This window comes from Musca autumnalis, unplaced genomic scaffold (assembly GCF_047663935.1).
Source record: "Musca autumnalis isolate F117 unplaced genomic scaffold, ASM4766393v1 scaffold_2, whole genome shotgun sequence".
NCBI classification, from domain to species: domain Eukaryota; kingdom Metazoa; phylum Arthropoda; class Insecta; order Diptera; family Muscidae; genus Musca; species Musca autumnalis.
In genome coordinates this window covers 127605107-127723972 of record NW_027411755.1, presented here as the reverse complement: position 1 = coordinate 127723972, position 118866 = coordinate 127605107, and the positions used below count along the sequence as shown (strand labels likewise).

At 38.3% G+C, this 118866-nt stretch overlaps 2 protein-coding genes across 10 annotated transcripts in view; one reads left to right on the top strand and one right to left on the bottom strand.

Moving 5' to 3' along the window:
* The window catches only part of mon2 (Mon2 homolog, regulator of endosome-to-Golgi trafficking), a 45680-nt gene extending 42867 nt beyond the window's left edge, over positions 1-2813 (bottom strand). For both annotated transcript variants that reach the window (XR_012410453.1, XM_073969218.1), the window contains exon 1: positions 2302-2813. Coding sequence is in view for 1 of the 2 variants with exons in the window: in XM_073969218.1 (XP_073825319.1) it covers positions 2302-2442 (141 nt within the window). In the remaining variant the exon portion in view is untranslated. The remainder of the gene's footprint in view (positions 1-2301) is intronic.
* A 23501-nt stretch (positions 2814-26314) lies between these two features.
* Positions 26315-113881, top strand: LOC141394579 (uncharacterized). Of its 8 annotated transcripts, XM_073969204.1 has the most exons (6): positions 26315-26801; positions 30788-31033; positions 57419-57464; positions 99087-100833; positions 109474-109734; positions 111972-113881. In XM_073969204.1, exons 4-6 carry the CDS (start codon positions 100245-100247, stop codon positions 113129-113131), a joined length of 2010 nt encoding a protein of 669 aa, XP_073825305.1. In that variant the 5' UTR covers positions 26315-26801; positions 30788-31033; positions 57419-57464; positions 99087-100244; the 3' UTR covers positions 113132-113881. The 8 variants fall into 8 exon arrangements, with proteins under 8 accessions (XP_073825305.1, XP_073825303.1, XP_073825301.1 ...); XM_073969202.1 differs by lacking the exon at positions 57419-57464 and having other exon boundaries at positions 26315-26342; XM_073969200.1 differs by lacking the exon at positions 57419-57464.
* The last annotated feature ends 4985 nt before the right edge of the window (positions 113882-118866 follow it).

Genomic DNA, 118866 nt, shown 5'->3' with positions numbered 1-118866 from the left:
TTGATTTTTATTTATATAGATTGAGTCAACATAATCCCAGCTTTGCATTATAACACAGTAGAAAACTAATGAAATGAAATATGAAAACACAAATTTAAATTTCATGAGATTGGACATATAAGACAAGCTTCCTCTTATAAGTTTTCGAGGAAAAGTTAAACTGAAAAAGCAAAGAAAAAGCAAACTGGTAAAAATTCAAGACAAGTTCCAACGAGTACAACTTTCTCAATGCAAAGTTGACCTTGGACGAAAAAGAACTTACGTGCTATGCTAATTTATTGTCCTACATTACAACATTTAATAGCATCCGGATGCAGTTCAAACGGAGTCGTGGAAAAGGCACTCCGTTCGTCATATTTTACTAGCAGTTGTTAGAGGTCCCTACAAGTAGGTAAGTCAGTTTGTACATCCCTACAAGCGCACCGGCATCAATTTTTCCAAAAACAGAAAAGCGTGTTAACATATCCGAAAATTTTTTATGAATAAAATAATTTTCGAACATTTTGCGGTAATTTATGAAAAGAAAATTTTTTAATGAGTGCTGTTGAAGAGCATGTCGAAACCATACAGCTTGGATTGAATGGAGAGCGGAGGAAACAAACACAGTTGCGATATGTACATATGTACACTTTCGAATACCGCCCTGAGAACAGCAACAGGGTGCCTCCTCACGACTCCAGTGGGCCATTTACATGAGGAAGCAAATATTCTTCCAGTACAGCGACACAATAACATGCTTTCGTTGCAATAGCTGCTCGGGTGTTACCATGAGAGCCATCCCAATCACCATCTGGTAGATAGGCCCTGCCCATTCAGGCAGATCAAGGAGAATCTTCATGATCTAGAAGAATACGTCCAGCGTTACAAGAGAGAACCTCTAGATCAACAAGCATATCAAGTGCGTTTCAATAGCATTCATACGGCCGCAGTTGCAGATGTCATAATCAGCTACCGTTTGATGCGGTCCTCGGAGCACATCCCCCATCATTCGCAACACACGGCACCTTTTCAACGGCCCTGCCAAACATACTCAACTTACTCTAGTGGATCTGTGGTTACGTCACGTTCCTGGAACTGGAGATTGACCCAGAGCTAGATTAAGCAGAAGAAAGAATATACAAACATATACACGAACACAAACACATAATCGAAGTAGGAACAAGGACCTCATGTCGCTAGTCGGCAGCACTTGGGGTGCTTACAAAAAAACTTATTGAACACTTATAACGCAATAGGCCGGTCTGTGGTAAGCTTTGCGGCGCCAGCGTGGTTTCTAAATGTTAGCGCTACGCAGTGGAAGAATATTCAAACCTGCCAGAATGCCACCCTGAGAACTGCAACCCTTCAAATTGTCCAGTTGTCCTTTGCTATTACAGTAGGCAATATAAGTGCCTACATAGGTACATGTAGGTATCCTATTATAAAATTAACGAAAAGGGCTTAAGTCTCGTTTAGGGGGCTTCTATCAGATCGGGCTGAAATTTTTACCGTAGGCAGTCCTTGGGACCCTAATCACAACGCTATATAACTTTCCTATATTTGAGATATTGCATAAAAAAATGTTAACGACCGATATGTTTTGGATTTTCCTGTGTTTAGCGTTACCACAATAAAAATTGGAAACAAATTGAATACTCTACCACCTGACGGAAAAAATTTGAAATTTTTTTTAAAATTGTAAGTTTTTTCTAAGTAGCCGGCCTTCAGCCGGGGATTTAAGACTTTCTCCTATGGACAGGAGCCAATTTAGGGCACGAAAACAACATTTTTTTTAATTTAAAATTTTTTCAAGGGAATTTTCGGAACTTAAGAGGCCCATATCTCGGGAAGTATGGACTTCCCCCAGAAAAGTTTATATATTTGTGATCAGGACAACAAGATCTACCTGTGGTAATTTTTCCAGATTTTTCCGCCAGGTGGGAGAGTATTCTATTTATGCCAAATATTGAAAAGATTTCGTCATTTATTAAATGCCACATATGTCATTTTACCTGCTTTTTGTTGTTGACTAGCATTCACCCACCCACTTCAGATCGCTGAATCAAAAAAAACAAGACATTAACAACCCTAATTGATTACTACCCCCACCCGAAACGACCGACCGACATGACTTCAAAGAGGGGAAAAATAACAAATAGCCACGTTATAAAAACCACACAGGGGCGAGTGGAAAACATGTTAAGACACAAGGATTTCTTGATATCCCTAAACGAGCCCACACAATTCCCACCCTTCTTTGTTTTTAAAATTTGAACATAGAACACTCACACACTTTGCTGCACCTTGCTTTACTAGTATTACCTCTTTGATTTGGGGATACTTCTTCTTGGTTTCTAATGAAAGTGTTTTGAAATCAGCCCGTAAGGCTTCAACGAATTTCTGCACCGATTCGGCATTTCCTCCAGTTGCCGGACACGATCCTGTCGTACGTACAAAAGACATACTTGTTTATTTTTTCCACTTTACTCGAATGGAGCCGTTCGACGCCGCCAATGTTCTCGTTATTTTTTTCTTTTTGACAATTTTCTTTTTCTATTCTTCTTCACTTGATCACTGCAATACTTTTTTTGTTCTATTCCTTTACTTTTTGCCAAAGCAATTTTCGCGTTTAAATCACTTTATATCGACCGCATTACACATTAATTGTATTCACGTACGTGTGTTTTCCATTTATTTATTGCTGTAATGCTGGAAAAATTAGTTTTCCATCCAACAAATTCGATTCACTTTTATTTACGTATGATGAAAAATAATTTTTCGTTTCTTCTTTTTCTTTCTTATTGGGGTTTATTCTCCCAATTGACAGTTGACGTGACGTCTATGGGGTTCATTTTGGTTGGTTCATTCAATTGGGGCAGGTGTTAAATCAGAATGAAAGCGTACAACGCAAGAACCTTCAACGTAAATAATAGTTGTGTCTTTTTACTTTTTCAGTAATAATTATTCAGTTAAAGCGCAACCACATGAAAAATGTGTAAGTGATGCCAAGTTTTCTGAAAAACAACAACATGGCTGACGCATTAAAGTTAAACATAAGCTTCGTTCCCGTACTTTTTAATGGTAAAACTCGTAAAAGAGAGAACTGCAAAAAATTTGTTGTCACACACAAGTTTTTTGAAATAGTTCGGGAACGGAAAAATGCATGGTACAAGAAGAAAGGTAGTTTCATGCTAACAGCTGTTTAAAATTTTTTTTTCAAATTTTGAATTTGAAGTACATTCATTGCCAAACTGAATTTGACACTGAATGAAGGTATACATACATATGTCATTTTCATTTGAATTTACAAAAAAATACTGAAACCAAAAATGTTTTGTTTAAAATTTCCTTTTTTTTGATGGACAAACAGGGAAGAAAAACAGATATACTCTCCCATATCGCTGTTGGTAGTGCTATGAACCTTAAGCAAGTTCCGTGAGTTGGTATAAAAGCTCAAAGATCAATTGATTAAATTGTCCGAAGGGCCTCGTCAAATAATTAACTGAAATAAAAACAAATGTATGCTGTGGAATTACGCAAATTGAATTGTCTGAAGCCTTTATGCCCCCGTCTTGATGTTTCGCCTGGCCTTCCAATGTGACATTATAGTTAGACAAACACGACAACGTGTCCCTGATAATATTACTTAGAAGTCCATAACCAAGATCATGGTGTCCAACAATTTTGAACTGTTGCAATCAAATCAACACCAGTGGACTATCATCGTGAGGAGCCGATGATTTTACCGGTACTGCATCGACAACATCTTGTTGGCTTGAGTGTTACCGCCGTGAGCATTCCTGACACGATCTACTGAACAGGCTTCCCCACTCAGGCACGTCGGAAGAGATCTTCATGATCTGAAGAGAGGCAGGTCATAAGATATAAGCGAGATCAACGAGCCTATTAAGTGAGGCTTAAATAGCATTCATAATGATGCAGTTACGCAGGCATTAAAAAGATAACACACTTGGAGACAACCCTCATCCATCGCAGCAGAAGAACCCCTACGAAGCAGCCGCCTCAATTCATATTGGGCCCGAATTGATGCCATGATACCCAACACATTCCCTGATTGTGGTTTGGGACCGTATGAAACGATGCATTTCTTTAGCTGCCCACTAACTCACTCACCTGTCTCATGATTCTGATTTGATGCTCTTGATTGAAAATCGAACTAGACTCAAATGATCTGCTATTGTGTGGTTGCTCTACAATCGGCATGGGAACCGATTCAGAATGGATAAAGTAAAAAATTGAGAATAATTGTTGTATGTCCAATTTGTTACATATACTTATACGTTTTATTAATAAAAAACAATAAAAATAAGATATTTTCAACAGATGCATTATGATGGAAACAGTCTCTTTTGTCAAAACGCCTCATATCCTCCAGATATAAAGCTTTGGTTAGGACTAGGAATGGTGGAGATGAGTTTGTAGTTCTTGAAATAGGACACCCACGGACAATGTTGTGTTGTGTGGATGTTGTGGATGCAACTGCTGTTGTTAATCTTGGGGTAAACTTTACTAAATTTGTTGTATCAGCAGTGGATTATGTGGGGCCCAAACTATTGAAGTGATCGTTTTGGATTATGCCAACTCCTTTCGCGGAATCAAAAGACATACCAAAACATACAAATGTCTTCCTATACACAATTCAAAGCTTGCTGTTGCGGGTACGGATATTGTGGCATCTTTTGGCATAAGTTGAATATACGGACTGGATTCGGATCGATGATAAAAAAATTTCGGTTTGAAGGAAAATTTTGTTCGCGTTAGCCGAGATTTGTTCCTGTCCATAGGAGAAAGTCTTAAATCCCCGGCCGAAGGCCGGCTATATATGAAAAAATTTCGATTTAAACTAAACATATCGTCAGAACCAAGGGATTTTTTGAAGTTTCGGAGCCTATATCTCGGGAAGTATGGACTTCCTGCCCATGATATATATATATTGGCGTGATCAGCACTGCAAGCCCTATCTATGGTCAAAATATCAGGTCGATCCGAATCCAGTCCAAACATTCATCCTGCTCCCATCTTTTTTGTTCCGAATCAAATGATAATTTCATCTGTGTGCCTTGCAAATTCCGGTTCATGCAGTAAAAATGAGTTCCCAATACAAAGACTTAAACAAGGGAGCATTTGTTGTAATGTCATGGTAATATGGTCAATACCTGCTCCACAGCATGCATTGGTGTTGATAGTGGCAAAAGTAGTTGCTTTAGATCGCCATAGCAGCCGGAAAATTTGTTGGGATATTTGATTCGTATATAATTGATTACAAACACAAATTTAAAACAAACAATATTTTGTTTTTGTTATTGACTGTCATTCGTATTGTTGTTGTTTTGTATTTGACACGCTCCCGTACAGACATACAGGGTTGCATTTACCTAAATTTGACAGATGAGACTACCTTTTATTATTCTACCATGGGAAAAATGGAAAATACTTCAAAAAAACTGGGACAAATGTCAAAGTCGGCGTATCAGCCAATCAGACGCCGGCAACCATGTTACTATTTTTTACTCGCCCAAATTTGTCGTGTTAAAAGTTTTTAAAGAGAGCGTCATTCAGCGCCATTTTTGTTTAAAGAGAAGTGAACATTTTACAACTTTTTTGTGTACGGGAACGCTTTTTCGAGTAAAATGTGTGAACACAGCTATAATTTAACTGTTTTGGGACAACGCGTGTCCCAACGTGTCACTAAACGTGACCTAAACCGAGCGCTTAAAGCCCTCGGCACATACGGCGCGTTGAGCGTCGAGCTACAACAACCACATGAAAAAATGTAAGTTATGCCAAGTTTTTTGAAAAACAACAATATGGTTGACACATTAAACATAATTTAACATTTTTGGGACAACGCGTGTCCAACGTGTCACTAAACGGACCGTATGTGCCGAGGGCTTAACTTCTTTTCAGAGCCGAGCGCTTACTAGGCGTTTACACCAGACAGTTTGTCTTCAAATACAACTCTGATTTACTAACACATGGCCTGTTCCCGTACTTTATAAAGTGGTAAAAGTCGTAAAACTTGTAAAAGTCGTAAACGATTTTCATATAAATTTTGTGTACGGGAACGCAAAATGTGTAAAAGTGGTAAAAATTGTAAAAACTTTTTAGTTCTGGAACAGAGCTACATACATACATTTGTCGGTTGTCTTCCAGCTGTCCATCATATTTTCACAGACAGTCGGGTTAACAAATTTTTGACATTTTTGTGAAAAAGAAGTGATACGATAATTCAGATGCGTTGAAAACAAAAGAACATGAACAAAAACAAAATATGTGAACGGAACACAAAAAGAAATCGACGATTTTTATTCATAATTTTACAACTGTTTTTGCAGTTGTCTGGACGCCTACGTCACACAGGCAAGTTTTGGGTTTTTTGACAATCAATACATGAACTGAACTGTCCTGTCATATGTAAACGCAGGGTAAAGAGAGATTTTACTCTTTGATACGAAAATAGAGAAAAAAGTTAAAAGACACCATTTATGGTCTGTTCCTTTACTTTTGAAAGTGGTAAAACCGCCAAAGTTGCAACCTGCTTCCGTATGAATTGTATGGTGTCTGAAGTAAAGGAACGATTTTCGAGTAAAAAGTTGTAAAACTTGAAGATTCTTGCGCGTAAAGGAACAGAGCTTTAGTAAACTTTAGCAAGATAACAGTTGATAATCAAAACAAAAACATTAACGCCAGTCATGGTAGAACAAATACAAGGTAAAGTTAAGGGCTGTTTACACCATCTATCAATGTCATATGAGCTGTCATTTCTTTCACCCATTCGACATTCTCTATGTTTGTCAAAATTGACGTCATCCATATAACTTTCAATTTGTGCGTTCATACCTACAAGTGTTATTTTCGTATGACATAACCTATAAATATAAAAACACCTTTTTTTGTCATTGTTTACATTTATTGTTGAGTTGCAAATTTGCGCAAATTTTAATTTTGGTTAAAGGAAAATGAATATCTAGCATGTTTGTTGTGGTAGAATAGGTTTTTGGGGTTATAGAGGCATTTATGTTTTTTCCACAAAGCAATCATTTCCAAGACTGCTTCTTTCGACCAATCGATCTGAAAATTACATTATAAACACTCTTTCTTTACTTTTCTAAATATTTAAATATACATAACTTTCCATTTTCTTTTTTAAAAGATTTTGTTCTTCTTCTTCTCTCACTTCGCTCTCTTTTACTGAACTTTTGTGTAAAAAGGCAGCATTTAGTAACATTTCGTAATAATTATTACAAATTATCACGTAAAAAGACACAGCTAATGTTGAGTACACACCGTCGTTTTTTTATACATTTTAATGCTTACATTTGGCATCATGGTTTAATAAGAAAGGTTAGCCAAAGCTTTATGTCAATTTAAATTTTTTCATTCGAGTATGCCTAAAACTTCAAAACAATATAGACAAACTGTGTGTGGTGTTTGAAAAATATGCCAAACAATTTTAAAAACAATCGAATTCAATGATTTTTAAAATTGTTTTTAGGCCATTTGTATGGAAGAAATTGGTGAAATTTATATTGAAACAATCAGTTTATCATATTCACAACTCGATTATGTGGAGAAAACTTAACTCTTCATTCATTTTTCGCGTTTTTTATAAAATGTTCAAAAAATGCATTGTAAACAAACCCACTTGTTGCTTTTATTTTGAAGTTTTAGGAATTCAAGAAAAACAAGGGTTCTATAGATTTTTTCATTTAAATCTACCTCTTTACTTATACCATGTTTGGCATCGTTTCGTGATTTCATATGCATTTCGTGATTTCGCGCGAAATCAAGCAAAATGCCAAAATAACTTTTTGGTACGTCCCGCTCCACACTAGCGTGAATTTCATTAAAATGTTCATGAAATTATGCGTCTCTAGATCGACTTCCATAGTAGAGTAAAATTATAAAATGCAATGAGCAATTCGATTTATTCGATAATTTCTTGAAATTTTATAATGAAATTCACGCTAGTGTGGACCGGGACTAAACAGACTTTCAGGCAGGTATTTGGTTTCAGTTTCCAGATTTGTACGCGAAATATAACTGCAATGAAAGAGAATACTGCATTTAAGGCTAGAACAGAATCAATCGTCGCTTGCTTTGCTTGCTTCCCAAGTGTCAAATTATAAAGGAATGCCAAAGCCTCCTAAAGGATAACGCAGGCGGATTTGCAAAGAGGCTCTGGCATTCCTTTATAATTTGACATTTGGGGAAGCAAGCGACAATTGATTCTGTTCTGGGGCTGGATTCTTGTTCTATGAAAATTTGAAATGAAAAATATTTCCTTCATTATTTTTTCATTTGAGTTTTTTCCTTTATACAAGTTTTCATTTCACATTTTTATAGAAACAGAATTGAGCCCCTGGCCTTTACTATGCTGTGAATGTATACTAATCGTTGAACCGTTTATAGCTCATTTAGACTAGCCATAAATGCTCGACTGGATTTAATAAATCCAGTACAAATCTCATTGCATTTAGATATACATTTTGGAGGATTTAAATGGCAGTCAGCTGATTTTTGTTCATAGCACAATTACCAAGGTAGATGCATCAGCCCATCTGAACGAATTTGAAACGTTAAAAGAATTTTTTGTAAATTGAATTCGTCTCAAAAAACACACGTCAAATTACAAATTTATTATTTAATACTGAAAATGTTAGCACATTATGCTACTAATCCTAACTAAAGAGCAAATAAAGAATTATTTTATCGCAGTTTGTCCATCTAAAATAAATAAACGAATTATTTTATCGTTTACACATCATAAATATTATTCTTGGTTGATTAATATCAACTTTGTACATCAAAACAAATTTAATTTTTCCGCCTTGTTTACAGATTTTTACATTTTTAATTATTTTTAGTGTAGCAATTCACCGATGCATCTACCTTGTTTCTTGTGCCAGCTTGCAACTTTTCGCATTTTCTAGCAACATGTTGCAAAAAACAGAGTTGTATACGATGATTTTTGCCAGATTTAAAACAAATCCACTCAATAGGAGGATTTATTTTTGTATGGGAAATCTGGTAGATTTTGGCTGGATTTAGCAAATAAAACCTGATAATGGGCTAAATCCGGATAATGGTGCCATATCTAAATGGCATATAACTTAATTTCGATAATTTCTCTCACTTTTTAGAGATGGGACATAATTTATCGTCGTTTTGAGAGTAATTTAAAATGAACAATTGAAAATTAATTAATTTATTCGTAATTTGGGTTCGAACATTTACATTAGCACAAAAAACAGGTTTTAGCGTTGTTCCGTCATCTATTTGCTAAAACAGGCAAAATATTTTGACATTTACAGTCTCTGACTGACTGTTCTCTAATTCGGTTGTGTGTAATGGATCCTCCTGCCAACTCTCTGTGCGCGAAATGTTTTAATGCGCTACGGTCGAAGTTTATTGCCTGCCATTTATGCAGAGCTAGATACCATCTAATTTGTGCTAAAATTGAAGATAAATTCGGTGAACTGTTTATGCAAAATCCTAACATTGTTTATAACTGCAATGATTGCCTAAAGGTTACGTCAAACTTAATTTCTCATGTCTCTTCATTGTCTAGTGAAGTGAGAGAATTACGTGAGCTAATAAAAAACTCAGTCTCTGCTCAATTATTAGAGCTAAAAGAAAAAGTAATAGACAACTGTAAGGAAGAGAGGCAAACAAAACATCAAAAAAGTGATTTACAACAAAATAACCATCCATCTGTTGTTGTATCCCGTGCAACTTCTAAAGCACAACAAAATCCTAATAATAAAAACAAGAAAATTATATTCCCCGCTTTATCTTGTTCTTCGCTATCGTCACAACACACTGATGCTAATACTGGAAGTCATGCTAATGAAGATATCTGCGATACCGAAAATGCTAGCAACGACATGTTTGATGCAACTGTCCAACCTGCACCTAATACCCATAATTGGGTTGATGTTCAGAGGCGTAGGCGTAGAAGGCGTAATATTGTTTTTGGTTCCAATGAAGAGCCTAATGATTTAGATGTTATTAGATCAAAAAAATGGATACATTTGGCATCATTTAAACCGAATGTTTCAACTGATCAAGTTGTTGATTATGTGGCAAAGAAATCTGGTATTGCCAAGGAACATATGCAATGTTTCAAATTGATAAAAAAAGATGCTGATACTGCAAATTTAAAAAAGGTCAACTTTAAATTTGGCATTTCTTCGTGTTTTTATAACAATATTCAGGATCCTAAGATTTGGCCTATGGATATTAAGGTTCGCCCCTTTATAAATTTTCGGACGAACCAAACCCAACATCATCAAAACTAGTTAACGTCAGTCATGGAATAAAAATTTATTACCAGAATGTTTCTGGCATGCGTACAAAATCAAAGCAAATTTTTGAATTTTCGTCTCAATGTGATTTTGATGTGGTCGCTCTTGTTGAAACTTGGCTAAACGAGGATTTTTTTAATTCTGAATTCTTTGATCCAAACTTGTTTGATGTCTATAGAAAAGACCGTAATGTCGGTACTACTGGTTGTTCGAGAGGTGGTGGAGTGCTTATAGCCGTAAAGAAGAAGTTTAAATCATCGCTGTATCATGTAGATAATGATAATGGCTTACTGGATCAACTAATCACATGTATTTTTGGTGACAATATCAAATTATATTTATGTATTTCATATATACCTCCTGGCAGTCCTGGCAATTTATATGATAAACACATTTCCAATATATTAACCCTTGATGAGGTTGCCCATAACAATTCGTTTAAATGTGTATTGGGTGATTTTAATCTGCCAAACATCTCATGGACACGTCATGATTGTAGTGAGTTTTTGGATCCTATAAATGTTATCAAAGATTTTGAAATTTCTTTTACTGATACTCTTCTTGCCATGGGTTTAGTTCAAATTAATCATATATCTAATAAACTTCAACGATTTCTTGATCTTGTATTTGTATCCGATGAATGTAAATTTAACCTATATGAGCCTTTATCATTTTTATCCCCTTCGAATATACATCACAACCCGTTGGCAATTGAAATTGATTCATTTGTATATATTCCAAGTTCTTTAAATACTGATACTGCAAATTTTAATTTTAATTTATGTAATTTTGATACGCTGAATTCTATATTGGTTTCTGTTAATTGGATGGCATTGTTTGCAGAACGTTCTACACAGCAATGCTACGCCTTATTTATTGAAGAGATATCAAATATTTTAAATGAGCAAGTTCCTCGTATGAAAACCAAATCTTATAAACGGCCTTGGTACAATAAAAATTTGAAGAAAATTAAAAATCTTCGTAATAAATTTCAAAGAAGATTCGTAAAATCAAAATCCCCTTACGATAGGGAAAAATTTATTCACTACCAACGTGAGTTTAACTTTCTGAACAAATATTTATATAAACAGTATTTGTATAATAAGGAATCTGAAATAAAATCCAACCCCAAATCGTTTTGGTCATTTGTAAATTCTAAAAAGAAACATTCTAATATTCCTACCACAGTTTCTCTTAATAGTAGGACATCTAATTCGGGTAATGAAACTGTTGAGTTTTTTGCAGAATATTTCAAATCTAATTTTGAATCTCCCATATCTTTTAATGACGATTTTCGATTATCTCAAACCAGTTTAAATATTGGATCTATGTTTATTTCGAAAGATGAGGTTTATGAAGCAATAAATGAATCAAAGAATGACACTAAAATTGACTCCGATGGTCTTTGTTATTTCATCCTTAAGAAATGCAACAATAGTTTTTGTATTGCTATTGCACATATTTTCAATTTATCCCTCAAAGAAGGCGTTTTTCTAAACCGCTGGAAATCAGCATCAATTACTCCTATTTTTAAATGCGGGAATAAGTATGATGTTTCTTGTTACCGGCCTATATCTAAATTGTCCTGCGTTTCAAAGTTATTTGAACGTATTGTATACAAAAGACTATTTTTCCTAACGAAATCTGTTATTTCTCCCCAACAGCACGGATTTTTTACTGGCAGGTCCACTGTTACAAATCTTGCAACATTTAGTGAATGCTGCATTTCAGCTTTGGAACAAGGAAGCCAAGTGGAAGCAATATATACGGACTTCTCCAAAGCTTTTGATAAAGTTTCCCATTCAATATTAATTTATAAATTACAATGTTTAGGGTTTCACTCATCGTTTTTACAGTGGATTGATTCCTACTTATCAAACAGAATTTGTAGAGTTATAATTGGCGATTTTATTTCTTCTCCATATGTTCAAACATCTGGTGTTCCACAGGGGAGTGTATTAGGTCCCTTGCTCTTTAATTTTTTCATTAATGATATTTCTTCTTGTTTCGTAAGATCTCAATTCCTGCTGTATGCGGACGATCTGAAGATTTTTTCTAAAGTAGATTCATTATTAGATGCAGTTTATCTGCAGGCTGATCTTGAAAACCTACATAACTGGTGTCTTTTAAATAGAATACCTTTAAATATTTCTAAATGTTTCCATATGTCGTATCATAAATCGCGTCATCCTATTTCATGTTATTTTAAACTTGGTGGCAATAAATTGACAACAGTTGCAACCATCCGTGATCTTGGGGTTGTCTTTGATTCAGCGTTGTCATTTTTGCCTCATATTGATTATATGCTTCCAAAAGCATATAAAATGTTAGCTTATATTAAGAGAAATTGTGAAGACTTCTCAGATCCTTATACGCTTAAAGTCATTTACTCAGCTTTTGTGAGATCTAGAGTTGAATATGCTTCAATCATTTGGGATCCACGTGGTATAAGCTATACTTCTCGCATAGAAAGAATTCAACGAATTTTTGTCAAATATGCGTTAAAGCCGTTTCCCTCTATTTGTACTCCCACATACATTTCTAAGTGTTTGTTATTGGGATTGCAAACTCTTGAGCTTCGAAGAAAAACTCATGCTGCTCTTTTTGTCTTCGATTTGATTAATAATTCAATCGATTCATCAGATTTACTATCGCGTATACCGCTTTATGTACCACCTAGGCAAATGAGATTCACCGAGGTGTTCAACGTTTGTCTACACCGCGTTAATTACGCTAATCACAGTCCATTAACACGGGCTTTTTGTTTTATTAATTCTGTAAACTTAAATTATCAAAAGAAATTTAGTAAGAATATAGAATTCAGCATTTCAAAAGAAAATTTTAAATTATATTTTATAACTAGATTTGATTAAACAACACATACTTTTTCCTATTTCTACATAGTTTTAAATCATAGTCTGTAAGGAAATTATGTTCCATAGACCAAAATAAATAAATAAATAAATAAATAAAAAAATAAATGACAATAGCTTCGTCAATTATTCTAAACAACGCACGAAAACACCATACTATTATAAGCAACCCTGTCGTGTAAAGTACCCATTAGTTGGTAAATATTTGTGTTGTGAAATTCTCTTTTTTTTAAATAAAACTATTGTGTATGTGGGTTTGGGTGCGTGCGTATATGTAAACAAATGACGCGTAAATAAACTTCATTTATTTCTAGGATTTCGTAAAACGAAATCATATAAGGTTAAACGTCAAATGAAATGAGATTTCATTTGACGTTTGAGCTATGGAATTTACAGTTGAAATCGAGTGGATTTCGTAAATGTAAACTTAGCATTAGGCGGATAAAGCCAGTGGGTTTGGGCTTCAAATTTCAATTCCATAGCGCAAACGTCAAATAAATCCTCATGAAGTGGGTTAAGGCCATGTTTAAATTATAGCTTTTTGCAGGGTTAACCTTCTTAGTGAGGATTTACTTGACGTTTACGTAAAGGAATTGACATTTGAAACCCAGTGGGTTTGTTAAATCCGGTTATATATAAACGTACTATAACCCGACAAAAAAACTCTAATGTAACCGAACAATAAAAAAGGCTTCAATTTGGAGAGCGAATCACCGTTATGCTTGGTTTATATTTGGCATCATTTCGTGGACGTTTCGTGATTTCGCACAAAATCAAGCAAAATTTTCCATGATTTCGCATACAAATATGAAATCATCTCATTTTGTGATTTCAGCAAAATCAACATCGAAATCACAGTACTTATGATATACAACCCTGTTTTTGGTTAAAAAGGTACCAAAAGTTGCATCACTTTTCACATAGCACTATAAAAAACGTAGATGGTGAAGAAAGAAATTTTAATAGCAAAATTTGTAAACAAATTGGAAAAAAATTAAATTTTATAAAGCTAGGGAAAGGTTCTGGAACACAATTTTTGTAATCAAATTTCTAGTTACGACATCTCAACGATAAAAATATTTTTTTTATTTTAGATTTTTAATTAATTTAATTAATCGGGCTACATGACCTAAGGAGATTACATTGAAAAATTGATATCTAGCGAAGTCCTACACACATCAACCGCTATGCGACGATCGTTTCGTTAACTGGTTTGGTTAATGCTTAGTTTACATTCGGCGTCGTTTCGTGATTTCGCGCTGAATCAAGCAAATTTTATCATGATTTGGCATACAAAAATGAAATCATCTCATTTCGTGGTTTCAGCGAAATCAACATCGAAATCACAGTACACATAGTATACAACCCTGTTTTTGACTAAAAAAGTACCAAAAGTAGCAACACTTTTCACGTATCACAATAAAAAAGGAAGATGGTCAATTGCTGCAACAAAAAATTTTAGTATCAAAATTTGTAAGCAATGTAAAAAAAAAAATATTAAATTACTTTGTTAAAATGATATTTTTCATTGTGTTCCCGTACATTTTTAAGGGTAATGTTAGAAAAAAGAGCAAACTGTCAAAAATTGCTTCCCCATACACATTTCTTAAAAAATACGGGAACGGAAAAATGACGGAAATTGCAAAAACTCCAGCATAAATGTCAAAATCAACGTATCAGCTATCATATTAGATGCCAATGAACATGCTTGCTGCTAGTTTCTACTAGGCCAAAATTGTGTGGCAGAAAACAGGAGAAGAGGGTAGAAGGGGGTGTTATTCGGCGCTATGTTTGTTTAAAGAGAAGTGCAAGTCTTGCTAGATTTCGGAGTACGGGAACGCATTTTTAGCACTAAACGGGAAAACTACCGCAAGTTCAATATTGTGCAGGTTCTGAGCATAACTTTTATCAAAATGGGAGCGTAATGCCAAGTTTACACTTGCGCTCCAAAATCCACTGAAATACACCCCGGTGTTTACACTTATTTTTTGTTGATTTCAAACATATCACAATGATCAAGGTAGATGCATATGCGCAGCTGATCGAACATTAATTTTCAAAACAAGTTATTGTAAATTGTATTAGTCATCAAAAATATACGACAATATATAACTTTACAACTTTATTTCGAAAATTATCGTAAAATTATCTATGTATCGTATTAATTGTGTATGGTTCCAACAAATGGAAAAAAAAATGATTTTATCGTTGAAGCATCATAATAAATTTTGATCGATAACAGTTGTGTTCTTCTCCTGATTTCTGCCATACAATTTTGGCCTAGTAGAAACTAGCAGCAAGCATGATCATGGTATGATTGCTGATACGTTGATTTTGACATTTATGCTGGAGTTTTTGCAATTTCCGTCATTTTTCCGTTCCCGGAATTTTTAATAAATTTTTGACAATTCGCTTTTTTCTAACATTACCATTAAAAAAGTACGGGAACACAATGAAAAATAGCATTTAAGAAAAGTAATTTAATATTTTATTCACATTGTTTACAAATTTTGATACTAAAATTTTTTGTTGCAGCAATTGACCATCTACCTTGTTTATTGTGATACGTGAAAAGTGTTGCAACTTTACGTACTTTTTTAGGCAAACACAGGGTTGTATATCATGTGTACTGTGATTTCGATGTTGATTTCGCTGAAATCACGATATGAGATGATTTCATTTTTGTATGGGAAATCATGACAAATTTTGCATGATTCCGCGCGAAATCACGAAACGCCTTCGAAATCACGAAACGATGCCGAATGTAAACCAGACATAAGTGTATACTTGGCATAACATCCTCAGGCATATTGGATGTTGTTGTTGCTAGACAATTTTCGACATTTGGAGCCCCTATTTATACATCCAAGATTGCAAATTTGAAGCTTTCTATTTCCATGGTACAATAACGAAGGTAGAACAGGTTCGAAAAAACAATAGAAATTCAACCCTACACATATGACCGCTTCCTGTCAGAATTGTTATACTGGCATATGCAACAGGTGTATTTCAGGATTTCGTGAAATCCAGTGGATTTTAGAGCTTAATATGCTTTTTAGATATGGCCTAATCCGGCGATAATCTTTTTTTTTTTTTTTTTTTTTATTTTTTTTTTTAAGTCTATAGATTACAAAATCCTTACAGACTAAATTAAATACTACATACATATATACATTTCAATGACTACGATGATGAATTTAAGAATAGAATTAATTTTCTTTTTATCGAGTCACGATTTTCAGACAATTCTATTAGATGGTAAAATTTATTAAATTCGACAAAAAGACGCCGTAAAGGGTCGTTATTAGCGTAATTAGATGTGTAGTAATTCACCTGAAAAAAATTATATTGACGAGATGGTCGAAAAGGTACATTTAAAGATATTCGATCTAAAATAAACTCTGACATTATTTTGCCTTGTATAACATTTAATAAGAATGTGACATTTAACATCGAACGTCTGCTTTTTAAAGTAGGTAGTTTCAACAAATTTAAACGATATTCGTAAGATGGTAAGGTTTGTGCATTCCAACCACGATTTTTAAGGCAGAACAACAAAAATTGTTTTTGTACGGATTCAATTGCATTGCAATGGATGGTATACGCGGGATCCCATATTATCGATCCATATTCCAATGTGCTGCGTACAAGGGAAATGTATAATTGCTTAGTAACAGATGGGTCTGAAAACTCTTTACTCCATCGTTTGATAAAGCCCAGACTTTTATATGCTTTATTTATGACTAACGAAATGTGATTTCTAAAGTCCAATCTATGGTCCAAAAGGATACCCAGATTCCCATACAAAAATAATAGCTCATTTAGACTAGCCATAAATTCTCAACTGGATTTAATAAATCCAGTACAAATATCTTTGCATTTAGATATACCTTTGGAGGATTTAAATGACAGTCAGCTGATTTTTGTTTACAGCACAATTACCAAGGTAGATGCTTCAGCCCATCTGATCGAATTTGAAACGCCAAAAACAGTTTTTGTAAATTGAATTCGTCTCCAAAAACATAAGGCAAATTACAAATTTATCGTTTAATATTGAAAATAATAGCACATTATGCTACTAATGCTAACTAATGAGCAGAAAATGAATTATTTAATCGTTTAGAGGTCGTAAATATTAGTCTTGGTTGATTAAAATCAACTTTGTATATAAAAGCAAATTTAATCGCCTTGTTCACAAATGTTGACATTTTAAATTATTTTTGTTGTAGCAATTCACCGATGCATATACTCATGATACAGTTACTTAGGTAGATGCCTCAGCTCAGCTGACCGAATCTAAAACGACAAAAAAAGGAATTCGCCATGAAAAATCAAAACAAAAACCATATGATTCGGTAAGTAAAGGCCTGCGTACATAAGCTGCCTTGCCTGCTTACCTTGCTTACTTCTGATAAAAGAATAAAAAGGAAAAGGACAACCCAGTTCGAAATTTCCTCGGCCTTCTTTATTCTTTTATTTTTATTATGTCAAAAATGAAGCAGGAAAGCAAGGCAATCAAGGCCTGCGTACATAAGCTGCTTTGCCTGATTGCCTTGCTTTGCTGCTTCAATAAAAAAATAAAAGAACAAAGAAGGCCGACCCAATTTCCAACTGATGGCAACCCAGTTCGAAATTTTGTCTTTATTCTATTATTTTTATTACGTCAGAAATGAAGCAGGTAAGCAAGGCAATCAGGCAAAGCAGCTTATGTACGCAGGCCTTTAGGCAGAGCAGCTTATGTACGCAGGCCTTAAAGCCCTCGGCACATACGGTCCGTTTAGTGACACGTTGGGACACGCGTTGTCCCAAAACAGTTAAATTATGTTTTACTTTAATGCGTCAGCCATATTGTTGTTTTTCAAAAAACTTGGCATCACTTACACTTTTTTCGTGTGGTTGTTGTACCGCGACGCACAACGCACCGTATGTGCCGAGCGCTTTATGAAAATGCACTGCGCTCGATACATTTTGGAAGCACTCGCTTAAAGATCCCTAGCCAAGCAAGCCAATTTTTTGATCCCTACAGTCGCAGTCTTTTTTCTGAACACAAGAAAGAGTGTTAAAATTCTAAGAATTTGTTTTATAAAAAATAAAGAAATACAAACTAAAGTTATGAACATAGCTGTAATTCAGGAGACACAAATTATTTTTGAAGTGGAATTGGAGTTTTTTGGAAATCTGGACTGAAGTAGGACGAAAAATGAAAAACCATTTGGATGATGAAGCAATATCAATTTCGATGTCATAAAAAGCAGAGTAGAGGAAGCAAACTTAGTTACGATCAAATTTAATGGAGAGTTTTTATACCCTCAGCCTTTAGGCTAAGGAGGGTATATACACTTTGATACGATGAAAATGTGCCTCATCGAAATAATGGTTTTAGACCCCAATTATGTTTGGACGAAATGTGTTTCAGACAATTTGGAGTCGATCTAGCCATGTCCGTCCGTCTGTCTGTCTGTCCTGCTGGCTGGAGCGCACGATAACTCTCGAACGGATGAACCGATTCGGTTCAAATTTTGGCTTTCGTAATATTTTGCCCAAACTTAGTTTAAGTTCGAAGATGAGCTACATCGGTCCACTCCTTCCGGTACGTCCCCCACAAAAGTTCGAAAATGTTCGGAAAGTTTGTGCGCACGATAACTCTTGAAGGGAGTGACCGATTTGGTCCATGCTTTCTGTAGCGTAAACTTTCTACCAGAGTAATATGAGGTTCCAATATGGTCACAATAGGTCCACTCCTTCGGGTACCTCCCACACAAAATTTCGGAAAAGTTCAGTTTAGGGCCATCTCTCGAATCGCTTTGATTTTTGTTTTAGCAACTTGTATTCACTGCCTCCATACGACGGTACAAGTTTCATTAGGGGCAAGTCCATACTTCCTGAGAAAATAGCATGAAAGTTGCAAAAAACCCCTATGACATCGTGTGAGGTGGTTGGAGTGCAAAATAACTCTCGAACGGATCTGCCTATTCGGTCCAAAATATGGCCTTAGTAATATTTTGTCCAAACATAGTTTAAGTTTGAAGATATGCCATATCGGTCCACTCCTTCAGGTACCTCCCCCACAAAAGTTCAAAAATTTTCGGAAAAATTTTTCGTACGTTAACTCTTGAAGGGAGTGGCCGAATTGATCTATCTTTACACATCCTAATATATCTACCAGATATAGATCAGGTTCAAATATACACTATATTTGTCCACTACATCCGGTACCTCCCACACAAAATTTCGGATAAGTTCACTTTAAGAGCTAATGTCGAATCACTTTGATTTTTGTTGAAGCAACTTGCATTCGCTGCATCAATTACTATGGTAAAAGTTTTTTTAGGGGCAAGTCCATACTTCTTGAGCAAACAGCCCGAAGAGCGTAAAAACCCCCTATGGCATGGTCAATGTCGATCCATTCCTTTTAGTATCTCCTCCGCAAAACTTTTGATCTTTAATCCTAATGAACGCCCAAAATTTTTAAAACCCCCTAAATACATACGTATTTTGGAAAAAAAATGTTTCAATATACACAGGCTGAGGGTATATCTCTGTCGGCAAAGCCGACTGATACTTTTTTACTTGTTATAATTTGTGTTAATGTAATAAAAGCTCTGTTTCAGAACTAAAAAGTTTTTACAATTTTTACTACTTTTACACATTTTGCGTTCCCGTGCACCAAATTTTGTATGAAAATCGTTTACGACTATTACAACATTTACGACTTTTTCCACTTTATAAAGTACGGGAACAGGCCAAAAGTTAATATTCTTGTTTTACACGAATAATCAATGTATTTTATTTATTTTGGGATATTTGCAATGACTTGCATTTTATAGCATCTTTAGACTGCATTTAAATTAAATCTAAAACAGTACATCAAAGGCTGTGATTTGGATCGAAAATGGAGCGCATCCTAGCTGTGTGCCGTGGAAGCAAAATGGAGTGTATCCTAGCTGCGCTCTTGTAAAATTCATAGGTGAATTCATAGGAAAAGATGTACTCCAGCGGCAATTGTTCTAGTGATTTAACTGCATCCGCGGATGCAAACTTTTTGCTGGGATATTACATTAGGCATTCTTCCTTGCGGCAATTGTCATTTTGTCGATGAGAGAGGGTGATGAGAGGCCCATTATGGGCCAAAAACATACGGTCCGTTGTGTGACGCGTTGCGCGTTAAAACTACAACCATATGAAAAATGTGTAAGTGCTGCCAAGTTTGTTCTTGAAGTTTTCATGTGGTTGTTGTAACGTGCCGCTGCCTTTAAGTCCCGGTTCACACTAGCGTGAATTTCATTAAAAAGTTTAATGAAATTAGGCGTTCTTAAATCGAATTCCCCACTACAGCAATTTTATGATTTTACTCTACTATGGAAGTCGATCTAGAGACGCATAATTTCATTCAATTTTTTCAATGAAATCACTCTAGTGTGGACCGGGACTAAGGGCCAAATATATACGGTCCGTTGTGCGACGCGTTGAAAACAACAACCACATGAAAAAAGGGTAAGTGATGCCAAGTTTGTTCTTGAATTTTTCAGGTGGTTGTTGTTACGCGACGCTCAACGAGCCTTATGTGCCGCGGCCTATAACGGATCGTATGTGCCGAGTCCTTTAAGGGCCAAATACATACGGTCCGTTGTGTGACGCGTTGCGCGTTCAAAAGAACAACCACAGGAAAAATCTGTTAGTGATGTCAAGTTTGTTCCTGAAGTTTTCATGTGGTTGTTGTAACGCGACGCTTAACGTACCGTATGTGCCACGGCCTATACTAGGCATTTACACCGAGCAATTTGTCTTCAAATACAATCCTGTTTTACTAAAACATGCATACATTGGTCGGCTGTCTTTCAGCTGTCCATAATTTTTTCACAGACAGTCGGGTTAACATTTTTGTAAAAATTAGTGAGATAATAAATGAAATGTAGAAAACAAAAGACTATGAACAAAAACAAAATATGTGAACGGAAAACCAAAAGAAATCGACGATTTTCGACGACAATCCCACGGCAGCGGGTTCTTACGTACCGGATTGACCCGAAACCAAAAGTGTTTCGGCCAGCGGCTGCCAACCCAGCATTATATGCTGCTACAACAACAACAACAACGATTTTCATTCATAATTTCACAACTGTTTTTGCAGTCACACAGGCAAGTTTAGAATTTTTGACAATCAATACATAAACTCAACTGTCTTGTCATGTGTAAACGCAAGGATAGTCTATGATATCATAACAACCATGCCCAATTACATTACATTAGGTCTGTACGATAACTTCGTAAGTGAAAAGTACTTGCAAGTACTCAGCAAGTTCTCAGTAACGTCTCTCCACCAATTTTACTCTCTCGAAGCTAAAAATTTGCAGATTGTTATCGAACAGCAATTTGCAAAAACTTGCTAGAAGAAGAAGAATTTGGCGGAAAAGATTCAATAAATAAATTAAAAAGTAGTCACCACAAATTACAAAATAAGATATTTTATTTACATTATCGTTTTCCATAATTTATTTAATAATTTTTCCCTTTTTTATTTCTATTTATTTTAATAACGAAACGTTTGTTTATGTTTTTGCCAAGATGTCCGCCACAAAACATTCGAATTTAAATCAGCTGATCAAAGTTGCAAGTTCTTACAAGAAAAATTTTCCTTGCTAAAACTTGAAAACAAAACTCTCCAAAGCTCTCCAAAATTCTCTCACTATTGTCTCCAAATTCGCTCTCTTCTACTTTACAAGTTTGTTATCGAACAGTACGGGAACGCATTTCGGGGAAAAATGTTCAAAATGTGTTAAATGTGTAAAAACTTTTTAGTTCTGGAACAAAGCTATTATAATTGGGCTATGGTTTCAGCATGGTACAATAATACATGTAGCATTATCACGCCAGCTGATGGTAACATAATGTGTCAATTGCATTGAATTGATGTCAAATTTTGACATCTTATGTTACCAACAATTGCCGATGCGGCTACCTGTGTATTTGTACCATGGGCTTCAGCACGTATTCAGCCGCGTACATTTTGACAAATAGTATGATGATCAGCTGTTTTTTGCGTTACACCTTTTTATTCCACCATGGTATCAACCATGGTGGAATAAGAAGGTGTTACATCAAATCATACCAAACCAGAGTTCGAAAATAAACAGTACACTAACATAGTGTACCGCTCCGAGTACAGTATCACTAAAATATTTTTAGCGTTAGTGCTCCGGAACACAAACACTAAAAAATATTTTAGTGATACTTTTCCGGAGCACAACGATAAACGTAGTGTACCACATTTTGGTACACTAAAAACGTTGGGTACCGCAGTCGGAACACTAAAAATCGTAGTGCTCCGCAGTCGGAACACTAAAAATCGTAGTGCTCCGCAGTCGGAGCACTAAAAATCGTAGTGCTCCGCAGTCGGAACACTAAAAATCGTAGTGCTCCGCAATCGGAGCACTAAAAAATCGTTGTGTACCACATGTCGGAACACTAAAAAATAACGTAATGATAATGTACCACACACGAGTTGAGTATGATTTGCGAGGAAAATTAAATATTTATAATTTTTAAGATAAGTACAAATTAAGACATAAAAACTCAGATACACCTCTTAAATCCATGTATGTATACATATTAATTAATAACGTTGGGAACTTATAGGTCATTTAGATATGGCATCATTAGCCGGATTTAGCCCATTATCAGGTTTTATTTGCTAAATCCAGCTAAAATCTACCAGATTTCCCATACAAAAATAAATCCTCCTATTGAGTGGATTTGTTTTAAATCTGGCATAAATCCTCGTATACAACTCTGTTTTTTGCAACATGTTGCTGGAAAATACAAAAAGTTGCAAGCTGGCACAAGAAACAAGGTAGATGCATCGGTGAATTGCTACACTAAAAATAATTTAAAATTTAAAAATTTGTAAACAAGGCGAAAAAAATAAATTTGTTTTGATGTACAAAGTTGATTTTAATCAACCAAGACTAATATTTACGATGTCTATACGATAAAATAATTCGTTTATTTATTTTATATGGGCAAACTGCTATAAAATAATTCTTTATTTGCTCTTTAGTTAGCATTAGTAGACGAATTCAATTTACAAAAAATTCTTTTGACGTTTCAAATTCGATCAGATGGGCTGATGCATCTACCTTGGTAATTGTGCTATGAACGAACATCAGCTGACTGCCATTTAAATCCTCCAAAATGTATATCTAAATGCAAAGAGATTTGCACTGGATTTATTAAATCCAGTCGAGGATTTATGGCTAGTCTAAATGAACTATTATACCCCGGTTACACTATTAAAGGTTAACCCACTGGGTTTAATAGATCCAGTGGGTTAATCTTTGCTGGTTACACTTAGCTTTTCGAGGATATAAACTGTCAGCTGATGTTTGTTTACGTATACATACAAAATAACTAATAAAGTCGTGTTTTACACTTTTACAATTTCTCGTATGAGATATCGTCCCCTCTTTGCTCATATTGGTATATTTTACACACAGGGATACATTTTTGTATCAAGGTATCAAGCGTACTTTTTGTTAAAAAAGTGTCTAATGTAAAAAAATAAATAATTTTATGATTTTCAAATAACTTTAGATTTATTAACTCCATAAAATCTCATGCGACCAATCGTAAACGTGTAAAACACGACTAACTCTGTTGCAAGAACAGTTGCAACTTTTGGTACTTTTTGAGTAGAGTTGGTTTTTTTTTTTGCACAAATACCGAATATAACACAGTATTTTTGGTGGATTTGTGCCGGATTTAAAATAAACCCAGTCATGAGAGGATTTAATTTTTGTATGGCAAATCTGGTCAGAGTTGACCAGATTAAGCAATAAATCCTCATGAAGTGGGTTAACCCGGCAAAAAGCTGTAGTGTAACCGTGCTATTAAGTAGAAAATATGAAAAACATTGATTCGGTTGTTGTACAATGGCGCACTACAAATTGCACTGTCCTGACTGTGGATACATGAGTTTATTATGATTTGTAATGAAAATTAAATATTTTTTATTTTTTTTTTTAATAAATACAAATTAAGAAATAAAATTTAATAGAACACGTGAAAACGCCTGATTTGATTTTTGGACAATGGATCAATAAAAATCGTAGTGTTCGGCTGCGGAGCACTAAAAATCGTAGTGTTCCGACTGCCGGAGCACTAAAAATCGTAGTGTTCCGACTGCCGGATAACTAAAAATCGTAGTGTTCCGACTGCCGGATCTCTAAAAATCGAAACAATGTGCTCACATAATAAACAGACGATTATCTTAACATTATTTTTAGCGTTTCGGCTCGTGGTACGCTACGATTTTTAGTGTTCCGACAGTCGGAACACTACGATTTTTAGTGCTCCGACAGTCGGAACACTACGATTTTTAGTGTTCCGCAGACGAACACTACGATTTTTAGTGCTCCATTGTCCACGAACCAAATCAGATGTTTTTCACATTTTCTTTTAATTTTTATTTATTAAAAAATATATATAAATATTTAATTTCCTCAGAAATCATAATAAATTCATATATGGTTCATTACCTTATAGTTTCAAAACGTGGTAAAAAAACGATTTTTAGTGCTCCGACACGACGATCTTTGTGCTTCATTCCACAAATAACTAAATATAGTTTTTTCATAATTTTGACCAAATTTCGCAATGTGTTTAAAATATTTAAACATACATGGATGTAACAGTTTATCTTAATTTTTATTTGATCAAATTTAACCAAATATTTAATTTTCCTAAGAAAACATAATACCTTTATTATTTTTTAGTGTTCCAACACTATGATTTTTGGTGATCCGGCAGTCGGAACACTAAAATTTTTAGTGCTCCGCAGTCGGAACACTACGATTTTTAGTCCTCCGCAGTCGGAGCACTACGATTTTTAGTGCTCCGGCATGCGGTACACTACGATTATCGTTGTATTCCGGTACAGTATCACTAAAATATTTTTTAGTGTTTGTGTTCCGGAGCGGTACACTATCGTAGTGTACCTATCCACCTTGGTACGGTACAGAACGGTACGGTACGATACCATAGTGTTTATTTTCGAACACTGTACCAAACGTCAAATTTGATCACAATATGCAGTGCTGTGAACTGCTTGTTTACATTTTGTATGAGATTTTAGCTTCGTTCCCGTACTTTTTAATGGTAAAACTCGTAAAAGAGAGAACTGCAAAAAATTTGTTCTGACACACAAGTTTTTTGAAACAGTTCGGGAACGGAAAAATGGAAAATACGTAAAAAAAAAAAAACTGAAACAAATGTCAAAGTCGGCGTATCAGCCAATCAGACGCCGGCAACCATGTTACTATTTTTTTACTCGCCCAAATTTGTCGTGTAAAAAGTTTTTAAAGAGAGCGTCATTCAGCGCCATTTTTGATTAAAGAGAAGTGAACATTTTACAATTTTTTTGTGTACGGTAACGCTTTTTCGAGTAAAATGTGTAAAAGTCGTAAAAATTGTAAAAACTTTTTAGTTCTGGAATACAGCTTTTATTCAAAATAATGCATTTTGACAACTAGTCTGAAAATCAGCTATTTTTGGCGCTGTACCTTCTTATTGTGCCATGGTATGGAATTGACAGTTGAAATCGAGTGGATTTCGTAAATGTAAACCAAGCATAAGAAGATACAGCTGATTTTCAGACTAGTTGTCAAAATGCAGTATTGTGAATAAAATCTCATACAAAATGTAAACAAGTAATTCACAGCACTGCATTATTGTGATCAAATTTGACGTTTGGTTTGATGTAAAGGGGAGTACACACTATCAGTCAAAACTGACAGTCAACTTACTTTAAGGACAAATTTCTGGCAAATAAACACTTTTGTTTAGCTAAAAACTGTTGAAATGCAATATTTAAAGTATTATTTAGAGATCTGGAAAGTAATTATTCAGCTAGACTTTGATTTAAACGAAATAGACCCCGATGACTATCAGTTTTGTTGGTCAGTGTGTACTATGCTTAACACCTTCTTATTTCACCATGGTATCAACATACAAAAGCAAGCATGTTGATAGCACTATTTATCTCGCGCGCTCCCCTCACAACACAAACAAACATATTGACAACACTGTTATTGCTCCCCAAAACATAAGGCAAATATTACAACCAAGATACCCCAAACATAACAAGTAAAACAACTCAGTAACTCAGGTCGGTTTGCAACACAAACGTTTTTTGCTGGTTCGCGTATTTGTTCAGTTTTTGTTTGTTTATAAATTATGGGAACATAAAAAAACTACAATTTGACCAATGAGCGAAAAATAAAAAGAAATTGCAAAAAATTACAAATAAAACAAAATATTATTATAGTGATGATAGTGTTTATTACATCTATCTTCGTACGGTGTTGATTGGTGTATATCTCAAACAAACGAAGGAACGAAGGAGTTGGAAGAAATGTCATTGTTTTTTTCTTGTATCGACTCATTGCATTTTGCTTTTGAAATATCGCCTTAATTGAAGAAATGTATTTGAATAAATAAAAAAGAAGCAAAAAATCCATTCAATAAAAACATGCCACACTTTACTAGTGGCTAAAATATATTTTTCAAGTGTTTGCTTTCGACGTTATCAGGGCCAGCCTCCTCTAACTCCTCTAATTGTGTGAAGGTACCTATTGTCCATTTAGCTGTATGTTAATTAAATGATAATAACATTTGCCAGAAAAAAAGTGAAATAAAAACTATTGTAAATCTTGTTCGCAATCTCCCCTCATCCATTCCATCGATGTGGTGTTTATTAGTTCATATTCGTCATCCTCCTTCATTTTGAAGTGTAATGTGTTAATGAGAAAAAGACGAAGAAGAAACGATATCTTATGCGGGGATAAAGTATTTGTGCATTTGTTGCTGTACATAATCTATTGAAATTAAATCAATTCTCTTTCAATAGCAGTCAGCCAGTCCTGAGCGTGTGTTATTTTCTGTTTTGTGATATGAACAAAAAATAATTTCACCCAAAAATTATTAAATACAATTCATTGCAAGAACAACCACAACATCGTCATTTATTTAAAAAAAAACAAGAACAACAACAACAATAACCTGTGTAAGAAATCAAGTGATTTTTTTGTTGATTGCCCGCCCGCCTTCCCATCCAGTTTTAATGTCCGCACAATAGAACAAGACCATAGTTCTCCGAAATCTTGTTGTGGTACCAAATGAACAACAACGACAACGACAACAACAACATTAAAAACATAAAGCAACATTAGAACAATATCCATATTGAGACAATTTATTCATGTAACCCAGCAAAACCTTTGAAATCAGATGTTGAAGCAATTCAAATTTATGGGAACAAGTGTCGTTTAGGGGCACCTCTCGGATTGGATTGAAATTTGTGCCATAGGCAGTCCTTGGTATTCTGATCACAACGACGTATTAATTTCCCGGGTAAGTCCATACTTCCCGAGCTATTGATCTTGCAGCAATGCAAATATGTCTATATTCAAATATTTTGCAACTTAGACCTGACAAGTGCAGAACGTCAACTCAGATGCAGTTCATGGACAGGGTATCGTGTCATCAATTCGGGATCTGAATTGGACTAAAACCACTCGTGTTTGCTTCGGCAGCATTCGTTCTTCTGCTGCGATAGATAGGAGGTGTTCTTCGACTACGGCATTCATACTGTACCTTTGTACTGCCTGCGCCCAATAGTATCAGTGTGAATGCTGTCCAAGCCTCCGTGATAGACTCGTTAATTTAGAGGATCTCGTCACCCATAGATCTCTCCTGGCGCGCATAGGTGAGATAAGTCTGACCACTAGCCTGTGACAGGGGTGCTCACTGCGATAACACCCAAAGCTGGGATGTTGGGATAGGAACAAGGTCCTCAAACCCCTAGCCAGCAGCATTTGAGGTGCAGATAAAGAAGCCTTGTTGACCACATATAACGCGATAGTACGGTATGTGGTAAGCTATGCGGCCCAGTTTGGTCTAGAAAGAAAGGTCCAGCGTTACACGAGGGAACTTCTAAATCAACAAGCCGGTTTGAACAGCATTCATACATATGCAGTCGCAGATGCCATAAGCAACTATAGTATGAATGCGGTCCTCCTCCTCATCTATCGTAGCTGAGGGGCGTTAGCTGCCACAACAAACCAGAGTAGTTTTGGCTAAACTACGCTCGGGATGGGGCATTCGTCTAAATAGCTATAGGGCAAGAATCGATGACAGCGCCCAAAACATCTGCTCAGCATGCGGCACAGGCCCGCACGATTCACTTCACCTTTTCAACTGGCCTGCCAAACCTACTCAACTAACTTCAGTAGATTTATGGTTATAGATTCCTAGAACTGGAGACAGACCCAGAGCCAGTAGATTTATGGTTACACATTCCTAGAATTTGAGACAGACCCAGAGCCAAATTAAGCAGAAGAATGAAGGATAATAAAACACTGTTACAACAACAACGCTCCAAGACAGAGTCAAACATAAATAGTTACCTCCCCTCCCTTAAAGACTTCTTCGAAGAACGAAATCTGCAGCTATCCGACCCTAAGTCCTCAGCTCAACGCCCAGTTAAACATACATATCCGCGGACAAGGTAATCCCGACGACCAAGAAACCCAAAATACTGGGCGTAACAATCGACAATCTCTTCCACTTTTGTGAACAGGCTGAGGAGATAGTGACTGGGAACGTGGGGCAAAAGGAACAAAATACTCAAAGTGCTTCCTGGTAGTACCTGGGAAAGACAAGGAGACCATCCTGACCTCCTACAAAGCCACAGGCCGTCCCCACATGGACTACAAAGTCCCGATATGGGCACCAGGACTAAGCGATACACGATGTGGAAATCTTCAAAGGGTCCAAAATACTGCACTGTGCATCGCTAACGGGTGCCACTCCAAGGCCCACGAAGCCAAGCTTCTCCCGGCGCAACCCCATTGCACTCTAGTAACAAGACAACACGCACAAGACACGCACCAACCAAGACCACCCAAACAACAAAAATTATACCAGACCTCCCTCTGAAAGAGATTTGCCGATCAGACACGTCTTCCATAAGGAGCTCCAAACATTCTCCAAATCCCTCAAAACTCATCGAATGATGACATCAAAATTGCCCTGAGGCAGGTTCATACGAGGGAGGCAGAGGACCATATCTCATCTTCACAAGCAGTGTTGTGCTCGGCGGGAGACCCCCACCCATAACTGAGGATGAGAGGACACTACCTAGGGGACCAGTAGTGCGATTCTAACTCATTTTTTGAGTTAACGACAAATGTCGGTAAAATTAAAATGCTTATAATTTCGGTAATTAACGATATTATTCGGTAAGCTAGCGAACAAAAGAATGTAGTCGTAAAGTTCTACCGATAGCAAGAGTGTTGTCAACTTTTATTTACACTTTTAATTCATAATTTTGCTTTTTAATTTTATCGATTTTTGTCGGTAACTCAAAAAATGTGTTAGGGAATCGCACTACAGAACGATACTATCCCAACTTCGGTCTGGTATCTCTAAGTACCTCTATAGTTATCTCTCCCTGATGAATCCTGACATAACAGACACATGCCCAAAATGTGGTCAATCACCGCATATCACACGACACTTCACTACTGCAAATTCAACGGACCTGACACCTACCAGCTCTCCAGGACATGTCATTTATCAGACCGGGTGCCACAATAGTGATGCCTGGCGAGCTGTGGCAATCTCCTCTTATCTTCGTAGTAGCATCTTCGATAACTATTCAAAATTTAGAGCCATCAATTTGCTCGGCCAGCACTGCACCTCTCTGGTCATTGCCTAGGACGCAGTGGCAGAGCTCATGATGAGCATTGAAGTTCTCAAGCACCAGGCAGTTATTGCCCTCGAACCAATATTAGGCATATAACGCAGGACATAACTATTCATCGGCGGTAGGTACACATTAGTCATCTCTACCTAGGCAGTCCACACTTTAATGCTACCCCCGTACATTTCATGTATGGATCAAGCGAGGTAGTTCTATACTGAAAAGACTAGTGTATAAGCAAGCAAGTCCTCCTCCTCCACTTCTTGTACGATCCCTTCGCAAAATCTCTTAACCATAGCACGTTGCAAGATACAGGTGATGGTGAGCTTTGTTTCCTTGATAGCAGCGACTCATAAAGTCTACAATTTCGCTAACATTTTCGTTCCAAGAACTAAAAACACAAACATGTAAATATGTTTGCTGGGCAGAGGATATGTTAACCCACAACACCATGTTTGGGACACAAAATTTCTGTGTAGTTTTTTTTGCTCTTTGATAATCAAATCTGGTAAATTGTACAGAACAGAAGACGGTGGCGGCAAGTATATTTCTTAAATAGATTTGAATCGTTTCTTTTTTCTTCAATTCTGTTGCTCTCCATTACATCTTTCGTTTTTCTTTCGCTCTCTATCTACATGTTCTTAAGATGCTTTGAGTTGATTCTAGTTTTGTTTTTCCATTTCATGGGGTCCCCTTGTGTTGTTGTCGTTCAATTATTTAATTTTTTTTATTTGTGTATTTTTATTTATAAGATGCGATGTTGTTTCTGTTGTTTTTGCAAAAAAAAAAAAAAACGCAAACCATAAATTAAAAAAATAAACAAAATTTCTTTTTCACATGTGGTGTAGAAAAATGGAAAAGAATACAAGATTCCAAGCTATACACTTTGACGAACAAAGCTAAACAAACATTCACAGCATGTTATTGCGGGGTCCAGCAGCAGCAGATACTACGACGTCACTTGCTCCACGTCGAAAACACTTCAACTATAAAGATTAATTTATAATTGTAAAAGTGCTGACAATTTAGTTTGCCATTTTTATAACAGACAATTATCGCACTGTCTGTCCAGCTCCAGCAGGGTATAACAACAGGTGAGTTGGTTTTTTTTTTCAATACATATATACATATTTAAGCAAACAATTGAGTCACTCTCATCCTTTACGCTGCTTTAAGTACGGCGGTGATGACAAAGCGATAATTACCAAATCAGTATCATTTCCCGTAATCAAGAACCCCAAAGTATTCACTTCAAAGCAATGGACTCATAATATTGTAATAGGTGCTTTATAATGGTGAATTCCGCTGATCCGCTGCTTTTACCTGAGAATTTCTATTGCAGGTATTTTTATATGCAGAAAATACTTCAAGATTGAAAGATAACTTAATCACTTGTGTATGTTTAGGTCAGGTTCCTATCCACTATATGGTGATTATAACACCCGAGCAAGAATCTTTGTCTCCTCATGTAGATGGCCCACTGAAGACATGATGAGGTACCCTGTCGCAGTTCTCAGGGCGGTAGGTTTGAATATATTCAACTTATATTCGTGGATCATACTGGCACCCTATAGCTTACCACAGATCGACCTATCGCGTTATATGTGGGCAACAAAGTGTCTTTATCTGCACCCCAAGTGCTGCCGACTAGGGCCTTGAGGAACTTGTTCCTTCATCTAAGCGCGGCCGACATTAACATGCTATCGAATGCGACCCCTAGAATCTTGGAGTAGAATTCTGCTGCCATCGACAATGACATACTACAAGTCAGTTCTCACCTCTGCCGCCCATGTGGTGAACAGAGTGGTCGTAGATTTAGTGATGAATATCGGTATATTATTCGCGTGGAAAAGTGGTAAGATCAGTCAAGTAGGAGTTCGGGCTTTCACAAATGACATAAGGGAAGGTACCTTATGCCAAGATAGTACAATCATTTGCATGCGTTACGATCTCAATGCCGTCTGGAGGGAGTGGAATACATGAGAGGTATAAGTTAAACAGTTCCGGAGATATCACTCCACCTTGGGGAAGTCCCGGTTTCACTCGGAGCGCCTTGTACTTCTTGTTCCTGAATTCCACGTACAACGGGCGTCCACATATATAATTGATTAACCGGCTTTTCAAATGTGCCCGAAAGGTTGTCTGCTTGGTGTCCTCAAACAGCGTGGAGTGCTTGACAGTATCAAAGACTTTCGATAAGTCGAGTGCCACCAACACTGTCCCAGCGCATAGCTTGATCTGGTTGAGTCCTCGACTAAAATGTGTGGAAATGATGTGCAATGCTGTGCTGCTCACAGAACCTATGCTGATGATCGGCAACTGTATAGATATAACTAACGCTGGGGAGAACTAAAGTCTCACAGGTCTTTGCTACGGGCGACAAAAGCGAAATCGGTCTGTACGATTCACCTTTACTGGCATCCTTGCCTGACTTCAGTAGCGGGACCACCCGACTTCGGAAACAATGTGGGTGGATAGCGACAGGTTGATAATTGTTTCAGCATTACCAGGGAGATTCCATCAGGGTCCAACGCTTTGCATGATTTAGCGTTCTTGGTGATGGTGGTTCATTCTCGGCAAGAAGAGATTTAATGCGACGTTGTACTCTTCTTTTTGCCATGTCACTCCCGGAGTATTCGACATACTGTCGATTGCGTACCTTGTCGGATCAGTCAACGCAATGTCGTCAAACTTGTCCGAGTTCCTATATTCCGTTTTTCCAGGTTCGAGAGTGACTTAACCTTTGCGCACAATTCATTTATTCCTGCTCCAATGTTCCAATCTGATGAAATCAGGCGGTCTGCTGATGGAGACAAATAGGAGGAGATGGTCTGATCCAAGAAAAACGACTAGTTGCCAGGTTATGTCATTTGTCAGAGCAAGTGACACGATGGTTTTCTGGTGAAATCTGACACTCTCCGCTAATTCTGGTGGGGACGTCCTAATTGACCGTGCAAAACGTAAAGCTATCAATCTGCTCAGCCAGCACTGTACCCCTCTGGTCGCTTCCAAGGACCAAATGCTTCATCTCACGATGTGCATTAAGGTCCACCAAGATCAGGCGTTTATGACCTTCAAAAAGCGGGCTTATGTTGGGTCTTTAACCTAGATTACAGCTATTTATCGGCGGGATGTATACGTTCAGCAACTCTACCTCGGCAGTACCACAACTGACTACTGCCACCATACATTTCATGTACGAGATAGGTCTGTATTGAACAGACTGATGCAATAGGAAAGCTTCAGGGTTCAAAAAGCAACGGATGGTGTTAAGTGTTGTGTGTGCGGCTGCTGTTGGAGGAATGCGGGGAGTGTATTCTGATGACGACGACTCACTCACCTCCCGTTGAAGAGGGTTTTGAGGTAGCCAACGTCACGCCAAGGTAATTCTGTTGACTTTAAAAACTGCCTCCACTTGAATGCACCACAATTTGGAATTTTGTTTCCAAAAGGGTGGAATTTTTATGGCAGTTATTGCTGAAATTTGTTGAGCCAAATTTGAGCTGATTGAAGATTTTGTTCGTTGTTGTTGACACCATCACCAACGCGTGTATTTACGCTTGCCGAATTTTCCTCGCGAGACATGGTAATTAATATACGAGGTCAACAATGTGGAAAGCACTAATATTTATAAAAGCATTGGTTTAATAAAAACTTTTAACAAAAGAATATTTATTTAAATGAATATTGTAAAAACAAATTGAATGGATGAATGTTCTGAGGAGAATGAAAAAAACTCAAAAACTAAAAACGGAAAACCAAAAATTCAATGGTTGCTTTGCCACATGGCTTTTAGGGTCTATCTTGGTTGATGTTTAACTTAATTTGCCCTCTGTTGATTTCTCTTAGGTGATGAGTTTAACAAAGATGAAACACTGATGGGAGGTGGATCCAAATCAAATATAGTCTGTGAGGGTATCTCCTTTCGTATTTGCTCATCACCTTGAGATTAATATTTATCAACCGTGATGGAAGTGGATTCCCTGCCGATGAACTTCCTGAGATAGTAGATCGACCTATAACAAGCCCCCGCTTCTTTAGCCATCCAATATACGACACAAGGTCGTGGTTCCTCCTTAACAACAAGTCTATTTTTATTGGTTTCGGTCCTGTCTTCATTAGGTAAGTGTTTTCTACTGAAACCGAGGTCAGTTTATCGACGACTGCAGTCCCTGGGACAAATTCAAGATAAACTGTCTTCGGACTCAGCATAACCAATACTCTGACTCAGACTCATGTTCCCCCCAATATCTTTAACAAAATCAAGGTGGGTACAACATGCCCATCTTCTCCCTAAACTACTGTTCCGTAGACTGGATCTCTCCGATCCTGGTCATATCGTTATCCGTGGAGGTTGTTGTCATCAGTGGGATAGTTGGGAGTTGTTTTTTATTAATTTTTCAAAATGACATTATTCGTCCACCCACCATGGCATAGCCCTGCTTTACCATGGCAAGGACTTGACAACTATGAGGTTGAGGTGCCTAGTTGTCAACGAGGTTCCGTTCTAATACATTCGGTACTCTAACTGCAAACCTAGGAATACCGATGGGCACGCGTTCGCCTTACATCCCGACATTAAAAGATTTTCTACGTAGTAAATCAATACTTGGATAATCTTTGGCCGATCACAATTTATACTGCTAAACAATTTCTGGATATTGAAGGAAATTGTGCCCATCGCGTAAAGACTGTTATCTCGGACGAGGATCACACCATCAGGATAGAATTAAACAAGTGCCGCTTCCCAAGTAGTCCATTATTGCATCCTGGGCAAATGTCCTGCATGGTGTCATGGAATCTGTCCCAAAAGGAATTGAAGTGGCTGTACCAACCAGATCTTCGTAGCGGCAAAACGGCACTCGTTTCTTGAGGCAACTGTTGTTCTTCTGTCGCCACGTGTTGTGGATGATCTGGGAGGACGGTATTCATACTTTATGTGTGTTCCCGTACTTTTTCAATGGTAAAAGTAGTAAAATAGTGAACTGTGAAAAATGAGATACACATACAACTTTATTCAAAAAGTACGGGAACGGAAAATGAAAAAAAACGTCAAAAAACTGGAACAAATGTCAAAGCCGGCCTACAAACCAATCAGAAGGCCCAAATTTGTCGTGTAAAAAGTTTTTAAAGAGAGCCTCATTCAGTTCTTGAACAAAGCTTTTATTCTCTCACTTCATCTGCAATTTCATCACGACAACATTCTGCTAGGAAGGGCATCCATTTCGATTGTTCGGTCCATTGTACCATTCCAGTTTCTCCATACTTGACATGACTAGAATGAACAATGATAACATGATGATTCACATTTTCTAGCTTCAGTAACACCATCTAATCTATCGCCTTAGCAATACTAAAATTTCCATAGCCAGTCATGATTTCGATATTGACTACTATGACGTCTAATTAAAATGTTTTTTGCCCGATAACGGTACTTGTTCTCAGCTGTTATTAATGAGTTTCTAACTGTAGAGATTACAGGGACCATTATAAGATTAAACGGCTATGATACAAAATTCATGCGAAAAATGATAGTAAAACAATATATTTTTAATTAATTTTCAACATTTATAGCGCCATTGGTAGTAGGACTTGGATGACTTTACCGTTGGTGCGTGCATATACAAATGAATCTTATCAAGTTTCTAGTTCTATAATGAATTAGAGCGAATGGGAACGAGATAAACCATGAGGTAAAACTTGAATATTGTGCTGAAATATTAACGTCTCAAAGATAAGTTTTTTGTAATACAATAAAGTTGTGTTATGTGGAACTTGTCCCACACTGTCTTTTGAATAGGCTGCTAACATCAGTTATGTTTCTGGGATTATATCAAAGTCGTATATCACAAGATAACACTTTTGCTGGATTGCCAAATACCTCAAGGTACCTGACAGTCATCTCATCAGAATACCACAAGTAAGCCTGCTCAAGAGACAGACACGTGTCTTTAGGTATGAGGCGCATAACTCGTATATTAAAACAAACCCTCAATATTTAATAACGTTTACACGACCTTTCCGAATTTCGATAATGGTTAGTCAATCAACAATCTCGCTGGCTCTGATTGCAACATTGATTCTTTTTTGATCGATTTTAATTGACCTCAATCATGTCACAACAAGTATGTCAAAAGTGTGTGTGTGCCTCCGAGTGTAATTTTGCTGTATTCTTTTCATAATCGTTTTATTTTGTAGTTTGTTTTTTTTTTTTCTCTGTTTGTAGACTTTTCACTTTCAGCGAGCGTGTGACATTCATTGATTTATTCCATCATTCATTCAATTCATTTTTTTCGTTCATTCGTTCGTACCTCTACCTCTATTGATTTTTGTTTAGGTCGGTCGTTGGGTCGTTAGTGGTGGTTAAACTTAGTGTTGCTATACATTTATCAGCTAATGATGTTGTTGTTACGTTTATAGTGTTTTTGTTTTTTTTTGTCTTTTTTTATGAACTTATGTTTCCCAAGCAACTTGTATTTATTATGAACTGTAAAGACAAACGACGTAAAACAACAGCAACAACCCCCCCTCCCAAAACCAACATGTATTGCACAAATTCGGTTAAATACTTTAAGCTGTCGCTTTTGGTGTTGTTTTTGTTGTTTCTTTTCTAAATAAGCGACTAAACTAAAATATGTGTGGAGGTCAGAGGAAATATAAACGAATTACATATATGATTACATACGTACATATGTGTGGAGATCGTATTTAGTTTGACATGTTTTTGTTGTCATTTGTTACATTTTTAAGGGTTAATATTTGCAGTTTTTAGTTGGTACAAATTCAACTGGCTAGAGTTCCAACTTTGGCTAGGGTTCTAACGCTGGCTTAAGTTCCAACTCTGACTAGAGTTCTAACTCCGGCTATTGTTCCAACTCTGGCTAGAGTTCCAACTATGGCTGGAGTTCCACCTCTGGTTAGAGTTCCAACTCTGGCAAGAGTTCCAACTCTGGCAAGAGTTCCAACTCTGCTCAGAATTCCAACTTAGGCTAGAGTTCCAACTCTGATTAGAGTTCCAACTCCAACTCTGGTTAGAGTTCCAACTCTGGTCAGAGTTCCAACTCTGGTTAGAGTTCCATCTCTGGCTAGTGTTTCAACTCTGGCTAGAGTTCCAACTATGGCTGGAGTTCCACCTCTGGCTCGAGTTTTAACTCTGCTCAGAATTCCAACTTAGGCTAGAGTTCCAACTCTGGCTAGATTTCCAACTCTGGCTAGAGTTTCAACTCTGGCTAGAGTTCCAACTCTGGCAAGACTTCCAACTCTGGCAAGAGTTTCAACTCTGGCAAGAGTTCCAACTCTGGCAAGAGTTCCAACTCTGGCAAGAGTTCCAACTCTGGCAAGAGTTCCAACTCGGGCTAGAGTTCCAACACTGCCTAGAGTTCCAACTCTGGCTAGAGTTCCAACTCTGGCTAGAGTTCCAACTCTGGCTAGAATTTCAACTCTGGCTAGAGTTCCAACTCTGGCGAGAGTTCCAACTCTGGCGAGAGTTCCAACTCTGGCTAGAGTTCTATCTCTGGCTAGAGTTTCAACTCTGGCAAGAGTTCCAACTCTGGCTAGAGTTCCAACTCTGGCTAGAGTTCCAACTCTGGCTAGAGTTCCAACTCTGGTTAGAGTTCCATCTCTGGCTAGTGTTTCAACTCTGACAAGAGTTCCAACTTTGGCTATAGTTTCAACTCTGGCAAGAGTTCCAACTCTTGCTGGAGTTCCAACTCTGGCTGGAGTTCCAACTCTGAGTAGAGTTTCATCTCTGGCTAGAGTTCCAACTCTGGCTAGAGTTCCAATTCCGGCTAGAGTTCCAACTTTGGCAAGAGTTCCAACTCTGGCAAGAGTTCCAACTCTGGTTAGAGTTCCAACTCTGGCTAGAGTTTCAACTCTGACAAGAGTTCCAACACTGGCTAGAGTTCCAACTCTGGCTAGAGTTCCAACTCTGGCTAGAGTTCCAACTCTGGCAAGAGTTCCAACTCTGGCAAGAGTTCCAACTCGGGCTAGAGTTCCAACTCTGGCTAGTGTTCCTACACTGGCTAGAGTTCCAACTCTGGCTAGAGTTCCAACTCTGGCTAGAGTTCCAACTCTGGCTAAAGTTCCAACTCTGGCTAGAGTTCCAACTCTGGCTAGAGTTCCAACTCTGGCTAGAGTTCCAACTCTGGCTAGAATTCCAACTCTGGCTAGAGTTCCAACTCTGGCGAGAGTTCCAACTCTGGCTAGAGTTCCATCTCTGGCTAGAGTTTCAACTCTGGCAAGAGTTTCAACTCTGGCTAGAGTTTCAACTCTGGCAAGAGTTTCAACTCTGGCTAGAGTTTCAACTCTGGCAAGAGTTCCAACTCTTGTTAGAGTTCCAACTCTGGCAAGAGTTCCAACTCTGGCAAGAGTTCCAACTCTGGCAAGAGTTCCAACTCTGGCAAGAGTTCCAACTCTGGCTAGAGTTTCAACTCTGGCAAGAGTTTCAACTCTGGCAAGAGTTCCAACTCTGGCAAGAGTTCCAACTCTGGCTAGAGTTTCAACTTTGGCAAGATTTCCAACTCTGGCAAGAGTTCCAACTCTGGCAAGAGTTCCAACTCTGGCAAGAGTTCCAACTCTGGCTAGAGTTTCAACTCTGGCAAGAGTTTCAACTCTGGCAAGAGTTCCAACTCTGGCAAGAGTTCCAACTCTGGCTAGAGTTTCAACTTTGGCAAGATTTCCAACTCTGACAAGAGTTCCAACTCTGACAAGAGTTCCAACTCTGGCTAGAGTTCCAAATCTGGGTAGAGTTCTAACTCTGGGTGGAGTTCCAACTCCGAGGAAGTCCCAAGTCTGGCTAGAGTTCCAACTCTGGCTGGAGTTCCAACTCTGGCTGGAGTTCCAACTCTGACAAGAGTTCCAACTCTGACAAGAGTTCCAACTCTGGCTAGAGTTCCAACTCTGACAAGAGTTCCAACTCTGGCAAGAGTTCCAACTCTGGCGAGAGTTCCAACTCTGGATAGAGTTCCAACTCTGGCTAGAGTTTCAACTCTGGCAAGAGTTCCAACTCTGGATAGAGTTCCAACTCTGGCTAGAGTTTCAACTCTGGCAAGAGTTCCAACTCTGGCTAGAGTTCCAATTCTGGCAAGAGTTCCAACTCTAGCTAGAGTTCCAACTCTGGTTAGAGTTCCAACTCTGGTTAGAGTTCCAACTCTGGCTAGAGTTCCAACTCTGGCTAGAGTTCCAACTCTGGCTAAATCTCCAACTCTGGCTGGAGTTCCAACTCTGGCTGGAGTTCCAACTCTGGCTAGAGTTCCAACTCTGGCTAGAGTTCTAACTCTGGCTAGAGTTCCAACTCTGGCTAGAGTTCCAACTCTGGCTAGAGTTCCAACTCTGGCTAGAGTTCCAACTCTGGCTAGAGTTCCAACTCTGGCTAGAGTTCCAACTCTGGCTAGAGTTCCAACTCTGGCTAGAGTTTCAACTCTGGCTAGAGTTTCAACTCTGAAGAAGTCCCAAGTCTGGCTACAGTTCCAACTCTGGCTAGAGTTCCAACTCTGGCTAGAGTTCCAACTCAGGCTAGAGTTCCAACTCTGACTAGAGTTCCAGCTCTGGCTAGAGTTCCAACTCTGGTTAGAGTTCCATCTCTGGCTAGTGTTTCAACTCTGACAAGAGTTCCAACTCTGGCTAGAGTTCCAACTCTGGCTAGAGTTCCAACTCTGGCTAGAGTTCCAACTCTGGCTAGAGTTCCAACTCTGGCTAGAGTTTCAACTCTGGCTAGAGTTTCAACTCTGAAGAAGTCCCAACTCTGGCTACAGTTCCAACTCTGGCTACAGTTCCAACTCTGGCTAGAGTTCCAACTCAGGCTAGAGTTCCAACTCTGACTAGAGTTCCAGCTCTGGCTAGAGTTCCAACTCTGGTTAGAGTTCCATCTCTGGCTAGTGTTTCAACTCTGACAAGAGTTCCAACTTTGGCTAGAGTTTCAACTCTGGCAAGAGTTCCAACTCTGGCAAGAGTTCCAACTCTGGCTAGAGTTCCAACTCTGGCTAGAGTTCCAACTCTGGCTAGAGTTCCAACTCTGGCTAGAGTTCCAACTCTGGCTAGAGTTCCAACTCTGACAAGAGTTCCAACTCTGACAAGAGTTCCAACTCTGGCTAGAGTTCTAACTCTGACAAGAGTTCCAACTCTGGCAAGAGTTCCAACTCTGGCTAGAGTTTAAACTCTGGCTAGAGTTTAAACTCTGGCAAGAGTTCCAACTTTGGCAGGAGTTCCAACTCTGGCTAGAGTTTCAGTCCTCGCCAACTCTGGCTAGAGTTCCAACTCTATAGTCAATTTCTGAAATAAAGGTTGGTTTTTATAGGCCATTTCTGAAGGAAACGGTGATTCTATAGATCCTTTCTCAAAGAAAGGTTGCTTCTATAGACGCTTTCTGAAAGAAAGACCGCTTCTATAGACCTTTTCTAAAAGAAAGTGTACTTCTGTAGACCCTTTTTGAAAGAAAGGCTGGCTTCTATAGACCACTTCGGAAATAAAGGATGACATCTATAGACCCTTCCTGAATGAAAATGTGTTTCTATAGAGTCTTTCTGAAAGAAAGTTTGCTTCTATAGACCCTTCCTGAAAGAAAGGGTTGCTTCTATAGACCCTTCTTGATAGAATGGGTGCTTCTATAGACCCTCCCTGAAAGAAAGGATGCTCCTATAGATCCTTCCTGAAAGAAATGGTGCTTCTATAGACCCTTCCTGAAAGAATACGTGTTTCTATAGACCCTTTCTTTCAGAAATCTTACCAGAGTTGGAACTTCAGCCATATTTAAAATTCTTTCACGTATCTACTCCCATATATCAGCGAACAAGACGAAGTAGTTTAGCAACAATGCCGCCCCCTAATATTTGTCAAGCTTTACGTCACACACACCTAGCTAATACCAATCACTCAAATTTTGATTTGTTTTGTCCGCAGTGCCTAGAATGTTAAGATAATTATGTTTTCTTCTAAACCGATGAACTTACGTCGTCGTGACGACGGCATCATGCTGCACAAAATGGGTACGGTGTGCCTGTTTGTGCGTTTGTTTAAAATTTTTGCAACAGCAAAAACTTAAACTAACTAAACAAAGATAATATTATTATTTATTTTTTTTTTTCATTGTTGACACTATGATAAACTATCATCATTATCGTCATTATTATGCCAGGCATACTACAAAACACCCACTATTAAATGGAAGACCCCCAGAGTCCGTCTGTCCGTTTATCATAAGCCACTTTGGTGATGTACTGTGTGCTTGTCCGACCGCCACCACTAACTGAAGTTCGTGTGGCGTTGTTACTATGTGGGGGTTTTCCTCACTCGACGATACACATATTCGATATTCGAGTCGATTCATTGATTCGATTCGAACGATTTGATAACATGGCCTAAGTACAATTGACGATAGCCGATAATATGTTAATTAATTAATTCATGCATATATCGGTGAGGTAGGTATGAATCAGTTTCTCCAACAACAACAAAATCAGCACTATAAACAAAAGAACGTAACTGTGCGAAGGTCGCCATCATCATCATAGTTGAATATCTATTATAGACCAATAAAGCTACAACAAAAACAAAAGGTTTTTTGTTTTGGTATCGAAATAAGTTTATGAATATTGATTGTCAACAGCAGTATCATATTCAGATTTTAAGAGCACTTTTCGCAGCTTATATGAATAAGTTATTATATGCAGTTGTTTTGTATCAACAATATTTTTTTAGATTTTAATATGCGATACATCAAAGAGAGTCTTATCAACAAATTTGAGGAGAAATTAATAGCATAATCATATTCTGGGTTTAAAATTATAGAAAAATATTGCCAAATGTGTCCTTTAGGGACCATTTGGTTTGATTTTGACGTTGAACTCGATTTGTTCTCTGTGGACATCGGAATGAGAGGGAATTTGTTGAGATCAGGATTTCTATTAGGCAAATGAAAGAGGTAAACCTGATTAACATGTACTCTCTTATCATAATAAACAAGGATTCCCAGCTGGCAAACTCTTTTCGTTAGCCAATCCATTTATGACCGGTGGGCACATTCTCGACAAATTTGTTTGTCGAGATTCCATCCTCATCTTGGAATTCTACTTTATCGGCCTATGGACAGGTCTCTCAGATACGCAACGGACCTGGTTTCGTAGGGTTTGTTGTTGTGGTAACAGGGTTTTATTCTATGTTTTTACGTTCACTTTCTGCTTAATCTGGCTCTGGGTCTATCACTAGTTATAGGAATGCGGCTACTTTGATGGAATGTAACCACAGATTTACTGGAGTTAGTTGAGTAGGTTTGGTAGGGCAGTTGAAAAGATGCAGTGTGTCGTGAGGGCCTGTGCCGCATGCAGGGCAGATGTTTTGCACACTGTCATCGATCCTTTCGCTATAGGAATTTAGACGGCTGCACAATCCCGAGCGTAATTGAGCCAAAAAAATCTGGTTTGTCGCGGCAGCTGACGCTCCCCAGGTGCGATAGATGCATTCACACGATAATTGTTTATGGCATCAGTGACTGCATCCGTGTGAATGCTATTTAAACCTGCTTGATAGACGGGTTCTCTATTGTAACGTTGGACCTCTCTTTCTAGTTCACAAAGATCCCTCCTGACATGCCTGGGTTGGGGGCTCCTATCCACCATATATGGTGATTAGGATGGCTCTCACGGGAATACCCGAGCAATTGCAGCAACAGAAGCACGTCATTGTTGCTGTAATGCAAGAATCTTTATCTCCTCAAGTAGAAGGTCCACTGAAGACATGAGGAGGCACCATGTTGCAGTTCTCAGCGCGGCATTCTGACAGCTTTAATAATTTTCCCATCGTGTTGCTCTTATATTCGGGGATGACACTGGCGCCGAATAGCTTAACACAGACCGATCTATCGCGTTACATGTGGTCAACAAAGTTTCTTTATGTGTACATCAAGTCCTGCCGGCTAGGGACTTGAGAACCTTGTTCCCACATCTCAATTTGTCCCAGATAGGTGTGATATGCGCGGACGCCGTGAGCATGGTGTCGAATGTGACCCCTAGAATTTTGGGGTTGTTTGTGGTCGGAATTCTGCTACCATTGACCATGACAGTGTTCACCTCCGCAGTCCATGTGGTGAACAGAGTGACTGGTCGTAAATTTAGTTGCGGCTATTTAGAATAAATTGGAGTTCAGAATTACTCAAATGTTAGGGTACCTTCTCCTTACGACACCAAGTCCGTACAATCATCCACATACGTTACGATTTCCATGCCGTATGGAGGGGGTGGAATACAGGAGAGGTAAAGGTTAAACAGTTCCAGATATATCACCCCACCTTGGGCACTCCCTGTTTTACTCTACGATGCTTAGACTCCTTGTTCCTGATATCCGACTGGCGTCCACACATATAATTGATTATCCAACGTTTCAAACTTGTTCTGCTCGATGTCCTCAAATAGCGTAAAGTGTTTCACAGTATCAAAGTCAGCATCGAGCGCCACCAACACTGCCCTATCGCACGGCTTGTTCTGGTTGAGTTGTCGGCTTATTCGCGTGGAGATGTCGTACATCGCTATAGCTATTTTTGACGCTAGGGAGGATAAAGCCTCAATAGTCTTTTCTACTGGTGACAATCCTGCTTGTACGATGCACAGCAGGATTTCCCTGCCTATTTTTTAGACTTCGGTAACAATGAGGGTGGCTAACGACAGGTTGGTAACTTTGGTGATATATTCAACTCGTGGCTCATCCACCTGTTTTATCATTACCATGGAGATTGCATTAGGGCCCAACGCTTTGGATGATTTAGCGTTCATGATGGCACTCGCAACATCATCCATTGTAAATTATGGTGTCTCCTCCTCGGCAGGAAAATATCTAATGCGTGTAGTACTCTTCTCTTCTCCCTGTCACTCCCGTGGTGCTCGATAAACTGTCGATTCAAATAACTTGCGCATCTTTTCGGATCAGTCAACGTAACATCGTCAAACGTGACTGAAGTTCTCTCTTTCCTTCTTTCATGGGTTTAAGAGTGACTTAAGCGTTGCCCACAACTTACTTTTTCCCTGCTCCAATGTTGCAACTCTTCAGATGATTTAACCACTTGTTCCGTTTATGCTCAACCTGTTAACTTCCAGCGTCAGCTCATTTACACTGGTGTCACTGGGGTTGGCACGACGGAGCTAGTCACGCTCGTTTGCTAGTCCCGTCGCCTCTGCTGGGAAGTTTTGTCCCACTTCGGTTATTCAACCAGCACGTATATGGCGAGCGACTGCAGCAGTTATGATGTCTCGGACCGTCCTTTCCGTTACCCGAACATCAGAAGGGTTGTGCAGATCTCTGAAGCGGTGATTAGTGAACTCTCTAAAACTCGGCCAATTAGCTTTCTCATGATTGATGAAAGTTCGGCGTTTAGAGGTGATGAAATCGGGAAGTCTGCTGATGGAGACAATTATGAGAAGATGGTCTGATCCAAGAGAAACGACGGGTTGACACGATGGTTATGTCTGGCGAACGAACTGTGACACTACAGTCCAGACAGACCGTGCAATGCGTAGATCTATCTGCTTAACCAGCGCTATAGCGCTTTGGTCACTGTCAAAGACCGAATGACACAATTCATGATGAGCATTTAAGACCAGCCGATTATGACCTTCCTAAAGACTGTAGTCCAACTACAGTGCGGGGGACAAAATGCGGGGAACAAAATCCTTAGCTGGTAGCAATTGGGGGAAACATATGAAAGACTATTCTCACTATTTATAAAGCTGACATTAGCGGCACAATGGAGGAATCTCCAAACCATACAAAATAATGATATGAAAATATCCACTGGTTGCCACTCAAAGGCACCACACGAACATCTCCACCACGAGACTATGATGTTACTTGATAAGGAGCACTGTACCTCACGAGGCAGCACGAGACAAAGTGACAGCAAACAAACACCCTAACCATTTGAGCTCCAAAATAGCCTCATGGCTAGACTTCGGCAAAGAAATTAGAAATTATGAGAACAAAACAGGGTATTTAAAAATTTAAAAATATATATTGTTGCTTCAACCATATATTTTTTGTCAGACATCATAATGACACAAAATATATTGTTGCAGCAACAATACATAATTTAACATTTTTAAAATACCTTATTTTGTTCTCGAATACGATTGCTTCTACAATAATTCTTTGTTTTTTTTTTTATACGGGCATCCCACCCACAATTCTCCATCTTATGGGTGATTATTAGACATCGGATTTTGCATATTTTTTAATAACAGACATACGAAGATTCTGATTGGACCAAAATTCGTTTCAAAGAAATCTAAATTCAATGGGAGGGTCATATTTTGTATTTATTTTGCATATTTGCATATTTTGCATATGCACAAAATATGCAAAAAATATGCAAAATATGCAAAAAATATGCAAAATATGCAAAAAATATGCAGAATATGCAAAAAATATGCAAAATATGCAAACAGTTTTTGGCCGAAAATCGTCATAAAAGTCGTAAAATTGACAATTAAAGTTGGGAAAAATCATCAAAGTGTCCTAAATTAAAATTGTTGGCCGTTTAACGTCGCTTTTTAGCAGATTATTATGCTATTGAGACCCCTCACCACAGTGTGGATATAAAAATATGGTTATATGTATATTGTAACACCATTTTTTATTATTAACCTATTAAACAATATAAAATTTGATAAATTGTCAAATATTTTATTTAAAATTCAATATTTTCTTTGTCTTAATTTGTTGCATTAGTCTGGTTTTAACTCAAAGGGAAAACATCGATGTCGGATTTTTTATGCGGCACTCCCCTAAAGTATTTAGTTTGGTTAGATATTAAGATTGTTTAAGTTTGAGCACAATTGGAATATGTTAATACATGCCACTGGGTCCTCGTAGTTATGAAAATCTCGACTTTTTGGCTATTTGACGACTTCAGCTACCCATATCTATGAAACGGTTAAAACTATTTGCCCGTGTTATGCATTAAATTAAATGCCACACTATTCTTAATATTTCTTGCCGAACAACAAAATACGAAAGTAATACTGAATTCAAGATAATAAAGCCAATGTCGCGAAAACGCCTTAGGGTGAAAATGGAGTCTATTGTGAAAAAACCCTTTTTACAGTGTTTAATTTAACTTGCTTTTGTGTCTGTTTAGTTCAAATCTAGTAACTTATTTTCCACACAGTTGTAGTTGACCAATCGAACTAAAACTTTGCACACTTTTCAGACTTGGATAACAATACTTGAATATGAAACCAAAACCAATATGGGTCCATTGTTTTCTTAGAGCCCCCATATAGCGGTACCAACCGATTTAAAGTATTTTAAGGATTCTGGTTAAATTTTTAGGCCGAATTGGCTATAACTTGGCATTTGGGGTTCCCAATGGTACAGAAACTTCCTCACTAAAAATGTTGGACTCAGCTCTAGGTTTTGGTATAGCCCCTATATAACGGTACAACACGATTTCAGGTATTTTAAAGTTTTTATCTACATTTTCGGCCTAAATTGGCTATAATTTTGTTATGAGGTTCACAGTGGTCAAAAAAATTAAATGCTGAAAAGTTAAAAATAAAAAATAGTTAAAAAAATAAGTTACAGTGTTTTATTTACAAATGCACTTAAAACTAGAAAATATTTTTAATGATTAAATCTCTCAAATAAAACGCTTGCATTTGAATTAAAAATTGTGGCAATATTTCTTCCCATATTATCAATTTTTGGGAATGAAAACAAATGTCTTTTACATTTTGTTCATATTTAAATTTATTTAAGGGGCTGATATAATGTGATTTTGGAGACATCTGGGTAAAGATGACTACTTGGTGATGAACTCAACTCCTTGCACTGCTATGTCGTTCACAACTTTCAAGTTGTTTAACATCCTTTACCCTTCCTGATAATTGATGTTCTGCGGTCAAGTTACAGGATCTTTTTCAAGAAATTCGGAGTTAATGCTTAATCTCTTGAACAACAAGTAAGTATACCCTGTAATTACCCCTGGTAGAGTTTTTCTGGAAATTTCGGCAGTTGTTCTTTTGTTATACCCCGCTTACACTTAGCCGGATTAATCCAGTGGATTTGGATTTCAAATGTCAATTCCATAGCGCAAACGTAAAATAAATCCTCTCGAAGTGAGTTAACCCGGCATAAAAACGCTAATGTAACCGTACTATTAGTATGGTTTTTTTCATCTTCTTCTGCTTGCTTTGTTAAGATTTTTGTAGCATTTGGCTCTTTACGGTGGTTTGAACTATCAGATCAGGCCAACAAGTTCAGGACTAAGATACCACAGATGATATATCATTTTGTTATTTCCTTTATCTGATACTTGTTTCGTATTTCAATAAATCTTCAATGCGGTTTAGGTCTTTTTTTGGACCTAAAAAATATTTCTGAATTTCGCTTTCACTATTTGTTGTATTAAACTCAATCTATTGTCTCTAATCCTCCAACCTATTGATTATGTTTACCCAATCCATTCAATATTATATCTACATAACCATTATCTTGTTCATTATAGGTTTTGTAAAATCAATAACCCACACTCTCATTTATAACACTCAGTTGTTGTTCTTTTATACAAAATAAGAAACGTTCTGGGCGTTAAACCGGGCTCGAAAGATGAAAACACAAAGTGCTTCTACGACCTCTTGTTCTCGGGAAGTCAGCTGGGAAGTAGTTTTAAAACATTCTCGCCTACATCGAACTTGGATTTGTCAATCGCAGACTATTCTTATAGAAATCGCGTGAATATGTTTGTTTGATGTCCGGATGTGCTGCCAAACTTGCAGTCAAAAATCCCTCTCAACAATACTCCTTATAAATCTGTACGCAGGTACAGAAGCTCTCGACTTAACATCTGCTCAAGCTGGTAAGACCCCATTATTCTAGGCATTCGTACACTGCTAAGTCTTGTTTCTCCCCTGAGCTACTGTCAGTTTCAGGAACGCCCAGGAGTTGTTCTTTACCCCCATACCAGATGATACCAGAACAGCAACCCGTTATTTCTGCACTGTTTTGGGAATACCTGGTAATAGTTTTCCATGCCAGTGCACGCAAATAGCCTTGTTTCGGGGTATCTTTCTTGAAGTTGTTGCTAGTATTTTTCACTGTTTATTCTCCGGAATAAACGGATAAAGCTTCTAAAGATCATATATTTGTTGGGGTCCTCTCCGAGAGCTTCTACTGTAGAAAAAATGATACGACTAACGTTCCTATAGGACACTTTACAGGGATCCAACAGCAATGACAATTTCATGGTTAGGAGTTTTCGTTGAAGCTGCGCTTGATTATTTTCGGGACAGATGGTTCTTCAGATTCTACGAAGCGTTTAGCATCAAAAGAAGACCTAGACCTCATTGAAAATCTATTGAAATACGAAAACATAGACAGAAAAAGGAAATAAAAAATGATAAATCACCTGTGGTATCTTAGTCCTGAACTTGTTGGCTTGGTATTGTTTGATCCGACAGTGCAAAACACCATAAAGAGTCAAATGGCGACAAAAATCTTAACAAAGCGAAGATGGAAACTTCTCCGGAAATATTCGACCCAAACTTACAAAAGAACAACTGTTCGAAATTCATAAAAAAGTCACATTAACTCCGAGTCGAGCTCACCACAGATTACAACCAATTAATTACAAAGGACGAACAACTAAAACAATGCGTTCTCCAAGTAGTCGGCTATGCCCAGATAGGCTCCATTTTCACCCTAAGGCGTACGTAGTCACGTTAATCGGGACACTGGCTTTCTATCTCGAATTCAGTAATACTTACGCGTTTTGTTTTTGAATATAAAATAAACAGAATGACCTTTAATTTAATGCATAATACGGGCAAATAGCTTTAACTGTTCGAGGCTCCAGTAGGACGTGTTAACTTATTCCAATGATGCTCAATTGGCAATCTTAATCTTAAATCTATATAAAATCCAATCTAAGTAAAAAGGTTTAGGCGGCACCCCCGCCTAAAAAATCCGACATCGATTTCTTCCCTTTGAGTTAAAACCAGCCTAAACCTACAAACTAAGACAAAGAAAATATTAAATTTACATAAAATGATTGATATTGTATCAAATTTTATATTTTTCCATAGTTTAACAATAACAAGTAAGAAAAGCGTTAAGTTCGGTCGGGCCGAACTTTTTATACCCTCCACCACAAATTTCAGCCACTTCGGTGGATTAATGTGGCCACTACCTTCAAAATACCGAAATTCGGAAGGTACCGTTCTATGGGGGCTATATGATGGCGTGGACCTATACCTACAAATTTCTGGGGGAAGTTTTATACATTCATAATATATTAAAATGACGCGTACTTTATAAGGGGTCTTATGTGGGGACTATACCAAAACGTGGACCTATATAACCCAACTTTGGTAGAAATGTTTTCCGGCCTCTGAAGACACAAAATACCAAATTACAACCAATTCTGGGGTCAAATGGGTCTAATACATTCAAAATATATTAAAATGACGCGTACTTTATATGGGGCCTTATATGGGGGCTATACCAAAACGTGGACCTATATAACCCAACTTTGGTAGGAATGTTTTCTGGCCTCTGAAGACACAAAATACCAAATTACAACCAATTCTGTGGTCAAATGGGTCTAATACATTCAAAATATATTAAAATGACGCGTACTTTATATGGGACCTTATATGGGGGCTATACCAAAACGTGGACCTATATAACCCAACTTTGGTAGGAATATTTTTTGGCCTCTGGAGACACAAAGTACCAAATTACAACCAATTCGGTGGTAAAATGGGCCAAATATCTTAAAAATTCCTTAAAAGAACGACGCGTCACGCGTCATTTTGTATGGGGGCTATACGAAAGCGTGGACCTACATAGCCCGCTTTCAATACCAAAAGTCCTACGTAAATATAACATATTTTTCCAAAATTTCATCAACCTACGTCAATCCGTTCGGACGCTAGAGTGATTTCCACAGACGGACAGACGGACAGACGGACGGACATGGCTATATCGATGTAGAATTGCACGCTGATCAAGAATATATATACTTTGTGGGGTCTACAATGATTATTTCGAGTAGTTACAAACGTAGTGACAAACTTAATATACCCCCATCCTATGGTGGAGGGTATAAAAATAGTATTACAATAGCATATACCCTACACCACACCGTCGTAAGAGGTATCAATAACACAATAATCTGCCAAAAAATCGACGTTAAATGGCCAACAGTCTTAATTTAGGACACTTTAAAGTTTTTTTTGATGATTTTTTCCAACTTTAATTGTAAATTTTACGACTTTTTTGACGATTTTCGACCAAAAACTGTTTGCATATTTTGCATATTCTGCATATTTTGCATATTTTTGGCATATTTTGCATATTTTTTTTTGCATATTTTGCATATTTTTTTTTTGCATATTTTTTGGCATATTTTTTGCATATTTTTTGCATATTTTTGATATGACCCCAAATATCGAAAAATTGACCCTCAAAACGCCTAGATCCAAAATTTGAGTCCAATCGGATGAGAAATAAAAAACATGCAAAAATCCGATGTCTAGTGATTATGAAGATAGATCTTAATCAATTTCGATTAGCCCACGTTTTAAATTTATCCTTTAATCCGTCACATCTTTTTGCTGTTCATTTTATGTCAACGCTGCATTTCAAACTTTGTTTTGACAAATTAGACAAAATATTTGCATAGCCAAATCAAGAAAAAAAACACGATGAAGTTATGACATTTGACAGGCTGTGTTATCATCAACAGCCAATCATAAAACAAACAAACAAAAATTCATTATCATTCATTGTGTGCAATGAATAAATAGCCGTTTCATTCTTTTTGTTTCTCTTCAGTTTAATTAAAATTTTCAAAAAAAAAAAAAAAATTCCAATAAATCATATATTTAGAAAATAAATAAATTACTAAAAGATAATTGAACAAATACACAAAATCAACAAAAAAGTTGATTTTTTAAACACACTTGAATGAAGATACAAACCAAATAAATAAAAAATCGCTGATAAAGAGAAACATATTTTTAACACAACGTTTACTAAACTCCCCACTTCTTTCCTCACTTGTTTGGTGTTTCACTCGTGTTTACATTGTTGTTTTTGGCCACTGTTACAACATTTTTTCCATTATTATTATTAACATTGTAGTAGTTGTTGTATTTTATACAATCGAGAAAATTGATCTATAAATAGATGAATGTTGAAAGAAAAAAAGTTTGTTAACCATTTTGGTATATCAGTCAGTGGTGGTGGCATGTTGGCCGTCATAATTTCACATTTCACAGAGGCCTTGTGAAATTTTGACAAATATTTTTGAGATAACTCACGTTAAATTTACGATTAGAAATCGTTTTTGAAGGTCTAGAGCCATTGAAATTTTGATTGAAACATTATTCATTAGTTAGTGGAAAGGAAGATCTGGACTTCGTCTCAGCCACAGGTTGTCAATAGTAGAGTGTTCAGCAGATACATTGGGTGACTATGAATCAAATAAGTCATGGACAATTAAACAGCTGCAGTGGGCGGGGTAAAGTAGGAGATAAAAGCAACCACGGAACGGTCCTAACTGCTAAACACGGCAAAGTCAAAAACTTAATTTGATCCAAAGAAAATGAGAAACAACCCCCTCTTTAGTTGAGGACCCCTTTAAATGACCATGATCTGCGAATATGCCTCTGGAATGTTTGCACTCCTGGTAGATATATGACTTGGGTTGGGGTTTCTAGCTGACCAGAGGCCAACAAAACATCTCGTTTCCAGATTCAACTCGCTTGATGAAACAGTAGCATCAATTCGTAAATAACTATATTCATCAACATTATACTTATCAGTGTCCATACCCTATCCGAAGTCATAGACAAGCAGAACAAAAAATATATTTTGGGAGCGCCTAGGAAAAACAAATAACCGGTTTCCTGTCTATGATATTAAAATAATTCTAGGCGATTTTAATGTCAAAATTGGAAAGGATCTTTAAACCAATTGTCGTTAAATTTCAGCGTCCTCCGTGAAACATCTGACAACAAAATGAGACTGATAGAGTCCCAGCGAAAAGTTTGCCTCCAAAGAGGCAGTTAAATGATATCTACAAGTGATTTGGAAGTGGATCAAATTATGCATTTTCACTCATGATTTTTACAAGAGAGTGACCCCGGAAAGAGGCACTCCATTGCACCGCATTTTAACTGACCCTTTGGCATTGCATTTTAACTGAATCTTTGGCACTGCATTTTAACTGACCCTTTGGCATTGCATTTTAACTGAACCTTTGGCACTGCATTTTAACTGACCCTTTGGCATTGCATTTTAACTGACCCTTTGGTGTAGAATAGGAGGCAGTCCAGAACACGTGTTTTGAATAACAAAATAAAATGCATTTATTATTTGTGTAAAACAAAAATATTAATAAATTTATTAAATTATACACCAGTTATGAAAATTCTCTATTGAATTCAATCGCAAACATGTGTGTTTCCTCCGCTCTTCATTTAATCCAAGCTTAAGTGCTTTTGCTTCATCTGCTAAATGGATTTGATATTGTCTTCCCATCTCTAGTTAAGATTTCGACATGTACTCCAACAGCACTCCATTGGGAAATTTTCTTCTCGTGAGTTACCGGAAAAATGTTCACAAATTAAATATTATTTAGTTTGTATTTACAAATGTTTGGAAATGTTAACACGATTATCTCTTTTTTGAAATGTATTCCGCTGCTGTAGAGATGTACAAACTGATTTATGTACATGTAGGGATCTCTAACAACAGCAAATAAAATGCAGTGAACGGAGTGCTTTTTTCACGACTCCGTTTGCACTGCATCCGGATGCTGTTAAATTGTGAGGAATTGGAGTGCCTTTTTCACGACTCCGTTGAACTACCTCCAGATGTTGTTAAAATGTGACAAATGGATGTGATTCTTTGGATTGCATCCAAATGCGGTTAAAATGTGAGGAATGGAGTGCCTTTTTCACGACTCCGTTTGAACTGCATAAAAACATGCCGTGAAAGAACTAGTCTACATTGCACTACTTCCAATTTATTTTGCTGGGGTTTGACGTCACAAAAATGTTGTAGATAGCAGCACCACATGTAAAGGTCTCGATATAAATAACACAAAAAAGAGTATTGTAAATATTAAAAATATATTTTTGCATCAATCATATATTTTGTTGTATTATGGTGTTTCAAACAATATATATGCTTGCTCCAACAATATATATTCTTACATCGGAAAGCCTCAATTACAGCCGTAAAATACTCCACTCAACTTACTGAACTTCCAAAAATCTGTGGAGACTTCCACGAAGAAACCCTCGCCATGACCACATGCAGATAAGGAATATTTTTGAACCCTATTCTAAAAGCAAAAAAGGAGTATTGTAAATATTTAAAAATATATATTGTTGGATCAACCATATATTTTGTTTAATTAATTCTCTTATTTTTGTTGTATTATGGTGTTTATAAACAATATATATGCTTGCCCCAACAATATATATTCTTACATATTTACAATACCTTTTTTATTGAATATGTTTGTTTAGAAATATTATTTAGAGAAGGCTCATTGATCTAGAGATTCTCATTTATACTCTCTTTAGATCACAAAGATCTCTCCTGACGTTCCTGGGCGAGGGAAGTCTGTCCATTAGGTAGTGGTGGCGATGCTCACGGCGATATTATCCAAAAAGAAATATATATGGTTGCTCCAACAATATATTTTATAATACCTTATTTTACACGCTTACTTAAAAAAATATTTCGAGAAGACTCGTTGTTCTGGAGATTCTCATTTATACCCTCTCTAAATCATGAAGATTTTTCCTGACGTTCCTGCGTGTGCTGATGAACCGGTGGCATCTTCGCCTCCTCATGAAGATAGTTCACCGGTGTCATTAAAGGGCACCATGTTGCAGTCCTCAGAGCGACATTCTGACAATTTTGTATATTCTTGCATATCTAAGATTTACATACCACATTGGCTGCTTGTAGCTTATAAGATTTAAAAAAAGTTTCTTTGTCAACGGCCAGCCAGCGACTTCAAGGTGAAGAACAATAGGTGAAGAACCATCATGACTGTTCGGTCGTATGGCCTGTTCTGGTTCAACCCTCTATTAATGTGTGTGGATATGACGTGTAATGCTGTTCATTTTCCGCAATCTATGCTGATGTTGGTCAACTGGGAAACAGGGAGGAATAGCACCTCTAGAATCTTCGCTACTGGCGCACGATTCGCCTCTGCTGGCATCCTTCAATAGCGGGACTATTCTTCCAACTTTCCAGACTTCTGATACACTATTTGTGGCTAACGATAGATTGAGGACAATTGTTAAATATTCAAGCCCGGTTTCATCCAGTTGCTTAAGCATTACCACTGAGATTACGTGTGAGCTCAATGCTTTCGCGTTTCGCATGACATCAGCAACATCGCTCTTCGGCGTATCACTCTAGGGGTGCTCTATAAACTACCGGCTAAAATAACAGGTGCACCTCCTGGAATATATCACTGTCACTTCGTTGAAAGTAACAGGCGTTCTATCATCCTTCTTTCCCGGATTTGAGAGTGCGGAATGACGGCTTGCCAGGACACATCAAAGGAAAGTTTTTGCCCGCTGTACCGCAGTTTACTGCTGCTTCCATATATTCTAGAATGAAGCTCACGCGAAATACGTCTGTACTGGTCAGACTGGTATATAAGGCTAGTACTCCTCCTCCCCTTCTTGCACGATCCTTTCGCAAAACATTTTAACTACGGCAACGTTCTACATTTTAACTACCGCAACGTACAGTTCTTTGAACAAGAGATGGACACGTGCCTAAATAAATATGCACGGACATAACCTGGCGTAACAGATTGTTCGATTTTAGTGCTTATTTGAACCCCAAAAATTAGAGACGATCGTGACACGCATGTTTCGTTCGTGTTTTACTTTACAAAAAAGCATGAGTACCCGAAATAATTTTTTTTTTTGAGAAGGCACGACACGACCTATTCACGACACCACACGTGCTCATATCTACTCCGTACCCTTGCCAATCAGCTTTCTCATGGTTTAAATAGCACGGCGGTCATAGGTTATGAAGTTGAGTGTGTTAACGGAGACAATGATGGAATGGTGGTCTGAGTAATATGACGGTTTGTCAAAACACGTTGTTTATGAGAACGGATGTTTTTTACGAAAAATGCACCGTTTTTGCCATGAATCGGACAACACTACGGATTCTTTTTTTTCAATTTTATTTTCAAAATAGCCCAATAAAAGAATTTTCATTTTTTTTTTTTTGAACTCTGCAATTGCGATTAGAATTAACCGTGAAAGCACAAAGATGATGTCCAACGTCTAGAACAGGCATGCACAGACCTTTAATTTAAATTAAGTCTCCCCACACACGAACATAATGTAATACCAGGGTTTCGGAGTCGGAGTCGGAGTCTACGAGTCGGAGTCGAGCAATTTTGCTGGAGTCGGAGTCGGAGTCTGAGTCGAATAAAATAACTCGACTCCGACTCCGGGCAAAATTTTTCCCACGTTATAGATATATAACCTTAAATTTGGTACAAGAACATTTTTTTTAAATCATTATTTATGTTAAAAGAAAGGTATAAGAAAATATATATGCAAATTATATATTATACTAAGTTAAAGGACAATTCACAGGATATTTAATATCCTCTGAAGTGTAGTCTATTGATCCCTATTTTGTTGATCCAATTGATAGTAAAGTTCTATCAATCGAATTAAGATTGGACCTTTAACCCCTTTCGTCAGAAGACTTACTGGTCTTCTCACAAAGGTCTATTGGTATTCTCATCTTGTTTTTGATGAGAAGTCATCATTGTCTTCTATTAAAGACATTGTGGTCTCTATGGGAAATCTTACCGAATACACTGTGACACAAAATGGAAGTTAAGATCTGGGGGAGGAAAATTCCTTTTGGGAATGAAAGCCCCAATTGAGAACCCCAAAGGATCCCATAGCTGAAATTTCTGAGTCATGACATAATGATTTTTTTGATTGACCCTCATCAATCATTGAGAAAATAGCTTTATTTCTCTGTTTGGAGATATTGTTTCATCATTTTTAGATGACATGTTTTCAGTTAAATGGAATGAGGAACCTTTATGTCAAATACATATGCTGTCCTTCTAGCTCAGTTTCTTCCATGTCCTTTTTGTTCTTGAACTCATAAAGTAAAACAAAATGAAATTTTCTACAAAAATGTTCCACCGAAAATTATATGTAGGTTTCCCAAATCCAAGAAATTGACATTGTCACGTTTTCATTGTCCTTTATCAGTTTACCCTTTCTAAAGTTTTACTTTCTAAAAAAACGCATGTTTATGTATTTCGGTAAATTTTGCATGATCTATTAACTATATACCCAATTCGGATGGTTACGCTTCTGAATTAGGCATCATAGATTCGTTGTTGGTTAACGACAGATTCATTCCGCTATAATCAGAAGTCTGACAAACGGTGAATCTTTCATTTAGGATTCACTAAATACTCAATGAGGGCTTTAGATGTAGATATTCAAATAACAAAATCTGTCCGAGTTTTCTGCACAATCAATTGCATATACGAAATTAAATGAAATACATAATCATAGAGTTTTCATGAGAAAAGATCGGGTAAAAGTGATAAAGGACAATAAAAACATGACAACATCGATTTCTTGTCCTAGTGAACCGACCCTACATAAAATTTTCCTAGCAACATTTTTCATGCACGAAATCTCATCTCTAATTTTTCAGTTCCGAAAACATCTGCCTACGTGCTGAGTGGTGTACACAATATATCTCAAATATTTCAATAAAATTATCCACTCCACACCAAAGTTCAAAATGTGAGCGCTGAATTTTAGTTTAAGGGGTGATCCCTATTTATAAATTTCAGAAAAAGTAGAAAGTATAAGTAGCATAGAATATGTGGTCAAATGTTTAAGTCGATCGGAACAATATTGCCTCAGTATTAGCGTTGGATGGGAACAATTTATTTTATTTTGTATGCAGCATATAAACCTTGTTTTTCTCGAAATCGGCCACAAAAATATATGACAATTGGTTTATTAGTTTTCGAGATAGAGTTGGCACCGCAAAATGCTTTAATAAAAACAATGTTTCGTAGACGAATGTTACGTAGTTTTCTCGGAAAAAATCATGAAAAATGGCTTTTATTGAGCTTTACAACTGGTCTCCTTTTAAGGCTAAGCACACTAAATCGTAATTGCTTATAGTTTTTATTGCATGTAGTCCTTACACTCACTCTCGGAGTCGACCCGGAGTCTGAGTTGGAGTCGGAGTCGTGAAAAAAACTCGCCTGGAGTCGGAGTCGGAGTCGAGCCAAAAATACCTCGACTCCGAAACCCTGTGTAATACTCTCTCTCTTCGTGTTCACCTCTGGTCTAGAATAGTTATGTTTGCTTGTTTTCTTGACGCTCTCTAAATTTGACATTCACATGATGGGCCAATTATTTTAAACAAATTCTATGTTTTTATTTCAGGTAATCACCGATAAAAGAATCACCGACGCAGATAGAATTCTAATTAGTAAGTAAAACATTTGTCATACATACATCTTCATAAAAATCCATTTAAATTGTGGTAATTTTGTGGAGAAATACGATTTCTAAGCATTTGATAATACCGCCACCGTCAGTTAACCGTAACGGCATTGCTTAATTTCATTTTCTTTGCTATTGGACACATAAATGTCTACAAATAATAGACATTTTTCCCTCGGTGTATAATTACTTAAATGTCCCTTAAATAGACATTTTATATGTTTTAATTTAGTTACTATGACATAAATGCAGCAGATGGTCGACCAGTGTTTTTTTTTTGGGCGCCACAATGTCACGCGTCATCATCATATACAGTTTTATTGCTGGGTTGGTTGGTTGGTATGATGACGGACGGTGTTGATTAGTCCAAAAACAAAACTTTTGATGGCCTGATGTTGGGTGTCATTTTACTGTCATATTTACAGTGTATTTTTACTATTCCTGGGGGGTGGCATATTACATTTCTAGGTTGGAGGTTTTCGTTTGATTGTCGCTATTGTTGTTATTATTTGTTGTTCATTTTGGCAGTAATAAAGAATTAATTGTTAAACAATTTAATTTAATAATATTTGCTATAAACACATTGAAATAACATAAAAAATAAAGTTTATGATCTAAATTGGCTGGGAAAGACTACCCCAAGGACTTGCGGATTGCGCACAAAGGAAAAAAAATATGATTTCAGGAATAATATTTTGAGAGAATAATGGGATATGTAGGGTGCCACCGTGATGCAATAGTATACCCCTCAGCATAATGTTGGCAATAGTTACAACATTAGCCTTTCCATTCCGTTCTAGGTAATGATTCGAGGGATATAGAGCTGACCGAGCAAATTGATAGCTCCATATTCTGCACGTTGAACGAATATACCCTGCCAGGATTAGAGGAGGTTGTCACAGCTCACCACACACCACCATTGTGGCACCCGGTCTAATAAATGTCGTGTCCCGTCATTTCCCTTGGCTCGGACCACCTTCCTATCATCTCCGTATCCGTTAACAGACCAACCGACTTGATAACTTCGTACCTCACTACTTTTCTAAACTCCGTAAAAGCTAATTGGCAAGGGTTCAGAGAATTTACCAATCACCGCTTCAGAGAACTGTCCCCTCCTTCGGAAATAAAGGGTGCTTCCATTGACACTTTCTCAAAAAAAAAAAAGAGTTCTTCTATAGACCATTTCTCAAAGAAAGGGTGCATCTATAGACCCTTTCTCAAAGAAAGGGTGCTCTATAAACCATTTCTCAAAGAAAGGGTGCTTCTATAGACCCTTTCTCAAAGAAAGGGTGCTTCTATAGACCCTTTCTCAAAGAAAGGGTGCTGCTATAGACCCTTTCTCAAAGCAGGTGTGTTTCTATAGACTATTTCTCAAAGAAAGGGTGCTTCTATAGACCCTTTCTCAAAGAAAGGTTGCTTCTATAGACCCTTTCTCAAAGAAAGGATAATTATATAGATCCTTTCTCAAAGAAAGGGTGATTCTATAGATCCCTTCTCAAAGCAAGGGTGATACTATAAACCCTTTCTCAAAGAAGGGCGCTTCTATAGACCCTTTTTCAAAGAAAGGGTGCTTCTATAGACTCTTTCTTAAGGACAGGGTGCTTCTATGGACCCTTTCTCAAAGAAAGGGTGCTTCTATAGACCCTTTCTCAAAGAAAGGGTGCTTCTATAGACCCTTTCTCAAAGAAAGGGTGCTTCTATAGACCCTTTCTCAAAGAAAGGGTGCTTCTATAGACCCTTTCTCAAAGAAAGGGTGGTTCTATAGACCCTTTGTTATAGAAAGGGCGCTTCTATAGACCCTTTCTCAAAGAAAGGTTGCTTCTATAGAACCTTTCTCAAAGAAAGGGTGCTTCTATAGACCCTTTCTCAAAGAAAGGGTGTTTCTATAGACCAGTTCTCAATGAAAGAGTGGTTCTATAGACCGTTTCTCTAAGAAATTGTGGTTCTATAGACCGTTTCTCAACGAAATTGTGGTTCTATAGACCGTTTCTCAACGAAATTGTGGTTCTATAGACCCTTTTCAAAGAAAGGGTGCTTCTATAGACCCTTTCTCAAGGAAAAGGTACTTCTATAGACCCTTTCTCAAAGAAAGGGTGGTTCTATAGACCCTTTGTTATAGAAAGGGTGCTTCTATAGACCCTTTCTCAAAGAAAGGGTACTTCTATAGACTCTTTCTTAAGGACAGGGTGCTTCTATGGACCCTTTCTCAAAGAAAGGGTGCTTCTATACCATTTCTCAAAGAAAGGGTGGGTCTATTGACCCTTTCTCAAAGAAAGGGTGCTTCTATAGACCCTTTCTCAAAGAAAGGATAATTATATAGATCCTTTCTCAAAGAAAGGGTGATTCTATAGATCCCTTCTCAAAGCAAGGGTGATACTATAAACCCTTTCTCAAAGAAGGGCGCTTCTATAGACCCTTTTTCAAAGAAAGGGTGCTTCTATAGACTCTTTCTTAAGGACAGGGTGCTTCTATGGACCCTTTCTCAAAGAAAGGGTGCTTCTATAGACCCTTTCTCAAAGAAAGGGTGTTTCTATAGACCATTTCTCAAAGAAAGGGTGTTTCTATAGACCATTTCTCAAAGAAAGGGTGGGTCTATAGACCCTTTCTCAAAGAAAGGGTGCTTCTATAGACCCTTTCTCAAAGAAAGGGTGCTTCTATAGACCCTTTCTCAAAGAAAGGGTTATTCTATAGACCCTTTCTCAAAGAAAGGGTGTTTCTATAGACCCTTTCTCAATGAAAGGGTGCTTCTGTAGACCCTTTCTCAATGAAAGGGTGCTTCTATAGACCCTTTCTCAAAGACATGGTGCTTCTATAGACCCTTTCTCAAGGAAAGGGTGCTTCTATAGACCCTTTCTCAGGGAAAGGGTGCTTCTATAGACCCTTTCTCAAAGAAAGGGTGCTTCTATAGACCCTTTCTCAAAGAAAGGGTGCTTCTATAGACCCTTTCTCAAAGAAAGGGTGCTTCTATAGACCCTTTCTCAAAGAAAGGGTGCTTCTATAGACCCTTTCTCAAAGAAAGGGTGCTTCTATAGACCCTTTCTCAAAGAAAGGGTGCTTCTATAGACCCTTTCTCAAAGAAAGGGTGCTTCTATAGACCCTTTCTCAAAGAAAGGGTGCTTCTATAGACCCTTTCTCAAAGAAAGGGTGTTTCTATAGACCCTTTCTCAAAGAAAGGGTACTTCTACAGACCCTTTCTCAAAGAAAGGGTGTTTCTATAGACCCTTTCTCAAAGAAAGGGTACTTCTATAGACCGTTTCTCAAAGAAAGGGTACTTCTATAGACCGTTTCTCAAAGAAAGGGTACTTCTATAGACCGTTTCTCAAAGAAAGTGTACTTCTATAGACCCTTTCTCAAAGAAAGTGTACTTCTATAGACCCTTTCTCAAAGAAAGGGTGCTTCCATAGACCCTTTCTCACAGAAAGGGTGCTTCCATAGACCCTTTCTCAAAGAAAGGTTGCTTCCATAGACCCTTTCTCAAAGAAAGGGTGCTTCCATAGAGCCTTTCTCAAAGAAAGGGTGCTTCCATAGACGCTTTCTCAAAGAAAGGGTGCTTCCATATACCCTTTCTTAAAGAAAGGGTACTTCTATAGCAACAAGAAATCTCAATGGTATGCTTAAAGCAATTAGATAAACCCGTACTTGAGTATATGCTCACTGTCCTCATTTTATGGTGAGCCACCCATATTCCGCCAGAAGCCTGAAAAGTTAGCAGGGTGGTTTCGCTACTGAAGCCAGACAAGGATACCAGCAGATGCGAATCAACAGACCAATTTTCCTCCATTCGCAGTAGCGAAGATCCTAGAGGCACAATTCCTCCCCATGATGGGATGCAGCTTTCCAGTTGCCCAGCATCAGCATGGATTTCGGAAAATGCACAGCCCCACAATAGCACTACACGCCACATATATTAGTCTCAGTTCTTCTGGAATGTTTGTGGGAAATGGTTTTTGAATTAAGCAAATCATTATATAATTTAATTGTGTTAAATGTTGTATAAATTAACACATTGGTTTAGTTTCTGGCAAAAAGAAAGTCGTATCTCACCCCCCTATCTCCCACTGCAGAACTACAAGAAATTCAACATGGTAATTAATTAATGGCTAACAAAATGTCAACATCATCAACAGTTTTTAGAGGAAACAAATAAATATAGCCAACCTCCCAACAGAAAAAAAAACTACAATAACAACGACGATCAGATTACATTGTTGGCCATATAGCAAAAAAAAAAAAATAAATACAAATTAAGGAGGAAATTGTCCAACAACAGCAACAAAAAAAGAGCGCCATTGAAATTGGATCGTTCGCATTAGCCACAGTTCCAATTGACACCCTGCGTACTAACATCTCCATATCGAATTTGATACACAAATGTAAACTGATACAATCGGTTAGTAGCTTATTTCCGGCTATTCCGACTTGCAATTAAAAATCGTGAAAATTAAAAGTGTTACTAAATAGCTGATAACAACAACAACAACATGAACTCAGTGCAGTCAGTGTTGCGTATAATGATGGGAGGGGGACGGCGAGGGAAGCGATATCAAGCAATTAATACAAATTAAATAATAACAAATGTCATAATGATGTGTTAAAGCAAATAGGCATAAGCGACAACAGGGTAAACATTTGTCACGCGAATAAAGTAGGGTAGACATGTACGCTCCCACCACTTAGCAATATTGTTAACATTTGTTTTTTTTACAAATGTTATTATGCAATACCTCACCATTTGGAGAGGGTATTATAAAAACACTTTAAAATATTATTCATATTTCATGTCTCGACGAAATAAATAGAAGAACAAATAGAAGAGTCTTCGTTCAGGAATATAACCCTTACTTTCATAAAGGGCTACTATAGAAAGACATTTTCTTTCAGAAAGAATCTAAAGAAGCACAGACATTCTTTTAGAAATGTTCATAGAAGCACCCTTTTCAGAAAGGATATAACCCAATGATTACACATGCAAGTAGTATACATATTATATACATGCAGACAGTTCTGTATACATATTATAGTCGAAACTTCAATTTTTTCGAACTGACACTCGCATGTGTAAACGTTCGGAAAAAAAATTAAGTTACTTTCAAAGCACTTACATTGATTACTGACAAGGAAATTTTGTCGGCAGTGAGGTTGTTAGTTGGTACGGCAGTGAATATGTGTGAGTGTATTGGTATTTTTCGAACTGTCACTTGCATGTGTAAACGGGGGCTTAAGAAGCAGACACTCTTTCAGAAAGGTTAATAGTAGCACCCTTTCTTTTAGAAAGGCTATGTAGAAGCAACCTTTCAGTAAAAAAGGGTCTATGGAAGAACCCTTTCTTTGACAAAGGGTCTGTAGAAGCACCCTTTCTTTGAGAAAGGGTCTGTAGAAGCACCCTTTCTTTGAGAAAGGGTCTGTAGAAGCACCCTTTCTTTGAGAAAGGGTCTATAAAAGCACCCTTTCTTTGGGAAAGGGTCTATAGAATCACCCTTTCTTTGAGAAAGGGTCTATAGAAGCACCCTTTCTTTGAGAAAGGGTCTATAGAAGCACCCTTTCTTTGAGAAAGGGTCTATAGAAGCACCCTTTCTTTGAGAAAGGGTCTATAGAAGCACCCTTTCTTTGAGAAAGGGTCTATAGAAGCACCCTTTCTTTGAGAAAGGGTCTATTGAAGCACCCTTTCTTTGAGAAAGGGTCTATAGAAGCACCCTTTCTTTGAGAAAGGGTCTATAGAAGGACCCTTTCTTTGAGAAAGGGTCTATAGAAGCACCCTTTCTCTGAGAAAGGGTCAATAGAATCACCCTTTCTTTGAGAAAGGGCCTATAGAAGCACCCTTTCTTTGAGAAAGGGTCTATAGAAGCACCCTTTCTTTGAGAAAGGGTCTATAGAAGCACCCTTTCTTTGAGAAAGGGTCAATAGAATCACCTTTTCTTTGAGAAAGGGTCAATAGAATCACCCTTTCTTTGAGAAAGGGTCTATAGAAGCACCCTTTCTTTCAGAAAGTGTCTGTAGAAGCATCCTTTCTTTGAGAAAGGGTCTATTGAAGCACCATTTCTTTCAGAAAGTACCAATGGAAGCACCCTTTCTTTGACAAAGGGTCTATGGAAGAACCCTTTCTTTGACAAAGGGTCTATAGAAGCACCCTTTCTTTGAGAAAGGGTCTATAGAAGCACCCTTTCTTTAAGAAAGGGTCTATAGAAGCACCCTTTCCTTGAGAACGGGTCTATAGAAGCACCCTTTCTTTGAGAAAGGGTCTTTAGAAGCACCCTTTCTTTGAGAAAGGGTCTATACAAGCACCCTTTCTTTGAGAAAGGGTCTATAGAAGCACCCTTTCTTTCAGAAAGTGTCTATAGTCACATTTCATGTCTCGACGAAATAGATAGAAGAATCAATAGAAGCACCCTTTCGTTGGCCACTGTAGAATAACCCTTACTTTCATAAAGGGTCACTATAGAAAGATATTTTCTTTCAGAACGAATCTAAAGAAGCAGACATTCTTTTAGTAAGAATCTAAAGAAGCAGACATTCTTTAAGAAATTTTCATAGAATTACCCTTTTTCAGAAAGGATCTAAAGAAGCAGACACTCTTTCAGAAAGGTCAATAGTAGCACCCTTTCTTTTAAAAAGGCTCTGTAGAAGCAACCTTTCATTAAAAAAGGGTCTATGGAAGAACCCTTTCTTTGGCAAAGGGTCTATGGAAGAACCCTTTCTTTGGCATAGGGTCTATGGAAGAACCCTTTCTTTGGCAAAGGGTCTATGGAAGAACCCTTTCTTTGGCAAAGGGTCTATGGAAGAACCCTTTCTTTGGCAAAGGGTCTACAAAAGCACCCTTTCTTTGAGAAAGGGTCTATAGAAGCACCCTTTCTTTGAAAAAGGGTCTATAGAAGCACAGTTTCTTTGAGAAATAGCAAATAGAATTACCCTTTCTTTGAGAAAGGGTCAATAGAATCACCCTTTCTTTGAGAAAGGGTCTATAGAAGCACAATTTCTTTGAGAAAGCGTCAATAGAATCACCTTTTCTTTGAGAAAGGGTCAATAGAATCACCCTTTCTTTGAGAAAGGGTCTATAGAAGCACCCTTTCTTTCAGAAAGTGTCTATAGAAGCATCCTTTCTTTGAGAAAGGGTCAATAGAATCACCCTTTCTTTGAGAAATGGTCTATAGAAGCACCCTTTCTTTCAGAAAGTGTCTGTAGAAGCATCCTTTCTTTGAGAAAGGGTCTATTGAAGCACCCTTTCATTCAGAAAGTACCTATGGAAGCACCCTTTCTTTGAGAAAGGGTCCATAGAAGCAACCTGTCTTTGAGAAAGGGTCTATAGAAGCACCCTTACTTTGAGAAAGGGTCTATAGAAGCCAACCTTTCCTTCAGAAAGGGTCCATAAAAAGAGTCCTTATTGGTCCAGAAGTACACGTGATTGCCTTGGAAGCGGGCGTTTTTCTGCAGCGATGAATGGGGGATGGTTTCCGAGTACAGCATTTACACTATACATGTGGCGTAACTGGCTTTGCATCTGCATCATTATGAATGCTATTCACACTCGTTTATCCAGATGTTTTCGTTTTTACCTTTGTACCTCTCTCTCTAAATGGTGGAGGATGCCTGTCCGCTCGATCGTGGCGGTGCTATTCACGGCGGTAACACCCAAGCTGGTACTGCATCGACAATATCTTGTTTTGCTGAGCTCCGGTAAAATCTTCAACTCCTCATGAAGATGGTCCACTGGTGTTATGATTGAACACTCCTTTTGCATAGCGCTGCTTAGCACTAGCATTTGCATACCACACTGACGCCGCATATCTTACCATAGACCAGCCTATTGCTTTATAAGAGATCTTCAACATTTTATATCTCAGCACCCCAAGTGCTGCCGGCCAACGACTTGAGTACCTTGTTGTTCCTACTTCTGATTTTATCACATATAGCTGTGTCTTGTGCGGACGACTTAAACATGCTGTCGAACGTCACACCTAATATTTTAGGGTAGTTAAGTGTAGTTCTAACTTCCTTCTTTCCAGGATACGAGAGCCTAATGTGCAACTTATGAAATTATCTACCTACTTTTTTCCCAATGCAACTTTCCTGTCTCTGGGTTTATTGTGATTGATTTATCGAGCTCATCACACTCTAGTTTACTAGTTCCATCGCTTGTGCTGGGAAATTAAATCTGACTTCAGTATTCGACCAGCATCTGTAGTCTTTATGTCCTGGATAATACTTACTGCTAGTCGAGCATAAAATGTTTGGTAAATTCAGTTTGAATTTGAATGATGGGTTGGCAGCCGGTGGCCGAAACGCTTTTGGTGACGGACCAATCCGGCACAAAGAATCCGCTGCCGTGGAGTTGAGGTTACAAGATTGCTATGTTTGGCGAACTGTTGAAGTAATTCTGATGGGGGTGTCCAAATTCGCCAAATGGATTCCTCATGAAGATAAAAATGTGGTGATCAGTGGAATGCCAGAAGTAGAAGAAAATAATTCACTGGAAGGTGGTTTGACCCAACTGAAATGACAGGTTGCCATGTGCATTTTTTTCATTTTCAGATCAAGTGACACAATGGTTATATGAGGCGAACTATGGCACTATCCACAAATTCTGGGATGCAATCCTCATTCACCGTGCAAAACGTGGATCTATCAAATGCGCTGTCAAGGCCATATTCCGCTTTCATTAGGTAGGATAGAAGTATATAGTATATCAACATTTGAAGTATATCAACATTTGAAGAGCCAAGTATGCATTGCAAGAATATTGTCAGATTCGATATTACATATTGTCCCTGTAACAATAGTTTTTTCATAGGGGACAATATTATGTGTCATAAATGAATATGGTAAATTTACGGCTTTGGATCAATCATGTCATTGGTTCTCTAATAAAATATATGATCTCCTTGACAATACAAAGTGTTTGGTCAATCATATCATTTGTACCTTTAAGAATGTGTATGATACACATTTATGACACAATATTGTCCCCTATGAAAAAAAGCTATTGTTATAAGGACAATATGTAATATCGAATCTGACAATATGCTTGCAATGCATATTTGGCTCTACAAATATTGATAGATTTAAGACATTCACATCAACAATACATATATCTGGAAATATTTGAAAAAAGTTTGGTAGATTTCGTGTTAAAATTTAGGGAAAATGGAATTTTTGGTGCTCAACAAGTGGCCATAACACCTTAAGTCAATCAAGATATTTGCTTGCATTCATTATTCCCGCAATCACCTTCGATGTCATTGAACCTTAATTTGTATTGAATAGTTCTCTTTGAAATGAAAGAACTTCCACCATCAAACAAATGTATGTACGTATGTATGATTAATGAGAAACTTCTGTGTACTGTAAATTTGGAAAAAAATGTAAAGAGATAAGAAACTCCAGCTGCTTAAAAATAGAACACCTACATAAGCAATAATTGCCATCATGTTAAGCAGTTATCCATAAGCGTGTATTCCACCAATAACACAGAAAAAGTACCTAAACTTGAAAAGACACTATCAGCTGATTAAAAAATACCAAAACAACAGTGACAAATGTCGAGCACTTCTTATGATACGCCACGAATTCCTTCTAATTCAACCATGTCCCGCGAAAAAAAAAACAGTCAATCAATCTCAACGAACTTGATTGTCTGGGCAAACATGGCAAATTTCATTACGGAATTTGAGATAAGAAATTAGAAACCACCTTCGTGAATACGAAACAATTAGGCATTCACACAGGTTTTTATTCGACCTAAAGGTCTGTGTAAATATTTTTACAGTGCACTATAGGTAATTTGCCCAGTTTTTGAGGCAAAAAGTCGATTTTGCAACTTTTAATAATAATAATTTTTTAGTTGGCATTGAAAAAAGAACATGTCAAAATTTATTAATATGAATGATATTTTTCAAAATAGCGTCATTATCGCGGTTTAAATTGCAGTCAAAGTGAGAATTTCGAAGAAGAACTAAAAAAATATGTTTTGTAAGGCATATTTCAATGTATTTAAAACCGCGGAAAAATAAACCAAATATAAATATATGTAAAATGGAATAGATTGGCAATTGTGAGAGCAATTTATTTAATATACAATATAGCTTAAAAATTTTGGGTAGCGACCAAAAAACACAAAAAGTCAGAAATAAATATTTTATTTTTCTTAAACTCACTTCATGTAGACTTATACTAAATTGGCCGTGTTTGGCCGTGATTTTGTCACCTAGAATACATTACTGAAAGTCTTCTGCATTGGTATTACTAGGTTTCAAAACCCGATTTTGCCCGTTTTTTGATATTTATGAGATTTTATTAGGTTACTTCTCAATAAAAAGTCTTAAAAAAAAAATTGTGGAAGTTTGGTTGGAGGAAATAAAAAATAAATGTAAAAACTATTGTTGTTTACAATTTTATTGCAAGTAAAATAAGTAATGGCGACAAATTGTTCAGTATATCCGTGGTTTTCTGTAAACTGTGCGGCAGTAGTAAGCTTTATTTTATCTCTCTTTTTCGTATTTATCATTGATACGGTTTAAAAGAGTACTAAACTCGTCTTTATTAACGTATATTCAAAAAATATATAAAACTGTAATAACAATTCGTTGGAAAATCTACTCGCGGGACAAAATTTTTGTTACTTACTACCGTGATCGTTTTCAACAGTTTGTTGTGTATAAGAAAACTAATAAAAACGGGATTGGAAAAAATAGCTTTGTTCGTTATATACGTAGTTGCTTATAACCGTTGTTCCTTATATCCGAATTTATCTGTAAACATGTTTGTTTTATCTCACTTTTACACATAAATAATTTAAAAAGTTAAAAAATCCTTTAATTCCGCTGTTATTAATTTTTGCCTCAAAAACAGGGTAAATTACCTATAGTGCAGTGGTATAATTTGGCGCAGCAGTTGCTGCTGCCAATGAACTTGCCGAATTAACATGTAGATATTTTGCCAAAGAAATATGGGAGAAGAACTTTACATTAATGCAGAGCAATAGTAATTCTACAGGTTTTGAAGTTAAAAAATTTCAAATCATTGCCAGGAGGCAAATCTCCAAACAGCTTAAACAATTTTTTTGGTTGGTTTTTTTGTTTACTGGCAAAGCAAGCCGGAAATGTTGCGCGATCACTTGATAAAATATAAACAACGTGGAATCCAAACTAGAGAAATAAATATTTGAAATTTTATTTGCAGAAAGAGTAGGCCATGGAAACATCTAATAAAGATTGTTTGTGATAGGCTAATATTAGAGAAGCCTTGAGGCAACTCTAGTTTAGTAAAAACTATCCGATTATTTTTATTTCTTCCAGAGGTAGATATGTTTACTTTGATTGGGAAAAATTATTATTTTATTTACGCTTGACCCGAAAGTCTACTCGGCTCTACTGATCCGATTACTACCAAAACAAGTATTGTGGGAAAGATTTTGTAAAAATTTTGTGGGTAATTTCACCAATTAAGATGAAAGGGCCATCATGACACCTGGCTTGACAAAATGTCACATGGCAAGCGGTTATTTAATTTGGATTCAGACCAGTGATGGCCGCCAACAACAACTTTCCTATGCCCGCGGGCATACGACACACACGTACACTGTAAACACATTCGTTCGGTTAATGCATTGTTTACGTTTCCACTCACACTAGCGCAAGTTATAATCTGCAAATGTGTGTTTTTGGCCATCACTGATTCAGACTGTCTCCCTGCGAATTATTGTCTTCTACACTTGGCAGTCCACACAACTTTATTACCTCTAAACGCATCAATGTTATCATCATGAGAAAGGCAACTGACGAATTAGGACTCTCCCATCAGAATTAGTGGAGAGTGTCACAGTTCGCCAGACATAGCCATCTTAACACCTAATCTGACAAAACGTCACACGCAACCAGTCATTTCATTTGGGTTAGACCATCTCCCTGGGAATTATTGCCATCTACATATGGCAGCCCACTGGACTTTATCATCTCTAAACGCGCATTTTATCATCAGGAGAATGGCAACTGGCGAAACAGGGCATTCCTACCACAATTACTGAAGTGTTCCACAACTCGCTAAACGTAATGGACGCGAGTCACGATCGTGATACTAAAGAAGAACAAATAGGCACTTTAGTTACAACTAAGTACTAAACACTTTAGATGTTGTTGTTTAGTGTCGATAGTGACCCGCTCCCATCTCTATAACTGGTCTGACAATATGTCACATGACAACCTGTCATTTCACTTGGGTCAGATCATCTCCCTACTATGGTCTACTTCTGTTGATCTACTGCGACTCATATCCTTTGAACATCGTACATTCCATACCATGAGAAACCGGACTGGCCAAATTTCAGATAGTTTATCAATCATCATTTCAGAGAACAGTCCGAGCATTCTGATGCTTGGTTGCAAAGAGAAAAAAGTGACTAAATAATTTCAAAAGTTGCAACATTGGGCTCTCGAACCCTGGAAAGAAGAAAGGTAATACTTTAGTCATGTTTGGTGAAGTCAAGTTAACTGGTCCGACATGGTTGAATTATACATGGTGGCATAAGATCTAATTCGGCCATGTGTTCAACCAGATTTTAAACGGCACATAACCCAAAAAATGTGACCTTTTGTGGGGAAAATACCCGGAGGTGTGGACCGATATAGCCATCTTCAAACTTGATTTAAGTTTGAGAGAAATATTACGATGTGCAAAGGTTGGACAAATACCAGTTTTTCCTTTTGGTGGTCACCGTAGGATTTTTTAGAGCTTTTAGACCATTATTTTAGGAAGCCGAACATTATATCACTGTAAATCGGACCATATGGAGTACCTTCAGTGAAACTCTCTTAAGCTACAATTTGGGACTTTTGTGTGGGGTAGAAACAATGTTTCGGTCAAATCGGATACTCAATACTCTTGTTGTGCTGATGCACCACCAAAGTCTCCTCCATCTCATTAAGATGATCCACTGGTGTCATGAAAAGACACCCCTTTGGAGTCCTTAGGACGGTATTCTGGCAGGTTTGAATATTCGTTTGTATACCACGCAGGCGCCGCATAGATTTCCACAATTCACAGAGGGGACAAAAGACATTCTCTCACATCAATATTAGCTCAATAATTTGAGACCTAGAGAATTGTCGGTTCAGGTCCACGTTTTGATATAGCCCCATAGGCCGTTTCTATGTACTGACCAGGGGCCGTCAACTCAACAATGACGTGTTTGTGTTCGTACCATCAACCATATGCAACCAGGACTACTGCGAAAGGAGTTATGTTGCTGCTTGCTGCACCAGATCATCTCCCATCTGGTCTTTTACTTTGTCGTCGGTATACCAGACACTTCGCAGTCTCCCCAACAACAATAAAGGCAACGCTCTGGAAATGTATAGTTCCTGCAATTCAATTGCAACGGTCTCCGCAGCAAAGTCAGCGAAAGTGTAGTCTTTATGAACATCATGGTCGCCGCGGTCCAGGAAACAAAGCTCACGGTCACCTGTAGCTTGCAACATTGCAATGGATACAACGTTTAGCGAAAGGGTTGTACAAAAAGCGGAGGGGGATTTGCCTTCCTTATAGACCTGTCTGACCATACAGACCCATATCACTTGGGGTTGACCTTAGTTACCCATACATGGAATGTATGGGGGTAGAAGTAAAGTGTGGTCCAGCCGAGGTGGAGCTGCTTAATGTGTACATACTTACTTACTTACTTAGATGGCTTTTGTATTAAACAGAACGTCTTGTTCCCATAAGCCGAACTAAGAATAGATTTCCAAACGCACCGATCTTTTACTTTACTTCTCCAATTTTGGATGCCATGTTCTGTGATATCATCTTCAACTTGGTCCTTCCTTCCTACTTCTCCAATTTTGGATGCCATGTTCTGTGATATCTTCTTCAACTTGGTCCTTCCATCGGAGTTTTGGCCTTCCCTTGGGGCGTGGCGAGTGGCTCGTATTCAAATGCCTTTTTGGCGGGGGGCATCTTTATTCATCCTGCTGACATGGCCAAGCTAACGCAATCGTTGTAGTTTGATACGTTTTACTATATCGATGTCGGTCGGCTGGTATAGCTCGTGGTTTATACGACGTCGGTATTCGCCGTCAACGCATATTGGTCCATAAATCTTTCGAAGAATTTTTCTCTCAAACACACCAAGTTCTGCCTCATCTGCTTTCGCAAGTACCCATGCTTCAGATCCATACATAAGTACGGTTGTATCAGTGTCTGGTAGAGCGTAAGTTTTGTTTGACGAGAGGTGGTTTTACTTTTAAACTGTTTACTTAGACCAAAGTAGCATCTGTTGACCAATATTATTCTTCTCTTTATTTCAAGGCTTATATTGTTGATTTTATTTATGGCGGTGCCGAGGTAGAATAAAGTCATTTACTATCTCAAATTTATAATTATCAACATCCACAGTTGGTCCGAGTCTACTGGACGACTTGCGTGTTGATAGCATAAACTTCGTCTTATCGCCGTTGACTGCCAGACCCACTTTGGCAGACTCTTTTTCAATTTTTCCAAAGGTGGCTGTTACGGCTCGCGCTGATCTACCTATTATGTCTATGTCATCTGCGTATGCAAGCAACATTACATCTTTATTGTATATCGTGCTGTTTTTGTCTCTGGCCGTATATATATTAGCATCTCGTATGACCTTTTCCAGTAGGATATTAAATAGGTCACACGATAGACTGTCACCTTGTCTGAAACCTCGTTTTGTGTTGAAAGGCTCGGAGAGGTTCTTTCCTATTTTAACCGCTGATCTTGTGTCAGCCAATGTCATCCTGCATAGTCGAATTAGTTTTGCAGGGATGCCAAACTCAGACATGGCTTGAAACACCTTTGCTCTAATTGGGCTGTCGAACGCGGCCTTATAGTCGACGAATAGGTGGTATGTGTCGATTTGTCTTTCGTGGGTCTTCTCCAATATTTGGCGCAGTGTGAAGATTTGGTCAATTGTCGACTTACCAGGTCTAAAACCGCATTGGTATGACCCGATTATTTCATTGACCATGGGTTTTAACCGTTCACACAGTATGCTCGACAACACTTTATATGCGATGGGAAGGAGACTTATATCTCGGTAATTTGCACAAACAGCTTTGTCTCCTTTCTTATGTACGGGACATAGTAGGCTGAGGTTCCAATCGTTGGGTATGTTTCTTCCTGCCAAATTTCGCAAATTAGCTGATGCATACTCCTTACCAGCATTTCGCCACCAGTCTTAAACAATTTGGCGGGAAGTCCATCAGCTCCTGCTGCCTTATTGTTTTTCAGCCGATTGATGGCTGTCGTAACCTCGCTTTGGCTAGGTGGTAGACATTCAACATTGTCATTTACAATTGGTTCTGGGGTATCTTCATCGCCATCCATATTCGATACCAAAAGCTTCATAAAGTGCTCCTTCCAGATCCTCAGTACTCTATCTGTATCAGTTACCAGATTCCCTTGGTCATCTTTGCAGGAGAATGTGCCTGCACCATATCCTTCAGTCTGGTGTTTTACACTCTGGTAAAATTTTCGGACTTCATTCTGACTCCTGAACATCTCGAGTTTCTAACGCTCACGTTTTTCTTGCTCCTTCTTTTTTCTTCTGAAAATACGCTTTTCCTACATACCGCCCAAGAAAAATTATGTCCTGTGTTATATGCCTGTTATTAGTTCACATTTCAATGCTCATCATGTTCTTTATTCCGTCCTAGGAAATTATCAGAAGGGTACAGCGATAGTCGAGCAAATTGATGATTCCACTTTTGGCGGCACTGTAAAGAAGAAAAACTGATTGGCAAAGGTTTAGAGAATTTACCAATCACCGCTTTAGAGCTGTTCATTCCCACAGATTCTCAGGTAGATGCGAGCGCTCGCTATATACCTGTTGGTCATATACCCGAAATTAGAACAAATTTCCCAGCAGAGGCGACGGGACTAACAAATGAGCGTGGTGAGCTCCGTCGTACGAACCCTAAAGACCCAAGTGTTGAAGCCAACAGGAGGAGGAGGAGGTACCAAAAAAGGTTGCTTCTTTAGACCCTTTCTGAAACAAAGGCTGCTCCTTTAGACCCTTTCTGAAAGAAAACATGTATATTTAGACCCTTTCTAAAAGAAGGGGTGCTTCTTTAGACACTTTCTGAAAGAAAGGGCACTTCTTTAGACCCTTTCTAAAAGAAAGGGTGCTTCTTTAGACCCTTTATAAATGAAAGGGTGCTTCTTTAGACCCTTTCTGAAAGAAAGGCTGCTCCTTTAGACCCTTTCTGAAAGAAAGGCTGCTCCTTTAGACCCTTTCTGAAAGAAAGGCTGCTTCCATTGAACCTTTCTGAAAGAAAGGCTGCTCCTTTAGACCCTTTCTGAAAGAAAGGCTGCTCCTTTAGACCCTTTCTGAAAGAAAGGCTGCTCCTTTAGACCCTTTCTGAAAGAAAGGCTGCTTCCATTGAACCTTTCTGATAAAAAGGGTGCCTCTATAGAGCCCTTCTGAAAGAAAGGGTGCTTCTATAAAGCCGTTCTAACAGAAAGGCTGCTTCCACTGAACCTTCCTGATAGAAAGGCTGCTTCTATGGACCCTTTCTGAAACAAAGGCTGCTTCCACTGAACCTTCCTGATAGAAAGGCTGCTTCTATGGACCCTATATGAAACAAAGGCTGCTTCTATGGACCCTATCTGAAACAAATGCGGCTTCCACAGAACCTTCCTGATAGAAAGGCTGCTTCTATGGACCCCTTCTGAAACAAAGGCTGCTTCTATCGTCGCATTCTGAAAGAAAGGTTGCTTCTATAGACCCTTTCTGAAAGCGAGGCAGCTTCTATAGAGACTTTCTGAAAGAAGGGCTGCTTCTATAGAACCCTTCGGAAAGAAAGACTGCTTCTATGGACGCTTTCTGAAAGAAAGATTGCTTCTATATACCCTTTCTGAAATAAAGTCTGCATCTATAGACCCTTTCAGAAGGAAAGACTGCTTCTATAGACGCTATCAAAAAGAAAGACTGCTTCCCTTTCTGAAAAAATGCTGCTTCTACGGAGAATTTCTGAAAGAAAAGATACTTCTATAGAACCTTTGCCCTATTAACGCCGGTTAGGATCGTTCCATGGTATCTTTCAACCCGCTACGTCACCCAACCTTTTGGACTTTGCACCTTGTTAAAGTCAAATAAACCCCTTGCTTGGTATCTACCAGCGATCCACTACACCAAAAATCATTTTAATGGCAATTTTGTTAGAAACCTTTAATTGGAATGTTGTATTTATCTACTCGCTTTTTGCACTCTAGGTACATATATCTGATATATTTTTTCTTCGAATTCTTATAACACTTTTCTATGGAATTTAATTTTCAATATTATTCGAATAACAATTATCGAACGTATTTTTCAATTAGAAACTTCTTGAGATAAAGAAACTTAAAGAACTTAGTGGGATTTTTAAATGACGCTGTTGTGAAATGCAGTATTTGTCAATGAATTGCTAAAAACGTCTGCTCGTTCGCCATTCATAAGAACGCAATTGTCTCTTACATGATCTATTTTTTTTTTTTTTGCCTACTTTGGGTGTAAATTGCTTTTTCCAAATTATCAACTTATGTTCGAAAAATAGTTTTTGCCTATTTTAGTAATTGTTGACATCTGGTTTACAGAGTAAATATTTTCCATACACATTTTGTTTTCAACGATAATAGAATCATGCGGTTCTACAATTGGTGACATGTTAAGAAGGTGTCTGTTTCATTTCCAGACATTTTACAAATTCAACAAAACTCTCTATTGACGTAAAACTCGAAGCAAAAAAGCAAGAAAAAACATCCGCAAAAGTCTGTTTCTAAATTACACAAATGAATAAGTTAAGGATAGCTTTGCTGTTCTTTTTGCTGCGCATATAATTTGTAGCTTCTAACTTCCTCCTGCCAATTTGTTTAATTAATATTTGTAGTCATACGTACATGGTTAGCTATGTGTGGATGTTGCTTACCACCAACTACACCATCTCAAGTGGTCTTCTCATCACAGGCTCTTCACATTTCTTTTTGATACTTGAGGAGAATACACCATATTTGTAATGGATTGGTTGGTTGTTTGGTTGGTTATGCCTTTGGTGGTAATTTGTTTATAAAACCAGTACAGACAGAGATATGGGACAAGAGACAAGTACCGCGACAACATCTCAGCCAAATAATTTTTTTATGAATATTAGTCGAGTTTTTTTTAATAAAAAATATTTTTTCACGGACATGAAAAGACTTCTCTCATATCAAAAAGATAGCTGACGATCTTCAAGAAGTTCTTCTATTCTACAGAACTCCTCCAGAGAGTGCTTCTATTCTATAAAAAAGTCCTCCAGAGAGGCGTTTTATACTATAGAAGTCCTCTAGCGAAGCCTTATTTTCTGCAGAAAACCTCTCGAGAAGCTTACTATAGAAGTTCTCTAGAGATGCATTCTGTTATACAAAACACCACCTAGAGAGGCCTGCTATTATCTAGAAGTCCTATATAGAGGACTTCGATTCGTTCGAAGCCCTCTAGAGAGGCCTTTTATTCTATAGAAGTCCTGTGGTGAGGCCTTCTGTTGTATATATGTAAGTCCTCTAGTGAGGCCTTCTGTTGTATATAAGACAGATATGCCTTTTATTCTAATGAGGTCCTATATCGACAAATAATAAAATAAAAAGCCTTCTGGAAAGTCCTCATTTTCCATAGAAGTCCCCTAGTGAGGCATTTTATTCCATTGAATTCCTCTAAAGTGGCCTTCTATTCTAATGAGGTCTTATTTCAAATGATAATAAAATGAAGAAAGTCCTATTTTTCCATAAAATTCTTCTAGTGAGGTCTTCTGTTCTCTATAAGTTCCGTAGATAGGTAATTTATTGCATAGAAACCCTCTACAGAGGCCTTATTTTCTATAGAAGTCCTCCAGAGAGTCCTTCTTTTCTATAGAAAGGGTCTATTGGGGCACCATTTCAGACAGAAATTGTCTATAGAAGCACCCTTTTCTTTCAGAAAGGGTCTATTGGGGCACCATTTCATACAGAAATTGTCTATAGAAGCACCCTTTTCTTTCAGAAAGGGTCTATTGGGGCACCATTTCATACAGAAATTGTCTATAGAAGCACCCTTTTCTTTCAGAAAGGGTCTATTGGGGCACCATTTCATACAGAAATTGTCTATAGAAGCACCCTTTTCTTTCAGAAAGGGTCTATTGGGGCACCATTTCATACAGAAATTGTCTATAGAAGCACCCTTTTCTTTCAGAAAGGGTCTATTGGGGCACCATTTCATACAGAAATTGTCTATAGAAGCACCCTTTTCTTTCAGAAAGGGTCTATTGGGGCACCATTTCATACAGAAATTGTCTATAGAAGCACCCTTTTCTTTCAGAAAGGGTCTATTGGGGCACCATTTCATACAGAAATTGTCTATAGAAGCACCCTTTTCTTTCAGAAAGGGTCTATTGGGGCACCATTTCATACAGAAATTGTCTATAGAAGCACCCTTTTCTTTCAGAAAAGGTGTAAAGAAGCACCCTTTCTTTTCTTTCAGAAAAGGTGTAAAGAAGCACCCTTTCTTTTCTTTCAGAAAAGGTGTAAAGAAGCACCCTTTCTTTCAGAAAAGGTGTAAAGAAGCACCCTTTCTTTCAGAAAAGGTGTAAAGAAGCACCCTTTCTTTTCTTTCAGAAAAGGTGTAAAGAAGCACCCTTTCTTTTCTTTCAGAAAAGGTGTAAAGAAGCACCCTTTCTTTCAGAAAAGGTGTAAAGAAGCACCCTTTCTTTCAGAAAAGGTGTAAAGAAGCACCCTTTCTTTCAGAAAAGGTGTAAAGAAGCACCCTTTCTTTCAGAAAAGGTGTAAAGAAGCACCCTTTCTTTCAGAAAAGGTGTAAAGAAGCACCCTTTCTTTCAGAAAAGGTGTAAAGAAGCACCCTTTCTTTCAGAAAAGGTGTAAAGAAGCACCCTTTCTTTCAGAAAAGGTGTAAAGAAGCACCCTTTCTTTCAGAAAAGGTGTAAAGAAGCACCCTTTCTTTCAGAAAAGGTGTAAAGAAGCACCCTTTCTTTCAGAAAAGGTGTAAAGAAGCACCCTTTCTTTCAGAAAAGGTGTAAAGAAGCACCCTTTCTTTCAGAAAAGGTGTAAAGAAGCACCCTTTCTTTCAGAAAAGGTGTAAAGAAGCACCCTTTCTTTCAGAAAAGGTGTAAAGAAGCACCCTTTCTTTCAAAAAAGGTGTAAAGAAGCACCCTTTCTTTCAGAAAAGGTGTAAAGAAGCACCCTTTCTTTCAGAAAAGGTGTAAAGAAGCACCCTTTCTTTCAGAAAAGGTGTAAAGAAGCACCCTTTCTTTCAGAAAAGGTGTAAAGAAGCACCCTTTCTTTCAGAAAAGGTGTAAAGAAGCACCCTTTCTTTCAGAAAAGGTGTAAAGAAGCACCCTTTCTTTCAGAAAAGGTGTAAAGAAGCACCCTTTCTTTCAGAAAAGGTGTAAAGAAGCACCCTTTCTTTCAGAAAAGGTGTAAAGAAGCACCCTTTCTTTCAGAAAAGGTGTAAAGAAGCACCCTTTCTTTCAGAAAAGGTGTAAAGAAGCACCCTTTCTTTCAGAAAAGGTGTAAAGAAGCACCCTTTCTTTCAGAAAAGGTGTAAAGAAGCACCCTTTCTTTCAGAAAAGGTGTAAAGAAGCACCCTTTCTTTCAGAAAAGGTGTAAAGAAGCACCCTTTCTTTCAGAAAAGGTGTAAAGAAGCACCCTTTCTTTCAGAAAAGGTGTAAAGAAGCACCCTTTCTTTCAGAAAAGGTGTAAAGAAGCACCCTTTCTTTCAGAAAAGGTGTAAAGAAGCACCCTTTCTTTCAGAAAATGTGTAAAGAAGCACCCTTTCTTTCAGAAAAGGTGTAAAGAAGCACCCTTTCTTTCAGAAAAGGTGTAAAGAAGCACCCTTTCTTTCAGAAAAGGTGTAAAGAAGCACCCTTTCTTTCAGAAAAGGTGTAAAGAAGCACCCTTTCTTTCAGAAAAGGTGTAAAGAAGCACCCTTTCTTTCCGAAAGGGTCTATAGAAGTACCCTTTCTTTCCGAAAGGGTCTATAGAAGTACCCTTTCTTTCCGAAGGGGTCTATAGAAGCACCCTTTCTTTCAGTAACGGCCGATAGAAGCACTCTTTCTTTCAAAAAGGGTCTATTGGGGCACCATTTCATACAGAAATTGTCTATAGAAGCACCCTTTCTTTCAGAAAAGGTCTATAGGAACACCCTTTCTTTCAGAAAGGGTCTATTGAGGCACCCTTACTTTCAGTAACGGTCTATAGAAGCACCCTTACTTTCAGAAAGGCTCTATAGAAGCTCTCTTTTTCGGAAAGGGTCTATAGAAGCACCCTATCTTTCAGAAAGGCTCTATAGAAGCTCTCTTTCTTTCAGTAACGGCCTATAGAAGCACCCTTTCTTTCAGTAACGGTCGATAGAAGCACCCTTTCTATGAAAAAGGGTCTATAGAAGCACCCTTTCTATGAAAAAGGGTCTATAGAAGCACCCTTTCTATGAAAAAGGGTCTATAGAAGCACCCTTTCTATGAAAAAGGGTCTATAGAAGCACCCTTTCTATGAAAAAGGGTCTATAGAAGCACCCTTTCTATGAAAAAGGGTCTATAGAAGTACCCTTTCTATGAAAAAGGGTCTATAGAAGCACCCTTTCTATGAAAGAGGGTCTATAGAAGCACCCTTTCTATGAAAAAGGGTCTATAGAAGCACCCTTTCTTTTAGGAAGCGTCTACATATAGAAGCACAATTTGTTTTACAAAGGGAAACACCCTTTCTTTTAGAAATGGTCGATAGAATCACCCTTTCTTTCAGAAAGCACCATTTTTTTCAGAATGAGAGGCCTTCTATTCTATAGATATCCTGCGGGGAGGCCTTATATTATATAAGTCCTCCAGAGAGGCCTCGTATCTGTAGACGTCCTTCTAATCTATAAAATTGCTCCAGAGAGGCCTTCTATTCAAAAGAAGTCCTTTATTAAGGCATTATATTCTATAAAAGTCCTCTAGAGATGCTTTCTATTCTGTAAAAGTCCGCCAGAGAGGCCTTCTGATGAAATCTTCTGTTCTTTATAAGTCCTCTCGTGCTCTTATTTTTTATAGATAGGGAAGTCCAAGGTAAAAGGCAAATGGATGTGCAAAGAGGATGAGAGACTCGGCAAATTGGGAGCAAAGACCGCGTTGGTTATTTCAGCGGTAAACCTGCTGGTTCTAATACCATCCAGGGCAACGAAACGAATTAGTTCGCGATTACCAACTCAGCCGACTTCTGACTTCTGTTACATACTCAAAGCTGTAGACCAATAAAGCAGAGACGATGTTCCAGGAGCTTTCTGCTAAAGGCATTGAAATCCCAACTCCATTCTCGAATCCGAATCCAGGACTATCTACAAAAAAGCTACTCGGTCAAAGGAGCACTTGGTATGCACGTTATATCTGGAGAAGTGGAGAATGCCCTTTCACGACAAACGCCTTGAGAGCTTTAAATATCAGGCCGTGGGTGGTCCTCAAGAATGAATCTAAAGAAATTAAGTTGACTGCGCTCAATTTGAAAAATGGAAAAACATACCGCAGAAGGTCTCCAGAATGTGTTAGATGATTGTTGCCGATACAACAAGCGTGAATACCGACAAAAAAGACAGGTGTTGCAGTTCGACTGCAGCAAATTTTCGAAAAAAAGGTTCCCCGCACCCAAGTTTATCAGTTGCCAGCACCATGTGTTATTTTTATTCCCATTCATGACCCCTAATGTTCGTAAGCGTGTCACCGTGTGTAATGCTGTGTTATGGGAGGTACGCACAATCGGAGGTACTTCATATAATCAATTTGTTTATGTTTCTCTATGTTGCAAATTGTGACAAAATGAATTTGCTCCTCCATGTTAAACGACGAAGAAACATGTTGTGCTACCACCCACCATAATGGAAATGGAACTGTTATCTTAAATATAGACATTTTGATTCTTCTTGTAGTATCACAGATAGCCCAGACTAATGATCTGTTTCTCTAAGACGATTCGAATTGAAATTCGTTCAAATTACTACCAAACTCCTGTTGTTGTAGGAAATGTTTGTTTCATTGAAAATAAAAACAATTCAAATATTTTTCAAAAACAGATGTTTGGTAGTAATTCGAACGAATTTGTATTCGATTCGTCTTACTGAAACAGGCCATAAATTGAAATACCAAAATTCCCACAATGCTGGATTTTGGTGGAGAGCAAAGGTTTGCCATTAGAACTAATGTCTTTAAGGTCCCCATGTGTGCATGAAAAAGAATAGGACCACAAGGGTCACCTTCGATAGAAAATGCAAAACTATCCTAAAATAAGCGTATAACAACCTCTGGTGTGGATTGTTCAGGAAAACACAAACAAGGATTTGATGTTGACTGCCAGAGGAGCACTTTGTCTCATTGTGATCTTATCTGATAGTTACCATAACTTGTTAGAATGGAGATCACTCCTTGTGATCTTATCTGATGGTTATGTAACGCGTTAGATTGTAGATCACAAACTGAGTGATTTTACTGAATTTTGTTCTAGCCTAAGTACTAATCGTGAGAAGAAATAGTAGGGCTTAAATATATTAGTAATAGTTTACAGTTGCATAAAATGGTACAGTAATGAGTTGTCTTACAAGATTAGTAGAATAAATTATTTACATAGTTGCATTCTGTCAGTTAACTTTAAAATACAATGAATCAATCACAATGGGAAATTGGAATATTTACAAACTCACAATGACAAAGGTACAAAACTATGAATATTGTTACTATTGAAATGTAGAGGGCATTAAAGTGTAATTATTGAAATATGGATTGCTTCAAGCGTAAATTTCGATTTTTTTGTGAGGGAAGTACCCGAAGTTCTTCTTAGAATTTGATGTACGTCTGGAAGAAAGCTTACTATGTGCAAAGTTTCATCCAAATCGGATACTCAATTTGTAAGTTATCGTACTCATCATTTGTTGTTGATGGTGGAGCAATATGTTTGTTCGTACAGATACGTCCATAAAGACTCAATTAGAGTTGGGTCATCTAGTTCCTAGTTCCTGGTACTAGTTCCAAAGCGTATGAGTAACATCATTAAATATAACGTGTGATAGTAAGTATACGCAGTTTGTTCAAAGAAAAAAGGTGGGCCATTGGAACTGCGAAGTGAACGAGATAGTTCCATATAGTTCCTTTGGCACAACTCTAGACTCAATAGACAGGTGAGTGGGTATACCGGGACAGTTAAACAAATGCATCGTGTCGTTTGATACCAATCCACATGCACGACATGTGTTGGATATCGTGCTATTAAGTCGAGCCCAAAACAAATTGAGGCAGATGCATTGTCCGGATCTTAATTGGGATAAAATCACTCGTGCTTGCCTTTGTAGTTGGCGTTCTTCTGCTGCTAAGGTCTGGTCTCCGAGAACGTACCTATGGATTGCCTGCGAAACTGCATCAGTTTGAATTCTATTTAAGCCTGCCTGATAAGCTTGCTAATATTTGCATACGATACTGGCACTGCATAGCTTACCACAGACCGGTCCATTGCTTTGTAAGAGGTCAAGAAGGTTTCTTTGAGCTACCGGTCAGCGACTTGGGATCTTGTTCCTACTTCCGATATTTTCACGGACGGACGACTTAGACATCCTGGCAAACGTTACACCCGATATTTAGGGGTAGTTGGTGGTCCGAATTAGGACACCATCTATTAATATGTTCAGGGGTTAGCCTCATTTCAGCCGGCCAGGTGGTGAACAACGTGGTAATGGATTAAGCGGCGGATATTTTCATATTTCTCAGATGCACTGTAGATATTGAACCTATCAACTTATCGACGACAGGATTCGACGGCAAGATCGTACAATTATCCGCATACATTAAGATTTCTATGCCGTCTGCAGGGTTTAGAATTTCAGAAAGGAAACTGTTAAACAGTTCCGGAGATATCACCCCGCTCTGTGGAACTCCCTGTTTCACTCTACGCATCTTAGACTTTTAGTTTCTGACTTCCAAAAAAGACAAGTGGGGTCCTAGTCGTTTTTGGAAGTCAAAAATAAGAACTCTAAGATCCCTAGAGTGAAACAGGGAGGTCCCCAAGGTAGGATGAAATCTCCAGAACTGTTTAAGTTCTACCTTTCTGAAATTCTACACCATAGTTGATTATCTAACTTTTCAAGCACGGCTGGAACAAAGTCTTCTCTATGTCCTCCAACAGCTTGGCATTGTTGACGGTATCGAAGGCTTTCTAGTGTTCGGGGTCGCATGGCTTGTTCTGGTTCAGTCCTCCACTGATATGTGTGGATATGGCGTGTAATGCTGTTGTGGTACTGGGAATTCTCCGGAATCCATGATGATATAGAGCAACTGATGAAACTGCCTCTCATCATGTAGAGGAGGAGTGCCACTGGAATCGTTGTCACTGGCGACAGGGTGGTAATCGGCCTGTAGAATTCGCCTCTGCTGCCATCCTTCAGTAATGGTACCACTCTGCCAACATTCCAAACTTCTGGTACAATATGCGCGGCTAACGTTAAATCGAGAACTCTTGTCAAATACTCAACTCCAGCTTCGGGTTCTTCCATTTGCTTAAGCATTACCATTGAGATTCGGTGTGAGCCCAAAGCTTTGTATGATTTTGCGTTTCGGATGACAGCTGCAACATCGCCCATCGTAAATTGTGGTGGTTGGTACCTCCTCGGTTGGGAGGGCTCTTCTTATACGGCGTAGCACACTCCTCTTCGCTCTATCACTCTCGGGGTGCTCTTTAAACTGCCGGTTGGGGTCACTTACTGTCATGTCGTTGAAAGTAACAGCCGCTCTATCATCCTTCTTTTCCGGAATCAAGAGTGATTTAACCGTTGCTCACAATTTATTCTCAATACTGTACCAATGTTGTATTGCACCAGGTACTCTAGTCACTTTTTCCGCTTACGTTCGCCTACTAGCCTTTAGAATTCAAGAGAGTAAGTCCCTTAACTCTTTGTTCTTCAAGGTTCGTACGACTAGGCTCATCACTCTCATTTGCTAGTCGTCTCTGCAGAAAATTTCTCTCAGCTACCCGAGGATCTGTGCGAGTGGTCAGCTCTCTGAAGCGGTGATTGGTAGATTTTCTGAAAATACACGAACACAAGCACATAATTGTTGAGGTGATGCCCCCTGGTCAAAGATTCCTCCGAGTCAATCCGGTGCATAGAACCGGCCGCCGTGGGATTGCTCGTCCCTGTAGTGATTTTTGGCTACCTTGGCGATAGTAGACGGCTGCTCCGTTCCGGTCTCCTCGGCCATCTTCCTCCTTTGGAAGGTCCTAGACTTCTTTTCTGAGTCCCCGGTCGTTCTAGAAGATTCTGCGGTCACGTTCACCCTCTTCATGTCGATTACTTTCGCTTACTTCATCTACCACCTTGTGGACATCCCCTTTATTAACATTTTTATTTTGCCAGTGCTGTAGGATTCTGATAGTTGAGTCAAGTAAAGTCTCTACCATCCATGTCACTTCCACCCTTTTCCTTTTTAACGATACCGGTACACGGTAGAACCTGGATAATTCGTAATCCAAGAGACCGGGAATTTTATACGAATTATTGAGGATTTCGAATTAGCGAAGTTAAAATGCGAAGGAAATGGGTTCAAGGGACAGACAGCTTATACGAATTATCGAGATTTTCAATTTATCGAGGTACGAATTATCGCGATTCTACTATATAACACTATACCTGAAGACAAATTAAAGAATTACTTGCGTCTTCATTTAAATATCTCTTTTAAAAAAACACACCTATTGTTTGGTTAATTCTTTACGAACTTCAATTATATCTCGCTCGTACAATGACGACGATACAAACAACAACCGAATTACTACTGATGTTATAACCGATGACGATTTGCTTGTTTGGGTACGACGCGCACTTGATCGGTTGATTGTTGGTTAGTTGATTACTTGCCTCTCTCGCTCGCTTGCTTGCTTCGTTGCGGCGTTGTTGGTTGTATAAAATTCTATTGTAAATTCATTCTAAACTTCAGTGATCCCCATAAATTTGATCGTATCTGTCTTTCGCCAACAACGAACGGATCGGGTGAATTGAAAACGAAAAAAAAACAAGACGGTTAAAATTAAAACGAAAAATAAAAATCACGACTTGCCAATCATCTTACTACGAAAAAACAATAACAAAAATAACAACATTGAATATTTTTTCCTGACCAATGTGAAATGTGATGAACATGAACGGCGAAAGAAGACCGACCTAATTTTGATGTGATTTTTTTATTCCGCCGTCTGTCTACTTGTTTTGTGTGTGTGTGAGTGTTGATTTTCTTCAGTCAGTATTTTGGAACTGAGTAATGAATTTTTTTTATTGAATGAATTTAAATCGGTTATGGCAATCGCGCGAAAATAGAAGAAAAAGAAAACAAAGTAGAGAAAACAAATTTCGTTACCAGTGATGTTGGTGATTTGTGTGAAGTGTGTGTGGTTTTGCGGTTGACCCATTCATCCATGTTTTTCCTCTTGAAAAAAAAACACCAACCTTTCGAGGATTTTGTCATTATAAATTCCGTGATTTAAGTGAATGTGTGTGTGTTTGATTGTCGCCCCAAACCAACAATAATTTGATAAAAAAAAAATTATTTTGTTTATTTTTCCTACATCAAAGTCTAATTATCTACATAAAGAAGAAAGGTCATTGATCCTATACCACATTGCTTTTGGGCGATTTTTTGCTGTTGTTCAAAAATTGAAGTGCCAATCCCCAAGTGGTTAATGTGGTTTCCTTTACATGATCACTGATTGTGTGGTGACGGACTCGAATAACTCAAATGGGTCTTATAAATGAATAATACATATAAATAAATTTTAACAAACCAGATTTCAATTTTAAAACAAAAAAAGTACGAGTCGGCAATTGAGATATACTCTCAGCTTTTTTTTCCAAATAACTAATGTATTTTAGGGAGGCTGTCAAAATTTTGGGCGTACCTATGAACCGACAAAAATAAGGATTTGGATTAAAGTTCAAAAGTTTTGCGGCGAGGTAACTAAAGGAATGGACCAACATAGTCCATTTTGGAAATTGGTATTATTTTGGGAGTCATTAATTTCGATAGATATCGCGCCCACCTGTCATTTCAGTTGGTCACCATATAATTTAGAGCTTTTGGACCGTCATATCAAGAAACATGTTCATACTTGTATCGCACTTGTATAAACAGGGCCACTAGGAGTATCTTCGGTAAAAATGTCCAAAGGATCCTCAAATACACCCTTAACCGCACAAAAATGTTGAACATTTGTGTGGGTGGTACCCCAAGGAGTGGAACGATAGGGCCCATTTTTGAATATAAACTAAGTTTGGACAAAATATTACGAGATCCGTAGTTTGGAGTAAATCCATTGCTCCGTTTATGAGATTTCGCGCGTGCCCTTTTAGGGAATATTTTCGAACTTTTGGGGGGTGGTACCACAAGGAGTGGCCATATAAGCTCCACCCTCGAATTTCATTTAATATTCGAATAAATATTACGATATGCAAAGTGTGGACCAACGCAGTATTCGGTTCGAGAGTTGTCGAGTGTACCAGGCAGTACTACACAGGCTACCATAGTAAAGGGACTTTGGAAAGGGAACGATTCGAGAGGAGGTCCTAAACTGCACGTTTTCGAAATTGAGAGCCGAAGTTTGGAGTAAATCCGTTGCTTCGTTTATGAGATTTCGCGCGTGCCATTTTAGCAAACGCATTATTCGGACCAACGCGGTATTCGGTTCGAGAGTTGTCGAGCGTACCAGACACTACACAGGCTAGCCGTAGGGGTTTTTCAAAGTTTCCCTGTCATTTTCTCAAGAAGTAGGAACTTGCCACTCAAAAACGTGTACCTTTGTAAAAGGGCCTTTAAGCGCAACATGTTGGAAAAATCAAAACGATTCGAGAGGAGGACCTAACTGGATGGGAGTTGACATATATAGTCATATCGGTAACTGCCTTCGAGAGTTATCGTGCGCACCATTTTAGCGAAAAGTTTTGAAAATTTGTGGGAGAGGTACCCGAAGTTAACCGATGTGGCTCATCTTAGAACTTGTTTGAATTTTGCGGAAACATGCATTGCGCATTTTGGACCGAATCGGTTTATTCGTTGGAAAATGATCGTGCGCATCCTTGGGCATTTTTTCCACCAACTAACATTTGATATTGCATGAACACCTGGCCGCAAAAATGGATTTTTCTCGTTAGATCCGGCAAAATTGCACAATCGCTCAAAAAAGGCCCTTTTGGATTGGTGCAAAGAAATAGCGAATAAAAACAATCGCGGTGCTTCAAACGACATTTATAAGATCGTCACAGACGACGAATGTTGGATCTATGCTTAGGAGCCCGAAACAAAACAGGAATCGACCCTTTGGGTCTTCGAAAGCGAGCCAAATCCAACGAAAGTTGTTCATGTAAGAAGCACTTCGAAGCAAATGGCCTCCTGTTTCTTCGGCAAAACTGACCTTGTGGCGACTATACGGCGTTAGAAATGTAGGACATTTAATTCTGAATTACAATTTGTTTGCCTGAGGTCCCCCGAGAAATTCGAAAAACAAACAAGAGAAGACGAATCATTCTGCATCTTGACAATGCGAGCTCTCACACATCGATTCAAACCAGCACCTGTTTGACCGGACAAAACGTGGAATTAATAAGTGATCCGCCGTACAGCCCTGACTGGGGATCCAATGACGTCATTTGATTCCTGCAAATCAAGAAAAAAGGCGTGATCAACGATTTTTGTCGCCAAAAAATGCTGTAAAAGCGTTCAAAAACCATGTTTTGAAGGTGCCTCAATCGGAGTGGAAAAAGTGCTTCAACAATTGGTTTGAACGCATAGAAAATATATAAATCATGTTGGAGACTACTTAAGAGAACAATAAAACTATTTTTGATGGTAAATATTCGCGTTTTCATTGTTAGGTCAGATAGTTATCATGCAACCCTCGTATGTCTATTCACTAGTAAAACTAAAGTAGGATCTTTTTGAAGAACCCGTTTTCCTAGATAAGACAATAAACATTTCTCCAACAGTTAAGTACCTGGGAGTGATCCTGGACAGAAAACTGAAATGGAAAGACCACATTCAGGAAAGGGCTAATAATAACGCTAATAAAGCCCACAGATGTTGGGCAACCTGTAGAAGAGCTATAGGCTCTCAATGGGGTTTAAATCATACAATGATACACTGGCTATACAAAAACGTAATAAGACCGATTCTAACATACGCATCTGTGACATGGCTGGCAGCTACGGACAAAAAGTTAATGTGAAAATATTGCAAAAAGTCCAAAGACTGTGCTGCATAAGCATTAGTAGGGCAATGAGGACTACTCCAACTAGGGCTTTAGAGACTATTTTGTTTGTACACCCAATAGAAATTCAGGTAAGGTATGAATCAGACATAAGACTTAAGTCGATGAGCGAGTGGATCGGAAGAGATCACCACCAAAATACCACCAAAATTTCAAGAATTTCCACAAAACCGAAAAGCCGTGTAATTTCTATTCATTTCAATAGATTTTAGGTTAGGGGCTTTTAATCCGATAGTATCGATAGAGAAAACTATCTATCGACATTGAATTTTTTAAAAATAATCGATACTATCGGTAGTGCCATCGATTTTTTACCAGCTCTATCACATAGCCCTCTGGAATACTGAAGAGAAGGGGAAAAACACAAAAATCCTATGGGGAAACCCAATTAAGTTGGACAAAACAAAGGAACTACTTTTGATGACTAAAACAAGTGAGTCAATGCTATAGTCGGGTCGGGGCCGACTATGTTATACCCTTCACTACTACCCCTGTGCATAAGCTTCTGACTGGTAAAATTCAAAATATTAAAGTTGGGATAGCTTAGCGCCTTTGCTCTGAATGTTTTCATTAATACAGGTCAATTTTGTTGAAACGCATTTAAGTGCATCGCCAGTACAACTCAAATAAAAAATGGAAAAGTGGGATGTAGGCCAACTATCAATAGGTTTCTTTCTCTGTGAGACCCCCATCAACCCCCAAAATTTCGTGAGGATCCGATCAAAATTCCGACCTGTTAGTGTGATTGCACAAAAAATGGAAAAATGGTTGCATTACCGACTATTGCGATATCTCTGTTGTTTGACCACCTACGCCAACCTGCTTTACGTCGTTGTAAAGGTGATATTTTCTACTTTCATTTTCACATTCCGACCCCTGACCGACCCCTATCCGACCATTACCAAAATCAACAGGCTTTTTCCTCTGTGTGACCCCTATTAACACCCAAAATTTCGTGACGATCCAATTAAAATTGCCACGTGTAGCGTGATTACAAAAAAAAAAAAAAAAATGGGATGTATTACCGACTATTGCGATTTCTCCGTTGTTTGGCCACCTATCAGGTAAAGATGGGATTTTCTACTTTCATAGTCAGACTTTGTTTTTGGAAGGTCCCCAACCAAAGCTGTGATATTCTTCGTCATTATTATTAAAATCGCAAAAAAGAAAAGTTGTGTTCTATTAGCGGCTATTGCGATATCTTCGTTGTTTGACCACCTACGACAACCTACGTTACATCGTTACAAAGCAGGTTTTGGTTTTGATATACCCCATATAGAAGCGGAGATATTCGCTTTGAAATAAAATATTGACTTTTTCTCCAAATACGTTTTTGGCACATTCCGACCGCTGAATACTATCCGACCATCACCAAAATCAATAGGCTTCTTCCCCTCCGGGACCTTCATCAACACCCAAATTTTGGTGATGATCTGACAGACGGTCGGACACACATAGCCAGATCAACTCAGCTCGTTGAGACATTCATTTTTGGTATATATAAGTATGAGTCTACGACCATTATTTCGATGCGTTACGAACTTTTTGGCCAAAACCAACTTCCCACATAGTGGTGTAGAGTATAATAATACCCTCCCCACATCGTGGTGTAGGGTATAAAAAGACATTAGTAGACTGACAGGCATCCTTAGACGAGTGACTAATTTTAATTTATTTTTCTTACTATTCGGTAATCCGGACAATTCTATAATTCGGATCCAGATCTCCTAAACCATCCTGTACAGTTGTGTTGTTTTTTTTTTTTAAATTTGACATCTCTTTATGAAATGCCATAATTATTTCTTATTCCTTATTTAATGGAATTTTGAACTTAACGATACGCGATCGCAAGCAAAAAAAGTGTTTTAATGATTATCGATTATTTATGACAGGTGTTGCATAATTTGTTAATTAATTAATAAATTCACTTTCAGAATGTGAATGGTTCGTTGATTGGTTGTTGTCTCTTCAACCGAAAATTAGTATGTGTGGAAATAACTTATCATTTGTTGTAATGTGTCATCGATTTTTGGAGAAGAGTAAAATTCTTAGGAATTTTCGGTTGTTGTGATTTTATTTAGTAATGGTGGTAGTGACGATTTCAACTCCAGCCCATTTTTACGCGATTCTGACACCAACTCCGTAAACTTCTCAAAATTAAAATTAATTTTGACAATTTACCTCACACATCTGACATACTTACGTCAAATTTCATCGAAAATTTATCTGATCTATGAAATCAAAATCTTCTTTGCAGAAGATTAGTAGCTCTTCGCATCGAGGAGCAACTGTTTGCTCATAGAATACGAGTAGGTCTATTCATAGAACAACAAAAGATGAACTACGTTTTTATACTCAAGAGACCTATTGGTCCGGTGTTTCTTTTTTTATAGTCCTCTAAAATGTCTTCTCGTGGGATACCAAAACATTTCCCCATAGTATACGAATAGAGTTTCTCTTGAGTTTCTTAGCTTTATAGGCTTTTTGTTACATAAATGAACTAAATAAGTCCCAATTTACATTAAGCGAGTTTACTTGCGGCAATTGTCAGTTTGATGGAAAGAGAGGTGAGGTATATGGTAACCCTTTGCCTTTCAACACCCTCTCTCACCCACAAACTGACAATTGCCGCAAGTAAACTCGCCTAATGTAAATTGGGACTAAATAAATGACAAGAAGATCATAATATAGAAGACCCAAGGTCTTTCTGATGGGACATTTCCTTGAAATGACTTCTTATAAAGGGCAAGATGAGAAGACCAGTGGCCTTCTATGAGATGATTAGTAGGTCTTCACAAAGAATATGTGGTATTTGAAAACATTATTCTAACGTGCATTCTAAACAATCAATTGGACCAAAAATGTTTCCGACATGCATTTTGCAATCCAAATAGAGTTTAAAAGGGTAGTGTTTAAAAGATAGTCCTTTAACTAATTTAAATTCGCCATGTTGATGCGTGAAAGTGAATAAAAACTTTTGATCCGCGTTTGGGCATGCCCGAGCCTATTTTTTAGGCATGCGCCCATCTCTAGTAGTTATCATTAACAGTGGTTCTAATTATTCCACTGACAGACCCATTCAAAACAGTCTACAAAAAGCCTTTTAAATATTACGATGTAGAAAGGTTGGAACAATGTCTGTCACTCCTTTCGATAAATATCGTGCCGACTATCCAGGGTGACCAGTTACTTGGGAAGCATGGACTTGCCCACGAAAAATATTATATCGCAGCAAAAATGACCATAAGGAGTATGATCGGTAAAAATGTCAATACTATCCTCGAACAGGCCATGAACTGAAATGAAGCAAAGAGCTAGGAGCTTGATGTTCGTATGGAACAAATTTTAGGATGTGAATTTTTTCGACCAAATCGGATACTCAATTTGTACGTTATCTGTAGATCCTTTCAGAAAGAAAATTTGGCTACTATATACCCTTTCTGAAATAAAGTATAGCTTCTATTGACCCTTGGCCCTTCCAATTTGGGTTCAGGCTAACTAGTTCCATGCCCACAAAGGTTATTTATAAAATGAATATTATTTACCATTACACTATATGTATATAAATTTTTTTTCAATAAACCGTAGAATGATATTAAAGAAAATAATCTTGAAATGTGTATACAATGTATTTTATGTGAAGGAAGATAAGAAAACAATTCTTACAAAAAATAAGCACGATAATAGGTTTTATTCAATCTATACTTCTATATAAGTACATATATGGATTTACATTTTATAATTTACAAAACTAACACCTCTCCCCCTCTTCCTCTATTTTTCAACTGTGATTTGTGATAAGAAAAAAATGAAACAACATTTTGAAACACAACAAAAAAATAAATAAGTGGAAAATCGTAAAAATTATTAATTAAATGTTTGTTTTGAAAACTTTTACACCACCCATCATTGTGGAAATATTTATGACGCAATTAATGAGAGTTTGTTTTTGTTTTTCATTTGCAAATAAAATTATTATCTAAAATTTCCATTTCATTTAAAAAATATATAATTGCAAAAACAATAAATCATTTAGTAATAAATTATCAAACACCATAATGTTGAAACAAAATTGAAAATTGTCAAATTGATAATATTTATTAGGGAAGATAGTAGAAAAAAAACCTCTTATCACTATAAAACTAATAATTACCATGTGGTAGTCAGTTTTGAGATATTAGCTGTAGAAAAGTCCTAACAACTACGTGAAAGATTAAACACGATAATGCTTCAAGAAAGTGCTATTGGCATAGGCATAGATTGTTCCCTAAAACTAAAAGGTTCTAAAGAAGCACCTTTTCCTTCAGAAAGCTTCTATAGAAGCACTCTTTCTTTCAGAAATCTTCGATAGAAGCACCCTTTACTTCAGAAAGTGTTTATAGAAACATCCTTTCTTCAGAAAGGGTCTATAGAAACATCCTTCCTTCAGAAAGGTTCTATAGAAGCATCCTTTCTTCAGAAAGGGTCTATAGAAACATCCTTTCTTCAGAAAGGGTCAGAAGCCCCTTTCCTACAGAAAAGGTCTACAGAAGCACTCTTTCATTCAGAGAGCGTCTACAGAAGCACCCTTTCTTTCAGAAAGGGTCTAGAGGAACACCCTTTCTTTAACAAAGGGTCTACAGAATCACCGTTTCATTCAGAAAGGGTCAAGAGGAACACCCTTTCTTTAACAAAGGGTCTACAGAATCACAGTTTCATTCAGAAAGGGTTTATAGAAGCACCCTTTCTTTCAGAAAGATTCTATAAAAAAACTATTAGTTTCAATATAGGTCTACAGAAGCATCCTTTCTTTCAGAAAGCACCTATAGAAGCATCCTTTCATTCAGAAGCATCCCTTCTTTCAGAAAGGGTCTATACAGAAAGGTTCTATGGAAGCACCCCTTCTTTGAGATAGGCTCCATGGAAGCACACTTTCTTTGAGAAAAGGTCTACAGAAGCACCCTTTCTCAAATAAGTACTTTTTCATTGAGAAAGGGTCTATAGAAGCACCCTTTCTCAAATAAGTACTTTTTCATTGAGAAAGGGTCTATAGAAGCACCCTTCCTTTGAGAAAGGGTCTATAGAAGCACCCTTCCTTTGAGAAAGGGTCTATAGAAGCACCCTTCCTTTGAGAAAGGGTCTATAGAAGCACCCTTCCTTTGAGAAAGGATCTATAGAAGCACCCTTCCTTTGAGAAAGGGTCTATAGAAGCACCCTTCCTTTGAGAAAGGGTCTATAGAAGCACCCTTCCTTTGAGAAAGGCTCTATAGAAGCACCCTTCCTTTGAGAAAGGGTCTATAGAAGCACCCTTCCTTTGAGAAAGGGTCTATAGAAGCACCCTTCCTTTGAGAAAGGGTCTATAGAAGCACCCTTCCTTTGAGAAAGGGTCTATAGAAGCACCCTTCCTTTGAGAAAGGGTCTATAGAAGCACCCTTCCTTTGAGAAAGGGTCTATAGAAGCACCCTTCCTTTGAGAAAGGGTCTATACAAGCACCCTTCCTTTGAGAAAGGGTCTATAGAAGCACCCTTTCTTTGAGAAAGGGTCTACAGAATCACCCTTTCTTTGAGAAAGGGTCTACGGAAACAGAAAGTTTCTATAGAAGCGCCGTTTCTTTGAGAAAGGGTCTACAGAATCACCCTTTCTTTGAGAAAGGGTCTACAGAAGCATAAAGTTTCTATAGAAGCGCCGTTTCTTTAAGAAAGGGTCTTTAGAAGCACCCTTTCTTTGAGAAAGAGTCTACAGAAGCACCCTTTCTTTCAGAAAGGTTCTATATAAGCACCCTTTCTCTCAGCAAGTCTCCCTTTTTTTCAGAAAGGGTCTATAGAAGCAACCTATCTTTCAGAAAGGGTCTATATAAGCACCCTTTATTTCAGAAAGGCACCCTTTCTTAAAAAAGGCTCTATGGAAGCACCCTTTCTTTCAGAAGGGCTCTATGGAAGCACCCTTTCTTTCAGAAGGGCTCTATGGAAGCACCCTTTCTTTCAGGAAGGCTCTATGTAAGCAACCTTTCCTTCAGAAAGGCTCTATGGAATGTACTCTTTCTTTCAGAAAGTCTCTATGGAAGCACCCTTTCTTTCAGAAAGGCTCTATGGAAACACCCTTTCTTTTCAGAAAGTCTCTATGGAAGCACCCTTTCTTTCGGAAATGCTCTATAGAAGTACATCATGAGCTAAAATGTCATCCACACACGAAGAAATTACATAACCTGACTTTGAATGTTATCTTTTCTGAGAATCTGTGAAATTTTCAAAGCAATTAAGAACTGTTTTTTTTTTTCTTCTCTCCAAATAACTCCAGATTGTCTTTGACATTGAATTTTCGTATGCTGGTATTTAACATTTCGGGGTTCATTTACCCGTCCTGCCATTAATTTGTGAAACCATTTGAAGTGTGGTCATTAAACCAATAAAAAACCCAATTTTGGACAATGTACTCCAGCTTCTTTTTTTCACTTGAAAATCAGTAAAATAATTTAAATTAAACAAAACAACAACAGCAAAAACTACTCACCTGACAACCTAACCAACTTCCCATTAATCTTTATAATGTTGATATAAAGAAGATGCCGGCCGATGAATACTTCCACTCATTATCATCACAATCACCATTGACAACAACAATAGCAACACCATCATCACCAAAGTACACATTGTACAGTCAGTCGGCACTTAAGGCGCCTGATGAATGAAGATGGCTCATCAGCTGTGTGACCTTGAGGTGTCTATGATGTGATGTATTTTTTTGTTCGTTCCTATCATATTTACACCCAACCACCAAGCTGGGAAGGTCACTTTACTTCCCTCAGTTATGTAGCTACAGTACAGTAAGTTCGCACAGTACGTAAAATGTGTGAAAATGTATAAATACTTTATATATTAGGGTGGTTTATAGGCGATAGTAAAACAATCTATGGTTGCACAGAAAACTACACAAGCCGAAAATTTCAAATTTTCAGGAGAGCAAAATTAGGATTTTATTATATCTGGTCGGAATAGTAGTTTTATACCTCAAATATTTTTGGACGAAATCCGTTTCAGATTTTTTCTGCGGCAAGTCCATACTTCCTAAGATAATGACCGAAAAGCTCTAACAATACCCTGCTGGCACTAAATTAAATTATTGATGAGCACTTTCAAATTGAGTATCCGATTTGACCAAAAATTCGTAAAATTTCCTCCAAGCGTACATCATATTCCATGAAGGTCTATATCGGACCACACCTCTAGATACCTCCTTCAAGAAATAATTTTAAATTTCGCATAAGACCTGTTTAAGGGCTGTTTGAGGGTCGTTTTGTTTCAAGGTTTGCTGTTAGGGTACCAACTGTATTAGAACGGAGCCTCGTTGATATCTGAGCGTCTCAACACAGTACGAGTAGAGACTGTGTTATCAAGTCCTTACCATGCAACTGGAAGGCTACGTCATGGTGGACCTCCTCGCCCCTATCTACTAATTATCTTATGGATGCTGAAAAACCATTTCAACAAACCAAATGTTAGCAACAATTCTGCAATGCCCACGGATGAGGAGTGGAGACCTGGCGTACCCAACCCTGCCTGAGCAAAGCCGGCAATTGCTACTCCTTCCGGATAAAACAATTGCCCTTCATTTCACTCAGTCTGCTGAGGCCGAGGACAGTTTATCAGAGGACGAACTAGAGACCACAGTCATTCTAGCGGCAGTAATCTTCGATAAACTGGCATCGGCCTAATTACAAAGCGGTAGTCCTATGAAACCAGGACCGTACGTCTAGTATCCAGAGGGACTGTACATCGGCATTCCGAAGCGGAACTCTATTAGGGGAAAAGCGTTGGTTGGCTAAGGAGAATATGGCACAGCGATTCGTCGGCAGGTCATCTCGATGAGAGAGCGCAGCTTGATCAGGATCAGTTTCACGGTGGTAAGCAAATTCCAAAGAAGATACCTTTACTACAGATCTTAACAAGCTCTCTCTCCCTGTCTGCAGAGGCCAAGTTGAGCCAAAAGTTAGCATGGAACCCAATAGCCCAGGGACCCTTTATTCCAACCTGTTGAGAGAGTGCAGATTGATCAGGATAAATCTCAAGGCAGTAAGCAAACTAGAAAGAAGATACCACACTTACCCAAGAGAAATTCTGATCTTAATAAGGTCTCTCCCTTCCCGATGTTCTCAGAGGCCAATCGGTTCAATCTTTTATAGGCGATTCTTCTCCTTTGACCTCCACAACTTCTTCAAGGAAGACTCTGTCACCACACCGACAGGACAGATGTGATCAACCCCAAAAAAAATCAATAATGTAGAGTGGGAGACTGGCCACGCACCGGCCTCTATACCTGGGCGTGTGATTTTAACCAAGACCACTTCTCCACTGAAGAACAAGATGAAGAGAGGTCAATGGTGGAACCACACTCGAAGGCTAATTGACTTCTTTAGACCCTTTCCCAAATAAAAGGTGCTGCTAAAAACCCTTTCTCAAAGAAAAGGTGTTCCTAAAGACAGTTTCTGAAAGAAATGGTGCTCCTAAAGACACATTCTGTTGTTATAATAAATGCTTTTTATGGTGTCATCGATCCTTGCCTAATAGGAATTTAGACTACTGCACCATCCCGAGCGCAGTGTAGGTAGGTGTGGTTGTAAAAGGTTGTAAGATCAATCAAATAGAATTTCAGCCTTCCACAAATGACATCAGGAAGGTACCTGACACAAAGATCGTACAATAATCCGCATACGTTACAACCTCAATGCCGTCTGGAGGGGGTGGAATACAGGAGAGGTAGAGGTTGAACAGTTCCGAAGATATCACACCACATTGAAGAACTCCCTTGGACTTCTTGTTTCTGAATTCCACGTACGACTGGGGTCCACACATATAATTGATTTTCCAACATTTCAAACTTGGCCGGAGGGCAGTCTGATCGATGTCCTCAAATAGTATCGAAGGGTTTTGATAGCGAGGCCACGCTGCCCAGCTAGCAATAGGTTGAGAAATTTAGTGAGATAGTCGACTCCAGGCACCCCCAGCTGTTTCTGCATTTCCACTGAGATTCCATCAGCGTCCAATGTTTTGGATGATTTAGCGTTCCTGAGGACATTCGCAACATCGTCTATTGTAAATTGTGGTGGTTCACCCTCGCCAGTAAGAGATCTAATGCGACGTGGTGCTCTTCTCTTGGCCCTGTCACTCCCGGGGTGCTCGACAAACGGTCGATTAAAAAAACTTTTGCAGTCAGCGTAACATCACCAAACGTGACGGAGGTTCTATCATCCTTCTTTCCATGGTTCGAAAGTGACTCCAAGACCAACATGTTAACTTCCATTGTCAGCTCCTCATTTGCTAATCCCGCCGCCTCTGCTGGCAAGTTTGGTATCACTTCGGGTATTCGATCAGCAGGTATATGGCGAGCGACTGCAGCAGTGATGATGTCCCGGCAAGTTTTCTCAGCTACCCGAGGATCTGAGGGAGTGGGCAATTCTCTGAAGTGGTGATTGGTAAATACTCGGAACCCTTGCCAATCAACTTTCCCATGATTCAGAAAAGTACGACGTTCAGGGGTTATGAAATCAGGTGGTCTGTTCACGGAGACGATGATAGGGAGGTGGTTTGAGCTAAGGGAAATAACGGATTCCCAGGGCACGTCACAATGGTGATATCTGGCGAGCTGTGGCAGTCTCCTCTAATCCTCGTAGAAGCGTCTTCATTCACCGTGCAAAACATGGAGCTATCAATTTGTTCGGCCAGTGCTATACCCCCCCTAGTCATTACCTAGGACGGAATGCCAAAGCTCGTGATGAGCATTGAAGTCCCCTAGCCCGGCACGGACCAGAAGAACACAGAGCAGGCATTCCGCGATAAATTGTCGCTCCCATGGTGAAAAAATACACGAACACAAACACATAATTGTTGTGGTGACGGCAGCGGGTCGAAGATTCCTCTGACTCAATCCGGTGCATAGTACCGGATGCCGTGGATTCAGGTGGCGAAGTCGGACGGTTTGTTGATGGATACAATTATGGAGAGATGGTCTGATCCAAAAGAAACGATGGGTTGCCAGGAGAGGTCTTTTGTAAGACACGATTGTTATCAGAAGGATTGTGCAAATCTCTGAAGTGGTGATTAGTGAACTCTCTGAAAGTGCGGGGTTCAGAGGTAATGAAATCAGACGGTCTGTTTATGGAGTCAATTATGGGGAGATGGTCTGACCCAAGAGAAACGACCGGTTGTCAGGTGACTTCATTTGTCAGACCAGGTGACACAATGATTATGTCTTACTGATACATTCTTTATACGGGTCATTAAAGCCAGGCTCAAGCGAGATAGGTCTGTATTGAACAGACTGGTGCAATAGGAAAGCTAACCCCGCACTTGCACTTCTGGTGCGGCCCTTCTTCAGTACGTTGTAACCATCACAACGCTGTAAGCTACAGTTGTTGTTTAGCTTCGTTTCGTACACCGCCGCGACCATGAAGTCCACTATTTCCTCCATATTTCCACGGAGTCTATTGCAATTAAATTGCAAAAATGATGCATTTCAAGGGATTGCAAAAGGAACAGCTGGTGTTAAATGCTGCATGTGTGGCTGCTGTTGGGACGGGGTTGTTTCGGGGGAGTCGTGTATTCTGAAGCCGACGTCGACTCACTGGGGGTTGTGTTCACGCAGCATGCAGCAACATAGTCCCTGACGTAGTCCCTCACAATCCCATGGCGGCGGTTTCTTCGTTATCGGATTGATCCGAAAGCACACAAGACCCGTTTCCCGGCCAGCGGCTGCCACCTCAGTGTACACATGTTTGTATTTGTATAGTTTTTAGTCGTCTTGGTTACAGCGCTATAATATTATGCCAAAAAATCTTTGTGTTGATTTGATCTGTCTGTGAAAAATAAGTCGGTCCACAGTTTTTGATATTGATCACACAAACGCTTACAAATTTATACTAGAAACTTTTCAATTATTAAAATTAGGGACCTTTTCATAGTACATTTAGGTTTACCACAACCTGTTTTGTCGCATTGGCTGTGTCAGCTACCCAATATATGATCTACTGGGCATTCGACTATCCACAAACTGGGGACTCGACTCTGACAGTATTCAGTTATGATTCTTCGAAGGAGGGAATTTTTTTAAGCCAGAACCAAATCGTGAATTGTCTCAACTATGTGCTTAGTCAAAGCTTAGTTCACGGTCAACTCCTTAAGTACCGTTAGTGGGAGCTATGCAAACGGTTTTTTTATATCTATAAATTGCAGGAGCATTGATATTATTTTCATGTACGCCGACCAAAAGCGTTATGCAAAATATTTTTTTTTATTATTTTGCGTTATTTACATTTACTCAAAGCTAAAATATTTATGCTGTTTTGTTTTCTTTTTTATTGCAGGAGGAACTAACATAGAAATATGCAAATGGAATCAGTCAGCTGTAACTAAAAAAACTGACGAAATAGAAAAAAACATTAAAGAAGACAACGATTGTTGTGACGACAACACACGGCCATATTTTCCAAAAAAAGAAACAAATAACAAAAACAACAACAAACACAAATAAACTAAAAAATAAAACCAATGAGACTGAGCATGCGCAGCTTATTCAACTAGATCCACCATAAAAAGCAACAAACAACTAACAACAACAAATATACTCTTAGCAAAAAAAAAAAACAATAACAAAAACAAACACCCAATACGCTTGGCTGATATTGAGAGTAAATGCTGGGCAAAACAAGACTAGAGATTCTCCTCTTTACTCCAATTAAACATAAAATTAGCAACAATAACAACATCACAATGTACAACGATTAAGATGCAATAACAAAAACCACAACAACATCACCATCCACGTATTATAATTAAAACAGACGACCGCCATCCAAACCCCTCGCTCGCTTTTCTCCACAAATCAAACACGACTCCAAGCAACAATAAGAAGAAATTTTGGCTGAAATACCGCCGCATTGGGGAAGGCAGACAAACAGTCAGACAAGCAAAACCCAAGATAGCAACGGATAGTAAGGCCAACGGCGGCGCCGGCGACGACGACGTAACTAGTCATTAATACTACTCTAAGCCATTTACATTTATTATAACCTTTTTTTGCAAAGCAAGCAAGCAGCCAGCATTCCAGTTTTAGCTCCCCACCCTGAGCCAACAACTCTTCTTTGCTTGATTTTTTTTTTTTTGCCGCTGATATAATGTGTTTTTGCGCATGCAACAACTTGTTTGTTGTCCAATAATAAAACTCTTGTTTTGAATATAACAACAAGACAAGAAAGACAGCAACAGACCAGTCAAAATCTATAGAACTTGACAAGAAGAAACAACAAACAAGGCAAAACCTAAACGACGGGGACCAAGCAACAGCGCCGCCAACACAAAACAAGCTGAGAAAAACACATATTTCTTCTTCAGCAGCAACAACATTAGTCAACATCACCAGCTGATGCAGCAAGCGCAAGCAACATCATCACTCAACTTGGCTAATATTACCAAACAACAGTTATTCAAAGTCGGGTAGTTAGCTTAAAGCCAATACTCTTGCCATGGCCAGCAACATGCACAATACTCGTTTGTTAAGATTTCTAATTGTGGTGTCCATCGTTGTTCTAACCATATTCATCTATGCCTCATATTCATCCACACAAACCCTAGCGCCGCCGCCCATGCGCAATACAGCAATGGCCTCAATGATGGCCTATTCAATGGCAAACAAAAGCAGCATCAGTAATGCAAGTGGCGGCGGCACTGGCAGCAACAGTGATCTTCTAGAACCGGCAAGTGCCAATGTCAAGAATAACAGGGCTGCTCCTCCTTTTATACGTTATGAAAATCTACCGGTATCGGGTGGCGGTGGTAGCGGCAGCAGTCACGGTAATGAAATGCTTGCCATTAAAAAATTACCACATCATCGTGAGCCCACCATTGATGAAAATGCCATAGATGGTGGTGGTATTGGTCCGGGAACTGATGGTGGTGGCACACTGGGTGCTGGAGGAGGAGTAGATACAGCTGCCGGCGGCGGCAACACTGGAGGTGGTGAAGATATGGCGCTTGATGACACCGCTTTCAATAATCAAAACAATGATCTACTACAAGAGGAACAATATGTCCAATCGGTTGATAATAATTTAGGTAAGTTTGAAATTTTCAAATTTATGAGGGATTATATAATATGTAGTTGGTAATTTGTCAATTTGGAGTCTCATCGCGCAGAATAAATCATAGGAGACTTCTATAGAATACAAGACCTCCATAGGAGGCTTCTGTAGTATAGAAGGTCTTCATAGAAGGCTTCTATACCCAGCAAAATTAAATGGAAGTGATTCCATGTGAAATCATGATTTCACTGGTTCTTTTGCATGAGTGCGAAAGGAGTCGTGAAAGATCCCATCTTTTTCATCGAATTTTCATGAGTGCAATTGAAGTCGTGAAAGGTCCGATCTTTTTCATCGAATTTTCATGAGTGCAATCGAAGTCATGAAAGATCCGATTTTTTTCATCGAATTTTCATGAGTGCAATTGAAGTCGTGAAAGATCCGATCTTTGTCACAATATTATCATGAGTTCAAATAAATTGATAAGTAACCGCACAATAAATTATCAAATACTCATATACCCGAATAATTGTGTACTTGCAAAAGTAATTGTTAAAATGAAAATAAAAGTCAGATGAAAGTGGTCGATAGTGGCAAAATTTATATATTTTAATTAAAAATACAATGTAAATTGATATAAAACAAAAGAAAAATATATTTTGTGTTTGGAAACCTGTTTCGTTTTGTGGATATTAAAAAGAAGTATGAAAAAGACCCGGTCTATAAACCACGAGCTTCCCCAGCCGACCAACACCGATATAGTAAAACATATCGAGCTGCAATTATTGGGTTGGTTGGGCCATGTTAACAGGATGGATAAAGATGCCACCGGCATATGAATACGAGCCATTTGACGTTATGCGACCCGAGGGAACAAAACTTCAATTGAAAGATCACGATATCACAAGCATGGCATGCAAAGTGAGAGAAGCAAAGTAGGAGATCGGTAAAATAAGTATAAAAGAGACCATAACGTGGTAACTATTACAGGATAAGCTTTTTCTTTTGAAATAAAATAACAGAATTCAAATTTATACTAGATTTCCCAAACGATGAGCTTGGTTCAGAGATTGACACATAATTTATCGAATATTGGAAAAACGGAACCCCCAAGTTGAAAGAAGTATCTTGCAGCCATCGGAAGAGATAAATATGATATTGCAGATTAATATAATATATAATTTTGAAAATTACATACAAAATAAAGAAAAATAACATCTGGCGATACAAATCATCTGCGCATTGTATTCTTATTAATTCAACAAATTACATAATTGTATTGCGAATTTTATTTCTGATTGGCAAAAATCCGGATCCAAAGCATTGGTGCAAGAAGCCATGACGATGAACTGGTGCAAGAAGCCATGACAATGAACTGGTGCAAGAAGCCATGACAATGAACCGGTGCAAGATGCTATGACAATGAACTGGTGCAAGATGCCGTGACAATGAACTGGTGCAAAATGCCATGACAATGAACTGGTGCAAAATGTCATGACAATGAACTGGTGCAAAATGCCGTGACAATGAACTGGTGCAAAATGCCGTGACAATGAACTGGTGCAAAATGTCATGACAATGAACTGGTGCAAAATGCCATGACAATGAACAGGTGAAATCAGGTGTCACTCCCTTGTAAATTTCATCGGTGATTCACCTAAATTTGCACCTATGACAAGTCACTTGCACCTATGATTCAACTCATGATCTGTCATCGAACATTTTGCTGGGTAGTAAAGAAGACCTCCATAGAAGACTTCTATAGTAAAAAAGACCTCCATAGAAAACGTCTATAGTAAAAAATACCTGCATAGGAGGCTTCTATGGAATAAAAGACCTCCATAGGAGGCTCCTATAGAGTAGAAGGCCTTAATAGGGGGTTTCTATAGAATAGTTGTTGTTGTTGTTGTAGCAACGCATATATGTTCGTTCGTGTATTATTTCAGTTATCAAGTTCCTCTGTATCCAGACTCAAGAATTCTGCAACCTGGACTGGTTGCGTCCATAAAGAATGAGGAGACAGATGAGTGGGGTTAGATGGGCAGTTGAATAAATGCAGGGTATCGTGTGGTCCCAATCCACATGCTGGGCATATGTTGGGTATCGTGGCGTCAATTCTGGCCCAATACGAATTGAGGCGGCTGCATCGTCCGGATCTTAACTGAGCTAAAACCACTCGTGTTTGCCTTGGCAGCTGTCGTTCTTCTGCTGCGATGGATGGGGGATGGTTTCCAAGTACGGCGTTCACACTGTATCTTCGTACTGCTTGCGCAACCATGTTGGTGTGAATGCGATTCAAGCCTGCCTGATAGGCTCGTTGATCTAGCGATTCTCTTTTATACCTTTGGACCTCTCTCTCTGTTCATTAAATCGTGACAGGGATGCTCACTGCGGTAACACACAAGCAGGTACTGCATCGACAACATCTTATTGTGCTGACGCACCGGTAAAACCTTCGCCTCCTCATGAAGATGGTCCACTGGTGTCATGAGGAGGCACCCTGTTGCAGTCCTCAGGGCGGCATTCTGGCAGGTTTGAATCTTCTTCCACTGCGATGCGCTAACCTTTGCGGACCACGCTGGCGCCGCATAGCTTACCACAGACCGGCCTATTGCATTGTAGGTGGTCAACAAGGTTTCTTTATCAGCACCCCAAGTGCTGCCGCCAGCGACTTGAGAACCTTGTTCCTACTTCTGATCTTATTGCAAATAGCTGTGGCATGCGCGGGCGACTTGAACATGCTATCGAACGTTACACCCAGTATTTTAGGGTAGTTAGTGGTCGGAATCAGTGCACCATCGACCAATATGTTCAGTGGGAGCCTCATCTCAGCCGTCCATGTGGTGAACAGCGTGGCTGTGGATTTAGCGGCGGATATTTTCATATTCCTCAGATGGAAGAACTACACTAGGTCAGCTATGTAGACATTTAACCTATCACATATGTCATCGACGATAGGACCCGACGCCAAGATCGTACAATCATCCGCATACATCACGATCTCTATGCCGTCTGGAGGGTGTGGAATTTCAGAAAGGTAGAGGTTAAACAGTTCCGGAGATATCACCCATCCTTGGGGAACTCCCTGTTTCACTCTACGGGTTTTGGACTTCTTGTTTCTGAATTCTACAAACGACTGGCGTCCACACATATAGTTGATTACCCAACGTTTCAAACATGGCTGGAGATTAGTTTTCTCTATATCCTCGAACAGCTTGGCATGGTTGACGGTATCGAAGGCCTTCGATAGGTCAAGAGCCACCATGACTGTTCGGTCGCACGGCCTTTTCTGGTTCAGTCCTCTACTGATATGTGTGGATATGGCGTCTAATGCTGTTGTAGTACTATGCATTTTCCGAAATCCATGTTGATGTTGTTGAAATCGGCCTGTACGATTCACCTCTGCTGGCATCCTTGCCAGGCTTCAGTAGCGGGACCACCCTGCCAACTTTCCAGGCATCCGGTACAACATGGGTGGCTAACGATAGGTTGAGAACACTTGTTAAATACTCAACTCCAGGTTCATCCAGCTGCTTAAGCATTACCATCGATATTCGGTGCGGGCCCAACGCTTTGGATGATTTAGCGTTTCGGATGGCATCTGCAACATCGCTCATCGTAAATTGTGGTGGTACCTCCTCGGCTGGAAGAGTTCTTCTTATACGGCGTAGCACACTTCTCTTCGCCCTATCACTCTCGGGGTGCTCTATGAACTGCCGGTTAAAATAACACGCGCACCTCTTTGGGTCAGTTACTGTCACGCCGTTGAAAGTAACAGCCGTTCTGTCATCCTTCTTTTCCGGACTCGAGAGTGATTTAACCGTTGCCCACAATTTACTTATTCCTGCACCAATGTTGCATTGCTTCAGATGGTCTAGCCACTTTTTCCGCTTATGTTCGCCCACTAGCCTGTTGACTTCAAGAGTAAGTTCTCTAACTCTTGGGTCTTCGGGGTTCGTACGACGAAGCTCATCACGTTCATTTGCTAGTCCCGTCGCCTCTGCTGGGAAATTTGGTCTTATTTCGGGTATTCGACCAGCAGGTATGTAGCGAGCGGCTGCTTTAGTGATGATGTCTCGGAAAGTTCTCTCAGCTACCCGAGGATCTGAGGGGTTGGGCAATTGACTGAAGCGGTGATTGGTAAATTCTTTGAAACCTTGCCAATCAGCTTTCCCATGGTTCAGGAAAGTACGGCGTTCAGAGGTTATGAAGTCGGGTGGTCTGTTTACGGAGACGATGATAGGGAGGTGGTCCGAACTAAGGGAAATGACGGATTGCCAGGATACGTCATTTATCAGACCTGGTGCCACAATGGTGATATCTGGCGAGCTGTGGCAGTTTCCTCTAATCCTCGTAGGAGCGTCTTCATTCACCGTGCAAAACGTGGAGCTATCGATTTGCTCTGCCAGCGCTGTACCCCGCTGGTCATTACCTAGGACGGAGTGCCAAAGCTCATGATGAGCATTGAAGTCCCCTAGCACCAGACGGTTATCGCCCTCTAACAGCAAACTAATATTGGGCATATAACGTCGGGCACAGCTATTCATCGGCGGTATGTACACATGAAGCAGCTCTACCTCGGCAGTACCACACTTTACTGCTACCCCCATACACTCCATGTATGGGTCACTAGAGCCAAGCTCAAGCGAGATAGGTCTGTACTGGACAGACTGGTGTATTAGGAAGGCAAGTCCTCCTCCTCCGCTTCTTGTGCGATCCTTCCGCAAAACGTTGTAACCATCACAACGTAAGCTACAGGTGGTGGTGAGCTTTGTTTCCTGGATCGCGGCGACCATGATGTTTTTCCGACTCATAAAGTCCACAATTTCACTGACCTTATTGCGGAGACCGTTGCAATTGAATTGCAGGAATGATGCATTTCCGGGCCGTTGAACAACAACATGTGGTGTTAGGTGCTGCATTTGTTGTTGTTGTTGGGGAGACTGCGGGGGCGTCTCGTATTCCGACGACGACGAAGAGTCAGACGACGACGTAGAAGACGCACTGGGTGATGCGCTGATGCAGCAAGCAGCAACATACCTGTCGCTGTAATCCCGGGTGCTACTAAGGCCAGAGCACCCATTCCATACATCCATTACATCTCACCATTGTTGACATGTGGTGGATGCGGATCTGGCAAACGGAACAGATCCATACTGGCCCGGGGTTCATTTCAATCCCGGCACGGAACAGAAGAGCTCGGAGCAGGCATTCCGGGATAAATTGCCGCTCCCATGGTGAAAAAATACACGAACACAAACACATAATTGTTGAGGTGACGGCCCCTGGTCGAAGATTCCTCCGAGTCAATCCGGTGCATAGAACCGGCCGTCGCGGGATTGAATATAGAATAGTCGACCACCGTGGGCGCTTCTACAGAATAGAAGTCCTCCATAAGAGTCTTCTATATAATAGAAGATCTCCATAGGAGGCTTCTATATAATAGAAGACCTCCATAGAAGGCTTCTACATAATAGAAGACTCCTCCATAGGAGGAGTATGTTTGGACCAAATCCGTTTCAAACAATTTGGACAATTTCGGTCTAGCCCTGTCCGTGCATCTGTCTGTCCGTGCAGATCGAACGGATCTATCGATTTGGAGTTCATAATATTTTTTCCCAAACTTAGTTTAAGTTCGGAGTAATCTGTCCAATTTTTTTTTTTTGTATAAATTAAATTTTTATTAATTTTAAGATTTAATATAGGTAGTAGAGTAGTCCAGGTTATGCTATTTTCTGTAACGCAAAAATGCAATTTAAGGTCATGTCTCGGATTTTTTTGATTTTTTGCAGCAAGTTTACTCGAAACCCCTATAACGATAGTACAATTTTTATTGGGGAGAAGTCCATACTTCCTAAGATAATGACCCAAAAGCTCTAAAAAGTCATGTCGGCACGAACTAAAATGTCTAATAAGCACGATAAGTTGCGAATTAAGTATCCGAGTTATGGGGGGGGGGGGGGCGATCATCAGGTCTGGGTGGCCTGACGGTTGTGGAAGCTTTTGACCTTTGCCTTCCTTCAATACCAAACTTATCAATGATTGCTAACAGACAGGTGGTTCACGAGTCTTCTCACCAGACGGTTGTAGGAGCTTCTGCCTTTGATAGCCCGGATGACGTTCAACCATTCTCTTGGCCCACGCATGCCCGAAGTGGTCTTCGATTTTCCACCAGTCATTTCAGCCACATGACTTTTCGCTTTACCATCCCCTATCCTCCTTCCAGCTCTAACTTTCCTAGAAGGGCTAGTCCTTTTGGATCAGTGATCTGTGAGCTTGTCCTCTGCAAGATTGAAGTTTCTGAACATTTCACTCTCATCTTTTCCCTATACCTTTAGGGGCAGTTGCGCATGCCCGTAGGCACTCTTAGTGTCCGCAAAGGACTCTAGCAGGTTAAAGCCACGGGATTTTCATTTTTTCCTTGAACCTGAATAGTCTTCGTAGGCGTTGGGAGGGAGACTACATCCCTACTAGATGTACGAATCCATTCGACCGGAACGAAACGCTTCTCAACGTGAGGATGTTTTCGCTTTTAATGCTTCACGAATCGCAGTATCAATTTGATCTTTTGGAATTCTGCTTGGATGACGTCGCTCAGTGTTCTGCCTTTTTTTTCTATTTATTTTTTTTTTATTTTTTTTCTATCCCGGACCTTGCTACTCTTAGTGGTTGGGGGACGTGGGGGAGTGGGCTATTTCCTTACCCTGGAAGGGTGGGCCTATCGATTGCGATAGGTTTGTACTCATATAGGCAACTGAAGAAGGCACCTCTCTGGACGATTGAGATAGGATAATTGTAGTATCCATCTCATCACCTGACAGAGGCAAATCAAGCAGTTCCCTGTTTTGGAACAGCGTTCATTATCGGCATAGATTTTCGTCCCGCCCGAATTTGCGTCTATTATTGCACCTGGATCAGCGTTGTCCGCTATCATAACAGTGGCCATCAACGAATGTGCTTTATTTTGCTTTGAGGTGTTTTTATGTTGGTTTCAATTTTCGTAGCATCCATAAACAATTTTTAAATGGGGGAACAGAAGACGGTCATGTCATAGCTCTACACCAACATGGTTAGGATTCGGCAGCTAAGTATACTACTGTATGAGGCGCCAAGGTATGAACGAGTCTTTGTTCTAAAACTATCGGTCCCTGACTACAAACCTGACACGTAGTCGCTTAACACGCCAGCTTTAGAGGTAGTATATCGCTACCTGGATAACCTTTGGTTCACTCACATTTTCTCTTCATTCCACAAAACGAGTCAAATGCAGCGTTGCCGACAGTTTTTGATCAGAAATCGTCAAAAAAATCGTCAACAATATTTGAAAAATCGTCAAAAAATCGTCAACATGGTCCAAAACTCGGTTTGGTTACCGCCTAATGCGATTTTTCGCTGCTATTTTTGTGAATGCGACTGACAACATAAGATATACAATCCACAGCAATAAATCTAACCCAATATCACTTAAATACTGGTATAAAAACAGCTTTTAGAAGATGATAGTTTTCCTATGGTTATCGAGTTTGAAGCAATGCAGCATGGTAAAGCTGGGTACACATTGTCATTTTAAATGGTAGCTTAGCTCAAATATCGCTTGCTTGAAAGTGTGACCGTCCATGTTTGTCCGTACACGTACATTTTGGTTGTTGGGCAGTCGAAAATCGATAAAAATTTTCATTCAAAACTGGCTCACAGCTTAAAGAGGGCATTTGTAGGAAGTTAATAAAGCTGGACTCATATTTTTTATAACAAAATATATATAAGTAATATTTTATCTCGAAAACTTTTTAAGGAAGATTTTCCTCTATTACCAAAACTAAACGAAAATTTTCAGCTCATGTAATTTGAATGTGGGGCAAACACTATGAAATAACTGTGCCTAGATATGCCAGATATGTGCATAAATATAGCCAATCCGTCTGGAAATTGCTATAAAAAATTAAAAAGCTCAAAAATCGAGTTTGGAACATTGCTTTCCTTAAAATCCTTCGTGAAACTTTGGTCAAAATGTAGTTATCGTCTTTTATTTCATGCATTTCTGGCTTAGGTGAAAAATCGTCATTTTGGACCAAAAAATCGTCAAATCGCCATTTTTCAATGTTGGGTCAAAAATCGTCAAAATGACGATAAATCAGCAAATTCGGCAACACTGGTCAAATGTCATCTCGGACGAGAGAAAACTACTCTGGTTATGTCTTAGCTTTGCTGTTTGCGAAATCGGCAACTGGAAAGCTATCTCAGGTGCTGAGGAGAAACAAAGCTACTGACGACGAAAGTGAAATTAGTCAGAATTATTCATCCTTTACTAATGAGTGACATCGGCGAAGGTGACAGAAATACTATTCTCCTTTTTTTATCTAAAGCTGGGGCTGGTTTCCTGGGCCAGGATGTTCCTCATTCCCGGCACGGACCAAAAGAATCCATCCAAATAGAGCCAAATACATTACAACGCATAAAAGATTTCTATGACACTTGTGCATAAAATAAAATTCAATTTATAGTTAGGTATTTTTAAAATGTTTTCCTTCCACAATCCACCGAGGATTGATTTTCAAATTTACTTTAATTATAACAAATGTACTTCCGTAATCCTTTTAATTTAATTTTATGCCATATGTATGTGTGTGTGAAAATATTGTTGACACACTAATAAATTTTGCTACTCCTTTTATTACAGGTAATATCAACAATTCGGCAGCATCAGCCGGTACTGGTGCAGGCGGTGATGTCAAACAGCAACAACAACAATCGCCACAAACAGCCGATGCACCACAATCACAACAGCAACAACAACAAGCACAACAGAATAAAATTTCAGATTCCGATGTTCTGATACCAACATCAAATCTTCAAAAATTTATTGAAAGTGCTGATAAAATATTGAAAAATATATCAAGTCAACATCCGGTGATGGCCACCGTTGATACAATAAATAAATGTAAGTTTATCACGAAGGAGAAAGAGATTATAACGATATAAGTCATGTAGGGTAATAATAGAAGTATTATATTGAGAAAGTTATTTATCTTCTTCTCAGAAATCTCATTACATATTTCAGCGTCTGGTTAAGCTTAGTGCTTTGTAACAAATATTTAATATGTTTACAGATTTTAACGCAGTAATAAGATAGGCCAGGTTAGGTTGTACAAAAGACAGCTGCCAGTTATTGTACGATAGCTACTACACCCGTAGACCAGCTGTGCTCACTTCATAATTTGGCGATCATGACATTTGAAATCGATTTTATTAAATCTTTTGCGAATCTAATCTGGAACTCATTTAACAGCTGAATTTCAAAGAAAGCTGCATTAGACAATTTCTTCTCTCTTAAAGCATCCTATGACAAAAATCTTATTCCTCCAATGCTGCCTTATAGTACCATGAAAAATACGGTATCTTAAATCAAGGCTGCATTTGAAAGTCAACAAAACGCCAGTTGCATAAATCAATCGTATATACTTTAATATCTGTATTTAGTTACTGATTAGCAGAAGAAACAAATCAAAAAAATAAAATAATTATGACACAGAGAAAAGTACGTGAATTTTTGGGAGTGCGGTATAAAAACGGAAGTGAAAAATTTATTATGCCTCCACAAATATTAAAGTCAACAACAATATTTGCTGCATAGACAGGCTGCTGCTATTATGACGTCGACAAAGGCAAACAGTATTTAGTCAGCACCCACACCACAAAATAATACAAATTTGGACAATGTAGATAAGACGACCAGTCAGTTAGTCGACAAAAGAAAAAACAAAAACTAAGGCAAATCAAAAAAAAAAAAACTCAAAATATATGGTGGAGGGGTCTGCTTCTTCTAATGCTATTTTCCATCTCCATTTGTTTATGGCCACTTATCGCCAAACGTCACCTCTTTTCAAAAAAATAAAAAAAAAAACGTGAAATGTTATATTGCGGCAATCGTATCCCTCCTTTTGCGATAAGTTGTGGAATTTTTTGTTTTGGGTAATTTTTAAACAGAATTTTTCTTGGAAACTCCGCCGGTGATCTAATCACAATTTATTTTACAACATAAATTATAATGTTGGACGGCGTATTCATGTTGTAGGGTAAAAGAGGGGATTTTTTGTTTTTGGTCAATTCTTCATACGACGAATCATATTTCGAATTTGATAAGATATTGGACATGAACTAACTCTCTCTCTCTCTCTCTCTCTCTCTCTATCTTTTTTACTTTGAAACTCTATCCACGTTCATTGCTGTGATGGCCCTTGACAAACTATTCTTTAAAATATCCAAGTTTATTGGTCTAATGGACCTTGAAAAAATATTCTTTAAAATATCCACGTTTATTGGTCTAATGGATCTTGAAAAAATATTCTTTAACATATCCACGTTTATTGGTCTAATGGACCTTGAAAAAATATTCTTTAAAAAATCCACGCTTATTGCTGTGATGGCCCCTTTAAAACAATCAACGTTTATTGCAGTGATGGCCCTTGAGGAACTATTCTTTAAAAAATCCACGCTTATTCCTGAGATGGCCCTTTAAAACAATCCACGTTTATTGCTGTCATGGTCCTTAAAAAATATTCTTTAAAAAATCCGCGTTTAGTGCATTGATGTCTTTGAAAAAATATTCATTAAAAAATCCACGTTAATTGCTGTGATGGCCCTTGAAAAACTATTCTTTAAAAAATCCACGCTTATTGCTGAGATGTCCCTTTAAAAAAATCACGTTTATTGCTGCGAGGATCCTTGAAAAATATTCTTTAAAAAATTCACGTTTATTTCTGTGATGGCCCTTATTGTTGTAATGGCCTTTTAAAAAAAAAAAATATTCTGTTGTGAAGTTATTGTTGACTTTGGACTTTATTTCTCAAGCCAAATTAAAAACAACGAAAAAAAAAAATATTGAAATAATATTCTTTAAGAAATCAACGCTTATTGCTGCGGTGGCCCTTGAAGAATATTCTTTAAGAAATCAACGCTTATTGCTGCGGTGGCCCTTGAAAAATATTCTTTAAGAAATCAACGCTTATTGCTGCGGTGGCCCTTGAAAAATATGCTTTAAAAATCCACTTTATTGCTGTGATTTAAACCCTTGAACAAATTTTCTTTAAAAATCCAAGTTTATTGCTGCAACGGCACTTCAAAAAATATTCTTTAAAAAATCCGCATTAAAACGTTTTTTAATTTTTTTCTTTTCAGCCCCAGATAAATTTTATCTACCATTGGATCCGAACAATGATGATAATGAATTACTCGATGACAATGATGAGGCTCTGCCACCTTCTGTTATAATGACCATTAAAGGAGGAGCTGGCTCTTCTGGAGATATTCTGAGTAATATCAATAAAAATAACGACAACAATAAAAATGAAGCGCCCAAACAAGCACCAGCAGCTGCCTCATCATCTGTGGCGGCGGCAGCAGCAGTGGCGGCACCATCCTCTGCCGCCGCAGCAGCAGCCTCATCAGCTAAAGCAACACCAACCACCAAAAAAGTCGCAACCAAGGTACAAGCGGACCCCACACAGGGTATACCAACCCAACAAATCTACGAACCCGGTCACATGAATGAAGAAATCGATATTGAGCAAATTTGTCCCAACAAGGGAGAGAAATTGAAACTTTTAATACTCATAACATCAGCACAAACCCATACCGAGGCACGGCTGGCCATACGACAAACCTGGGGTCATTTTGGTACACGCCGTGATGTATCCACCGCTTTTATATTGGGTCGTACAACCAATGCCACCGTCAGCGAAGCCCTAACCCAAGAGAATATGATCTATGGTGATCTAATACGTGGACATTTTATTGATTCCTACAATAACCTGACCTTGAAAACCCTCTCGTCGTTGGAATGGGTAGATAATCATTGTCCCAAAGCCAAGTATATTTTAAAAACCGATGACGATATGTTCATTAATGTGCCCAAACTTTTGCAATTTCTGGATGCACATGCAAAGGATAAGCGTGTCATATATGGTCGCTTGGCCAAGAAATGGAAACCCATTAGGAATAAGAAATCCAAATACTATATATCAACGGGGCAATTTAATGCCGCTGTTTTTCCGCCCTTTACCACCGGTCCAGCCTATGTGCTGACAAGTGACATTGTCCATGAGCTGTATGTCAGGTCACTGCACCAGGTCTATTTGAAGCTGGAAGATGTGTTTACAACGGGCATTGTGGCCCAACAGTTGGGCATTAAACGTGTCCATGTCAATGAATTCCTTAATCGGCGCATAGCCTTCAATCCCTGTAATATACGGAAGTCAATATCCGTGCATATGATTAAGGCGAATGAGCAATTCGATCTGTGGAAGAAGCTGCTGGATCAGACCACAAAATGTAAATAGTATTTTAGTGTAAGAATATTTTAAGTTATTCATAGTATAACCGCCCCCACACACACACATACACATAATATACATAGGACATAAAAAGAGTCACTCATTGATTAGCCCGTAAGTTTTATGAGGATAAAATACAAATAATAAAATACAAACAAACTCGAGAAGCAAAAGAAAGGACGACGATGTATGTAAAACAACAAACAGCATAATTTTTAAGTTAAAACTAGTGAAATTTTTTTTATATATTTAAAAGCAACAAATAACTTATAAAAACAAAAAACAAATAAATGTGTATATTTTTTAAGCCATTTAAAATGCAATAATAACTATTATTATTATTAACATTATATACATACAATACATAATTACTTTATCTGCAAATCAAAACAAACAAAAAAGATTTAACGAAAAAATGTGTATTTTTAAAGAAAACTTTCCTAAATGTGTTAAAAACTTAGCAACTTTTTTTATTCTAATTGGACAAAACTGTATTAAAAAACACAAGGGCATTTGCTAATGAAATCGATATTTGAATTTGTATTTTAGTTTCTTTTTCTCTCTTAAAATGTATTTTAGCCCCTCCCAAAAACAATTGTATCTGAATCTCTAATGCTAGTTTACAGTAAAAACAAACAAAAATCCCCAAATGTTTTGGAGAAGCCAAGCTTTGTATGATAAACTGAAATACAAGTATTTTCTTTTTTTTGTTTTTGTCACAATAAAGTTCCCAGTGTTTTCCAGTAATACAAGAAATTGTTTCATTTTACAAACGAGAAGGAAACGAGTAAAAAAGTGTTTGGGCGAGCTGAACTTTTTATACCTTCCACCATGGTAGTACAAAACAGGTAAGGCCCATACCTATATACAGACGTATACCCAGGGCGTGTGTGGTGAAAAAAGTAGAACGCATGTATTCTTATGAGAACTACCGAAATACGCCGAGCGTATACTTTTTGTAAGTTGAAAAAGTTTAACTTTGACAGAACGTTTTTGTTTGTATGTGTGTGTGTTTTGTATTTTAAAAACAAAAGCACAACAAAACATGAAATACAATTCATTGCAAAGGAAAATTATTTGTTTTACGAATTTAAGTAAGTTTCGGTCGCGGATTTTGTGTTTTAAGTGTGATTTGGTACTCAACGTATTTGGGTAATACGGACGCTCAGAGACCGTTGTTTTGGTAGGTTGGTGAAATATTTGTGTACGTTCCGTCGTTATTTAGGTTTAGCAGTAAAGTACAGTTTGTCAAGTAATTGTTTTCGAACCAAGAAAACTAACATTTTTCTGTATTAATTTATGAAAAATGACTGATAATTGGGATAAAAATGTCGGGTTTTTTGCAAAAAATAGTTGGTAGACTTATTAAAGACAAGATAGGATGTATAAATAATAAAGTGACCCACGTAGTCCAACAAAAAATAACGAAAATCCATAACTACATGTAATTCAAGCTGTCAAATAAATGTTTTCGAAATTTAATGGCGGTTCCAAAATAACCCATATTTTCGGTAAAACTTGAAAATCATGACATTTTATGAATGTTATTCTTAAAAAGGGTTAACTACTAACAAGTATCAACAATATTAGGCATAGAATATCCCTACTAGGAGGGTTACCATATGGACCAAGAGATTACCAGGTCATATTAAATGTAAACAGGGTCCTATAGATGTTAAACCGGGAATATCTGAAAACTAAGGCGTTTTATGAGTTTTTTTTTAGTTCACCAGGACGGACTACCATCAATTACAATAAATATTACCTACAGAATAATTAGATCAGGGGGGTTGCCAGATCTGCTAAAAGGTGCCAGGTTATATAAACAGTAAAGGAGGCCACCTGGACCCATAACCAGGGCTTAAAATTTGTTTATTGAATTAAGGGATAAGAGAATTCCCCAACATAAACCAAAATATGACATAAAAGTACAAAAACCGTATAGAAATGCATATATAAGATATTGTCAGTCTATGCAGATTTATAATAGACCTCCGATTTCAACTGTTTATAGCCAGTTCAGAGGAATTCTCTAAGTTTTTTGGCTTCCATGCTAACACTGAAGCATATTTACCCATCAATATAAATTTTCCCTTAAAAATGTACTACAGTAGTATTGCAGAGTACGCGAAAAGTGTCCCAATAGGTCGCAGTATGCATTTTTGAAAATTTTCGAAACCTGCATCCCCATACATTTCTAAGCAATATTGGTCTCCTACTGCGATATATCCGATTGTTTAGTGAAATTCCATTATCTCTTCATTAATTTTAAGTAAAAAAAAACAAACTTCGGTGCCCTGTTTTGGTGCCCAGTTGGTCTCGTTCACTGTTTATATAACCTGGTAACTTTTTAGTCGATCTGGCAACCCTTCTGATCTAATTATGCTGTAGGTAATATTCATTCCCAGCAAAATTTTATGGAAGTGGTTCCATGAGATGCCATGATTTCACTGGATCTTTTGCATTGGTTCTAATGAAGTCGTGAAAGATTCGATCTTTTCATCAGCATTTGAAACCATTCGAAGGAAGTCGTGAAAGATCCGATCGTTTCATCAGCATTTGAACCAATTCAAAGGAAGTCGTGGTAGATCCGATCTTTTCCTTAGCATTTGAACCCATTCCATCGATCCAATAGAGATGAATTTTGTGTTTTAATTTTTACACATGTATATATTGTTTTATTTATCTAAATATGTACGTTTAAAGCAATGTAAGATTTATTATGCTAGGAAGTCCCAATCATTGAGCTAAAAGTAAAGTCGGACTGCAGTCTTTGGTATTAGTCGTGTTCCTTTACATGCCTGAGGTTACCAGTTTTTACCCGCAAAGTGTTTCCTTACTTTTAAAAGCATACAATTTATATGAGAGCAGTTCACCATTTTTGCAACAATTACAATTTTTAAAAGTAAAGGAACATACCAATTATAAAAGTTTCCTTGCCTGCTCTAGAGAACCCTGCTCAACAAGTCGATTTGTAGATCCCTACAAAACAACAAAAATTTCCAAAACGTAAAATAAAATTCACGAAATAGTAATCTGCAGTTGGAGTCAATGTCGAAATCTGCACTGCACTGCGAAGTAAAATCCTTTTGTAAGATGAATCAAAACCTGTTGCGGAGGAAGTAAACTCTGTTGCGTGCAGCGGCGGTGTTTAGACTGCAACAGCTGGGACGGCCGGAAGTCAAGTTTCTCACTTAAATTTACAACCTGTCGCTTGCCAAACACATCGTTCCCGAAGTCTGGAAAACAGGCCAGCTACTGAAGCCCGAAAAGGATGCCAGCAAAGGTGAATCTTACAACCCGATTTCGCTTTTGTCGCCCGTAGCAAGGACCCTTGTGGCTATAGTTCTTCCAGCATCAGAAATAACTTTCCAGTTGCCGATCAATAGCATAGGATCCGTAAGCAGCACAACAACTGCGCTGAAGGCCATCTCCATATTAGCAGAGGACTCACTCAGAGCAAGCCGTGCTCATAATCTAGAAAGAGAAGTGTAACGTTACAAGAGAGAACCTCTAGATCAACAAGCCTTTCAACCAGGTTTAAGTAGCATTCACAAGAATGCAGCCGCAGATGCAGTTATCGTGTGAACGCGGTCCTTGGAGAACATCCACCATCTATCGCAGCTGAGAAGCGCCAGCTGTCAGGACAAACCAGAGTAGTTTTGGGTCAATACGCTCGAGATGGTGCAGACGTCAAAATTCCTATAGGGCAAGTACTGATGACACCGTGGAAAACATCTGCCCAGCATACAGCACACTGCTCCTTTTCAATTGCCCTACCAATCCTGCTAAGACCCAGAGTCAGATTAAGCAGAAAAATGAGAATACAAACATATTAACTACTGTTACAACAACGAGAGCAAACTGCAATTATAGATGTAAACTTTATGATGATAAATAAATTATAGTTATTTCATTAATTCCTTTGAATTAATAAAATAAAAAAATGAAAATCATTTTTCAATACAGCATTTTCCATTTTCCGAACAAGACGTGAAAATTACATGCCAAAGGGTTGGTGAAAATGACATGCCATAAATTAGTGAAAATGCTATTCTTGTGAATTGGTTAAGATGGCATGCCAAATGATTGGTATAGATGCCATGCCAAAGAATTGTTGAAGATGCCATTCCATCAAGTTAGTAAAGATGACATGCTTAGCATCTGAAAATGAATTGCATCTTTTGGGGGTCACGCTCTTGTAAAAAGAATGAGTGAAGATGCTGAAAAAATGACATTCCATTTCACTTGCACCCATTCTTGAATAGCATCTTTGGCATCGAACATTTTGCTGGGTTGTATTTGGTGGCAGTCCATCCTCGTGAACTAAAAAACTCATAAAGCGTCTTAGTTTTCAGATATTCCCGGTTTAAGACCTATAGGACCCTGTTCACATGTAATATGGCCTGGTACTCCCTTGGTCCATATGGTAACCCTCCTAGTAGGGATATTCTATGTCTAATATTATTTATACTTGTTAGTAGTTAACCCTTTTTAAGAATAACATTCATAAAATGTCATGTTTTTAAAGAATTTACCAATAATATGGGATATTTCGGAACTTCACTACATTTCGAAAACATTTATTTGACAACTTACATTACATGTAGTTATTGGTTTTCGTTACTTTTTGTTGGACTACGTGGGTTATTTTTTTTATTTATTCATCCTATCTTGTCTTAAATAAGTCGACTAACTATTTTTTGAAAAAAACCGGACATTTTTATCACAATTATCAGACATTTTTCATAAATTAATACAGAAAAATGTTAGTTTTCTTGGTTCGAAAACAATTACTTGACAAACTGTAAATACTACAGCAAATACAACTCAACAACAACCACATCGAAATTTGTTTTTGTTTGTAAACGTTAGTATCAACCATGGCACAATTACCCAGGTAGTGGCATCGTAAATTTTTGAATATGTTATGTCAAAACTTTCTTTATGTTGTTGGGGAAATTACAACAAAAATATTTTTTTTTATAAAGGGATTTGACTTTTCATATTCGATCAGCTGGTGTGATACCACTACCTGGTAGTTCTGCCATGGTATCAACGTACATCATGGTACAATAATACAGGTAGCATTATCAAGCCAGCTGATGGTAACATAATTGCTCTGTTCCAGAACTGCAAGAATCTACTAATTTTTACTATTTTTTCCGATAACATAAAGGAAAAAATGTTATCGTAGTAAAAAATAGTAGCTTCTTGCAGGTTCTGGAACAGAGCAAATGTGTCAATTGCATTGAATTGATGTCAAATTTTGACATCTTATGTTACCAACAATTGCCGATGCGGCTACCTGTGTATTTGTACCATGACGTACATGTAAACAAAATAAGGAAATGTCTATAAATTATTGGAATTTAAAAAAACTAATATTTTTTTCACATTTGATTGAATATTTTGAATGTTTCCATATCATTCCACCTAGTCCCGAGCCACACTAGAGTAATTTCACTGAAATTTTGATTTGAAATTATGCGTCTCTAGATCGAGTTCCATAGTAGAGTAAAATCATGAAATTGCCGTAGTGGGGAATTCGACCTAAGAACACCTAATTTCATGAAATTTTTTAATGAAATTCACGCTAGTGTGGACCGGGACTAAATGCATAATTTCTCGCAGAAAGTAGAATTCTTACAAATATGTTTGGGGTCGCTGGTAATTCATTGAAAAAAGAGTAGCTGTTTCAATCGTTTGCTTTTGAAAACAAATAAGCACATGTTTATTAG

Excerpts from the sequence above, each read along its gene's own strand:
- LOC141394579 (XM_073969202.1), top strand. The coding sequence starts at position 100,245 with ATGGCCAGCAACATGCACAATACTCGTTTGTTAAGATTTCTAATTGTG. Across the intron at positions 100,834-109,473 it reads ATCGGTTGATAATAATTTAG|GTAATATCAACAATTCGGCA; the intron begins GTAAGTTTGAAA and ends CTTTTATTACAG. Across the intron at positions 109,735-111,971 it reads CGTTGATACAATAAATAAAT|CCCCAGATAAATTTTATCTA; the intron begins GTAAGTTTATCA and ends TTTTCTTTTCAG.